General features: G+C 41.3%; 1 protein-coding gene across 1 annotated transcript; it reads left to right on the forward strand.

The window, feature by feature from the left end:
* The first annotated feature begins 40,504 nt into the window (after positions 1-40,504).
* Positions 40,505-118,323, forward strand: ELOVL6 (ELOVL fatty acid elongase 6). Its single transcript, XM_083367110.1, has 4 exons — positions 40,505-40,765; positions 105,524-105,655; positions 113,969-114,120; positions 117,387-118,323. Exons 1-4 carry the CDS (start codon positions 40,677-40,679, stop codon positions 117,809-117,811), a joined length of 798 nt encoding a protein of 265 aa, XP_083223236.1. The 5' UTR covers positions 40,505-40,676; the 3' UTR covers positions 117,812-118,323.
* The last annotated feature ends 3,573 nt before the right edge of the window (positions 118,324-121,896 follow it).

Here is a 121,896-nt window from a genome sequence, read left to right on the forward strand (position 1 = left end):
TTTTTGTAATTCAGCATTTTTAAAAAAATCTACATTCAACTGAATCCCGGTCTCTGTTTTATCCAATAAAGTCTGTGGTTCTAATGTACATCCTCTTTTATAGTATTAGACAATCTTGTAATTTCTGAGTACACTGTTCTCAAACAGCCTTAGTTTCTTCTATAGTTAAATAGTATTGCTCTATTGTATCAATGGATCTCTTCTCCTTTATTTGTAGCCTTTTCTTCTCTCTGGTTCCATTTCCCTGGTGCTCAATAAAAATTAAGCTTAGAATTGAGAAAGTTAAAAGAACACCTGTGACAATTGGAATTAATGTAAAGGATTAAACACCAACAAATTTAGACCACAGTGGTGGTATTAACCGAAAGGAAAGCTTAGAAAAGTTTATTATGACAAATTACATCAGTGTTAAATATTATGAAGACGCAAGTAACTTTAGTCAGGCATGTTTAATGAATTAACACGTGATAGTGAAGAATGTTGGTGGTAGAAAATAGATTTAGATGAAAATAGGCAATGAGTTCGAGAAGGATTAATCCTTAGAGAGAAAGCAATGACAAATAGAATTGTGAAGAATAAGAATATTTCTAGGATAACAAACTTTAAAATAGTACAGCAGTGTTCTTTCTGGTGGTAATGCATGGCTTGGAAAGTTGGACCCTGAGAAAGAGTGATGAAAGATAATCTGCCTTCAAATTATGGATTTGAAATCCATAAGGCTGGATTGTGGACAAAATAGTCTTGAGGCAAAGATTAGCAAACAGAAAATCATATAATGCCTATGTGGCACAAGTGGATGATAGATTAAAAATTTTTGATGGGAACAGCGGAGGAGAGGGAGTAAATGTTCTTTAGTCATACAGTCTCTTCGGACTGTGACCCAGTAGACATCCTATCAAACAGATAGTAACTGATGGGATTGATTGTTAGGATGAAGGAAGACACAGGAAGAGCTACAAGTTGTTATTATTAAATTCACTCTGTATGTGTTTCTATTTCTGTGTACATGTGGGATATATGTAAAATCAGCATCACTTTGTTTAGATGTTGTTCTAAAAAGGTATTATCCTTCTATATGAAGTATTCATCCACCCTGCCCACTGTGCAAACTGAAAAATATCCCATTATAATTGGATCAGCACACACATACACACACACACACACAGAGCTGCTTCTAACTTATTGAATATTTCAATTGACCTATTGGCATTTTTGAAGTTCTTTGAATCATGTTAAATGAATAATTATTAAAGTATATATGTATTTTAACGACATGGAGCTTCTTATATGTTTACACTGATTATCTAATTTGAATTGATCTAAACACATTACATGTGTGGAAGATTTGATATATAAAGTTGAAGACATGGAAGTTTCTGGATAGAAAGTTCTTAGTGCTGTCATTCTAATGGAACTATGAAGCTATTCCATCTTTTAATATATTTTTAACAAAAAGAAAAACTTGAATTAGTTACTAGTTACATGGGAGTATTAACGTAGCTAATAATTCCTGTAATCTACAACTAAGATAGGCTAAGTACAAAAAGAAAGCTTGTGTAACATAGTAGAGATGTTACTCATATCCTTATAAAACCAATGTCCTATATTATTATCTGGTCTATTGTTTTTTATCAATCAGATTATTAAAGTATGTGACTCAATAGTAATTATAGATCTTCCACAAATATTATATTCGTGGTTTCGGGGTGGGGTATCATCAGTACGCTGATGATACCCAACTTTTTCTTTCCACCCCGAACCAACCCAGAGATGCCCTCGCCGTGATGTCCCGGTGCCTGGAGGCGGTCCAGGTCTGGATGGAGAGAAACAGGCTTCGTCTCAATCCCACCAAGACTGAGTGGCTGTGCATATCGGCATCTCGGATCAACCAGACTATTCCATCTCTAACGATGGGGGGTGAGGTGTTACCCCCCATTGATAGGGCTCACAACTTGGGCGTCCTCCTGGATTCACGACTCAGTTTTGAAGGCCATATAGGAGCTGTGACCAGGGGGGCTTTTGCCCAGGTTCGCCTGGTGCACCAGTTGCGACCCTATCTGGACCGAGATGCCCTACGCACAGTCACTCATGTGCTCGTGACCTCCTGTTTAGACTACTGCAACGCTCTCTACATGGGGCTCCCCTTGAAGACCACTCGGAGGCTTCAGCTGGTGCAGAATGCGGCCGCGCGAGTTGTGATGGGGGTTTCCCGATACTCCCATGTAACACCTCTACTCCGCGAGCTGCATTGGCTTCCGGTTGCCCTCTGGGTGAGATTCAAGGTGCTGGTGATGACCTATAAAGCCCTAAATGGCTTGGGTCCAGGATATCTGAGGGAACACCTGCTGCCGGCATCAAGTTCCCTTCATTCAGTGCGCTCCCACAGGGAGGGTCTTCTCAGGGTCCCACCGGTAAGAGATTGCCGGCGGGTAACACCCAGGGATAGGACCTTCTCAGTGGGGGCGCCTGCCCTTTGGAACCAGCTGCCAGTGGAGCTGAGGACTGCCCCCGACCTCCGTTCATTCCACCGGGGCCTGAAGACCTGGCTCTTCGAGCTCTCTGGCCCAGGCTGAGGATTAATCTTATTTTAACTGGGGTTTTATTTAGGCAGGGACACATATAATTTTTTCTTTTAAATTTGTTTTTAACTTTTGTATTTTGGTTTTTTAATCACCCTGTAAACCGCCCTGAGTCCTTCGGGAAAGGGCGGCATATAAATGTAATAAAATAATAAATAAATAAATAAATAAATAAATAAATAAATAAATAAATATATCAGTTAATGAAGATCAGTTGACGCGGCCGGCGTCAACTTCCCTCCGTCCAGTGCGCCCCCACAGAGAGGGCCTCCTCAGGGTGCCTCCGATCAAAGAATGCCGATTGGTGGCCCCCAGGGGGAGAGCATTCTCTGTGGGCGCGCCAGACCTATGGAACCGCTTGCCGGTTGAGCTCCGGACGGCCCCCGACCTTCGCTCCTTCCGGCACGATCTAAAAACGTATCTATTTGAGCAGTCTGACCTGGTCTGATGGGTTAGGATTGGGGTTCTAATATGTTTTTAATACTGTTTTAAACTTGGGCTAAATATTTAATCCTTTTTTAACTTTTGTATTCCATTTTTTATATTTATTGCCCTGTATACCGCCCTGAGTCCTTCGGGAGAAGGGCGGTATAAAAATATAATAAATAAATAAATAAATAAATAAATAAATAAATAAATAAATAAATAAAAGCTTCTTTCACAAAATTGACTATTGGCTGTGTAGTGGGTCACAAAAGCTTTTTTATGAGCTAAGTCAGTATGGCTTAACAGACAATAACAACAAATACTGGTGAGAAACATATGCTTTGCTTTTTATTTATTTTTTAATTTTCCAATTCATTTTTATGGAAATTGTTCTTTACTCTGTTCCTGTTTGTTTTACACTTTTAAGATCAAATAGTTATTCCACAAGAGTAACTATTTATTCATTTCTATATGATTTTGTACCTTATTAATTTTACTGGTGAAGGACTTTTACAAACAAGTCCAACATTTACTTATATTTACTTGAAAATAGTCCATTGATCTGAAACAGAACATAATATATATAAGAAATATATACAGTGAAGTTTTCCAATCTGTGGCCTTTTAGGAAACTTCAGATGATCCATAGTCTTTGTGCCAAAATAAATTAAGACTGGCCAAGTTTGCAAAATTACCAAATTTCACAATTTCATACTCTTTTTTGAAATCTTTCAGATTTTGGCATTTTAAGAGGTAATCCACACTTACGTGCATTTTGGTGATTTCAGCCGTTACAACACATGCCTGTGTGCACATGCCTATGTGCCTGTGGTGATTTCAGCCATTACAACACATGCCTGTGTGCACACAAGGACTATGGATCATCTGAAGTTTCCTAAAAGGCCACAGGTTGGAAAGATTCACTGTATATATTTCTTATATATATTATGCTCTGTTTCAGATCAATGGACTATTTTCAAGTAAATATAAGTTTAAATTTAATTTTGGGATGCTACCTATAGCACACCACTTGTGACATAATATTGAAAAGCCCTATACTCTTTGGTTTTATGTGGTGGTCTCAAAAACCAGTGTATTGGTTTATAGAAAAGTATTGCTGGTTTTCATTACAGATACCAACAGTTTTTTTAAAAAGTAAAATAGTTCCACAACAGAATCCCTTATTATTCTAGTTTTGTTACATAGCTAGAGAGCTTTGTGAAAATCAGAAACTGCATGTATTATTTTTGTGGAAGAACTCCATATGTTCCATCAATTCCCAGATGATTCAAAGTTTCAATTAAAAGATATATTCAAGCTGTTATTCAGCGAATCCTGCTGTTCCAAGGACATTTAACTGGATTCCTTGGTAAGAAATAACAGTAGATTCTTTCTTTTTCTAAGATAAAATATTGGCCTAGTTAAAAATGTAAGCCCACTGAAATCAAGTTATAATCAAGCTTAATTATGATCAAATGTTTGTCCTCTGTAAGATGAAGCCATAGCTTTTGTATCCTGAGAAGATAGCACACCTGGAGAAACCCAAAGATGCTTTTCAAAAGGCAACTGGACTTTGATTTTTTCTTGAAAATGTTTCACTTCTCATCCAAGAAGCTTCAGTTCTAACTAAAGAATCTTCTTGGATGAGAAGCGAAATGTTTTCAAAGAAAAAACAAAGTCCGGTTGTCTTTTGGAAAAGTACCTTTGAGACAACCATGGCCTGGATGAATCTCCATAGACATCCAGGTGCAGAAGCAGCATATTTAAGGGGAGAGTTGCAAGGTTCTATTATAGCCTGTCTCAGTAAGGTACAGTTATTGTTTTCTGTGGCAAGCAGTGTGATGGCCTAATGATGAAGAAGATGTTGTCTCCCATTCAGAGAATTCAATCCTAGGCTGTGACAGATGCTGCTCTCTCAAGATGCAAAGAGAAAATATCTGCTGCCAAACTCATGTGGGCATCAGGAAGAGCATCTGGGCAGTAAATGCTCAGCTCCATTCAGTTACCTCAACTCTATCCTGAATTAAGAGATTAAGGATTGGAAAAAGGAAACAAAATTGTTTTTCTATGGCATCTGTCTGCTGATCTGGCTACCTTGAATTGATGACAGCTTTTCAGAATATGAAGTACAGATAATCCTCGATTTACAACAGTTAATTTAGTGACTGTTTAAACTTACAACAGCACTGAAAAAAGTAACATGATTATTTTTTTACTCTTAGGACCATTGCAGCATTCCCCAAGGTCATGTGATCAAAATTTGATTGCTTAGCAACTGACTCATATTTATGATGTTTGCAGTGTTCTGGGGTCATGTAAATCACCTTTTGTAACCTTCTGATAAGCAAAGTCAATGGGGAAGCCAGATTCACTTGACAACTATACTGTATAACTAACTTAACAACTACAATGATTCACTTAACAACTGTGGTAAGAAAGGCCGTAAAATGGGACATAACTCACTTTACAAACATCTCACTTAGCAACAGAAATTTTTCGGCTCAATAAATCAAGGACTACTTGTAATAATTCATCAGGTGAATTCAGATTCCTTAGCAATCCTATATTTCTTGCTGTTAGGTGATTTCTAAAGGATTTGTTTGAATAACAGAATAATAGAGTTGGAAGGAATCTTAGAGATCTTATAGTCCAACCCCCTGCACAAATCGAACACCTTATACCATTCTCGACAAATGGCTGTCTAATATCTTCCTGATAGAGGACCCACAACTTCTGAAGACAACTCATTCCACTGGTTGTTCTCACCGTCAGAAAATTTCTGCTTAGTTCTAGGTTACTTCTCTCCTTGATTAGTTTACATCTATTATTTCTTGCCCTGACTTCTGATGCTTTGAAAATAGGTTGACCACCTCTTCTTTGTGGCATCCCCTCAAATATTTGAACGCTGGTATCATATCAACCCTAGCCCTTCTTTTCATTAGATTAGACATACCCAATTCCTCCAACTGTTCTTCATATGTTTTAGCCTCCAGCTCCCTGATCACCTTTGTTGCTCTTTTCTGCACTCTTTCCAGAGTCTCAAAATATTTTTTGTACTGTGGAGACCAAAACTGGATGCAATATTCCAAGTGTGGTCTTACCAAGGCACTATAAAGCAGTACTACAATTTCATATGATCTTGATTCTATCCCTTTTAAGCAGTCTAGGATTGCATTGGCTTTGTTGGCAGCTGCAGCACACCGGTGGCTCATATTTAAGTGACTGTCCACAAGATCTCTCTTGCAGTTAATATTATTGGGCCAGGTTCCACCTATTCTATACCTGTACATTTGGGTTTTCTTGACTAGGGTTAAAACCTGACTTTTCTCACCACTGAATTTTATTTTGCTAGATAGGGTCCAGTGTTCAAGTCTGCCAAACTCTTTCTGGATTATAAGCTTATCTTCTTGGGTATTGACCATTCCTGCAGATTGGTATCATCTGCAAATTTGATGAGTTCCCCTTTTATTCTCATTTAAATTATTTATGACAATATTGAAGAGTACTGGGCCTAAGACAGAACTTTGGGCTACACCACTGATTACTTCCCTCCATGTAGATGTAATTCCATTAAGGACTGCATTTGCTTAGTTACTTTTCTTCTAGTTCTTTCTGGGTTTGTACAGTAAGCTTACCCCAGGTAATTTATAGTTTATTCAATGAACTACCCATTGTGGTAGTTCATATATCTAACCATACAACCATAAACTAATTGCATAATACTAGTTAATGATTGTGATTAAAATGTGGTTGGATGATAGCTTGTGGTTTTGGGTGTTATGCAAATCTGGGTATTCATTTGATTTGCCAGATGCAAAAGGCAGCATCTGATCAGATTTTCATGTTTATTTCTAGTCAGCTTTCAGATGATGCAACAGAATTAATGAATGCGTGATTCTGCATTACCAAATGCAAAGCAAACATGTCAAAGATGGATGGCTAGATAAACAAGATAAATAATTTACTAATTGGTTAGTGTTATTATGACCATAATAAAAAAACTTTCTGTCAAACTAACAACAAGTTTACTTATTCTCATTCATAACTTTGTCTAAAATTAGCAGTTTATGAACTACAGCCATCCAACTATATAGTTTAATCCTCATGTTTTTTACTTTCCTTTTACCTTTTCAATATAGAACAGCCAACTTGTTTTACCATATAACCAATATGTTACCCAGCCACCTAGAACACATTTAATAAAAGAGATTCTAAAGATTAGCAATTAACTTTTTCTGGAATCTCTGGGGCAACATTTAGTGTATGTTTTGTGTGTGTGTGCATTTAAAGAGAGGATGTTACACTATGCACTACACATGTGTGTAGTGTAAGATCCTCTCTTTAAATTACCCATTAAATCTTACCACTCTCCTCTCCTAGACCTAGACCATCAGTTCACGCCACCGTCACACTTGCCTAAAGTCTATACATCACACCCACATTTATCCTGGCCCCACAGCATACTAACAAAATTACTGTAGTCATATATTAAGTTATTGATGCATTGACACTGACTGTTATTCTGTACATTGTTTAAAGTTATCTGACTGAAACAGTCTATAAATTCATAAATACACTAACTTAACCTAAGATATTTATCTATTTGGTTAACTATAAGTTGTGACCTAGCCTTACTGAGCCTCCAAAAACAGATTTGATATTTAGAATAAACCTAAACTCTAAGAAACCCAAATAAAAAGATTAAGGAGCTACCAAACTGCTCACATTTCAGGAGTTACTTCCCTTGGGATATTCTTCTCATGAAGGTATAGGAATAATCAGGACATAATAGGAAGTTATAATTTCTCACTAGTCAAATAGAAGTCAATTAAAAGCAGCTATTCCATTTTTAAGAAATGTGATCACTTTAATTCCGATTAAAACAGGTTATAGAAACATTAAAGGAAAAGGTTGTTCTAATCAAATATTTTGCCTAGTGCAGGAATACTAACAAAATTTCTGTAAGATAATCCAAAAGATGGCCACCATCTTTAAAAGCAGTTCTTACCATTAGACATTTTTCTGATAACCAAACAAAATCTATTTCCTTGGAATTTAAATCCATGAATTCTTGTTTTGTCTTTTGGAACCATGCAATTATATGCCATCTTCTACACAAAAACCATTCTGCTACATAACATGTCTTCTTTTCCATGTTAAACTTTGCCAGTGCTTCCAACTGTACCTTATAAGTGTTTCCTTTTCAGTCCCTTATGGCATCTCTTGCTATCTTCTGAATATAGTTAGTTCAATACTTAACTGCTAGATATATATTCAGTATTATCTATCTATGTATGTATAGCCTTGTTCAGAATACTGCATGTATGTGATGCAAGTAAAATTTGAAAACAGATATTAGTACTTTAATCCACTTGAGTATTGTTTTATGTGTTAGATTTAGTTGTTAGTATAGAAACCTTTCAGAGGCACCATCTTTTTATTTCCCAATAATTTTAGATTCTACAAACCTGTTCAGACAAGCAAATATTCATTCTGTACCCATTCTGCCCTTGAAATTTTACTTACCATATTGGTGCCATACATTGTACTCTTGAGAATAACCAGGTTTTACTACTTCTTTTATGCAGAAAGGTATTCAGTTCTTCAAATTTCATGAAAGTATCTCTCCTAGAAGCAGTCTGGTTTAGACTTAAACCAGATTAGATTATTTCTCTATGCAATCCACTTTTTTATAGTCATTCATATTGGGAACAGACATCCTGAGGAATCTTATATCGAGAGAGAGAGAGAGAGAGAGAGAGAGAGAGAGAGAGAGAGAGGGTGTTAAGATAATATTTTGCTTCAAATGCATTAGAATGACATTCAGGTCCTATTATGGATAGTTGATATTAGCCTTTAGTATTATCTCATTTATTTCAGCTGGATGAAAGGAAGGGAGGGAAAGGAAAAAGACACAAGGAATATTGAACTACAATTAATTTATTGGTTAATATTTTATTCAAATTATATTTTAGCTGAAAAATGGAACATACATAATATTTACCATATGGACAAAGTGGGTCCACTGATTCACAGTACAAAAAATCAGCTAAATGTATTAATGGAATTACAAAAAAGTACTGTTTTAAAACCTTTATTTAAAAAATTAAGATTACACATTTCTCCTTTTTAAAAAATAATGCTACATATTTATAACACTTGGGCACCCTCTGGTTTTGTTGTACACTTAACTGAATTTAGGAGATTAATTTCCCAATAATTCTGTGCAAATTACACATGTAAGGGGCTAAATGAAATATATAATACAAAGGTAAGACAGTTAACCTACAAAGCCCTTCATGGCATGGGTACAGAATACCTCAGGGAGCACCTGCGGCCGGCATCAACTTCCCTCCGCCCAGTGCGCTCCCACAGAGAGGGCCTCCTCAGGGTGCCACCAGTCAAAGAATGTCGACTGGTGGCCCCCAGGGGGAGGGCGTTCTCTGTGGGCGTGCCAGATTTATGGAACCATCTTCCGGTTGAGCTCCGGATGGCGCCCGACCTTCGCTCCTTCTGGCGCGATCTAAAGACTTACCTGTTTGAACAAGCCGGCCTGGCCTGATGGGTTTGGGTTTTATTGTTTTTTATGTATTTTAACTTAACTTATTGTTATAGTTTTTGGGCATCTTGTTTAATCTTTTTTAACTTTTGTATTCTTGTTTTTTAACATGTTTTTTAACATGAGTCCTTTGGGAGAAGGGTGGTATACAAATATAATAAAATAAAAATAAATAAATAAATAAAAATAAACTTTCCCCCTCTCCTCAGGGATTTCCCCCCTTTATCTAGAAGAATAAATTCTATACCAAGAGAGTTCGTTTTATAGCTAGAACATGGACTATCAATCACTTACAGACAACAATAAAGTCAATCTGATGTCCTGCTGTTATTTATTTGTTCAACATAAAGCTTCTTTTATCAGGTAACTTGAAGCATTATACAACAAATTAAAGCAATAAAACTGTAATGAACATCTCACTCTCTCTCTCTCTCTCCCTCCCCCGTGTGTGTGTGTGTGTGTGTGTGTGTGTGTGTGTGTGTGTGTGTGTATTAGAGAAATAAACACTAAGGACTCAGGCATAAAATCCCAAATGGCCAAGCTTTGAGTCTGCTGAAATAACCATTTTTAAGAGCTTTCCTGAATGACAGCATCATCAAGGCCATTCAGACTTTGGAGGTAGGAGATTGTCCCATGGGACAGGGGCAACACAGAAAAGGCATATCTCCTAAGACTCACAAAATAACATAATGGGACTTGGGATAGTTTTGTTCTACCAGATTCCATAGGACTGGGACTTCTGGAGAAGAAATGGTGACCTGAAGGGAGTTCTGCTGAGAAGGGAGCCAATGACTGTGGCAGAATGAAGTCGATGAGTGGGCTTAGGATCCCCCACAAGTGCCCCAGGCTGTTGCTCCTCATGACGAGACCACAAGACAGAAGACCCTGGACAGTTTAATGCTCTAGGAGTCTAGGAGATGAGGGAACCCATTCCTACTCACACTGCAGTTAGTGCCTTCACGGACACAGGGTTCAAACAATTTTAAAAATTGCTTGTTTAAATATAAGTTTAAACATCTAAAAATTCTCTTTTTTTCAAATAAACAGAAAAGGTTCTTTAGAATGTTGATTCTGGAAAGTTATGAATGGACTTGGACTTCAAGTCCAGATGGACTTGAAATAACATTTTGAAATCAATTACATTTTGAATTCATCCCATGGAAAAAGTGTTTTGAATTCTTTTTTTTTAAAAAAATGATAAGATAGGACTTTGATGTTTGGGCACCAAAGGGAACCAGAAGAAATTATTGAAGGTGAAGAACTCTTAAATTTGATTTACTAGTAAAGAATGGAGAAAATATTTTAATATTGAATACACTGAAGGATACTTGTGAATAGCAGATCTAGAAATTAATTTTAAGAATATCTGCAGTTATAGATAAAATGTGTTTAAAATATGTTATGGAAAAGGAACAGGTTTTACCAGCCAAGATTGACATTGATCTCAAAGTGGATTTTAAAAATGACTGGCTATAAGAAAGATATGAAAAATATGCTACACTAGATAGACAAATGAAACTGGCTGATGTCCTCATAATTAAAACAGATAAAAGATAACAAATCAAGATAGTAAACTGCATAATTTTCTTATATTGGAGTTACAAAAGAGACATTAAAATTTTGAAAGATTTTATGAAAATGGACTAAGCGGATGAAAAGAAATCAAGTTCTAGGTCTAGGACATTATATGAACAAATTAAAGATCCGTTAAAAGTAAAAGAAATATGTAGTTGATTAAAATAGTTACAGTACATTCTCCGGTAATTCTTAGGGGACTTTTGTGATCAGGACTGAATAAGGAGGATGTAAGGATTCAATTATAGATAAGAAATGAGTTTTTCTTTTTCTTTTAGTTTGTATAAGCATGCCTGGCTGAGGAATTCTGGGAGTTGAAGTCCACAAGTCATAAAAGGGCCAAGTTTGAAGACCCCTGGAATAAACTAAAAGCTTTGTGACCATGATATCATCCTACAGTCCATTATTATTATTAGGGTGCTTCACAAACCGCACACATTTATGACTGTCACAGTTTCCTATGGTGATGTGATTCCTGTTTGTGTGCTTCACAACCAGCTTCAAAAAGCAGAGTTAATGAAGAACATGGGAAATAAAACTGCAAGCTGCAGTCATGTGTCACATCACTTAAAAACTGTGGTGACTGGCTTAACAACTGAATGGAAAGTGACATGTCTGTTGCAGTCCTGTGATTTATGCTTAGCAATATGATGGTTACTTAGTGACCAAGTTGCTGGTCCCAATTGTGGTTACTAAGCAAAGATTATCTTTAGCATTTTCTTCACTAAAGAAAACAAAATTCACTAACGACAAGTTTTACTTATTGTAATCAAAGCAAACAAGATTTACTTGTTGCAATCAAATAAAAACATCAATAAAGTTATCTACAAGGCAGGCAGAAATATACACTCCTCTGATTCATCCTCCACCTGTTAACTCAATCCAGCCAATGAGACCAGAAGGAGAACCCACAGATTTTAATCTTTTTTTTAAAAAAAAAGCTAACCAATGTTCTCATTGTCAATGTTATAGTTATCTTATATATATTCTTCTCTTTTTAATAATTTTTGAATTGCTTATTTATACTCCACTTTGCCCCTTCATGGATTACTGCCTTGTCGTGGCGAAGGGGCTTGCGTAATTCAATGAAGCTATGAGCTATGCCGTGCAGGGCCACCCAAGACGGACAGGTCATAGCAGAGAGTTCTGACAAAACGTGATCCACTGGAGAAGGAAATGGCAACCCACTCCAGTATCTTTGCCATGAAAACCCTATGGACAGTACCAAAAGGCAAAACGATATGACGCTGGAAGATGAGCCCCTCAGGTCGGAAGGCGTCCAATATGCTACTGGGGAAGAGCAGAGGGCTAGTACTAGTAGCGCCAGAAAGAATGAAGCGACTGGGCCAAAGCCGAAAGGACGCTCAGCTGTGGATATGTCTGGTGGTGAAAGGAAAGTCCGATGCTGTAAATATGTTTTCTCCATAGGAACCTGGAATGTAAGATCCATGAATCAAGGAAAGCTGGACGTGGTCAAACAAGAGATGACAAGACTGAACATCGACATCTTAGGTATCAGCGAACTAAAATGGACAGGAATGAGTGAATTTAATTCAGATGACCATCAGGTATACTACTGCGGGCAAGAATCCCTCAGAAGAAATGGAGTAGCCTTCATAGTCAATAAAAGAGTAGGAAAAGCAATACTGGGATACAATCCTCAAAATGACAGAATGATCTCAGTTCGAATCCAAGGCAAACCATTCAATATCACAGTAGTCCAAGTCTATGCCCCAACCACCGGTGCTGAAGAGGATGAAATTGACCGGTTCTATGAAGCCCTACAGCACCTTATAGAACTAACACCAAAAAATGATGTCCTTATCATCATGGGGGATTGGAATGCTAAAGTAGGAAGCCAAAAGATAACCGGAATAACAGGCAAGTTTGGCCTTGGAGTACAAAATGAAGCAGGGCACAGGCTGATAGAATTTTGTCAAGAGAATACGATGGTCATAGCAAACACTCTTTTCCAACAACCCAAGAGACGGCTCTACACATGGACATCAACAGAAATCAGATTGACTATATGCTCTGCAGCCAAAGATGGAGAAGCTCTATACAGTCAGTAAAAACAAGACCAGGAGCTGACTGTGGCTCAGACCATGAGCTTCTTGTTGCAAAGTTTAGGCTTAAACTGAAGAAAGTAGGGAAAAGCACCAGGCCAGTCAGGTATGAATTAAATCATATCCCCGTTGAATATACAGTAGAGGTGACAAATAGATTTAAGGAATTAGATCTGATAGACAGGGTGCCTGAAGAACTATGGACAGAGGTTCGCAACATTGTACAAGAGGTAGCAACCAAAACCATCCCAAAGAAAAAGAAATGCAAGAAAGCAAAATGGCTGTCTGAGGAAGCTTTGCAAATAGCTGAGGAAAGGAGGGAAGCAAAAGGCAAGGGAGAAAAAGAAAGATACGCCCAATTGAATGCAGAATTCCAGAGAATAGCTAGAAGAGATAAGAATGCCTTCTTAAATGAACAGTGCAAAGAAATAGAAGAAAACAATAGAATAGGGAGGACCAGAGATCTTTTCAAGAAAATTGGAGAGATGAAGGGAACGTTCAATGCAAAAATGGGCATGATAAAGGACCAAAATGGCAGGGACCTAACAGAGGCAGAAGAGATTAAGAAGAGATGGCAAAATTACACAGAAGAACTATACAAGAATGAGCTTAACGTCCCTGATAATCACAATGAGGTGGTCACTGACCTCGAGCCAGACATCCTAGAATGTGAAGTAAAGTGGGCCTTAGAAAAGCTGAGCAACAACAAAGCTAGTGGAGGTGACAGTATTCCAGCTGAGCTATTCAAAATCTTAAAAGACGATGCAGTAAAAGTGCTACACTCAATTTGCCAGCAAATTTGGAAAACTCAACAGTGGCCACAGGATTGGAAAAGATCAGTTTACATTCCAATTCCAAAGAAAGGCAGTGCCAAAGAATGTTCAAACTATCGCACTCATTTCTCATGCTAGTAAAGTTATGCTTAAAATCCTACAAGCTAGACTCCAGCAGTATGTGGATCGAGAACTACCAGAAGTACAGGCAGGATTTCGAAGAGGCAGAGGAACTAGAGATCAAATAGCCAACATATGCTGGATCATGGAGAAAGCTAGAGAGTTCCAGAAAAACATCTACTTCTGCTTCATTGACTATGCTAAAGTCTTTGATTGTGTGGATCATAACAAACTGTGGCAAGTTCTTAAAGAGATGGGAGTACCAGAACATCTTATTTGTCTCTTGAGAAACCTATATGCGGGCCAAGAAGCAACAGTGAGAACTGGACACGGAACCACTGATTGGTTCCAAATTGGGAAAGGTGTCCGGCAAGGCTGTATACTGTCGCCTTGCCTATTTAACTTATATGCAGAGCACATCATGAGAAAGGCAGGGCTAGAGGAGTCAAAAGTTGGAATTAAGATTGCTGGAAGAAATATCAACAACCTAAGATATGCAGATGATACCACTCTAATGGCAGAAAGTGAAGAGGAACTGAAGAGTCTCTTGTTGCGAGTGAAGAAGGAGAGTGCAAAAGTTGGGTTGAAACTAAACATTAAGAAAACCAAGATCATGGCATCCGGCCTCTCAATTCCTGGCAAATAGATTGGGAAGAAATGGAGGTAGTGACAGATTTTATTTTCCTGGGCTCCAAGATCACTGCAGATGGGGACTGTAGTCAAGAAATTAAAAGACGCTTGCTCCTCGGGAGGAAAGCCATGGCAAATCTAGACAGCACACTAAAAAGCAGAGACATCACCCTGTCAACAAAAGTGCGTATAGTCAAGGCTATGGTCTTCCTAGTTGCAATGTATGGCAGTGAAAGTTGGACCATAAGAAAGGCTGAGCGCCAAAGAATTGAGGCCTTTGAACTCTGGTGCTGGAGAAGACTCCTGCGAGTCCCTTGGACTGCAAGGCGATCAAACCGGTCAGTCCTAGAGGAGATCAACCCTGACTGCTCTTTAGAAGGCCAGATCCTGAAGCTAAAACTCAAATACTTTGGCCACCTAATGAGGAGGAAGGACTCACTGGAGAAGAGCCTAATGCTGGGAAAGATTGAGGGCAATAGAAGAAGGGGACGACAGAGAATGAGGTGGCTGGACGGAGTCACTGAAGCAGTAGGCGTGAGCTTAAATGGACTCCAGAAGATGGTAGAGGACAGGAAAGCCTGGAGGAACATTGTCCATAGGGTCGCGATGGGTCGGACACGACTTCGCAACTAACAACAACTCCACTTTAAGATAACTCCTTATTTAGAAATACGCATGCATTTCTGTGTCTAATTATTTTCTTCCAAAGATCATAAAATTGCATGCATGAGGTCTGTCTGTTTATCTGTGCATTGATACCCACAGCTGAGTTTCAGTAAGGCTGTTTAATCTTGTAGCTTCAAAGCATAGTTCTGACTGTATAACTTAATAGTAACTATGCTAAACAAACAATACTTTCTCTCTTTGCTATGATGACAACAGGTCTGCTGCATACCTACCAAGATGGTACATATAATTAGATTGGTAAATTATTTATCTTGCTTGATTACATTACTTCAGATGTTAAACAACAATAGCACTAGCACTTAGAATTATATACCACTCCACAGTGCTTTACAGCACTCTCTGAGCAGTTTTACAAATGTCAGCATATTGCCCCTAATAATCTGGATCCTCATTTTATCTCACTTTACTAGAAATGTAAAGAGAGTTTTCTATTTATTTTTTTAGCTAAGAGAAAAACAAAATAATTCATTGTTAATTTTACCTGCTTGACATTACAATAGGTCGGTTAAGAAAGCATTTTAGGCACAGTTTATTGACTGTTCAAAGGGAGCTCAAGTAATATCAAAGGATTGAAACTCAGCCTATATACTAATTAGAATGCAGACTATCTACTCACTTGTCCACTATCTAGTTTTCCTCTTGAACTGGTTTCTGGATCACAACTTTAGCTTGAAAAAGCTATTAACACAAATACAATATAACAATATCTTATGGATAATTGTACAATAGGGTATAATAATAAACAAACGTATGCATCTGCACTGACCATTTGTGGCTATTATTTAATAAAAGGTTGCCATGCACATACCTGTAGGTGTACAGTAATTTCTTTTAGAACAAAAACACACCATTGGCTAATTTTAATTATTATTAAAGAGCAAACGTAGGTACTACTATGCCCAGGACACTAAAGGTCATTTTCGCCTACCTGGAGTCTTCCAAATATACTGAAACACAACTCTGGCCATTCTCAACCTGCCCTTTGGACTCGTTGGCCGAGAATTTAAATAACTGCATTTCCAAAAGTCCTGGAGGGGAGGGCACCAAATGTAATTAATTTAAGAGGTGATCGTATTCAGCTCTGTACGGCAACTCCCGAGGCTAATAAAAATCACCCACCCACCCATCCCAAAAAATTGGCTCCAGCTAGGAAATAACTAGTTTGTGACTTAAGCAACGCCGCCCACCCGTACCCGACTGCGCCCTTTGATCCTTTGGCTGGCGTTCCCGCGTGTGACGTCATTTCATTCATTCGCGGTTCGAACAGCAAGAGGGATCGTGTGAACTGATACGAAAGGGGAGCTACGTCGCTGGATAGTTTCCCGATTGGTAAACACTTTAAATAAAAGATATCCATTCATTTCAAAGCGCAGCTTTCAGTTAAATGAATCAATGCAAAAGGCAGATTAAAAAATGAGTTTATTTTTATCGCTTTTCAGTACCAATATCGAATATTCTTTACTTAGAAGACTGATTGCTCAGTAGAGAGTAGACAATAGCCGCCCCCTTGTCCCCCCGTTTCCTGAATCTTACTGGTGCAGTCCCTTTTGATATTCCGCTAGGAATCTATCTGCTTCAGGCGAGTGCAAGAAGCGTGGATGCTTCTGGGTCTTAAAGTCCATTGATTTTCAGTGCGATCTTTTTTTTTCCCCATGGGCAGGAGTTGAGTCAGAGAATTATTGTTTTTTGCATACAGATGGTCCTTAAATATTTATCTGTAAATGCTAAACCATCGAGGGGCGTTGTTGTTCTGATCCTGCTCCATTTTAGATATTACCAGTACAAACTTTCGTGAGCAGAGTTCACTTCATCAAAAGGAATGAGGAAGGGAGCTGTTATTCATGGAACTACTGTATATACATACATTTAATAAAATTCATTAGGCTGAATGGTGCTATCAGATTACTGATTTTTCTAGAGTATATCAAAAGTTTTCAGGCTATATCAAAAGGTCTCTATAAACACAATGGGTACTTCACACATGACAGTTTTAATACATTATCAAACATTTTAAGAATGAATGACTTACACAAAATGAAAAAGAAAATAAGAAAAAAAACATATTGCTAAATAAACTAATTTACAATTGTCACAACATTTAAAATTTAATATTTTATTGATTAAATAAAACATTTCTTTTACAATTTTGACTTAAATTATACCTTGAGTAAATTTTATTGACTTTTCCCATCAGTTTTCCAATTGTTGCATTGTGTTTGTTTGTTTATTAATTTATTTATTAATTATTGGGACTTATATGCAGCCCTATCTCCTGAAGAACTCAGGGAGGCTAACAACAATAAAACACAATAATACAAATGTTAAAAAAAAGATTAAACTAACAAGCCCCAGTGATAAAATATTAAAAACATTTTTTTTAAAAAAAAACCCTATCGTCAGTCCAGGTCAGCCCGATGGAAAAGAAATGTTTTGAGGTCACGACGAAAGGACCGGAGATCCGGGGCCATCCGGAGCTCAAGGGGAAGCTGACAAGGCAGACGCTCCCACAGAAAGGCGCTCCCCCTGGGGGTCGCCAGCCGACATTGCCTAGCCCACGGCACCCTGAGGAGGCCCTCCCTGTGTGAGCGCACCGGGCGATGGGAAGTCGTTCCTGGCAGCAGACGGTCCTGCAAATATCCCGGGCCTAAGCAGTTTAAAATTTTGAATCCAAGATCCTTTATTTGTTCTGTCTCTGTCATATTTAAACAGCAATTTACATATATGCAGTACACGTACTCCTCAATTTGCAACCATTCATTTACTGACTGTTTGAAGTTACAACAGCACTGAAAAAAGTGACCTCTCATCAGTTTTCACACTTATGATAGTTGCAGCATCTCTACTGTCATGTGATCACCATTTTAACCTTCCCAGCTGGCTTTTGACAAGCAAGCCAATGGGACCAGCCAGATTTGCTTAATGACCACATGATTCACTTACCAACTGCAGTGATTCACTGTGGTAAAAAAGGTCATATAATGGAGCAAAACTCACTTAACAACTACCTTGCTTAGCCACAGAAATTTTGGGCTCCACTGTGGTGTAAGCTGAGGACTACTTGTATCCTAATTTGCCTGCCCACCTATCCCACTTGGCATAATGGCACACTGCACTTTCCAAATTTTGCTCATTGCCCTTCTCATAGCTTTCAATCAGAATTCTGCCAAACATTCCCAGGCACATTCAACAGATTAATCCCCCTGTAGTTTTTGCATTCATTCTTGCTTATTTTCTCTTTCTATAGGGGAATAGTAATGGCATTCCACCAGTCCTCGGGGCACCGATGCAGACTTCATCCGTACATTAAACAACCCACACAACCACTCCATATGCAAACCACACCCATATTTTAACCTTGATCCAGTTTCAATTTACAATTGTTCAACAGCCTTATATCATTTTTCTCATTTTTTTCCCTTGAGCACTGGTATTGATTGATTACATGCCATCCAGCAGTGTCAGTTCTTAGCAACCACAAAGACCTTTTCCAGAGTAGGGGACTGACATTAATGGCCTTCCGTTCAGTCTGATTCTCTTCCTTCTGCCATTTCAGTTTTATCCCCAGGTAATTTCATCACTTTTAATTTAGAGTATTTACATCCACTTTGCAGAATCCCTCTTGTCCATTCTTTTACCTGCTTCTACAACATTGAAATATATTTTCATCAAAATGGCTCTGCATTTTTCAACCCAACTGAATGTTTATTCTTACTGGCTCAACATGATACTTTTATCTAGGCTTCCTTTCTCCTTCCTTCCTGCCACAATGCTACCATTAATAGGTAACAATTGTATTCTGGAAACGTACTTTATTAATCTTAGGTATCTCCAGTTCTCTGACTTCATTTGTAGCAGTATCTGTTTTTCTTATATACTTTACACAGTATCTTTCTCTCAGCTTCAGTTTTGTAGTCCTCACTCTCTGATATATATCTGTTCTCATTTACAGCCTACTTTATCATTTAATCAAGAATTCTTTTTATATTTATAATTTGTTTGTGGCATTCCATAACATAATTATATTCTTCTACTTTCTTCTACCCACCTTCTATCCATTCCATTAGAAGAATAAACTATCTTGTTTACATGTACTTCTTTTTGTGCAGTTGTTCTATTTAATCTACTTTCTTCCCCATTTTTCCTTCTCTTTCATATGGATCCACCCCCAAGATTTATAATAGTTTGTGTAATATTTAAAACTTTTCATCACACTTAAATCCTTTGCAAATTATCTCAGTCTTCATCAAAAACAATCAAATTAAGCTAGGATGCCACAAGCAAAACTAAGTCCAGTTTACTCCAGGTATGCTCATGCTAAGCTGCATATTCTGCAGACTATCTTATCCTATATCTTACATCCATCTACCTATAAGATACACGACATTTTCAAGCAGTTTTAGGTTATGCCATTTTAAAAACACATTTGTAGGGGAAGAACTGTAAAGCTGAATTTCATTGCTAAAAAAATCTCTCCCTCTCCCTCCGTCCCTCCCTCTCCCACACCCCCGCTGAAATCAGTGTTGATTCCTGGTGACTTCCTAGAAAAGAATAGAATAGAATAGAGCTGGAAGGGACCTTGGAGGTCTTCTAGTCCAGCCCCCTGCTCGAGCAGAAGAACCTATATTGTCTCAGACAGGTGGATGTCCAGTCTCTTCTTAAAAATCTCCAGTGATGGAGCGCCCATGGGGGTAAGCTAATTAAACAGTCGATTGTCCTCACTGTCATGAAATTTCTCCTTAGTTCCAGGTTGCTTCTCCCTTTGGTCAGTTTGCAACCATTGGAAACTTGTCCTTCCATCTGGTGCTTTGGTGAACTACCTGGCCTCCCCTGCTTTGTGGCAGCCCGTCAGATACTGGAACACTGCTATCATGTCTCCCCTATTTCTTCTTTTCCTTAGACTAGCCAGATCCAAATCCTGTACCTCAATCCACATCTTAGGAAATAAGAACTCTTGGATGCAAGTTTAGTCCAAAAGGAAAATGTTTACTAGGATGGAATCGATTGTGGCAATACAAGACGGAATCTAACAAAGTTACATTTCAATCCTATATAAAGCATTCCCATTTCAGCCCCTCCCCTCATCCATTTGGTCAGATGTCAGGCCCTTCCATGGGAAAGGGAACTCTCCTTGGTTTTATGGTTATTGCTTCCTTTTTTGTTCAAATGTTCCCTGTTGTTTGAAGATGCCTAAAGTCTATCCTCTCCCCCCCCCTTCGGAGAGATGGCAGAATCCCCAGAATAAGCACATTGTTCTACCTATACATTTATGAAATGTGATATAAATGGATTCTGACATTCGGCTCTCCTTTCAGAAAAAAGATGAGTCCATCTGTGGGGAAAGAAAACATATAAATGTTAGCCTGGTTTGTTCGGATGTATGAAACCTCTTAAGCAACTTAGGTGCTTTAACATGGAGTTTGTTAACCCACTCATTTTCTGAGGAGGGGAGGTGTTTCCATTTATTTATTTATTTATTTATTTATTTATTTATTTATTTATTTTATTTAGTTACATTTATATACCGCCCTATTCCCTGAGGACTCAGGGCGGTTTACAGGGAATTAAAAATCCAACATACAAAAGTTAAAAACCCAATTAAAAATATTAAATTGACCCTGTACTCAATTAAAAAGAACCCCAATTAAAAATTTCTCCTCAGCCCGGGCCCGAGAGCTCGAAGAGCCAGGTCTTCAGGCCCCGGCGGAATGATCGGAGGTCGGGGGCAGTTCTCAGTTCCACCGGCAGCTGGTTCCAGAGGGCAGGCGCTCCCACCGAGAAGGCCCTCTCCCTGGGTGTCACCCGCCGGCAATCTCTTACCGGCGGGACCCTGAGCAGACCCTCCCTGTGGGAGCGCACTGGGCGAAGGGCGTTTGATGCCGGCAGCAGGTGTTCCCTCACATATACCAGACCCAGGCCATGTAGGGCTTTATAGGTGATAACCAGCACCTTGAATTTCACCCGGAGGGCAACCGGAAGCCAATGCAGCTCACAGAGTAGAGGTGTTACATGGGAGTATCGGGAAACCCCCATTACAACTTGCGCGGCCGCATTCTGCACCAGTTGAAGCCTCCGAGTGGTCTTCAAGGGCAGTCCCATGTAGAGAGCGTTACAGTAGTCCAAACGGGAGGTCACAAGCGCGTGAGTAACTGTGCGTAGGGCGTCTCGGTCCAGATAGGGACGCAACTGGCGCACCAGGCGAACCTGAGCAAAAGCCCCCCTGGTCACGGCTCCTATATGGTCTTCGAAATTGAGCCGTGAATCCAGGAGGATGCCCAAGTTGCGAGCCCTATCGACGGGGGGCAACACCTCACCCCCCATCATTAAGGATGGAATAACTTGGTTAACCTGAGATGCCGATATGCACAGCCACTCAGTCTTGGCGGGATTGAGACGAAGCCTGTTTCTCCCCATCCAGACCCGAACCGCCTCCAGGCACCGGGACATCACGGAGAGGGCATCACTGGGTTGGTTCGGGGTGGAAAGAAAAAGTTGGGTATCATCCGCGTCCTGATGATACCCCACCCCAAAACCACGAATGATCTCGCCCAGCGGCTTCATATAGATGTTGAACAGGAGAGCCGAGAGAACCGACCCCTGAGGAACTCCACAAATGAGAGACCTTGGGGCGGATCTCTGCCCTCCTGTCAACACCGACTGCGAGCGGCCCTGTTGGTAGGAGGAGAACCACCGTAGAACGGTGCCTCCCACTCCCAGCCCCCTGAGACGCCGCAGTAGGATACCATGGTCGATGGTATCGAACGCCGCTGAGAGATCTAATAGGACCAGGACAGAGGAGCAACCCCTGTCCCTAGCCCTCCAGAGATCATTCACCAGCGCGACCAATGCCGTCTCCATGCTCTGTCCGGGCCTGAAGCCCAATTGGTACGCGTCCAGATAATCAGTTTCCTCCAGGAACAGAGGGAGCTGATGCGCCACCACGCTCTCAACAACCTTCGCCAGAAAGCGAAGGTTGGAGACTGGACGGTAGTTGTTTAAAACAGCCGGGTCCAAAGCAGGCTTCTTGAGAAGGGGTCTCACCACCGCCTCCTTCAAGGCGGCAGGAAAGACACCCTCCTTCAAGGAAGCAGTTATTACTGCATGGAACCAGCCTCGTGTTCCTTCCCGAGCCGCATAAGCTAGCCAGGAGGGGCACGGATCCAACAAACAGGTGGTGGTGCTCAATCTCCCCATGATCCTGTCCACATCATCAGGGGAAACAGGGTCGAACTCATTCCAGATAACGTGCTCAAGACCGCCTGATTCCTCCACATTTGACTTTGCCCAGTCAGAGTCCAAGCCGGTCTGGATCCGAGCGATTTTGTCCGCCAGATGATGACTAAACTCTTCGGCTCGTCCCTGCAAGGTATCCTCCCTCACCTCCTGATTAAGGAGGGAGCGAGTCACCCTAAACAGGGCGGCCGGGCGATTATCTGCGGACGCGATAAGGGCGGCAAAGTAGTTAGACTTCGCCGTCCTTATCGCCGCAAGATAAGACCTTATAAAGGTTCTTAACTGCAATCGGTCGGATTCGGATTGGCTGGACCTCCAACTGCTCTCTAGACCTCGTCTCCGATGCTTCATCTCCCGGAGCTCCACAGAGAACCATGGGGCCCAGCGGGATCTGCGACGGGTCAGAGGTCGCATGGGTACAACGCAGTCGAGTGCCCTGGTGGCTGCCGTTTCCCAGGCCTCCACCAGGGCATCGACTGGGCTGTGGGTAAGGGTGATAGGTATAGGCCCAAGCGCCCTCTGGAACCGATCTGGGTCCATTAGGCACCTGGGGCGGAACCACCTGGTCGGCTCCGCCGCCCAGCGGCGGGGGATGGCATGACGGAAAACCAGCCTCAGGAGGTGATGATCTGACCATGACAGAGGGGTGATGGATGGAGAACCCCCTCCCAGATCATCCAACCACTGTCCAGACAGGAACACCAGGTCGAGAGTGTGATCCCCCTCATGAGTCGGGCCCTCAATAACCTGGGTCAGGCCCATGGCTGTCATGGAAGCCATGAACTCCCGAGCTAACTCCGACGACCCTCCCAGTGATGGCAGGTTGAAGTCACCCAGGACTATAAGCCTGGGGAACTCCACCGCCAACCCTGAGAGGGTGTCGAGCAGCTCGGGCAGGACTGTTGCCACACAGCTGGGCTCCAGGTATGTAAGCAACAAGCCCAACTGAACCCGAGGACCACACCTCAAGAGGAGGGATTCACTCCCGGCCATCTGGACAATGGTGGCCTCCCGGGGACACAAAGTCTCCCGAATAACCACTGCCACCCTACCACCCCTGCCCTGAGCCCGTGGCTGGTGCAGCACCCGGAAACCCGGCGGGCATAACTTGGTGAGAAGCACCCCTCCCTCCGAGCCCAGCCAAGTTTCCGTGATGCACGCTAGATCCGCACATTCCTCCTCGATCAGATCACGGATGAGGGGAGCTTTATTAACTACGGATCTAGCGTTAAAATAGACCAGCCTGAGCTCAGGGGCCTGATCACCCTCATCCCCGGGTAAGAGGGTGCTAACCGGAGGGTCGGAGCGCGCCACCGCTCGGAGATAGCGGGGGCGCGATCCCAGATGTTGATATGACCCTCCGTGCAAACACCTGCTGCCATACCCTATCGCCATGGGGATTCGATGCCCCACCCCCACATTCCCAGCGTCAGCAGCCACCTCCCCCGACCCCGTCCCGTCAGGACCTCTAACAGGTCCAGACTGAGTGCCGGTTACAGGTTCCCTCCCCACCCCCCCATCCCTCCCCCTCCCTAACCTCTTAAAATAACCGGCTAAGAATCTGATCAGGGGCCTCTTAGCGCGTCTTAACTCGAGGCCCCTATCCAAGCCCAACCACCTCTCGGAGTCCCAAAGCTTGGGCCCGTCATTAAGGGGAGTATGGAAACAGGCGACAGGTCGCGCCCATGAGGCAGGAACCACCCTAAGGGCATACAAGTCCGCTTCGGAGTAACGATAGATCATATTGCGCTCGAATAGTCTCTTAGGGCCGATGTTGTAAATATGGCCAAAGGATTGTTCGTTGATGGTACAAAGATGGAAAAAGAAGAGGTCCAGTGGGCATATCTCTCAATCTGCAAAGCCATCTCAGCTCTCACCTGAGATGGAATTCCAAGGGACAACCTCAGCCGTCCTCTCACTCCGGCTGAGGAGTCTAACTGGAGCAGAGAGAGAAAAGGGGAGTCCTACGCCAGGCCCACCCCAACTGGTCTCCCACACCAGTGAGGTGGTCACTGACCAGTCCAAAACCGTCCTCCCACCACGGTTCGGTCCCGTCCACACTGGATTATCCATAGGGAGATCTTAATTCCCATCAGGTACGGAGCTAGCCGTAGTGCCTGCCTGTCAACAAAAGAAGTAAGGAACAGGCAGGCCAGGCCTCTGTCGATCCTCACACCGCCAGCCCGCACCGCCAGTCTGGGGGGGGGAGAACAAAACATTCTCTCCCCAATGTCCATCCACCAGTCCAAACCATCCTTCAACGGCGGAGAGAGGTGATCCCAGCAGCTATGCTGAGTCCGGGAATTCACTAACATGTCCGCCGAGGCCGATGACCAGGCCCACAATCTGCAACCACCATCCGGGAGAAGAAGGAGGCTCCTCGCCGCCAAAAAAACGGTGTCAGCCAGCAGATGGTCGTAAAAGGATCTCCGTCCGGTGGGGTTGTCGCCGCTGCCCCTTCGACAAGCAGAGGGTATCCACGGCGAACAGGCAGAGGAAAGAAGGCAGGTGAGGCGTCCTGGGCTTCACGGCGCTGTAGCGGTGCTTGACGCCATAACAGAGCTCAACAGGTCAGCAGGAGTTGTCAGTGCTGCTCATTCAGATCAACAGGCCGCTAGCTCGGGGGGGGAGGCTCAGCGTCACGAAAAGTAGCGCCCAGGAGCCGTTTCAAAGATCCCCCTATTCCCAAAGTCGCCTCAGCCCGCAAGCAGATAAAAACAGGCAGACATCCCAAGCTTCACGGCGAAGCAGCGCTCGGCGCCATAATAGAGCTCAGCAGGTCGGCAGGCAGTTCTCAGTTCTCAGCGCCGCTCGGTTGAATCAACAAGCCGCTATTCCAGAGGGGGGGCTCAGCGCCACGAAAAGCAGCGCCCAGCAGCTGTTTTGAAAAACCCCCAATCCCCAAAGTCGCCTCGGCCAGCAACAGCATGAAATCAGCTCAGCCAGCAGCAGATGAAAAGAAGCAAGGCAGACGTCCAGGATTCATAGTATAGCTGCGCTCGGCGCCATCATGAAGCCGGCAGGTCGGCAGACGGCAGATGTCAAACGCCGCTAATTCGAAGGGGGGGGCTCAGCGCCACAAAAACAGCGCGTAGCAGCTATTTTTAGATCCCCCACCCCCAGAATCGCCTCGACATACCTAGGGCTTCCCGGAGCAAATTCCTTTGGGGCCCTCAAAGAGCGCCCGAAGCTTAAGTTGCGGCCGTCGCCATCTTGGGCAGGAAAAAAAAAATTCCATGCCACTAAATATTGTATCGTTCCATGGTGTTTTCTGGAATCTAAGATTTCTTTCACTTCAAAATGTTGTTCTCCTTCCACCATGATGGGGGGTGGTGGTGGTGGGATTTTTGCTCGTAGTGGTGATTGTTGTTCTCTCTTTAATAGACTGCAGTGGAAGGTTGGGTGTATTCGTCTAAGATTTTTGGGTAGTTCTAATTCAACTGTTACTGGGTTTATGATTCTTTTAATTGGAAAGGGTCCAATATATTTTGGTCCTAGTTTTTTACAGGGTTGGAGTGATTTCAGGTATTTTGTGGATAAATATATCATCTCTCCTACCCTAAATGGTGTGGGATCAGTTCTTTTTTTGTCTGCCTGTGTCTTGTATGCTTTTCTGGCATCTTCCAACACTTTCCTAACGATTGGCCATGTATTTTGAAACTGAGCAATCCATTCCTTCAGATCAGGGATAACCGGTTCTTTTGGGGTTAGTTCTGGTATTGGGTTGAAACTCTGGCCTGTAGCTACTTGAAAAGGAGTGTAACCTGTGCTTGAGTGGACTGCATTATTATATGCTACTTCTGCAAAAGGCAGTAGGTCCGCCCAGTCGGACTGCTGAAAATTAATAAAGCATCTCAGATATTGTTCAAGTATATTATTAAGTCTTTCAGAAGCTCCGTCTATCTGAGGATGGTGACTAGATGACAGTCCTTGGGTGGTTCCTAAGAGGGATAAAAATTCTTTCCAAAATGCCGACGTAAATTGCACCCCTCTGTCAGATATGATGCGTTGTGGTACCCCGTGCAATCTGTAAATATGCTGTACAAAATGTTTTGCTAATGCTTTTGCAGTCGGGATTTTTTGGCAAAGTATGAAATGTACTTGCTTAGAGAACAGATCTGTGACAGTCCAGACTACAGTGTTTCCATTACTTTCTGGCAGTTCTACGATAAAATCCATGGCTATTTCTTTCCATGGGGCTGAGGGGTTTGCCACTGGTTGTAACAGACCTGGCGGTTTCCCTTGCAGTCTTTTGGCCATCGCGCAAATTTGACAGCTACCCACATAGCTTTCTATGTCCTTTTTCATAGATGGCCACCAAAATTGCCTTTTAGTTAAGTGTACGGTTTTTACAAAGCCAAAGTGTCCTGCTGATTTTGTATCATGGCACAGTTGCATGAAATTGATTCTCTGTGTGGCAGGTATATATAGCTTCTCCCCCACCCATGGCAGTCCATCTTTAATTGTGCACACATGTCTATTTTTCTGGAACCATTCATCACTTTCCAAAGACTTCCTGAATTCTATTCCAGTTTGGCTATCTACCTTCGGCTTCATTTTTTCTTGTGCCCTGGTGGTGACTGGTGCTGCCAGTTGTTGTTCCGGTACAAGTGGTTTAAAGTCAGTAACTCTTGTGCTGTTATATTGGGGCATGCGGGATAATGCATCTGCCAGGAAGTTCTTCCCCCCTGGTAAGTGTTTGAGAGTGAAATTGAATCGGTGAAAATGTTGGGACCAGCGGGCTTGCTTAGGAGTGAGCTTCCTGGGCGTTTTTAGTGCTTCCAAATTTTTGTGGTCTGTCCAGACCTGGAAAGGTATTTTATTTCCTTCTAAAAATTGGCATCATGTTAGTAATGCCCACCTCAATGAGAATGCCTCTTTTTCCCATATTGGCCAGCGTTGTTCTGTTTCTGTGAGTTTTCTGGATGTGTATGCACATGGTTACAACGTCCCCCCATCATTTTCTTGTAATAGTGCGGCTCGTACCGCTACATCACTCGCATCTGCCTGTATTACAAAAGGTTTGTCGGGATCTGGGTGTTTTAGGACAGGTTCAGCAGAAAAAAGTCTCTTTAGCCTCTCAAATGCTGCTTGACATTCCATTGACCATTTTAGAGGCTGGCTGGGTTTCACGGGTGACCCCCCCCTTCGTTTTCAACAAATTTGTGAGGGGCATGGCTATTTGGCCAAATGCGGGGATGAATTGGCGGTAGAAATTTGCAAACCCCAGGAAACTTTGTAATTGCTTCCGTGTGCTTCAGTACTAGCCCACTCTAGTACTGCCCTGACCTTCTCAGGGTCCATTTCGATGCCCTCTGGAGATATGCGATACCCGAGGTAGTCGATTTTTTCCTGATGGAATTCACACTTCAATAATTTAGCATATAAATGGGCAGCTCGCAACTTCTTCAGGACTGCTCTGACTAGTTTGATATGTTCCTCTTTGGTTTCTGTGAAGATAAGGATGTCATCGAGGTAAACCAGGACCCCCTTATATAGGTGCTCTCTCAGCACGTCATTAATTAATTGCATAAAGACTGCGGGGGCCCCTTGCAGTCCGAATGGCAATACTTTGAATTGATAGCACCCCATTGGGCAGTTGAATGCAGTCTTCCATTCGTCTCCTTCCTTAATCCTAATACGGTAGTATGCTTCCCTCAGGTCTAGTTTGGTAAAAATCTTTCCTTTTGATAGGTGGGATAGCATATCCTTCATTAGGGGAAGGGGGTACAGATTACATTCACTAATTGTGTTCAAATTTCTATAATCCACAACCAAGCGAAAAGACCCATCCTTCTTCTCCCTGAACAGAACCGGGGCATGAACAGAACCGGGGCACTTTGGGTTTGGCAGGCTCAATAAATCCTCTTTCTAAGTTTTTCTTTATGAATCTTTCCATTTCTGCCATTTCCCTTGGGCTCATGGCATACATCCTGGGTTTTGGGAGTTTTGCCCCAGGTTTGAATTCTATGGTGCAGTCTGTGGGGCGGTGGGGGGGAAGCTCATCTGCTCTTTCCTCACTGAAAACCTCAGCCAGGTCCCTGTATTCTTCCGGTATCTCTGGTAACCCCTTCTCTTTCCCCACCGCTGCTGTCTCCTCCCTCTGGGTGGGGGGGTGCTTTTGGAATCTAAGTTCTTCTGCCCCCCCTTTGGGAAATTGAGTTCTGCTCTCCTCCAGTTTATCCCGGGGTTCCATTTCTTCAGCCATTCCAGTCCTAGAATCATTGGGCATTCCATGCCTGGGGCCACTATAAACGTTATGTCCTCCTCATGGGGCCCCAGTGATAGGTGGATTGGTAAAGTGGCTAGGGTGGCTGGTCCTCCCCCTGCTCTTGTCCCATCTAATTGACTAAAAGAGATTGGTTGTTTTAGCTTCCTCACTGGGATGCTCAATCTCTCCACCAGCGTTGGGCTGATAAGGCAGCGGATGCACCCAGAGTCTATCAGAGCTTTTATTTTGGCTGCTTCAGGCATAGGGGAAGCTAATATAGTCACTGTCTTAAGTATGGGTGGAAGGGGTCCACTTACCAATGGTTCTCCCTCTGAGCTGTCTTCCGAGTTGTCCACCGTCCCTGCGGTGCAGGCCGGAGTCCAATCCCAGTTCCTGGCAGGAATTGTGGACTCTACAGCCTCTGTCTCCTTCATGGAAGAGTCTTTTGTGTTGCCTTGGGGCTTCCCCGGCTTCTTGGAGGATGCCTCTGGTTTTCGTGGGGGGGCTTTTGAACGACATTCTGCAGCACAGTGGCCCTCTCTCCCGCAGTTGAAGCAACCTGTTGATTTTTTGGCTGTGGCTGGTGGTTTTTCCCCCTCGCGTGTTTGCTCGGGTGGCAGGTGGCCCCATGGTTTTCCTCTGCGGTGTCTCTTCAGTAGGTCTATTTCCACTTCCTCTGCCAGGATGTACCAGTCGTCGAGATGGGGTGGGTCTCCTCGAGGCAGGCAAGCATCATACAGGTCGTAGTTTAGACCGTCTTTGAAGTGGCTGAGGAGGATGTCTTCTGGCCAGTTCAGCTTGCTGGCAATGGCTCGGAATTCTTGGGTATAATCAGCCACTGCTCGCCTGCTCTGCCTCACCGTTTTGATTCTCTCCCAGGCCTTACGGTCAGCCAAAGGATCCTTGAACCGCTGCCTCAAAGATGACATGAATCGGTTGAAGTCATTGAGTTCTGGGGCGTTGGAGTCATGCAAGTTCACCACCCAGTCTGCAGCCGTCCCATCCAGGGCAGATTGCACAATTTGGATGCGTGCTTTGTCACTGGGGATGTCCCATCCATACTCTTCCATGTAGCTGAGGACTTGGGTTAGGAAAAATCCCAGTCGTGATGGCTCCCCCTTGAATTTGACTTCCAGGGGCGGGAGTCTTTGGCTGGAGCGTTGTCTGCACCGGGGCCGGTATCGCTCCTCATCCTGGTCCCCGTCTGTGGTTCTGGGGTGGATGGGTACTGCTGAGGCAGCAATTCCTGTTCCATTGGACGGCCCGGGGGTTTCAGGTGTTGGATCCCCTCCGTTACCTTTCCAGTTACGTCCCCAGGCGCTGCCTCGGTTGCAATTTTCAGCTCTCTCCTCCCTCAGTGAGCTCAGGGTTGCTTTCATCAGATCAATGGCCTTTTCCAGGATCCGCTCCTCCTCACTAGCGTGCAGGGAACTCTCCATCTCTTGCCTCCATTCCGGTTGGTGGTTACTCTACCTCAGGGTCGCTTCTCCCAAAGCCTTTTCCCACTCACTTTTCCTTCCAACGCCCATCGACCATCGGGGTTTTCGGTCGTACTGCTCCACCGCTTCTTTCCCGGGGGAATATGCTACTTCAGCTTCCCATTGTCTCTGGGATTCCATTTGGGGGGAAGACTCCCCCTCCATGGGGCTTCCCTCCTCTCTTGCTTCGTCGCCAGACATTGCATTTGTTGCAAAGTCCCCCGGTAAGGTTTTCCCTTCCAGGTTGACTCTTAAAGCAGATTCCGTCTACTGTCAGGACCCACCTCAATCCACATCTTAGGAAATAAGAACTCTTGGATGCAAGTTTAGTCCAAAAGGAAAATGTTTACTAGGATGGAATCGATTGTGGCAATACAAGACGGAATCTAACAAAGTTACATTTCAATCCTATATAAAGCATTCCCATTTCAGCCCCTCCCCTCATCTATTTGGTCAGATGTCAGGCCCTTCCATGGGAAAGGGAACTCTCCTTGGTTTTATGGTTATTGCTTCCTTTTTTGTTCAAATGTTCCCTGTTGTTAGAAGATGCCTAAAGTCTATCCTCTCCCCCCCCTTCGGAGAGATGGAAGAATCCCCAGAATAAGCACATTGTTCTACCTATACATTTATGAAATGTGATATAAATGGATTCTGACAATTCTGCCAAACATTCCCAGGCACATTCAACAGATTAATCCATTGAAAGAGCCTTGGTGGAGCAGTGGGCTAATGCCTCCTTAAGTAACACCAGCTGCCTGCAATTAGTGCAGGTTCGAGTCCCACCAGGCTCAAGGTTGACTCAGCCTTCCATCCTTCCGAGGTAGGTAAAATGAGGACCCAGATTGTTGGGGGCAATTAAGCTGACTTTGTAATAATGCCGCTCGGGAGGTGTGTGAAAGCCCTAATAAGCAGGCATATACATAGAATGAAGGCTACTGCTAAGCTTGTAAGCCGCCCTGAGTCTTCAGAGAAGGGCGGGATATAAATGGAATTAAAATAAAATAAAATAAATAAAATAATCCCCCTGTAGTTTTTGCATTCATTCTTGCTTATTTTCTCTTTCTATAGGGGAATAGTAATGGCATTCCACCAGTCCTCGGGGCACAGATGCAGACTTCATCCGTACATTAAACAACCCACACAACCACTCCATATGCAAACCACACCCATATTTTAACCTTGATCCAGTTTCAATTTACAATTGTTCAACAGCCTTATATCATTTTTCTCATTTTTTTTCCTTGAGCACTGGTATTGATTGATTACATGCCATCTAGCAGTGTCAGTTCTTAGCAACCACAAAGACCTTTTCCAGAATAGGGGACTGACATTAATGGCCTTCCGTTCAGTCTGATTCTCTTCCATGCAAATCTCCAAAATGGAGCCTTCTGCCATTTCAGTTTTATCCCCAGGTAATTTCATCACTTTTAATTTAGAGTATTTACATCCACTTTGCAGAATCCCTCTTCTCCATTCTTTTACCTGCTTCTACAACACTGAAATATATTTTCATCAAAATGGCTCTGCATTTTCCAACCCAACTGAATGTTTATTCTTACTGGCTCAACATGATACTTTTATCTAGGCTTCCTTTCTCCTTCCTTCCTGCCACAATGCTACCATTAATAGGTAACAATTGTATTCTGGAAACGTACTTTATTAATCTTAGGTATCTCCAGTTCTCTGACTTCATTTGTAGCAGTATCTGTTTTTCTTATATAGTTTACACAGTATCTTTCTCTCAGCTTCAGTTTTGTAGTCCTCACTCTCTGATATATATCTGTTCTCATTTACAGCCTACTTTATCATTTAATCAAGAATTCTTTTTATATTTATAATTTGTTTGTGGCATTCCATAACATAATTATATTCTTCTACTTTCTTCTACCCACCTTCTATCCATTCCATTAGAAGAATAAACTATCTTGTTTACATGTACTTCTTTTTGTGCAGTTGTTCTATTTAATCTATTTTCTTCCCCATTTTTCCTTCTCTTTCATATGGATCCACCCCCAAGATTTATAATAGTTTGTGTAATATTTAAAACTTTTCATCACACTTAAATCCTTTGCAAATTATCTCAGTCTTCATCAAAAACAATCAAATTAAGCTAGGATGCCACAAGCAAAACTAAGTCCAGTTTACTCCAGGTATGCTCATGCTAAGCTGCATATTCTGCAGACTATCTTATCCTATATCTTACATCCATCTATCTATAAGATACACGATATTTTCAAGCAGTTTTAGGTTATGCCATTTTAAAAACACATTTGTAGGGGAAGAACTCTAAAGCTGAATTTCATTGCTAAAAAAATCTCTCCCTCTCCCTCCGTCCCTCCCTCTCCCACACCCCCGCTGAAATCAGTGTTGATTCCTGGTGACTTCCTAGAAAAGAATAGAATAGAATAGAATAGAGCGGGAAGGGACCTTGGAGGTCTTCTAGTCCAGCCCCCTGCTCAAGCAGAAGAACCTATATTGTCTCAGACAGGTGGATGTCCAGTCTCTTCTTAAAAATCTCCAGTGATGGAGCACCCATGGGGGTAAGCTATTTCACCAGTCGATTGTCCTCACTGTCATGAAATTTCTCCTTAGTTCCAGGTTGCTTCTCCCTTTGGTCAGTTTGCAACCATTGGAAACTTGTCCTTCCATCTGGTGCTTTGGTGAACAACCTGGCCTCCTCTGCTTTGTGGCAGCCCGTCAGATACTGGAACACTGCTATCATGTCTCCCCTATTTCTTCTTTTCCTTAGACTAGCCAGATCCAAATCCTGTAGCCGTTCTTCATATGTTTTTGTCTCCAGGCCCCTGATCATCTTAGTTGTTCTTTGATTTTTTTCCAAACTCTCAACATCTTTTTTGTGGTATGGTGACCAGAATTGGCTGCTGTATTCTAGGTGTGGTCTTACTAGGGTTTTATAAAGTGGTAATAGTACTTCTCATGATCTTGATTCTATTCCTCTGTTTATACAACCCACGATTGTGTTAGCTTTTTTGGTTGCTGCTACACACTGCTGGCTCATAGTCAAGTGATCGTCCACTAGGACTCCGAGGTCCCTCTCACAGTTACTGTTTTTGATCCAGGCCTCACCCAATCTGTATTTGTACCTTTGGTTTTTCCTGCCTAAATGTAAGACTTTGCTTTTCTCTACATTGAAACTTATTTTGTTGTATAGGGCCCATTGTTCAAGTTGGTCAAGATCTTTTTGGATCCTGTGTTTGTCTTCTGGGGTGTTGGCTACTCCTGCTAGCTTGGTGTTATCTGCTAATTTGATGAGTTCCCCTTCTATTCTCTCATCTAAGTCATTGATGAAGATATTGAAGAGTACCAGGTCTAGTACGGAACCTTGTGGTACCCCACTGCTTACTTCTGTCCATATCGATGTAGCTCCATTGAGGACTACTCGTTGAGTACAGTTTGTTAGCCAGTTACAGATCCATCTGATAGTGATGTTGTCTATCCCACCTTTTCTTAGTTTACCAAGGAGTAGGTTGTGGTCTACCTTGTCAAATGCCTTACTGAAGTCTAGGTATATTATGTCCACTGAGTTTTTCTGCTCTACTAGTTTAGTCACTTTATCAAAGAATGGGATGAGATTGGTTTGGCATGACCTATTTTTGACAAACCTGTGCTGGCTACTAGTTACGACTTTCTTTGCTTCTAGTTGTTCACAGATCTGGTTTTTGATAAATCTTTTCTAGGATTTTCCCAGGTATTGATGTTAAACTGATTGGTCTGTAGTTTCCTGGGTCCGTTTTTTCCCCTTTCTTGAAGATGGGGACCACATCATCCCTTTTCCAATCCTCTGGTACTTCCCTGGTGCTCCAGGATTTATGGAGGATGTGGTGCACCGGTTCTGAGATAACTTCTGCCAGCTCTTTCAGAACTCTGGGATGTAGCCTGTCAAGTCCCGGTGATTTATAATAATCAAGGTTGGATAGGTGCTCCCTTACCATTTTCTTGATTATTTTAATTTTTGTTTCTGGTATGTCTTCTGCAGTGGTTTTTTTGTGTGTGTTGGGCTGTAGTTTCTTTTTGTGTGAAGACTGGCACAAAGTATGAGTTAAGCAGCTCTGCTTTCTCCCTGTTGCCTGTAATTTCTTTGCCATCTTCTCCCTTTAGCAGACCTACAGTTTCCTTGATTTTTTTTCTTGTTGTTAATATGTTGGAAGAAGCTTTTTTATTGTCCTTGATTTCTGTTGCTAGCCTTTGTTCTGAGCCTTTGCTTTCCTGACTTCATCTTTGCATGCTCTGGCTGTCTGCTGGTAATCAGCTTTAGTTATGTGCCCCTCATTCCATTTTCTGTATTTGTCCCTTTTGTCTTTTAGTTTGTTAGTGAGTTCTTTGTGCAGCCATGCTGGTATCTTCTTGGATTTCTTGTTTTTCTTTCTCAGTGGTATTGTGCTGATATGGGCTTTTGTGATCACATTTTTCAGGGTTTCCCACCCTTCCTGGGTTGTTTTCCCTTTTAGGATTTTCATCCATGGTATTTTTCGTAGGTTCTTAGTTTGTTAAAGTTGGCTCTTTTGAAGTTTGGGACCTTGGTTGGATTGTTTTCTATTGCTGGTGTTTACATTATATTAAATTCTAGTATGTAGAATTTAGTCAATTTCGCCCAGGGTTCTGGTAATTTCGATTCCCTCTATCACTTCTTCTCTGTTTGTAAGAATTAAGTCCAATATAGCTTTACGTCTAGTTCCCTCCTACACCTTTCGAGTGACAAAGTTGTAGGCTAGGTTGGTTAGAAATCTGTTTGATCTTCCGCTCACTGCAGTTTGTCTCCCAGTTGATATCTGGGTAGTTGAAGTCTCCCATTGCTACTGTGGTCTGTTGAAATGATTTGCTATTCCTAGAGCTGAAAGAGAACAACTGTCCCAAGTCACCTAGCTGGCTTCATGCCTAAGGCAGGATTAGAACTCAGACTCCCAGTTTTAGCCTAGAGCCCTAGCCACTACATCAAAGAAATATCTCAATGAGATTAAAGAAAATAAATTATTAGAGAACAGTCCAAAACTGTTATATCTAAAATGTTTTCCTACAGTTTAATCAGATTTTAATTTTTGATTAATATATATCTAGAATGCAGCATTTGTTTGGCTTTTGGTGAAGAAATAAAAATATATACTTAACTTAGCTCACAAAAATCATAGTTTTCCAGAAAGAAGTTAATGAGAAAAAAACAGTAAAGACCAAGACTTTAGGGGCATAATTGCTCTAGAGTTTAAGCCGCTCCTATCGCCAGGAAATTCTGGTGTACATTGTGACACTTTAAAATAAACTTTAATACAAAGTTGACAAATTTCATGGTTGAGTTGGTTGAAATAGTCAAAATATGCAAGCAAAATATGCTGCATGTAATTAGAGATTGTAATGTAAAAGTTGGAAATAGTAAGGAAGGAGGGGAGAGGAGAGGAGTAGAGAGGAGAGGAGAGGAGAGGAGAGAGAAAAAGTAAATGTTTTCATGAAGGAGCTTAAAAAAGGATAGGATAGGATAGGACACAATAGCTTTATTTGGCCAAATGTGATTAACAAATAAGGAATTTGTCACTGGTGTAGAAAATCTCAGTGTACATGAAAAACAACAGAGTAGTAATAATCATAATATGATACCAATAAGTGGGAATAACAATAATAATAATAAAAATCCATAGATAGCTGTTAAAAGAGATAAAGAACAGTAATACAATGACATCTGTAAGGACATCAAAGATGGAAATAGACTCCTTTCCTTGGTTCCCAAAGCTCTACAACCTCAGTTAGGATGCTAATGGATAGATATTAACTAATTAAAAGAAGATAGAAAGAGCAGATTGAAATTCTTTTGAGCTAAAATATCCAAGACACCCTAGAAGATATTTCATATTTATAAAAAACCCTCCAATACTAGAAAATAAAATTGTATCAATTCTCTGGTCATCACATTAAAGCTACAGGGAGTGCTAGACTATCTACATAAATATGGCAAGGAACAGAAAAATCAGTATAGGTTCTAACAAAATTAAGTCAGCAAATTGGGAGAATGACACAAAGGTAACAGATTGGAAGGGGTCAATTTATATTACCAATACAAAAGAAAGGTAATACCTTTAATTTCGCATGCTAGTAAAATAATGCTTAAAGGTAAAGGTAAAGGTTCCCCCGCACATGCGTGCTAGTCGTTTCCAACTCTAGGGGCCAGTGCTCATCTCAGTTTCAAAGCCGAAGAGCCAGCGCTTGTCCGAGGACGTCTCCGTGGTCATGTGGCCGGCATGAGTAGACGCCAAAGGCACACGGAACGCTGTTACCTTCCCACCGTAGTGGTCCCTATTTTTCTACTTGCATTTTTACGTGCTTTCGAACTGCTAGGTTGGCAGAAGCTGGGACGAGTAACAGGCGCTCACTCTGTTACGCGGCACTCGGGATTCGACCCGCCAAACTGCCGACCTTCTGATCGACAAGCTCAGCATCCTAACCCACTGAGCCACCGCATCCCTTCAAATAATGCTTAGGATCATTCAATGCAGATTAGAGCCTTACATGGACAGGGAGATGTCAGATGTTTAAAATGGTTTTAGAAAAGCTTGAGAAACAAAAATATTATTGATAATGTATCCTAGATAACTGAGAAATCCAAACAAGTTTAAATACATGTGTTTCACTGCCTATTAAGGGCCCAGGTGTGTCCACCATGTCAACCTGTGCAATAATCTGAATAAAATGGGAATTCCATCTAACATCTAATTGTCTTCAGGAGAAACCTTAAACAGTATATTAGGAAGCCATAGTCCACAAGAAACATGGCGAAACAAATTAGATCCATGTCAACAAAGAGTGGTGGTGAGTGGAAAACTTATTGAGAGAGATGTTGTCCAGCTATGTTCTCCAGAAATGGTTACCTGTTTTTTCTAGCAACTGGGTAATGGGGATGCATCCTGGGGAGACTGATATGTTGAGGTCATATTATAAACACTAAAATGCAAATACAAAATGAAAGAGTATTTTAAAAGGGAGTTCCTTTTCTAAAAACCAGATAGCAATTGTACAAACCAATGGTACAACTGTTTGCTCAACTAAAAATAGTGTTTTCCATTTTTCATGAAAGCAGGAAGCTTTCAAAGATGACAGCCGTTATAGCACTTTTTAAAATATATGTCTATCACCTAATAAAAAAAATAACTGAGGCTTTTATTACACTAAGCTGGAAGTGAACCACCTAAACACAAAGTAATTTGAACTTCTCAGTAAATATATATAAATGTTTAGTGGATGTGTGTTAAAAAGAGAAATAATTGGTATGAGAAAAAAATGTCATTTGTTTTTAGGAGATTAATACATGCTATAATTAGCAGCAATTTTGTGCTATGATTAGGCTAACTGTAGAAAATCCCTGGAGGAAGAAAGCCTATCCCTACCATTTTCATTCTTGCATTAAGTTTAATTTTTGTAATCTGTAATCCTCCTATGGGTGATCTGGCACATGTGTTCAAAATTGTTTATGTTTCTGGAGTGAGCAAGCTGAGTTGGGATGCATGGCTTTGAGGTACAGAGCACAAAGTCATTTTTCACATAATTTCCTTCCTTCTGGCAAGACAATCAGAAGGATGTCATGGCCAAAGACATCAAAGACTGCCAGGAGATTTTAAAAAGAAACAGAACTGCTCCTCCTACAAGAACCATCCAAGGCAATCAAGGATCAAAACAATAATTACTGTATTTAGTTCTGACCTATTCTATGTACTGTAAGTCCCTTATGCTCAATAATCTGAATATACAATGGACTATTTGTTCCTGGCCAATGATAAAGCTATTCAGAGTGCTGTTTTCTGGGTCTCAGATCCTATATAATATCACATAACTGTCTTAAATTCCTTCTGTGTCTCTGTTTTTATACTCTTTATATACTTAATGAATGTTTTCTTTATTTAAATTATTATACTAATTTTAAATATCATATTTTGTCTTTCCAATGTGAGATGTTCTGGACTTGGAAAATAAATATATCCAAGTACACAAGAAGGTGTTTAACTTCCTGACATTCTTTTTTCACTAGCGATATTTTAGCATGGAGTAGTAGGCTAAAGTGTTGTGAGAATACAGCAGTAGGAACATTATATTGTTCTATCCTCCTTTCCCATGTCAGCCAGCTAACAAAATGTATTCAGAGTGAAAATATTTTGAGAATGCTGATTGACATTTGCTCCAGAAATGTATCAATGATAATCAAGGCTAGGTTCCTTGCCTGAACACACCTTCTCAAATGGGTGGGTGGAGTCAGATAAAATTTAGACCCTTTGGCTCTCTGACTAATGAAGCAAGAAAAACTGGTTATTCTCTGGAACTGGAAGAATTAGCAGAAGACTTTACAATACTGCATGGGCTGGGAACAAGATGGGTCACCACATTCTTCTACTGTGTGTAGGGACTTATTGGTGAAAACTGACCTTATTTCCCTGATTTCAAGCCACCGAGCACCATAAATATTAGCATTTTGAACTGGCTTTAAAAATATGCTGTGTTCTCTCATCATGTTTTAAACATGTCAGATGAAGATCCAATCGCTGCCTTCACACAACAGATTAGTCTTGCTTAATTTTTATTTGCTTAACATGCTGCAGGAGTATAGACCAGTGGTTAATTTGATTCAGTGAATTGTACAACTGACCTTCCAATGGATTAATTCAGTCATCATATTGAACATACTGGGTGAACATAGCCATTGTTCAGTGCAGCTGGTGATAAAATGAAGAGTTGACTGTTCAGCCTTAATGATATCTTTTACCCTTTAGTTAGCTATATTTTGAATGCAACATAACTGAATTTAAAGCTTGTTACAATGGTCTAATCAGATTGTTGCAGTTCCAGTTTAGAACTACCATCAGAACTAGATTACAGGTCTAATGGATTTACTGGGAGACCCTGCTGTAGTGCTCTTCTGTGATAACCAAACTGAGGACCAACAGTAACAAGAGTGCCAGCTGATGCCTCCAGATGCTGTACTGATTCTATAGAGATCCCAAAGTCAAGGAATAATCCTGGGTTATAATTAAAGAGACAGAAGTAGGTGTGAGCTTAAATGGACTCCAGAAGATGGTAGAGGACAGGAAGGCCTGGAGGAACGTTGTCCATAGGGTTGCGATGGGTCGGACATGACTTCGCAGCTAACAACAACAACATACAGATCTATTTCTACACTTGACATCTCTACTCTAATCTGTAAGAAAGTTGGCAAGGCAGGATAAGTATTACAGAGAAGAAATCATTCCCTTACAAAACACTGATTTTAGATCTAAATTGTTCTACTACCAGCTGTTTAGCCAAGTGATGTCCATTTAGTTCAGACACTTATTGGGTGTGTCTCATCTTATCCTGTGTGTTGGTGTTAGGTGGAGAAGCCAGATGTGAATGAATGTCCTGGAATAGAAAAGAAGTGAAATAATGCAATTCACACACCAGGCTAAATCAACACTGTATAAACTATATTAGGACTTCGCATAATACATGATCCAACTACAATGTCTAAATCCAGATAATTTATTTAAAAAAACCTAGCCTCTGTATCACTATAAATTAGTCACTACTCAGAAACAGTGTGTTCCACTGAACATGATTCTTTACTAAAGTGTGCAGGGCAATTCCTTTCTTAAACATTTTATATCAGCAACTGATCATATATAAAACATGTAGTCAGATAAAGTTTAGCGATTAGTTGGCTTTTCATTTTCATCTTCATTCCCTTAATTTGCGTCATTATTGATCATTACCACAGTTTATAAAGTTGTTTTCAAAACAAAAGACAAAGCATAAAATATTATTTTCAATTAGGTATATTCATCGCTTGCATTCTGCTCCGATATGACTATTCTCTTACTGTTTCTTTTCCTGTGATCCTTTCTTATTACTCGTCTGATGAAAACCCTTCCGAAGAACTTAAGCAAACCCAGGCATCTTACTTACCGAGCTTACGTACAAAAGACTGACGCTTTTTTTTTCCGGACCGCTGCAAGCTCCGCCTTCTAAGCGACGATTGGAGCGTTGTCAAAAACTAATTTCTCGCTTAAGAGGGGATGAATGGCTCTGGGAGGACTAAGGCGGCGGTTGAGCACTAAGACCGCAGCGGCTCCCTTACCGCCCAGGGTAGATTGCAGAGACTAGGAGATCTCCAGACACGAGAGGAGGCTATAGGAAGAGCATAAAAGCAATGCTACGACCAGCACATAGCTGAAAGGGGAGAAGGACACCAGAAGAGGAGACACCTGACGAGACGCTCCGAAAGAAAAGGGAGGAGGAAAACAAAACAAAACAGGTCTATCGCAGACACGGTCCTTTCGGCTAAGCGTAGGGAAGCGTTCTCTTCAAGACCGGCCCAATGAACATGTCAGTGTTGACTTTGCAGGAATACGAATTTGAGAAGCAGTTCAACGAGAATGAAGCGATTCAATGGATGCAAGAAAACTGGTAAGTGATGACGGCTCGCGCCTGATTGGCCGCTCTACGACTACGGAGCTCGTGCTCCCGCGGCGGGGTGGTGCTCGTCTGCGTCCGGCGATCTACACGGCATGGATTAAGTGAGCGAAGGGAAGGGCGACCGGGGGTGGGGGGTGGGTGGGGGGGGGCCCAGCAGTAAAACCGAGAGCCGTGAACTGACCGACCGGGAGCAAAGGCTGAGAGCGCCGTGCCCGCGCGCCTCTGATGCGTCCCTGGATGGATGCGTTAAGGGGTTTGCCCTGATTTGTGGGGGTTCTGCAGATCGCGGGGAGGAGGGGAGGGGCTCGTGTTTTTGCGTGACTGGCTCTAGCGTTCGGACTGAAGAGGAACATACCATTGCCGGGGAACGGCCTGCTGGATTGCCCCCTCCGGTGCGGAATAAATTATATAATATACTGTATTTCCAAGTGATGGATTCAATAGGCTCGCGGCTTCTTTCCGCCTTTTTATTTTTTTTTTTGGCCGGGCCTTTGAACTTCCTCTCATTTCACGCGGAGTACCTCTTGTGCGCTCATCTTAAAACTCCTGTTGGTACTTTTGCCCTCCCCTGCAACTATTTCCGCCCCTAACCCATTGGCGGGCATGTTTTATCTCCACCTACTTCTGGGGTATACGGAGAACAGATAAAATTTGATTTATTTGGTGAATATAAAAGGCGCTGTTGGGGAGGACAGGGTTCAGGGATGAGTTCGTGGGGAGGAATTGAAGAGTGCCTGAAGCGCAAGAGGTCCGGGAAGTTGGAGAGTAGTATAACCCATCTTCTGTGCGTCCCTGAAGTTATCCATAGCAAAGGTAGACGTTGCCCTAATATTTCATGTCCTCCTGCCAGGGTTCTTTGGAAAGTCATTTATTTCGTCGTCAAAATCCTGCGGCGATCTAAAATCGTGCCTTTTGTGGCGATTTTTCCTTCTTCCCCACCACCATCTGACTTAAGACAGAAACCTGTGCGGCTTGACATGACCTTGACTTAAGTAATTTTTTTAAAAATAAAAAATAAAAACTGGGGCAATCTCTTACGAAGCAGAGTGCTTGATATAAGTGCCCCTCGGTATGTTGGAAAGCCCGAAAAGATAACATTTGAGGATTTTAGGCTTAGCGGGATAACGCTAAGACTTCTTTCTCCCTTCAACCACCCGGCGACTAACGTGCACCTCAGAGCTTGCTCAGGCCGGCCCGCGAGGCTCCGTGTATGCGCGCGCGCGCCTTTCTCAAACCGACGCACGCCCTGAGTGGCGAATGAATGGTAGGCGGGGAAAGAGAAGGAGGTGCGGGCCGTGAGCTGAGTCTTACGGGGCTCATGGCCTGCCGGGGGTTCTAGCCCGGAAACTTGCACGTTAATTTTTCGGCGCATGTGCAGAGTGAGTTTCCTACGGGAGAGGAGAGTGACTCGAGTCGCGCTCTGCGATGGGAAAGGGGAGCGAGCCTGGGAAAGCCCCTGTAAAAATAAATAAAAGGGCCTTTCAGGAGAGGTTGAGTCTCAGTATCTATTGCTTTAGACCAGGGGTCTTCAAACTTGGCCCTTTTATGACTTGTGGACTTCAACTCCCAGAATTCCTCAGCCAGCAAAGCTGGCTGAGGAATTCTGGGAGTTGAAGTCCACAAGTCATAAAAGGGCCAAGTTTGAAGACCCCTGCTTTAGACAGAGCTGAGGTGCAGTGATTGGGAAAGAAGCGAAGAAAGGAGAGCTCCGATAGACGAATGTTCCTTAGTCGTGGGTATTCGTCGTTGGGTTTTTTTTCTTTTTGGCGTAGCTTATCTTCCCCACCCCCACCCCCCACAGGATGCCGGCGTCTTTTGCTCAAGTGGCAGGGCGCAGAGTTAACGCTCGCTTCCAGCCACTTGACGCGCCTTCAGGTCTGATTGCTCCTTCCCTCGAGCAGGCCCGGGCTGCTGCTTTGACGGGTTTTGTTCGAGTATCGGCCTCCACACGATGGGTCTAGCAGGACCCTTCCTCCCTCGCCTTGCAACCTCGGTGTGAGGTCGGAGTTGTCCCTTGGACCGCTGTCGGCAAAGGGACATCTTGAGGCCGGCCTAGCGTAACGCGGCGGCGTCCCTCCCTCTTCGCCAGAGGCAGGTTGGCCTGCAGTTACCCTGAGCAGACAGAAAAACTTGGCCCGGAATGTGAATTTGGAATGGGCTTAATGAAGGCTGCCAGGTGCCCTAGAAAAGAAAGGCGAGATGGGTGGTGTTTTTTTTTTCTCTTGGCTTATTTGGCGCATATACGGAGTCTTATTATTTCTGTCCTTTCCTACTAATTAAATAGGTAGAAATTAGCAAATGTGGATTTAGCGCTCGTTGGGGAGGGTTTCATGGTGACTGCACATCACAAAGAAGGCCAGTTCAGAAGAAATGTAGGAGTAACATTGTTCCCTGGGAGTAAATAAAGGGACCTACTTCAGTTTCAATCTCCAGTGATGATTTCGTGTTTGGATTCTGTGGATCTTTCCCCTTCATCAAGTGAAAAAGGGGACTTCATAGGCAAAGTGGCTAAGAACTGGACCGGTTATGCTTTGGGATTCTGCCCATCTTCCCTTGTCTGGCCCACCATCCACATCTCATTTTGCCCCTGGACTCATTAAAATTATATGAAACAAAGGAAAATGCTGTATAGAAAGACTGGGAGGTGGCTTAGAGCAGTGGTTAAGACATCAGACTACAAACTGGGAGACTGAAGTCTAGTCCTGCCTGAGGCAGAAAGCCAGCTGGGTGACCTCGGGACAGTCATTTTCTCTTCAGGCCTAGGAAAACATCAATGGCAAACCACTCCTTCCTCCCCCCCAAACCAGGGTAAACTGCCAAATAGGTGAGTTAAAACCAACCAGCTGCTATGAGGGGAGAAGAAAATGCTTGAAACTGTACAGGAAACTGGCCAATAAGCACAAATACGTTGTGTGAATGCAACAAGTGCAATTTATAAGTCATGATCTATAATAGTGCATTATAATAATCCAGATAGTAGTGTTTCATTCAAAACATTGATTAAAATCAGTTGACCATGATATACAAACTTATTTAGTGTAAGTTTTATATTTCCTTTTCCTCTGCTCACAATTTAATAACTCCCCTTATCCCAAACTAATGGCTTGATTTGGACAATATGCCAAGAACAACAAACCACTTTTAAAACTAATAAGCATAGCGTATTAGATAAAAGTGAGTTTTATGTCTCTTCATGTGACCACACACAAGTCAGGGTAGCTCTTTTAGTAAAAAAAAAAACACCACTTGATTAAAATTTGATAACTTGAGTCTTGCACCATAATACACATATTAACTTCTAAAATGTCACAAGACCTAGTTTTTTTTCTTCTTACATCAACTAGTTAAACAGCCTGTTGAGCTTCTCCCTTCTCTACATTCTTCTACCACAAAGAAACAGAAAATTTATCACTTTCTCTTAGTAGTGCTGCCCATGATAAAAGAAGAAAAGTATTTCTTTTCTCTCCCACTGTTTAGTTTTTTTCTGAAGAGAAGCTAAATATCGAATAAATATCGAAATGAATGTATGCTCACTTGATTCTACAAACAATATGGATGCAGTAATAATGATATTTAAAATGTGGGACAATTATAAAAAGATAGAAAAAGTAATTATGCCGGAGGATCAAATTGTCCTGAGAAACACCCAAAATTTTGAAATCACTTTTTTGTAATCTCAAATATATGCAAGATAAGGTTCGTTACTCAATGCATGAATTAAATGATCTTCCCAGATATTAGGGAGTTGTATGTACATTTTGCCATATTAATACCTCAAATGGTTTTAATACTTAACTATATGTCAGACCTACAACTTTATAGAGAATTATGTCTATTACAATAGACTTAATGATACAATTAGAGGTGAGAGATAATCTCTGCATAAAAGGCATTTCTGAGTTGAACATTTTACTTGTTTGCCTTTAATTTATATAAGAGGATAATCATGTCTTCCCCAGAAAATGCATGCAAGGAAATAATGTCACTTTTCATTATTGCCTGCGAATATTAAGAACAAAAGCATGCCATTCCACTAGCCATCGTCTCTACGTTTTTTCTCAGTAGTGTCAATGTCTATACTTTGAAGTTTGACTGTACTGTAACATAGGATTTTAGAAGCCTTTCACTCACCAGCCTGCCTTCTATTAAGGACCTGTATACTGCACAGGTCAGAAGGAGGGCTGAGAAAATATCTACAGATATCTTATATCCTGGATACAAACTGCTTCAACTCCTCCCCTTAGAACGCCACTATAGACATTGCATACCAAAACAACCAGACACAAAGACAGTTTTTCCCTCATGCCATTATTCTGCTAAACACCTAATTACCACAATACTGATTATATTTAAGGATATTTACCCATGTAGCATAGCTGTACTACTACTATCCTTCTCATCTTTTTTGCTAACTTGTTTTATTGGTGTCCTATGATTATATTATTTTGTTGTTTGTATGTACACTGAGAGCACCAGACACAAATTCCTTGTGTGTCCAATCAACTTGGCCAATAAAGCATATTCTATTCCTATTCCTATTTCCCTTCTACTCTGGTCTACCACTCATTATATTAGAATCAGACATAGACTCTTTCTTTAGTCTGTGTATGCTCCTGGACTTGGGTGTAGTGATCTTTCTTTGATAAACAGCATATTTTGTATATATTGTAAAAGGTTTGAGCAATTTACCGTAGCAAATAAAACAGTTCTACCAAAAAGCAGATCTGAGCCCTCTACTGAAAAGCATGGCTTGATGCTACAGGTTTCAAAAAGTCTTCGTAGAAATGTTTTTTTTAAAGGCAGTTTTGTGTGTGTGTACATGTGTTTAAAGGAGATACCTTACAAAAATGCCATTAATTTTCCAGCCTGCATAATGTAATGAACTATTGAAAAGTATTATTCCGTCTTCCAATTTTAACTCCAGAAAAATAGCTCTCTGTCAGATGAAGGATGAATGTGAGTGCATAGTCCAAAGTTGCTAAGCAAACTTTTGTGAGTATGGGATAGATTTGCACTTCAGTTATCAGAAATCTCAATTTCTATTGCTGAATTACAATTGTACATCATAAGAGTATTTTTTACTTTACTTACTGTTTTGTTATTTCTTAGTTTTTCCCAATAGCAGCAAAAGTATTGCTGGCTAAACTTATCATGTTCAATTATCTTGGGAATTCAGTTAAAAGATTATATGTTTATGTTTATGTTTTATGTTTTATTTGATTTCTATACCGCCCTTCTCCCAAGGGACTCAGGGCGGTTCACAGGGCATATATAAATAACGATACAAAAGTTAAAAGGAAATTAAACCAATGCCCAATTAAAATACAACAATAATAGAATACTAAAAAACAATTAAAAACCCATATTCCCCCATCAGGCCAGACTAGCTAATTCAAATAAGTGGGTCATATATTGGGACAATCCAAATTATAGCTAATTAGAGGTTACATTGCACCACAGCTATTGAGCATTGTATGTGGTATTGCAAAAATAATATGTCGTCATAATATCAGAATGAAGATGAAGCAGCATTCTTTAATCACTACTAAAATGAATTTTAAGGGACGCGGTGGCTCAGTGGGTTAGGACGCTGAGCTTGTCGATCAGAAGGTCGGCAGTTTGGCGGGTCGAATCCCGAGTGCCGCGTAACAGAGTGAGCGCCTGTTACTCGTCCCAGCTTCTGCCAACCTAGCAGTTCGAAAGCACGTAAAAATGCAAGTAGAAAAATAGGGACCACTACGGTGGGAAGGTAACAGCGTTCTGTGCGCCTTTGGCGTCTAGTCATGCCGGCCACATGACCACAGAGACGTCCTCGGACAAGCGCTGGCTCTTCGGCTTTGAAACGGAGATGAGCACCGGCCCCTAGAGTTGGAAACGACTAGCACGCATGTGCGGGGGAACCTTTACCTTTACCTAAAATGAATTTTAATCTTTCTAATAGTATAACTTACTATTCCACACTTTCAGTTAGACTATATTGTGAATATTTACTAAGTTTTAACATGCAAGGACTATATAGCTTCTACTGTTATTTCTTCAGTTATAATATCAGAATGTTCTGTGAAAATGTGAAATACAGAACATGGTGTATTACACAGTCATAATTATATATTTCACAGGCATAATTATAGTATCTCTAGAGTATGCTAATTTGTTACACAATGTTACCTGCTGGATATCTCACACAGTAATGTTCATCACATGTGTTCAGTTTCATAGGGAAGTTAACTGCGTTAGCTTTATATGTTAGATAACTACATATTAGTGTCACGTTTGTAAGACTGTATTTTGTGAATGAACTGGAGTGAAATGCCACCTCATGTTTAACTTCACATTGTTTCAGAAAATTCTGGAGAAGGTTACAGAATCCTTTGGATGTACTTACCTAGAATATGTGGAAGTTTGCTCATACAGAATTATATTATTGGTCCATCTACTTCTATTTTACCTGTAGTGAGTTGGTAGTGGATCTCTAGGGTTTTTTTTTAAAGGTATTTAATTTTTTCTTAGTCCTACTTGAACTGTAGCTGGGCTTGTTCAATGAAACCCATGTACTTTCTCAACAAATTACAGTTTTTCCAATAAAAAAAGTTTGCTTCTTTGTAGAAGATCTTCAGCTAGTTAATTCTAGAGACCCTCTTATATGTGCTTACTTTTTTGTTGTGGCTTTGTCAAGTTGTATAACAGATAAAAGCAACTTCTATGCTCTTACAGATTTTTTTTTCAGTAACTCTCCTGACTTTCATTGCAATAAAATGCCGTACAAATATAAGTCTGTATATAGCAAGCTTTACAGAACTAAGTAGATCTGAATAAATATAAATGTAGATTTAGAAAGAAAGAGAGGGAAGAGAGAGAAGGAAGGAAGGGAGGGAGGAAGGAAGCTGTAGGGCTATTATAAACATTTTCTCATAGGATGGCTTGTCAGTTTCTGAAAGATTGAAGCTGCCAGCTGCTAATCTCAAAACTGCAATATAATAAGAGATGTCAACTGAGAAAAGATACAGTATTGATAAAAACATAGAATAAGAAAGGCAGCTTCAAATCTTTCTCTTTCCAGGCTTTATACAGCTACATTTATATCTTGATGATGCTTTAAAAATTATTTCCTCAAAACAATTACACAGCATTTGAGCAACATTTAGTCTTGGGATTCAAACATCTATTTATATATCTTATTACATCCTTTCACTTTCTTGACACACAACATAGTTATTTTTCTTTCATTCATTTCATTCATCTACACTTCTTAATGTTATATTCCACATTGCAATCTCCTACATACCGTAGTCATTATCAAATGAGCCCATTTCTCATGGCCTTTGGTCAGACAAAGCTGTTACATAATGTCTTTTAGCAATATAGGGTATCATACTGACCTGGGTTGAAGGGGTAACTGGTAAGATGCTGGGCTGCCAAGCAGAAGGTTGGCAGTCTGGGACCCACCTACCACATGATGAAATGAGCTCCCGTTCTTGTGCTAGCTCCTGCCAACCTAGCAGTTCGAAAGCATGCAGTTCAAGTAGATAAATAAGTACCACTTTGATGGGAAGGTAACAGCGTTCTATGCACCTTGACATATAATCATGCTGGCCACATGACCTTTGGAAAGGGTTTTTGGACAAAACTGCCCCCCTCAGCTAAGAAATGGAGTTGAGGACCCACCCTCTAGAGTCTGACACAACTGGGCAGGGGAAAAGTTTACTTTTACCTTTTTTTACAGACGGGTTGCCTGTCAAATTCTTCACTGTGCTACATGTTGCATTCCCTTGTAATTATAGATGCAATGCTAGTCATTGGGTATAATTTAGTTTTGTCACCAGCAAAAGCAAAAGTCAAGTTTATCCCTAGCATTTTCATGTTCTACTATGTTGTCTATAAGAAACTTTTCTGTAAGCCAACAAACTGTTACCCATATTTTACCAACTTGGAGGTGCATGCAATTGATACACACTCTGTGGTGATTACTAAGTACTTTCTAATCAAGTATTGCAAACTAGCCCACAAAATTAATGGGTTGTTTTTTTGTAATAGATTTTGGAAGCTGATAAAGTAGAGATGGGGAATTGGATTTCTGTGTGGCTTCATTTCTATGCTGAATGAGGAGAACAGAAATGTCTTTCAGCTAGGCAGCTTATTTACATGAATTGACTCTTGTGAACTCCCTATTCATCTACAGTATAACTAACAGGTAGTGCTTAACTAGCTGGGATTCTTTATAAGAATGCTACATTTAAGTCTAGTCTGTTATAAAATAATTCTATACCTGTACCTGATATAAAACATTTGAACAACACGAGAAACTTCTACATTTAGGTGATTATATTTAAGCAACTATAAGAACATTTTTATTGTTATACCTACTTATGAGATGACTATACAAATTTAGTACATAAATATACTTGAAATTTAGTTTATATCCCCCAGCAAAACCATCTATTTATATTAAACAGTGTTGTGACAAAATTGGTAGGATTATAGTTTTAAAATACAGAAGAGATTTTAAGATATAGTAAATTTATGTAACTTTTGTAATAATTAGATCTGCTCTGTGATATTACCAAGTTTTATGAATTGTCAACTATCAGTAAAAATTCAGTAAAATGAAGCAACTATGCAATTTTTGATTAAAACTGCTTCCAGTTAATCAAAAGACGGATTAAATAATCCCCTCCCTCCCTCTCTCTCTCTCCCATAAAAATGGTTAGGAGCTGCTGCACATTTTTTTAAAAAAATATATCTCCATATACATACTTAAGAAAATTGCTCTTCTAAAATTATACTATCTGCACTATTTATATGTTCAACTAAAGACAAAATAAATAACCCTACAGGACATTGTTTTCAATTATATGCAAATTGATCATACGTAATAATCCTTTTTTAAAGGAACATTGGGATATGTGAACTAAAATGGGCAGAGATACTTATATAAGCATTACAAATGTTAACTTTCAGGGAATTCTTTCTCACTAGCTTAATAATCTACTAAAGTGCTATCATGTATCAATTGAAACGCCCTCTGTGTTCCGGAAAATTGGAGACAAATTTGTCCAGGACATTAACTAGATTTCTTTCATGTTGTCTTTGCAGTTTGTGAGGTGCACATTATGACTACGCAGTTTAGAAGTACACATTCTGTTCAGGTTTGTTCGCCTACCTCTATGTTTCCATTTAGGAACCATTTGTTAAGTTCTCTTAAGGAATAAGATGCTGTTGGGTTCTAAAATTCACAAATCATAGGCTGATTGCATTCTGATTGGGTATACATGTATATTCTGATGGGAGATTTTTGAAGACTCAAAATCTGTCAATTTGTATTTTGTGATGTGTTTTGTTTCATTTTTTCAATCTGGAACTTACCGTAGTTCATCTAATTGCTTTATCATGTTTAAAATTTTGTTTAAAGTTCACTTAATATGCATGTAATTTTGTATGCATGAATGTCTAGTATATGTTTTTCACATGTTTTAGTACTAATAAGCATTTTTAAATGGTGGTCTACATTAATGCACATTTGGGCACTATTCATTAATATTTTTGTGCACATTTTTCATTGGTGAATTGCAGTATTTTTAAAAAAGTGAATTTTGAGGGATAATTGTTTTTTTTTCAGTTTGCATATTGGTTAAAAGTGCAAAATTAGCTAAATGAATTTCTCTCCTCAGAGTCTATAGCAGTCCTTTTCACACTGTTACCTTTGGATCAAAAGTAGTCAGCAAAGGTCCATCAAGGCGCACAGGGCAGCCTCTCACAATTCACTGCCAGTAAACTAGTTTGTAAAAATATATAAGTGATCAGAAATGATTCCATTAATCTGTAGAAGTGATAATTCAAGTAGCAATATAAGTACTAGAATTCAGAAAACTGACAGTAATGAAAAGGTCTCAAATGAAGTTACTGACTGCCAAATCTACATGTGTGCTGTACTAAACAGAACTCTGATTTCATCTAATCAAACCCAAAATAAAAATGTGAAATAGAAAATATAGCAACATACAGTATATATAAGAATGGGATCTCATTCAACTAAGATTTACACAGATTTCTATTAAAATCCTTCTGGCCAGCAAAGAGGTGCTACTAGATGTTATTATTAAGGCATGGGACACGTAAAGCAAAACAAGTGATACACATTTAATTTTAATTAAATCTTTGATCTAACATTTATTTTAAAGGGGTCTTTAAAATAGAAGTAATGGCGAATAGAACAGAACAGAATAGAACACTAGTGTCACTTCTTTCAGTTCCATTTTAACCTCAAATGGTAACTAAACAAATGGTTGTAAGTCGAGAACTACCTGTAGATGGTGAAATATTATTAAGCTGTGCAATACACCCGAATTAATAATTTGCTTCTCTTGAGCAAGAAGTATATCTTTGTTTGGCAACTCCTTCTCTGGTTTGATATATTCTGGTTGGCTCCTGTTCTGCTATTTGGTGAAATCTCCCAACTTGAAACTTTTTGGCACAGTGCTACATTTTATCTTTACCAACTGGATGTATTTCAGCTCCAACAAAGTATAATAATAATGTAGAGAAAATTAGATTCTCCTACTGTGGCTCCCATACCAATTTACAGAGTAGATCACAACAGGAAAGGATCTGGTTCTGGAAAGCTAGGAAAGATTATAAATCTGAGTCTCTTCTTCCATTAAATCATTGACTGGAGCTGCCTATTCAGAAAGGTAAAATCACTGTAAAACAGAGCTCCAATCCTCACCAGCAGACCAGAAATAAACCATCATTGTGAAGTTTAAAAGACTAGGAAAGGTGCATTCCCTTCATCCAAGTCTCAGTGAAGGGGTTGAGATCACTTTCTATAATTCATTCATTCATTAAGAAAATTTATATTCCTGCCCAAATTACAATGATTCTGGATGGCTTACTGAAATAAAACCCAGTAAAATACATCCCCACCCCAGAGTTTCCACCACTAATTATTTGTTATGTTGTGTTAATCTACCAAAAGTTATAGTCAAAACCTCTGGAGGCCACCTGGACATCTCACTATATTGTAGTGCTATTTATTGATTTAAAAGGATGCAGAAGAAAAAGTCTGTATGAAGAGCATAAAACATTACTCCCGTCACAACTCCTAGTATGACATAAAAGGGAGGAAATGTTTTTGAGGCACAATGGCTTTTACCTCAACCCCACCCTAAGTGTAGCCCTTAGTAGATTTTTGAAGGGAATGTGATTCTATACAAAAAAAGAGCTGTCTACCATTGGTTTAAGAATTTAAGGAAATTGAAGCCTAATCCTTTCATTACTTACTCTGCAAAATACAAGGTTTGCACAGTAGAAGAGATTGAAAGATCTCAGAGATTATAAAATTAGTAACAATTTTGACAGGGGAAAATTGCAAGCTCGGTATTGCATAACAGGATAATAATTAGCTCATAGACTTAAAGTAAGATTGTTCCATGTTTTTCAGTTTTAAATACTTTTTGTTGATCAGAAATAAAATCAACCCTGTTGTACTTTGAATTTATATTTCAAATGCACAAAAAGCCATTTTTTTCTACACATTCTTTAATTAAACATTCCCAACAGCGAACTCTTCTGGAGTATTAATTCAATGGCAAAAGAGCTGTATGGTTTGCCAGAATGTGTTTTAAAATCATGCCTCTGATTCAATATTTCATTCAGCTACACACAGCTAGTTTATATTGGCTGTGAGAGTGAAACAGTTATAAAAGCTGTTGTTCCTAACTTGTAACTGCAGTTTGGGGAAATTGCAATTAAAAGAGGAAAAAAAGAACAGTCCACCGAACATGCCATAACACCCCATTTTCTCTTTGCTTTGATTTGCATAGGCTCCTGGGCTAGCGGCTTTGAAAGACAGTCACTGTCCTTGTGAAGGCTCAGCCAATAGTATTTACCTTCTGATGTCTGCTGATAGGGAACACACCAATAGGAATTTGGGAGGCTTGTGCTGACTTTAGAGAATATAAGGATCATAACATTAGAAGAGTCGGCTTTTTGTTTTGGGGTGTGTGTGTGTGTGTGTGTGTGTGAGAGAGAGAGAGAGAGAGAGAGAGAGGTGCCATCAAAACTCAAAAAAGAAAGATCTTTTCTTAGAATCACACACAGTGAATCACAACATGATTTTTGTCAATCTTTTTTTTTAAGCTTCCTTGCAGAATGGTCTTTTCTGACAGTTCTGAAATAGACTTTTTGGCACAAAATTAGAGGGACTGAGAACAAAACCTCTTTATACATGTGTATGTTTAAGTAAATAAACCATAGAGCATGTTTCTCAGAAAAGGTTATTTCAGAGTGTCATCAAAAAGAAGTTGCTTTTAAGTGCCTGAAATATTTATTCCAGTAGCTGAGCCTAATCTAGGATACAAATATTGTATATGATATTGTTAGGGAAAATTGTAGTTCATATAGAATCCTGTTAACATTTTGTTTTAAACCATATGATATGATTTGTGTGGGGCTGTTTAAAATGTGAGTATAACTGAATTATACCACTATCAGAATCACTTTAATAGACGATATAAATATTAAAAAGAACACAATTTAATTCATTGTATATGCATAGATGGGAAATAACACAGAAACCAAATAGATGTTTTATTAAATATTCAAGTATTTTTTTCCTATCCAGCATAAGCTGCATCTTTTGTTCCTTCAGTCTGGTTGTTAGCAGAAACTTCAGAAATATGTACATAGAAAGAAAGGAAAGTTAAAACAAGTTGCCAGAAAGATAAATTGTTTAAAAGCAGCAAAATAAGTGATTAGTATTATATCTGAAAATGATTACATGAGAGGAATATGTTTTTTTATTTTAACTGTATAAGTTAAACATAAATTAGGACAATTTGAAGAGAGATTTAATTCATTTTGCTATTTTTTTTACCTTATACTCAGAACAGCTCATCACATCAAAGTGAAATGTTTTCCACAGTCCTATATTTTTGGCAATAGATATTTTGATAAATTTTTTGCAGATTAATTGTAGGGTTAGGAGTTGCACTAATGGTTGGTTCTTCCAGAAAGAAATAATTTTCATATATAGAGGTAAATGTGGATGATAAAAAGTGATTTGCCAAGTATTTATTCCAAGTTCAGAACTTAGAAGACAGAATAATGTGATCAGAATTTTTCCAAAATAAGTAATGTTTTTAAATATTGGTCAAATGTATAAGGCAATATCTCGCAAAGGCATTTCTGGTCTTTGTGAATATGATGTAATTTTCGCCATTGAAACATATGACACAGGACCTGAATTCAGCATAGAGACCCTCAGATTTTCTGCTGTTTTACTAAAGGCAAGCCAGGGATATTTTATGATTGTGTATTTCTGAGCATTAGAGGGACGCGGTGGTTCAGTGGGTTAGGACGCTGAGCTTGTCAATTAGAAGGTCGGCAGTGTTTGGCGGGTCGAATCCCGAGTGCCGTGTAACAGAGTGAGTGCCTGTTACTCATCCCAGCTTCTGTCAACCTAGCAGCTCGAAAGCATGTAAAAATGCAAGTAGAAAAATAGGGGCCACTATGGTGGGAAGGTAACAGCGTTCCGTGCGCCTTTGGCATCTAGTCATGCCGGCCACATGACCATGGAGACGTCCTCGGACAAGTGCTGGCTCTTCGGCTTTGAAACGGAGATGAGCACCGGCCCCTAGAGTTGGAAACGACTAGCATGCATGTGCGGGGGAACCTTTACATTTACCTTTTATTTCTGAGCATTATGTTTTGTTTTGTTGCCTTTGGGTCAGTCTTGACTCCTGTCAGTTGCCTAGACAAGTCCCTGTAGTTTTTTTGGCAAGATTTTTTGAAGTGACTTGCCATTGCCTTTTTCCTATGGCTGAGAGAGAGTGATTGTCCCAAGTCATCCAGCTGGGTTTGTTCCTTAGGATGTCCTGGTTTGTAGCCTGGTACTTTAAATCAGGGATTTTCAACCTTATCAACTTTCACATGTATGGACTTCAACTTCTAAGATTGAGAAACACTCATTAAACCATTTCACCAAAGTAGCTCCTACTTCTGAGCACACATACAGGTGCAAAATACAATACAATGAGAATATGAGAGAAATATTTTGAATATTTTTTGAATATCACTTACTGAATAGGTGAGCAAGATGAACAGAGCCTGCATTTCCCAGTTTATTTTCTCCTTTCTTTGTCTGCTCTCAGATGCCAATTTTTGTTTTATTTTCTATTTTCTGCTATATATTAACATAACCGTTATTTAAATAATTCATTGCTATGACTAGATGTCAACCACAGTTTGAGGTTAGTTCCAATTGTGACTGCCTGGTTTCAATTACTGTGACTATGATTAGAAAAACATGAAAGTTGAGGTAGTAGTTGGCCCATAGAAAAATAGTACAAAGTCTGTGACCTTGTGATGCATTTTTTGACACACGGATCTGAAGAGGTTCTTGAAATGAATCTTCAGATTGTTTTTTCCTGTTTTGGCTAATCGTTGCCTAATACATGATGTAGTTATGAGGATTAACTTAAATGTTATTAAGAAGTGCTTATCCAGAGTGCATTACAGATTATTAGTAAATGCTTTAAAATAGTATTTTGAATTAAATTGGCAGAGCGGAAGCAGGAACCATTTATCTTTTCATGAAAAAAAGCTATCCATGCAAAGCATTTTATTCCAAAAGATGTATCATCCTTCTCTCATCCTTTTTAATACAGGGATTAGGTCAAGTAGCTTCAGCCTCCTTAAGCAAGCTAAACAGCCCTGACCAGACTTCTGGAAAAAGACCCCAATTCCCTGTGGGTCTGTTTTGCCTCTAGCTTCATAGTAGCATGGGATGAATTCAGTCAGAGCTGATGACAGGGTCATCTAGTCCAGGATTATGGTTAGACAACTGCCTTTGCAAAGCAACTTCTTTTCTAATAGCTGCAGATAGAGTAGTTATGTATGTAAGGTATCTGTTTAAATATTAAGGTCTATCCTGATTGGCTTTAAATTTGTTACATAATTTTTAAGTTGTGCAGGCTTCCATGCATAGGATTAGGATCCTTGGCATTTTCTGAAATCAGTTATTTTTAAATAGTTTGTTGGTTTTTTATGTGTTTATGTTTTGTTTTCTGCAACCACTTGCCTTCCAGAAGTGTTTGAGCTACAAGTTCCAGAAATTCCAACCTGGTGGTTAAAGTATTGAAAATACTTTAGTATTTAGTTTATTTGGATCAGTCCTCTCTTAGGTGCCACCTTCAGTTCTAGGCACAAAACCAAAGAAGGATTCTGACAAACAGAATGGATTCAGAAAGGCTTGGAAGTACAGGAGAAAGTGAAGGTCCATAGTCTACTTGATTTTGGAAAGAATTGTACCATTCTTCATATAGATGAAGAAGTTAACAGACAATAGTCCATAGTCTTTTCTCCATTGACCCAGAGTGTTGCATATGGAATCATGGACTTAAGTCACAGGAATGCAGGTTTCACCAAATATTGGAAAAAAAAACACCTTTTGAGGAAGTTAGGCAGAAATTCTTTGTATACTGACCAAGGATTAAGCTTTTCTTGATGCTTTTCAATGATGAGTCTAATTATTATAATATACCTGGAAAGTGTTAGTTTTGAGAAGACTGCTTGGATCTTTTCAGCAGAATCAGAAAGTCGTCCCAGTGACTCATTGTGTGTGCCTGTGACTCTGTCTCTCTGTCTCTCTTTGTATGTATTCATTCACACACACACAAACGCATAAAGTCTTTAAGCGATGCCATGACTCTGCATAATGGTTTACTTTCATCTTAGAGAATGGGAGGATTGCGTATGTTTGCATTTGGTGCTGGCACAAGGCAAGTGGCAAAGCACAATGCCAAGGCACATGCCTGCTTTTATGTAAATGGTCCATAGTTCAAGCCTTGTCGTAGCAAGGCAAATGTGAGGAAAAACTCCTTGGGTAAAATACTGAAAGAGCTGCTGCCATTCTGAGTATGGCAGTTTTGTCTAATCTGTTGGGTTTATAATTTCAAGCATTTTAGCCCTAAGAAACCTAGCAAGGATTGTTAGTATTGAACCAGCCAGGCCAACATTTATAAGGCAGTTTCCTGCCTGAGGAAGCCTTGAAGAGTCTTTCAAGGGTCACTCATTTCTTTCACAGGTATATACAACACTCTTAAGCAGTCTCTCAGTGTAGCTGTTCATTAACTACACAAAATAGCTATTTAAAGAAAACAAAAAGCCATCAAACGTTGTGAGTGGGAGGGGATGGCAAGATTTACAACATCTCAATAAAATTTTCAGGCTATATCTTCCTAAATCAATCAATAAAAATATTATTACCTGGCACTGTAGTGAGAATAGTTGGTTCCAAGCAAGACTCCCTGAAGCATTTTCTGAGGGAAAACAAGTTTCCTGCCAAGTGGCTGATAAAACACCACTATTAAGAAAACCACTTTAAAAAAAATCATAACTCTGAGAACCACTTTCTGATTTGCTGCTGTTGGATTTCTATTCTGTATAAACTTTTACAGGTATAGCCAAGCTTACAATTGTGCTAAATCATGGACTATTTTCACAGGGATGGTCCCAAGAGTTCTTTTCCCAGCCTTACTCAGAGGCTCTGAAGAAAAGATAAGGTTATTTCGATACAGTGTTAAAGCAAGCAAACTTAACCATTTTTTTCTTATTCTAGGTTTTAGACAAGAATAAGCCAGATAACAGTAATATTTGCATGAGCTACATAAGTCAGCTTTCCCATTCCAAAACTGCAGTAAAATACCGACAGATTTCTGAAACACAAGTAGCCAAATTTCTCCGAGTGAAAAATCTGCAAGTTTTTCCCCCCCAGAAAGATTTATTCTGTTGGCCTTTCTCCATTTGTTTTCTAGCTGTATGAAATCTTTTCTGTGATGGAATAACTAGAAACAAAATCCTGCTCCATAGATCAATAGGTACTTGTTTTCTTGAGTAATGAAAAATTGTGCAAGTGAGAGTAAATGCAGACAGCTCCTTTTCCCTTTAATTTGCATTTCTCCATTTGTTGGAGGACCAACATTTAAAAATGGAGGAATCATAATTCGGTATAGTCAGGAAGGTTCAGCGTTGGACAAAGCACATCCATAAATAGGATATATTAAGGGAATCAATAACCTGAAAGGCATGAAACTTGCCAGTGCATCCCAGCTGTTCCTTCTACAGAGAAAAAAATGTATGAAGAAACTTCTGAATATTTTCTTGTGAAACCGTATGCCTACCTTGCAAAACAAAAAAAATCCCATAGTAGCATGCATCTATATGTCTGTATCTATATCTATACTTATATCTGACTAAAATGACCAATGTGTAAATAGTATTAAAGCTCAATTTTAAGAAAATGGCAGCATTGCTGTATGAAAATATGGAAACAAATAGAATACATTCTGGAAAAGGAAGTTTTATTACATGGCTAATGTATCTTGTACTTCAGCAAAATGATGGAGTAATGATTGCATGCATTGATTGAATAAGTCAGAAACCTTTGTCAATTTAATAGGTTGCATTAATCGGCTGAGTCACTGTTGCAACTGCTCTTCAGCCAGGCATGATTTGATTCCACTTAACTGCTAAAGTACCTCCTAGAAGCTGTAGTCTAAATACTACTTCTACAATTTTAGAATGTAGTTAGGTCTAACACTGCATGAAACACAGAATCTCATGATACTTCAATTCCCCCTTCATTCATTGTCAGAATGTGTACAAAATGTCCTGCACATTCCTCAGTACCAGCTTCAAACAGCCTTAGATCCATTAACGAGTATCACTGCATAAAACTTACTGCTAGTTTTGGCATGTTTCGATTAAGAAAAATATTTTAGTATATTAATTACAAACAGCTTTATCTACTAAATAAACATACAGTCTTGTTTAAAAATGAATAGTAAGTATGATTTGTCATGTAATTCTGCTTGGTCTGTCTTCTTCTGCTTGGTCTATTAGTCCCCACATAAGGAACCAGGAATCTGTCACACTCCAAAAAATGTGTAATTACAATTCCCAGCACCCTTCATTCTTGGTCACTGTAATTAAAGCTATTGAGAGATAAAGTGACATTATTTAGAAAAATGTATATTCCATTTGCCCCCAGAAAATACTAGAGATTAAATCATCAAACATACTTGGATTTCTGCATACAAAGTATACAAACATGTCAGTTTGGCTTTAAATTCAAGGTGCTGTTTTATGTTTTAAACAGCATTTGACATAAAGTGGATCTGCACAACAGATATCATGTGCAGCATGTTATAAAAATGGACTTCTAGATGAAATTGCACTTAGATTCTTCCCTTGCATGAAGAACTAATTCAAGCTTATAATTTCTCATTAGTCAGAGTAGCAGTACATAACTTGTGATCCGTGAAGCCTCTTGCTATATATGTTAGATTCTCCATTCATTTTTGCAATCCCAAGACAAAATCAACAGAAAACTTAACTGATCACAAGCAGTTATGATCTTAACAATATTTTTTGTTTGGGAATCCAAGAGTATTTCAGGAATCTAATTATTTATTTAAACAACTTCATTCACATAGCACAATATTGCTAAATTTAATCCATTTTCTGGCTTGGCATAATACATTTAACCATAAATTAAATATCATATTGTCACTCTCCTGAAGAACCCAGAGTTAGAAGTAAATACACCTGCAGGTGACCTATATAAGCCTGCTGTAAACACAGCTGGAAGGTTTGTGATAGATGCTTGTTCTGAATCTTAGCCAAGGTATCAAAGGACCTGCATGCATGTTATCATCTGCTAAATTTAGATATTCAGTATAGAGAGTCCTAGCCTTGTAGCCAAAGACTTTTCTGCATTTGCATACACAAATTAAAAACTGTGTGCAGTTTTATCTCTAGTGCTCACTACAAATTTGGCTTTCCAAGTTCAAAATTATGAGTGCTGACAATTTGAAGGGGGAAGGATTTTTTCTCAGTCTTCAGCATCAAGCAACTTTTTATTGCCATTATTGTCCCAGATATTATTGCCTAGCAAAGCAGGCTTGCAATTTCTGGATTTTGTAGTGTAACATTTAATACCTTGCATTTCAACATCCATTTTCAAGTTCTTGAACAACTATGGATCACACAGGGTAATTGTGGACTGATCATACTCTCATGGATTTTTGTTAATATAATTCAGGAGGGAAGTCTCCCATGTGCATAATTGTGACCTCTCAAATGAAAATCTGGAGGAAAGAAGGAAGGAAGGAAGGATCCTGAGTAAATTTTTAAAAAACTATTTCCAAACAGATCCCTGTGTGTTGCAGAAAAGTACCGTATATACTTGAGTATAAGCCGAATTTTTCAGCCCACTTTTTGGGCTGAAAAACTCCACTTCGGCTTATACTCCAGTCAACAAAAAAATTTTACCGAAGACTTGCGCGCGGCCGAGGCTTCGGTGCTTCCCTCCAGAGGAAGAAGGCGCTGGATGCGGCCGGCTCTGCGGGGAAGGGGGAGCGGCGGCGGGGGCGACGGAAAAGCCGCAAAAACGGTAGGAGAGATGCTGACTGGCGGCGGCCTCGGCGGAGGGGGAGGAGGGAGGGAAGGGTGACCGGGCGGGGGAGGGGGGGTGAGCCAGAAGGAAAAGGGAAAGTCATCCCGCAGAGCGGTTGCGAAAAGAGGGAGGAGATAAGCCAGCCCGGTACCTGGATCCGCTTCCTGTGTCTCCTCTGCTCTGCCATGATGTCCCCGTTTTGGTCTCCTGGTGACGTGGGGCTGAGCCGGAAAAGGGGGAGGGGGAGACCGAGGGAGGGAGGAAAGAAGAGAGAGAGAGAGACGAGCTAGCGTCAGCCAGCGGTGTCACGCGGGGCAGCAAGCCATTAGGAGCCCTTGGGGAGGCAGCGCAGTCTGGCCGCTGGGCTTGTGTGTGTGTGTGTGTCCCATCTGCAAAGCTTCCGAGGAAGGAGAAGCGGGATACTGGTTGGGGGGGAAGCGGCAAAAGCGGGGGGGGAGAGAGAAACGGCTCCGCCTTTGGTTCCCCCTCCTAAAGCACAGGGGCGCTAGAGAAAGTTTGGAGTTGGGTAAGGAAGCGCAAAATTCAGGAAGAAAAGCGGGGCGGCAGGCAAACGGGAGACCTGTACAAGGGGGAAGGGGAACTCTCTGCTTTGTGTGTGTGTGTGTGTGTGTGTGTGTGGCCCATCTGCAAAGCTGCCGAGGAAGGAGAAGCAGGATACTGGTTGGGGGGGAGCGGCAAAAGCGGGGGGGGAGAGAGAAACGGCTCCACCTTTGGTTCCCCCTCCTAAAGCACAGGGGCGCTAGAGAAAGTTTGGAGTTGGGTAAGGAAGGGCAAAATTCAGGAAGAAAAGCGGGGCGGCAGGCAAACGGGAGACCTGTACAAGGGGGAAGGGGAACTCTCTGCTGTGTGTGTGTGTGTGTGTGTGTGTGTGTGTGTGTGTGTGTGTCCCATCTGCAAAGCTGCCGAGGAAGGAGAAGTGGAGGAGGCAGTGGCGGCGGAGGCGGCCGCAGCACCGGCAGCCTTCCGCTTTTGCCGCTTTTGTGTGTGCGTGTGTGTGTGTCCCATCTGCAAAGCTGCCGGGGAAGGAGACACACAAAGACACACAAAAGCGGCAAAAGCGGAAGGCTGCCGGTGCTGCGGCCGCCTCCGCCGCCGCCACTGCCTCCTCCATTTCTCCTTCCTCGGCAGCTTTGCAGATGGGCCACACACACACACGCACACACAAAAGCGGCAAAAGCGGAAGACTGCCGGTGCTGCGGCCGCCTCCGCCGCCGCCACTGCCTCCTCCACCCAACCAGTATCCCGCTTCTCCTTCCTCGGCAGCTTTGCAGATGGGACACACACACACACACACACACACACACACACAGAGACACACACACAAAGCAGAGAGTTCCCCTTCCCCCTTGTACAGGTCTCCCGTTCGCCCGCCGCCCCGCTTTTCTTCCTGAATTTTGCCCTTCCTTACCCAACTCCAAACTTTCTCTAGCGCCCCTGTGCTTTAGGAGGGGGAACCAAAGGCGGAGCCGTTTCTCTCTCCCCCCCCGCTTTTGCCGCTCCCCCCCAACCAGTATCCTGCTTCTCCTTCCTCGGAAGCTTTGCAGATGGGACACACACACACACGCACACACAAAAGCGGCAAAAGCGGGGGGGGGAGAAAGAAACACCTTGTTCTCTCGTCTCAGCGGAGACTTGTTTCGGGGGATCCAGCCTCTGTCACCCCCTTCTCTCAGCTGGGCAGCTGACAGAAAGGGGCGGCAGAAGCTGCATCCCCCGAAAGAAGTCTTCGCCGAGAAAATGGGCGCTGAGATTTTCTCGGCGAAGACTCACCTTCTCCCGTTCATCACATTCTTCGGTAAAGAGATTCACTCGATCCATGGTTTCAAGGTTGGGGTAGAGAAATCCCGGTTTGTTTCAAGAAACCGGGGTGGTTTATGAGCCTATAGATTTTAGACTTTGCATCTTGTTTTGCTTCCTCGGTTCCCACGAAGCCCGAAATTCTTTTTTCCCCCCTCTGGTTTCTGCCCAACTGTCAACTCGTGGTAAAACAAACAAACAGAAAGCCCCCCCCCTCTCTCTCTCTCTCTAACGAATTGAACAGGCACCCAAGCTATCAGGTGCTGGCGTTCACGCTTGGGTGTTTGCGCGGATCAGAAACGGAAGGAGAAATTCATTTCTGCTTGCAATTCACTATCTCGGGCATCCCTGAGAGAAGAGAGCTTTTAAAGAAGCAGCTGCAAAATTCGTTCATCCTCATCCTCTTCCTCATCCTCATCCTCATCCCCTCTCTCTCTCTCTCTCTCTCTGTGTGTGTGTGTGTGTGTGGTGTGTTATCTCGAACCAGATGGGATGGCAAAGTCAAATGCAAATGGGGATCTTGCAGATCTTGCCCTGCCTTTCACCCCACGGTTACCTTCTGTTCTTGATGAGCTCACGAGTGCTCAAGGACAAAATAGGGCAGGGCAGAGCCGGCAGTTAAAAATAGGATGCAGATAAAAGGAAAGGTAAGGAGGGGTTCAGGTTGAGAGGAGAGGCTGCATAGCCTTAGTGTAACTCCTGTTTGGGCTGACTGGGTTGCCTCCGATGGGCTCTGACAGTGGAGCAGAATGGAATAGAAAATATGGAATGGAATGGAACAGAACGTAGAACAGAACAGAACAGAACAGAACAGAACAGAATAGAATAGAATAGAATAGAATAGAATAGAATAGAAATATAGAAAGTGAATGGAATAGAATAGAATAGAAATATAGAAAGTGAATAGAATAGAATAGAATAGAATAGAATAGAGTAGAATAGAAATATAGAAAGTGAATGGAATAGAATAGAATAGAATAGAATAGAATAGAATAGAAATATAGAAAGTGAATGGAATAGAATAGAATAGAATAGAATAGAATAGAATAGAATAGAATAGAATAGAATAGAAATATAGAAAGTGAATAGAATAGAATAGAATAGAATAGAATAGAAATATAGAAAGTGAATGGAATAGAATAGAATAGAATAGAAATATAGAAAGTGAATAGAATAGAATAGAATAGAATAGAATAGAATAGAATAGAATAGAAATATAGAAAGTGAATAGAATAGAATAGAATAGAATAGAATAGAATAGAAATATAGAAAGTGAATGGAATAGAATAGAATAGAATAGAAATATAGAAAGTGAATAGAATAGAATAGAATAGAAATATAGAAAGTGAATAGAATAGAATAGAATAGAATAGAATTATAGAAAGTGAATGGAATAGAATAGAATAGAATAGAAATATAGAAAGTGAATAGAATAGAATAGAATAGAATAGAATAGAATAGAATAGAATAGAATAGAGCTGGAAGGGACCTTGGAGGTCTTCTAGTCTAGCCCCTTGCGCAAGCAGGAGGACCTATACCAGTGGTGGTGAACCTATGGCACGCCTGCCAGAGGTGGCACTCAGAGCCCTCTCTGTTGGCACGTGCGCCACCACCGCTGCCAGCAGCAGGTCCTTGTCGGTTGGTGGACTGGAAGAAAAGGGAGGGGGAAGCATTTTACATGCGTGCATGCGCGCACGGGGCCATGAGCAGGCACATGCTGCAAAGGGGGCGGGGCTAGTGCCTGCGTGATATTCACTAGCCCAGCCCCGTTCTCACGTGGTGCGGTGCCTTGTATCTGCACCCTGCGGCGCGGCAGTTGGCATTTTTGTGCCTTGCGGTACGGTGGCCCATTTTTTGCTCCCCCTTTTTTTCGTGCCAGAGGCGGCACTCAGAGGCGCCTCCCTGTCCCCTCCCCCGAGGACACCAGAATGCCGATGCTGCCTTGGCACTTTGTGATAAACAAGTGGGTTTTGGCTTGCGGTTTGGGCACTCGGTCTCTAAAAGTTTCGCCACCACTGACCGATACCATCTCAGACAGGTGAATGTCCAGTCTCTTCTTAAAAACCTCCAGTGATGGAGCACTCTTGATTTCTGGTGGCAAGCTGTTCCACTGGGCAGCTGAGAGAAAGGGGCGGCAGAAGCTGCATCCCCCGAAAGAAGTCTTCGCCGAGAAAATGGGCGCTGAGACGCCTCATTCTCTCGCTCAGCGGAGACTTCTTTCGCGAGATCCAGCCTCTGCCGTGCTGCACCGAGAGAACAGCAAGCCGCCCCATTCACTCGGCAGAGCACTCCACCGCCCCATTCTCTCGGCGGCTTGCCACCCCGTTCTCTCATCTCAGCAGAGACGTCTTTCGGGGGATCCAGCCTCCAGCTGCTGCATTTCCCAGCCTCGGCTTATACTCGAGTCAATAACTTTTACCAGTTTTTTGGGGTAAAATTGGGGGTCTCGGCTTATACTCGAGTCGGCTTATACTCAAGTATATACGGTAAGTCTGGTGGCACCATTATAAGATTAATAAACAAATCAATTGAGATCCAGTTTAGTGTGGATATTAAGGCATCATACTAGGAACTGGCAGTTTTAGTCCCTCGGTTCTTACAAAGCCAGCTAGGGGGAAAGAAGGCAAAGGAAGCGACTTCTGAAATCTAGCCAAGTACTAGTCCAAACAGTAAAATAAAATAAAAAGAATATGGAAAGACCTGCCTCTGGCACAGACTAAATGAATTCAGTCTTACTCCATTGCTGTAATCTGGAAATCTTGTAACTTGCCAGCAAAGAAAAATAGGCTTCCACTCTGGGTTAAGTTCCCATGTGCCAAACATACTGCTGTGTTCCTTAATCTCTGGTGTACTTGTTGAGCAATTTACAGAGATATGCATCTAGGTCTAACTTTCAATCTAATGCTACTGTAGATATAACATTGAATCTTTTTTTGTCTTTTGTGCCATTTTCCAGACCATCACAATGTGTTAAGAGATTATGAATTTGCTTTTCTGTGGGAGAGTGTAAATTTTGATGGGCAGAGAAACAGAATTTCTTCTTTTTCACTTTGAGCATTCTAGGATGATGCAAGCATAATTATAATCTTTGTAGGATTTATTTAGCTTTGCACAATTAAGTTCAAGTATTAATTAGCAGGATGTGAAAGATAAGAGAATTACAGTATGATTTAGAATATACTATGTTTTTATAAAAAAATGTGATTAAAGTTAAGACGTGGACTACATCTTTAAAGAAGAGAACGCTGTAGACTCAGGAGTATTTCAAACAGATTCAAACAATATGCAGGAAATAAGCTCATCATTTTTCCTGGAGCAGCAGGCAGTAGTATAAAAATACTTTCCTTCATTTATAGCTAAATTAAAACTTGAAACAGTCATATTTCTTCTGTACCCTTTCTGTAAAGGGTGTTACTTTCTAAAAGCTGAAAAGAAGTGGCTGTGTGTTGATGCTGAATGTGAAGAAGGCAAATCAGATATATTTATTAGCTTTTTTTCCTCTATATAGGCACCCACGCCATTAGATTGAAAGAAAAAATAGCACAATCAGTCTTAAATACACTTCAATACACATTACAATGATGCAATGCAATATTGTTATTGTTGTCTAAGTACTTTTTTTAAAGCATGGGAAGATCAAAGCAATCTTGCAGAATTATTTTCCCTTGGAGGAAAATTCACTGGAGCTATATAAATAATCTGCATATTCACATATGAACAAACTGATCTGCGGTTAACTGGGATGCTAATGAAGTCATGGCAGCAGTCTCAAAATCCAGCTAGCTCATGATTCTTTATAATGCAACACTGCATTTCCCCAACACATTTGCAAACTACAAAAGTTGTTTAACCTCCTACTCCACCTTTGCACAATTCTTACTTAATTCTTACTTGATTCATGACAAAGATTTTTATATTAATTTAGCACTTTCTATGTTCCCCTTCATATTATACCCACATTTGAAAACTAGACTTTTTCATTATGCATAAAAACAATGTTATTCTGAAGAATAAGAAATAAGTGGACCAATTCATTCATGCTAAAAATCAGAAAGAGACAATTTGATGCAGTGGTTAAGGCATCAGGCTAGAAACTAGAATGTGAGTTCTAGTCTTGTCTTATACATAAAGCCAACTGTGTGATCTTGAACTGGTTATTCTCTTTCAGCCTTAGGAAGGAAGCAATGGCAAGCCATGCCCCAAACAGCTTGCAAAGAAAACTGCAAGGCTATCCAGATAGTTGCCAAGAATCAATGCTAACTTGAAGTCACAAAGCAAAAACAAAGAACTCTTAGAACTTAATCTTCTGGAAGTTTTTCAGATATAGGTTCCATCGAAAATAAAAGCATCTATATTTTAGTGAGGTTGTACAGGTCTACATTCAGAGAAAGGCATTGATACTTTTGTAGAGTTTTAGAAAAACATCCAGTGACATTACTATGCTGAGATAGCTTTAGCCAAACATCCACTGGACCTTCCAGACCTTCCAGGTTCCTCAGGTTCTCTACCCCAACTTCCACCCCACCAGCTTCCTTGTTCCTCTCTGTGCTGCCACCACGTGGTTGTTTGGGAAAATTATAATATGCTATCTTATCTGGGTCAGCTAACCCCTCCTTCCCTATGACATATTTGCTCCTTCTCCTGACCATGTGTCTTACACCCCTCCCCTTTCTGGAATACCCCTCCTTCCCTATGACATATTTCCTCCTTCTCCTGACCATGTGTCCTACACCCCTCCCCTTTCTGGGATGGACTTCCTCCTTCTTGCTCCCTGGGGTCTCTCCTCCTCCATAACCGGCAGACACACGTGCTCCTCCATAACCGGCAGATACGCGTGCAGACACTGGGAGTCGATACTGTCTTTTGACCTTGAATTACCGTCCATCAATCATCTGGCTACACCTTGTCTGCTGTAATCTCAACTGCATGCAAATAAAGGTATTTCTGGATGATCAAGGTATTTCATGAGTTCTGCTATCTGGGAAAGAGCTGTTAACAGTGATAACATCTGCTTATACAGACCAGCACAGGGGTCTTAACAAGGGGATCAATCACAATACAGCAGTTTGATCCAGAATAGTCAAAAGACAGTTTCATATGTGTGCATGTTATCTGCAAGCAAGCTTAGTTAAAAGGCAATCCATATATGTGCATGTTATCTGTCACTTGTCATGATAACTTAGGCAGCACAGTGTTTCATACTACACGTGATGACAACAAAATAGCCATGTCAGTTGAAGACAGAGAATTCATCAACATAATGGACACTGAATTCTCCAAAGATATGTCTAACAGCTGGGTCGCACCATTACCTTTTCGTACTTCCAGAGTCAGACTCCCAAACAATCGCGATCAAGCTTTATCTAGACTCACCTCACTCCAACGAACATTAAAGAATAGGTCTGAAATGAAGGACCATTTTATTGCCTTTATGAAAAGGATCTTTGACAATGACCATGCTGAGCCAGCTCCACCTCTTCAAGAACATGATGAGCGCTGGTATCTGCCTTTCTTTGGTCTGTATCATCCACGCAAACCAAAGCAAATCAGGGTACTGTTTGACTCCAGTGCCAAGCATCAAGGTGTGTCCCTGAATGATGCTCTTCTCACAGGTCCTAACTTAACCAACAACCTTGTAGGTGTATTCATAGGTCAGAAAGGAACCCGTTGCCATAACTGCTGACATTGAGCAAATGTTTCATTGCTTTAAAGTTAGAGAAGACCATAGGAACTTCTTAAGGTTTCTGTGGCACCGTGATAACAACATGGACAATGAAGTGATTGAATACCGCATGAAAGTACACGTCTTTAGAAACAGTCCCTCACCTGCTGTTGCAACATATGGTCTGCGAAGGACTGCTCTTGAAGGTGAGAAGGACTATGGTGCAGATGCTCGACATTTTGTCGAGAGGGACTTCTATGTGGATGACGGACTCAAATCCTTACCCACAGACGAAGAAGCCATAGACCTGCTCCAAAGGACACAAAGTATGCTATCTGAACATAATCTCAGAGTCCACAAATTTGCATCAAACAGTGCTGCAGTTATGAAAGCCTTCCAGCCCAGTGATCATGCCAAAGAATTTAAAGACTTTAATCTGGGAGTGGACACGCACCCTGAACAGAAAAGTTTGGGCCTACGGTGGAACCTATCAAAGGACACCTTTGGCTTTCATGTCAGCTCTGCTGATCTCTCTCAATCCTCTTTTTTTCCCGTCTCTTGCCAACAATGGCATCTGTACCCTCTCTTTAATGAGACCATTTAATAACCCGCTGAGGAACCAAAAGTTGTTAACAACAAAAGCTTCATTTTACAACAGGCCCCAAAATATATAAATAACAGAAGATATTGTGCTGCTGCTGCTTGGGAGACTTGGAGGATTTTAAGGAGGAGGGACCATGAAAGTAGGTTTTGTTTTTTGTTTCAATTACTATGTTACTAAATTTAAAGGTTACCAAACTGAAAGTCTTGAATGAACACTTAGTGGTTTGGCAACGGAGATGGTATTTTTGTAGAAAATCACAATTTTGACAATGGTATTGCCTTATCTATTCCAGAACATTGCAATGACCCATGTGTCTTTTAGGACGCTATTATATCAAGCTAAAATATTTGGTTCCTCCCTCCATAGAAAAATGTCTTCAAAGGCATGATAAGAGAGCTTTGTGGCTGGTACTTGGATCCTTAAAAAGTCTACATACTGTAATTCTGTTATCTTTATAGGTTATTCTTGATTTCACCTTTCCCCTTCTTATGGTGATGGGGGGGACACAATGCTAAGTAATCTTAACTGAAACTTTACTCCTCATTGTTTTCCGTTTTCCAAGGTGTCTAATAAAATAAATATATTTTTAAAGGAGAATATTTGTAGCTAAGGGTTGAAATGAGAGGTCCTTGATGCTCCCTGAGCTTGGTTGTCTTTTTGCAGACATTTCATTACCCAAACTAGGTAATATCGTTGTTTGGGCAATGAAACCTCTGCAGGAAAACAACCAAGCTCAGAGAGCATCAAAGACCTTTCATAAGATTTTTTTTTAATCAGATGTGTTTTTCATAGCTGCTACAGAATAATCTTCAGGATGCAGTGCAAAGATCTGAAAGTGTTTAAAGCTTGCCATCTGGGTAACAACAAGAACACATCTGACTCAGTTTGCTTCTCACAATGTGGCCCAATAGGTTCCCTTAATTGCTTTGAATATTGTAACATCTTGCTAACACAGAGATGAGATATAGATATCTGCAAAAGAAATTCTGAAAAAGTTTTTACCTGAGGCCTTGCATGTTTTTGTAGTGATAGTGGTATGATTGGGAACTGCTTCTTTCAAATCTTCAGGTACAACATTAACAATTATATATTTTATGTACTCTTTAGATCAAAACATGTCAAATTACTCTTAAAAAAAAAGAATGTTGTATCCAAAAGAAAAAATAGGATTGCTTTAAGTCACCATTTTATATTGATGAGATTTCTTGGAATTATAGCGTTATTACTCCAGGACTACAATATTTATGAAATAAATTAGTCATTGAACATGTGCTGCTGACAAAGCATCCAAATTGCTGTAGCATCAGTTTTGAATTTTGTATTTGTATCGTCTCCAAGAAGGAAAATATAGTTGCTTTTATGGCATGATGGATTACCAACATATCAATCATGCAGGAAAGGACTTAAATGAATTTCCACCTAAGCTAGAACGATAGCTTTCTGTAATAAATCTGGTTGTCACTTTTCCTTCCCAGCACCGATATTCTCACAACTTGACTAAATTGGATGGAGAGGACTGGATGGGGATCTAAAAGTCAGACTTATTTCCAAAACTTTTCCTAACTTTCCAATCTTCCTATGCATTGATCTGCTTTCTAGGTATTTTGCCACTATCTGATTTCATTCTTTTCTTAATATCACTATTAGGAAAGATAATATCCCTAATAATGAAGAACCAAATCTATTATTACGTGATTGCATACTGTTTTTGTTGCCTTGTGTTTTGAGAGTCAGGAAAGTCTACAGAGTAGTCTGGCTGCCATCAGTTGTTAGTTTGTTTAATTCTCATTACCACGCTATCCAGGGTTTACCACGAGAAGGCAAACTAGCTTCTGTTGTGATTCATGGTGAGCCTGTGGGTTCGGCAGTTGGGTCGGACGATTCAGAGGAGGAGGAAGGGGGTGTTGGAGAGCCTGCAAAGGATAGCCCTGATGCTTCGCAGAGCCCTCAGCCAGGCCCCTCCCATCTGGTCACTATGCAGACCCAGCTGTGTGAGCCTGACAGCGTGGATGAAGATGACCCACAGCTGGCCCTGTTCAAGGATGCCCGACGTAGGAGGCAGCCAATCAGGAGTAAACAGAGGAAGGCAATGGGGCACCTCGGAAGGAGGCAGAGAGAAGCCACGCCTTGAACTGTTTAAAAGGGGAATGTGTGGGAGGGCTGGTTTGCTGAAGGCAACCGTTTGAATAGCTCCTGTTTCATGGTTCGTGTTTTTGTTTGGCTCTGTTTGCTCTGTTTTATGTCAATAAATTTGGCAGGCTTAGTTCCAGCCTCTTGCCTTTTTGTAAAGGGGTTGTCCCTGCCTTTTCTGCAGGGCCGGTAGTAGGCTGGTACAGAACAGTTTCACACCCCAATTGCTATTCGCTAAATAAATAAATAAATAATGCATACTGTTATATAAAATATATAATAAGTATTCTTGGCTACCTAGCTCTAAAACAAATCCATAGCAGATTAATCAGTGAGTCTTTGCTGAATTGCATAATCCATATAGCAACATATAACATTAGCTGTATTAAGTCTTAGAGGGGCAAGATCCCAAAGTATGTGCTGTCTCTATACTATACTAATTGCTAGAAAATAATTGAACACAGTGCTTTGCAATGAGGCCAGAAATGATGGCTAAATATACTTACAATCCTTATCCCTGAAAACAAAGCCCTATCATCCTGATAAAGATCTTGATAACACCTGTTATGTACTGGGCTCTTGTGATACACCATGTGGGTTGCTGGAGCAGCTAACGGCTCTCCAGCAACCCAGTCTAACAGTCTTCTGTCCTGCAATTGGTTAGCCCCAGGTGGCAATAGTTGATTCAAACCTATTGGCTGCTGCCTAGGGGCTAGACCAGGGGTTGGCAACCGGAAAAAGGAAAAGAGCCACTCAGAACCGGTTCCGTCACACAAACAAAAAAGTGGGAGCCGCAAAAAGTGCGTGCGCGTGCGTCCACTCACACGCATGCGCAAAATAGACCTGCGCGGCGACGGGTCTCCCCTTTGGAGAGGTGCACGCCGTCCCATCCAGAGACCTGCCGCGTTCGTCAAACGGGGCCAGGCCGGCGCGCGCAGGGGGGAGGGGGCGACGGGGGCTTTTCTCTTAAGAACAGCGGCTTTTAAAAGTGGGAGGGTCGGAGTGCCGCGGGCAGGTCCGGAGAGGCGGGGGACGAAGCCCCGCTTGCCTGGAGGGGGGCAGAGAAGCGAGTTGCTGCAGCCCACCTTGGGTGGCTCCCGCCCTTTGTTCAGGCGCCAGCATCCCAAAGAAGCCCGGCCAGGAAGCCCGCCCCCTGCCTGCTTTTCTGGAGGGGGGCAGGAGGGAGCATGTCCCTCCCTTCTTTGTCTGCTCCGCGGCTGCCCTGCGGGAGGGGAACAACGCCTCGCGTGCCCAGCCTGGCCCCTGGCCCCGGTGCAGGGGGCGAGAGAGGCGGCGTTTGGGCCAGGCAAGAGGACGAAGCCGGACCGTGCGAGCTGCGCTCCCCCCTCCCTCCGAGCAGAAACCTGGTCCTTGCCACTCCCGAGGATCTGCGAGGCTGGGGGAGCCGCCGTTCCGCTCGTTTGCCCCGGTGGACGCTCCTGGTGCTGCTGCTAATGGGTGCGATTCCAGCCGGAGGCGTCAGAAAGCCGCCGCCGTCCTTGGGAGAGGGGCGCGCGCACCTCCGCGCGAACGGGCGGTGGTGCCGCTCTTTGGGGGAGCTGCCACGGCATGTTTGCAGGCTGCCAAAGGCAGCAGATCTGCAGGCGGGCCGCAGCAGCTGTTGCGGCCTACGGGCGTGACATTCAGCAGGGCCCCTCTTCGCAGCACGGCGCGAGGCCCTCACCCCCCACGGACGCGCCCTCCTCACCATGGGAGCCACCCCCGCCATCCTCGCACACCACTAGCGCACACCCACCTCATCTTGGGGGCCTGCCCTCCGCACGCAGGCTGCATCTTCCGATCGACCGACACCGCCAGGGTGGGGCCCGCCCCTTCTACCTACTAGCCTGGCTGGAGACGCGGCGGCGGCAGCTAACTTCGCTTTTCCTATGTATGCCGTAGCAGACGCCAATGGGAGGCGTGGCGGGAGACGAGAAAGACGCGCGCGTTACTTTTCCCAGATTGGTGCCTATGCTTAGAAGCAAGAAAAAGAAGTCCCGAAGCCACTTTCCTGGGGCTGCTCGTTTGGGTGGGGAAGGGGGGGTTGTAAATCGCGGGGGCCCTGCCCCTCCTGCTGTCATGGCAACGGCGGTGGCACCACTGATCCGGTGCTGGAAGTAAATGGATCCGTAATTCTGAATAAAGGAGAAAATAATTCCCAACCCCCCAGGTGTAGCTCCTCTCCCCATCCCCACTCTCAAGCCTCTGTCAGAAACATCGTAAACTTGACTTGATTCATCTTAAATGTCTGGATGCTGCAATCTAGGAAAAGGGGTTCAGACAGCAGTGCATATTTTTCCCCTGTTGCAATATGTAGTAAGACAACTACTCTGACTTGAGGGAGGGGGAGAATTAACGTGCCGCGGCAGCTTTCCCAAACAGTGGCGCCGCTGCCCATTCGCACGGAGGTCCGCGCGCACCTCTCCAAAGGTTTGGGGAGGTGCGTGCGCACCTCTCGGAATGGGCAGCGGTGCCGCTTGTTGGGAAAGCTGCCACGGCCCGTTTGCAGAGCTGCCGCTTTCGGCAGCCTGCAAATGTGCCGCGGCAGCTTTCCCAACAAGCGGCACCACTGCCCGTTCGCACGGAGGTCCGCGCGCACCTCTCCAAAGGTTTGGGGAGGTGCACGCGCACCTCCGCTCGTTCGGAGAGGTGCGCGCGCACCTCTCGGAATGGGCAGCGGTGACGCTTGTTGGGAAAGCTGCCATGGCCTGTTTGCAGAGCTGCCGCTTTCGGCAGCCTGCAAACGTGCCGCGGCAGCTTTCCCAACAAGCGGCACCGCTGCCCGTTCGCGCGGAGGTCCGCGCGCACCTCTCCAAAGGTTTGGGGAGGTGCGCACACCTCCGCTCATTCAGAGAGGTGCGCGCGCACCTCTCGGAATGGGCAGCGGTGCCACTTGTTGGGAAAGCTGCCACGGCCCATTTGCAGAGCTGCCACGGCCCATTTGCAGTAGTCAGATCTGGCTCCTGCTACTAGAATACTGTCCATACAGGACATACCTGAGTTTCCCCTCCATGCAGGGGACATTGCTCCTGAAACTGCCACAGATAAAATTCTTAGCAGAGTGTTGTCATGGGTATACACGGGCTGGTTGGAAAAAAGTCCAGGCTCTGAATTTCAAAGCTATTTTGTCAGGAGGCATGAGTTGTCTGCACATAAAGGGTGCATTTTATGGGGGAACAAAGTCATAATTCCCACTTCCCTAATAGACAGGGTTTTACACTCATTACATGAAGGCAATCCAGGCATTGTCAGAATGAAAGCTTTAGCTAGAAGCTACCTTTAGTGGTCTGGCCTTGATAAGGCCATTGAGGGTCAAGTCCGTGGTTGTTATACATGCCAGCAATCTAGGCCTGAAATGCCACAGGCCCCAGTTCACAGGTGGGAGGAAATGCACACTTCCTGGACTAGGATTCACATAGACTACGCTGGGCCTTTTCAGGGGCATCTCTTCCTGATAGTAGTGGATAGCCACTCAAAATGGCTGGAAGTAATTCCAGTTCCTAACATGACTACTGCTAGGACCATCCAGGTGCTGAGAAAACTTTGCAACACATGGGTTGCCTGATGTCTTAGTGTCAGACAATGGTGCCCAATTCACTGCTGCTGAATTTCAGACTTTCCTTAGAGCTAATCTCATCAGACATGCAACGTCTGCACCTTTTCATCCATCTTCTAATGGTCAAGCTGAACGCATGGTGAGGACAACAAATGAGGCACTCAAGCGCATTGTCACAGGTGACTGGCATCACAGATTGGCAGATATTTTACTCTGCCAGCATTCTACACCCTGCACTGCCACAGGTAAAAGTCCTGCAGAACTATGTTGGGGGAGGCGTTTGATTACTAAACTGGACAGGTTGCAACCAGACAGAGTGGCAGCAGAAGCCTCTCGACCAAAACCCCCGAGGGGGCTGCACATGGGTGATTGGGTTTGGACCAGGAACTATGGTCAGGGGACTTTGTGGGTTCCTGGTCAAATCACCAAGGCATCTCGGACCCCTATCTTATGAAGTAGAGTTGGAGGGAGGGCGAGTTGTCAGAAGACACATTGATCAGCTCAGGAAACGGTTTCCAGAATGGCCACTAAGTGAGGACTGCGTCATACGTCCCTCCCAAGGTCCTCAAACTTGCGTACAAACCAGCCCTCACATGGACTACCAGGACTTTTCCTTCTCAGCAGAGATGGAACCAGAGGGAGAACCGAGGAGCTCAGGAGTGCATCATGGATCCCCTGACAAAGCGAGCCAACCGAACTTCAGCAACCGCTGTGCCTACTCTGCTGAACAGACTGACTCTGGGGTGGGCCAACCTGGTGAGGCCAGCCATAGTGCATCGTATCCCCTTGACTCAGAAGCACAAAGGGACACAAATCTACCCAGCCCACTGGGTAAGCTGGCAGACCACAAAGTGATAGGAACTCCGAGACGTTCCTCTAGGGCACACAAGCCTCCTTCGTATCTTACAGATTACATTGTAAAATAAAGAGCTATGTATTGTTGTAAAACCTGTTGCTACTAGACTACAGAAACTAGTGTTTTGTGTAAATGCCTATTACTGCAAATGGAAGCCTGATCATTGGTAAGTGCACCAATCTGCCCTTTCACGGTCCCATTAACACTGACAAACCCCAACACGGGTGAGGTACTGGGATTCAGGGCCTTAATTGACTCAGGTAGCACACGGTGTCTTGTCAGTCAAGAGGTGGTGGCCAAGGTGGGTGTTGGGGTAGTGCGACTGGAAACCCCTATACACTTCCAACAGGTGGATGGCTCCCTCTTGGGGGGAGTGCCCGTCACGCATGTAACAAAACCCATACGCCTGGGCATGGGGGAGCACTGGGAGAGTTTACGGTTCATTGTGGTACCCTCCATGACCGAGGAGGTGATTCTGGGTCTCGCATGGCTGACCACGAACACGTGGGGAAAGACAGACAGCCAGGAAGCACAGAAGGAGGCTGCAGGGCCGGATCGGAGGTGCAGGTTCCGCCAGAATATGCCGACCTCCTGTAGGTCTTCGGTGTACAAGAGTGTGACCTCCTACCACCCCATCGGGCCACGGATTGCGCGATTGAGCTGGAGCCGGGGGTCAGGTTGCCCAAGCCACGAATGTACGCCATGGCACTGCGAGAGATGCTGGAGCTGCGGCGTTACATAGACAAGAACCTGGCACGGGGCTTTATCCAGCCCGCTCGCTCACATATGGCAGCACCCGTTCTCTTCAGAGAAAAGGTTGGTGGGCTACGACTATGTGTGGATTATCGTGGGGTCAACGCGGTGTGTGTTGAGCACCTGTACCCACTGCCTCTGATGAAGGACATGTTATCCCATCTGGCCAGTGGGAGGGTGTTCACTCACTTGGACCTGCGGGAGGCGTACTATCGAGTGCGCATCAAAGAAGGCGACGAATGGAAAACAGCGTTTAACTGCCTACTCGGCAGTTTTCAGTTTCGTGTGATGCCGTTCGGGCTCCAAGAGGCTCCCACGGACTTCATGCAGTTGATAAATCAAGTACTGCATGAGCATCTGTACATGGGGGTCCTCGTGTATCTCAACGACATACTAATTTACACGGAATCCATGGACGAGCACGTCACTTTAGTGCGGCAGGTATTACAGAAACTCCTAGAAGCTCGACTCTACGTAAAACGTGCGGAGAGCTGGGAAGGGGGCGGGTTTTAAGCGGACTCAGCCGGATGCTGGTTTGCATGGGGAGGGGTGGGGCTAATCACCCCCAATGTATAAAAGACGCTTTGGGACGGCTAGCTCCCAACGCTGGCTTTGTATCTGCTAGATTTTTCTGAAGTAAAGAAAACCTCGTCGTCACCCGTACCATGTTGTCGTCGTTCTTTCAGCGTCCGGCTGAGTCCGCTTAAAACCCACCCCCTTCCCAGCTCTCTGCACGTCACCCCGCCCTTTGTGCCTGAGCTCCCACACAGACTCCAGGTGAGTGTATGCCCTTATCCCCCGTTTCATGCTCCCCCACCCCTCCTCCGTGCTCCCCTCCACCGTCCTGCGCGTCAGTGTTACAGCCCCCCTAACAGCTCCCCACAACGCCCCGCTGTCCGGATTTTGTTCTGAGCCGCCCGACGCCCCCGCCGAGGAACAGGCGGCTGGATAATCCCAGGACGAGTTGCGGCTGCCGGTCTGACTGCCTGTGAGTCCTTTCGGCAGCTCCGTCGACACAGACGCGCCGGAAAGCCCCGGAACAGCTGCCCGTCGGTGGCATGGCCGTGGGACTTGTGCAGCTGCCCATGGTAGCTGTCAGCCGTTTGACTGCTGGATGTGCTGTTCCCGGGTAGCTCCAGCAAGAAGGTTCGGGCGGGCGGTTTGCGCAGCGTTTCCCCTGCTCCCCTCGTGATGTCGAGCCCACGGGGCTTGACACTCATTGTATTCCACATTGATTTTTATTATTTTTATTATTATCACTTTACTTTGTGTGTGTTTGATTATTAAGTCTTGACAACTGTCAAGACTAATTGTTGTTGTCATAGTCTGATCTAAGAGGGGAGGGGTGTTATGTACTGGACTCTTGTGATACACCATGTGGGTTGCTGGAGCAGTTAACGGCTCTCCAGCAACCCAGACTAAGAGTCACCTGTCCTGCAATTGATTAGCCCCAGGCGGCAATAGTTGATTCAAACCTATTGGCTGCCGCCTAGGGGCTAGGCTATATATTGCAGCTGGTTGTAGCCATTGCCTCAGTACAGTTCCTGCCAAAATAAAGTATGAGTTATCCTGTACTCAGCCTCGCGTCTTCATTCATGCACCAAAGAACCCGCTATTTAACAACACCCATGTCCAGAAGGGGAGTTCACCCTTCAGCTTTCTGCATCAGAGCTGATTGGTCTAGGTCAGAGATGTCAAACACAAGGCCTGGAGGCCAGATCTGCCCCGCAAAGTGGTTTCATGCAGCCTGTGAAGCCATCCTGGAAATAGTGAGGGAACGGCCCCCACTGCCTTGGCCCTCCCAGAGACAACTTTAAATTTCTCTATTATTTCATTCCTGGATTCCTTCTTCTGCTTTTAGCATGCTTTATAGCCTTGTTTTGGCTATAGGTGATAATACATGAAATGAGTAGTACTTCTCTTTGCATGGGTGCTTTGTTGTTGTTGTTGTTGTTAGCTGCAAAGTCGAATCCGACCCATCATGACCCTATGGACAACATTCCTCCAGGCCTTCCTGTCCTCTACCATCTTCTGGAGTCCATTTAAGCTCATGCCTACTGCTTTAGTGACTCCATCCAGCCACCTCATTCTCGGTCGTCCCCTTCTTCTATTGCCCTCAATCTTTCCCAGCATTAGGCTCTTCTCCAGTGAGTCCTTCCTTCTCATTAGGTGGCCAAAAGTATTTGAGTTTCAACTTCAGGATCTGGCCTTCTAAAGAGCAGTCAGGGTTGATCTCCTCTAGGACTGACCGGTTCGATCGCCTTGCAGTCCAAGGGACTCGCAGGAGTCTTCTCCAGCACCATAGTTCAAAGGCCTCGATTCTTTGGCGCTCAGCCTTTTTTATGGTCCAGCTTTCACTGCCATACATTGCAACTGGGAAGACCATAGCCTTGACTATACGCACTTTTATTGACAGGGTGATGTCTCTGCTTCTTAGTGTGCTGTCTAGATTTGCCATGGCTTTCCTCCCAAGGAGCAAGCGTCTTTTAATTTCTTGGCTACAGTCCCCATCTGCAGTGATCTTGGAGCCCAGGAAAATAAAATCTGTCACTACCTCCATTTCTTCCCCATCTATTTGCCAGGAATTGAGAGGGCCAAATGCCATGATCTTGGTTTTTTTAATGTTAAGTTTCAACCCAACTTTTGCACTCTCCTTCTTCACCCACAACAAAAGGCTTTTTAGTTCCTCTTCACTTTCTGCCATTAGAGTGGTATCATCTGCATATCTTAGGTTGTTGATATTTCTTCCGGCAATCTTAATTCCAACTTTTGATTCATCTAGCCCTGCCTTTCTCATGATGTGCTCTGCATATAGGTTAAATAGGCAGGGCGACAGTATACAGCCTTGCCGGACTCCTTTCCCAATTTTGAACCAATCAGTGGTTCCGTGTCCAGTTCTCACTGTTGCTTTTTGGCCCACATATAGGTTTCTCGAGAGAAAAATAAGATGGTCTGGTACGTACATCTCTTTAAGAACTTGCCAGAGTTTGTTATGATCTACACAATCAAAGGCTTTAGCATAGTCAATAAAGCAGAAGTAGATGTTTTTCTGGAACTCTCTAGCTTTCTCCATGATCCAGCGTATGTTGGCAATTTGATCTCTAGTTCCTCTGCCTCTTCGAAATCCTTCCTGTACTTATGGTAGTTCTCGATCCACATACTGCTGGAGTCTAGCTTGTAGGATTTTAAGCATAACTTTACTAGCATGTGAAATGAGTGCAATGGTGCGATAGTTTGAATATTCTTTGGCACTGCCAAAGACTTCGCAACTAACAACAACAAGTATATTGTCATAGAAGTAAAATGTGCACTGAGGAAAATAGAGCTAAGCTAAGTTGTATTAGAGAAAGTATAAAGTAGGAAGAATTCCTTGTTCACAGTTGTTTCAGAAATGTTAGTAGATGGTTAAAGTTTGACTTCTTATTGTGTTTTATTTTAAGCAGTCGGAAGACAAATGGAGGTATAAAAAAGGGAAGAATTCAAAAAAGATTCATTGTGGCATTTTAGAAATGCTTAGAAAAGGTGAATATTAAATTCAAATACTCACATATAAAGTGCAACTAGAATATAATCAGCTGAGATATTGGAACATTCTAAGTTATTCACTCTTCAGAATCACTGAGCGTCAGGCGAAAAAGATGTTTAATAAATTATGGTTGGTTGCACAGTCAGCCATGTGTTTAAACTGGATTTAGCATTTTTGTCCACTCATTATTTTATTTATTTATTTATTTATTTTATTACATTTATATACCGCCCTTTCCCGAAGGACTCAGGGCGGTTTACAGGGTGATTAAAAACAAAAATACAAAAGTTAAAAACAATTTAAAAAATTATATCCGTCCCTGAACAAATAAAACCCCAGTTAAAATTAAATTTAAATTAAAATTCTCAGCCTGGGCCAGAGAGCTCGAAGAGCCAGGTCTTCAGGTCCCGGCAGAATGACCGGATGTCGGGGGCAGTCCTAAGCTCCACTGGCAGCTGGTTCCAAAGGGAAGGCGCACCCACTGAGAAGGCCCTATCCCTGGGTGTCGTCCGCCGGCAATCTCTTACCGGTGGCACCCTGAGAAGACCCTCCCTGTGGGAGCGCACTGGACGAAGGGAGCTTGATGCCGGCAGCAGGTGTTCCCTCAGATATCCCGGACCCAAGCCATTTAGGGCTTTATAGGTCATCACCAGCACCTTTTATCTCACCCAGAGGGCAACCGGGAGCCAATGCAGCTCGCGGAGTAGAGGTGTTACATGGGAGTATCGGGAGACCCCCATCACAACTCGCTTGGCCGCATTCTGCACCAGCTGAAGCCTCCGAGTGGTCCTCAAGGGCAGCCCCATGTAGAGAGCGTTGCAGTAGTCTAAACGGGAGGTCACGAGCGCGTGAGTGACTGTGCATAGGGCATCTCGGTCCAGATAGGGCCGCAACTGGCGCACCAGGCGAACCTGGGCAAAAGCCCCCCCTGGTCACGGCTCCTATATGGTCTTCAAAATTGAGTCGTGAATCCAGGAGGACGCCCAAGTTGCGAGCCCTATCAACGGGGGGTAACACCTCACCCCCCCATCGTTAGAGATGGAATAGTCTGGTTAGCCCGAGATGCCGATATGCACAGCCACTCAGTCTTGCCTGGATTGAGACGAAGCCTGTTTCTCCCCATCCAGACCTGGACCGCCTCCAGGCAATGGGACATCACGGCAAGGGTATCGCTGGGTTGGTTCGGGGTGGAAAGAAAAAGTTGGGTATCATCAGCGTACTGATGATACTCCACCCCGAAACCACGAATGATCTCACCCAGCGGCTTCATATAGATGTGGAACAGGAGGGGCGAGAGAACCGACCCCTGAGGAACTCCACAAACGAGACACCTCGGGGTGGATCTCTGCCCTCCCGTCAACACCGACTGCGAATGGCCCAGGAAATAGGAGGAGAACCACCGTAAAACGGTGCCTCCCACTCCCAACCCCCTGAGACGCCGCAGTAGGATACCATGGTCGATGGTATCAAAAGCTGCTGAGAGATCTAATAGGACCAGGACAGAGGAACAACCCCTGTCCCGAGCCCGCCAGAGATCATTCACCAGCGCGACCAATGCCGTCTCCGTGCTGTATCCGGGCCTGAAACCCGATTGGTACGGGTCCAGATAATCAGTTTCCTCCAGGAACAGAGGAAGCTGATGCGCCACCACACTCTCAACAACCTTCGCCAAAAAGTGAAGGTTGGAGACTGGACGATAGTTATTTAAAACAGCCGGGTCCAGGGCAGGCTTTTTGAGGAGGGGTCTCACCACCGCCTCCTTCAAGGCGGCAGGGAAGACACCCTCTTTCAAAGAAGCAGTTATTACTGCCTGGAACCAGCCTCGTGTCTCCTCCTGGGCCGCATAAACTAGCCAAGAGGGGCACGGATCCAACAAACAGGTGGTGGTGCTCAGCCTCCCCATGATCCTGTCCACATCATCAGGGGAAACAGGATCGAACTCAGTCCAGATAACATGCTCAAGACCGTCCGATTCCTCCACGTCAGACTCTGCCAAGTCAGAGTCCAGACCGGTCCGGATCTGAGCAATTTTGTCCGCCAGATGATGACTAAACTCCTCGACTCGTCCCTGTAAGGGATCCTCCCTCACCTCCTGATTATCTGCGGACGCGATGAGGGCAGCGAAGTAGTTAGACTTCGCCGTCCTTATCGCCGCAAGATAAGACCTTATAAAGGTTCTTAACTGCAATCGGTCAGATTCAGATCGGCTGGACCTCCAACCCCTCTCTAGACCCCGTCTCCGACGCTTCATCTCCCGGAGCTCCGCAGAGAACCACAGAGCCCAATGGGATCTGCGCCGGGTCAGAGGCCGCAAGGGTACAACACAGTCAAGTGCCCCGGCGGCCGCCCTTTCCCAGGCATCCACCAGGGCATCGACTGGGCTGTGGGTGAGGGCGATGGGTATAGACCCAAGCGCCATCTGGAACCGTTCCGGGTCCATTAGGCGCCTGGGGCGGAACCACCTGGTCGGTTCCGCAGTCCAGCGGCGGGGGGTGGCATAACAGAAGACCAGCCGCAGGAGATAATAATCTGACCATGACAGGGGAACAATAGTTGATGAACCCCCTCCTAGATCATCCAACCACTGTCCAGACAGGAACACCAGGTCGAGAGTATGATCCCCCACATGAGTCGGGCCCTCAATTACTTGGGTCAGGCCCATGGCCGTCATGGAGGCCATGAACTCCCGAGCTAACTCAGACGACCCAAGATTATGATTTTTTGCATAATCAGCCAGATTTTTGGACTGAATTTGGCATTTCATCACCTCTTGGCCTTGTCCAGGCAGTCACAAAGAATAAAAAAACCTGATTTGAAGGTATCCCATCCCCCTCAAAATTAAAAAAGTATGTTAATGTGTATTTATCTTTCTAAAGTATAATTATGTATTTGTACCTCATAATAATAATAGTCATAAGCTTCAGAATTGGTATCAAAAACATGGTGTATTATAAATATATATTGCAACTGATCTTTAGTGTTTTCATTTGAGCTTTCCAGACATTAGAATTAATGCTTATTCATTACTGTCAGTTGGCTTACCGTACTACAGTTTAGGTAACAGGAGCTGTGTCAGTGTGATTTTCATGGAACACAATAAACACTCATGCCCCTGAGAGGGGAAGGAGCACAATATTTTAGAGATCTCTTAGCCCTGCTTGGGACTATTGTAATATTGCATAATATTAACATAGCATAACTTAATTGAAAATGCATAGTTTGTAATTTGGCACATGCAAAAATTTTAGGTAATCAAGCCTGTTCTTCGTATTTCTGAAATATGGGTATAAACATGTTGCAATTATGTTGAACATGTTCTATTTTTAATACCTTTAGGTTTTTTAAGCTTTATTATTTTCAATTTGATTATTCAACTTTTTAAGAATATTATCCTTCTCAACTACACTAGGAAGGGAAGAGAAAAGTCACTCAGTCAGCACTGACCTGCCTAAACTTTTCTGTTCCAGAGTTGTAAATCTTGTAAGCCTCTTCTGTCCCTTTATCCTCTACATGCTTTCTTCAATCCTGCTTAGACTGGTCCAACTGGAAGAAGCAGTGATATCTCATTTCCAGAACACATAGCAATTCCCAGAATACCAATCTATCAGGCAAGCTTGAATGGAAAGGAAAATATAACTATTTGGGAGGTTATTTGTGGATTTATTTATAATATTTGTAGATTGCTCCAGTCATGAGATTCTGGGTGGTGTAGAACAACTAGAAAGATTAACACAACAATGAAAGCAAAGCAATAAAACAAAATGAGGAAAAGAAGGGAAGGGGAACTGCAATTCAGTGCAACACATCATCATTTAAAACATAAAGGGACACATGCCTTTCTTTAGTGCAACAGAATGTAGGGGTAATACAGATAGTCCTCAAGTGGTAACCTCAATTGGGACCAGAATTTCTGTTGCTGAGCCATTGAGTGGAACCAGCATTGAAACATAAAACATAGAATAATAGAGTTGGAATGGACCTTGGAGGTCTTCTAGTCCAACCCATGCTCAGGCAGGAAACCCTATACCACTTCAGATAAATGGTTGTCCAGTCTCTTTTTGAAAGCCGCCAATAATGGAGCACCCAAAATTTCTCCAAGCAAGCTCTTTCATTGGTTGATTGCTCTCACTGTTAGGAAATTTCTCCTTAGTTCTAGGTTGCTTCTCTCCTTGATTAGTTTCCATTCATTGTTTCTCATCTTGCTTTTTGGTGCTTTGGAAAATAGTTTGACACAGGGATTTTCAACCTTTTCACCCATTGTACCACTTTTAGGACAAGACAGTGTCCGAGTACCACCAGTCGCCCAGCAAGGTGTCAAAAACTTGCCCCCCAAAAAAGGAAAAAAAATGATAAAGTACAGGCAGTCCTCGACTTACAACAATTCACTTAGTGACTGTTCAAAGTTACGACGGCACTGAAAAAGTGACTTATGACCATTTTTCACACTTATGACCATTGCAGCATCCCCAGGGTCATGTGATTTACATTCGGATGCTTGGCAATCGATTCATATTTATGATGGTCACATTGTTCCAGGGTCATCTGATCACCTTTTGCAACCTTCTGACAAGCAAAGTTACCTTTTAACAATCATGTTACTAATTTAATTTCTGTCTCTCCCTCTCTTTCTCTCCCCCTCTATCTTTCTCTCTCTCCCCCTCCCTCTTTCTTTCTCTCCTCTCTCTCCCTTTCTCTTTCCTTTTCTCTCCTCCCTTTCTCTCTCCCTCTCTCTATTTCTCTCTTTCCCTCTGTTTCTCCCTTTCTCTCTCTCTCCCTCTATTTCCCTCCCTCTTTCTTTCTCCTTTTCTCTCTCTCCCTTTCTCTCCCTCTCTTTTCCTCTCTCTATATTTTCCTCTTTCTTTCTCCATTTCCCTCCTTTTCTTTCTTCTCTCTCTCCCTCTTTCTCTCTCTCCCTCTTTTTCTCCCTCCTTATTTCTTCTTCTCTCTCCCTCTCTTTGTCTCTCTATTATTCTCGCTCCCTCTCTTTCTCTCGCTCCCTCTCTCTATTTCTCTCTCTCTCCCTCTATTTCTTTCTCTCCCTCCCTCTCTCCCATTGTCCCTTCCTTCTTTCCTTCCTTTCTTTCTTCCTTTCCTCCCTCTTTGTCCTTTCCTCCTTCCCTCCCTCCCATTGTCATTTATTTCCTTCCTTCCTTCCAAATCCATTTTTACCAAGAAACTGGACACCTGCTTAACTCTTTATGAAGCACCGGAGGAAAGTTGGGGAAGATCTATCAATGATAATTGGAGGTTGCTAGCTCATTTAATAAGCTTTATTCCAGCAACAGAAACACCTTGTATTCACTCGGAGTCAATCCATGCACGCCAACAATGCTGCTGTGGACTGCGGGGCAGGAAGGCGCCCTTCACACGGGAGGGATGGAAGATGCACCAAAACGCCCTTCACCCCACTCGCCTTCTGCAGACATGGCCAGAGTCCCGGGTGGGGGGAGATCCGGGGCTGAGGCACACTCAGGGAAGCTCACCCTAGCAACTCACAACCAGCTGCTCTTGGGGGATGGAGGGACAAAGCCAGCCAGACAGGGCTTGGAGCGGTTGACCATCCTGGACTACAGCTGCGCTTCCACCTTTCCCAGGGTGGACCTCACAGTGCAGCGCAAGGCACCAGCATGCCCCACTGCCATAGAAGCGGCCTGCCGGACCAGCCCCAATTCCTTCACTCCCGACAGGCCCTCATCCCGGAGCCTCCCGCTGCTGGAAACCTGCAGCGGCGGCATAACAGGGCTTGCGAAAAGCGGGGCGGGTGGCGGTGGCTGCTCCCGGCGCCAACTAAGGGCAAGCAGGGCAAGGCCGCTCCTGCTCAAAAGCCAGGATTCAGCAGCCGGCAAGCCACTCTCGCGGGGCTCTCCTGGGGCTGGCAGGCCGAATGGGGACTGGCCTCTCTCTCTCTGCACTAGAGCAGCATCCGTGGAGGCGGCCCTACGGCCCGGCTTTCTCTTGCAGAAAGCAAGCTGAAACGGAGCGAGGGAGATTGCCAGGAACACGAATTAGTGAATGCTGAGAAACGCTGATCTCGCGCTGCTGCAATCTCCCTCGCTCGGTTTCAGCTTGCCTTGCTGGAAGAGAAAGCAAGATGAAACCAAGTGAGGAAGATTACCAGGAACGCGAATCGGCCGATCTCGCGCTGCTGCAATCTCCCTCGCTCGGTTTCAGTTTGCCTTGCTGCAAGAGAAAGCAGGCTGAAACGGAGCAAGGGAGATTGTCAGGAACACGAATTTCGCGCTGGATGCAATCTCCCTCGCTCCGTTTCAGCCTGCTTTCTCTTGCAGCAAGGCAAGCTGAAACCGAGCGAGGGAGATTACAGCAGTGCGAGATCGCCGTTTTTCAGCACGCACCGATTCGTGCTCCTGACAATCTCCCTCTCTTTCCACTTGTGGAGGTCTGGGCTGGGCATACGGATCAGCTGGCAATTCCATATGGCCAACCCCGACCTTCGCCAATGGGCTCCAGTCGGTGGAGGTTAGGGCCAGCTGTACGGAGTTGCCAACAGTGGGGGGGGAGGGAATCGGGCACATTTTTCCCTCCACACCCATGTTCTGATGGCTTCACCTGCCCTGGCGCGCATCAGGAAAACAAATGTGGGCCTCAATTCCCACCTGCTGCCACAGGATGACTCCTCGGGGAGGGCACACGCCATCTGGCTGCTTTGCTTTCCCCTTTGCATTGCACTTCGGGAAGAGGAGACAGGGAAATCTCTCGAGCCCCAGGAGAGAAGCAATGTGAGGGCCGTGAGGGGTATCGCAAGCTCGCCGGGGGGGGGGAGGAAAAGAAGATGGATGCGAGTGGATGCAAACACCTACCTGCCGAGAGAGTGGATGGCTCTGTCCCCTTCAGGCTCGCACTTGCTTCTGGGGGAAGGACAACATGGGTTGCTGCACAATGAGTCCCAGGGGCAGGCAGGGCGTTACTCTGCGCCAGCGCTCTTCGCGCGGCCTGGTAGGCAGCAGCTTGTTTTCCAGCAGCAAGCTGGGAAGGAGCAGGGGGGAGGCGGGGGGAGGTGGGGAGGAGGAAGGTGATGCCACGTACCACCAGCCACGTGCTCGCGTACCACCAGTGGTACGCGTACCACCGGTTGAAAAGCCCTGGTTTGACACACACCCCCTTATTTTTGTAGAAGCCCCTTAAATATCAGAACAGTTATCATGCCTCCCCAAGAGGTCACAAAGAGCAAGGGTGAATTCACCATCTTCATCCTGCTTTCCTCAGAGACCATGCATGAATGCAAACATTGCTGTTTCAGTTCCATATCCTGGGCCCAAAACCTGACCGAAAAGGGTCCAGATGATCTGTTTCCTCCAGGATTCTCTGGAGTTGCAATACTTCCATCTTCTCAACTACCTGGTTGTTTGAATTGTCTGGCCTGGACTGAGGGATTTTAAATTACCGTATTTATCGGCGTATAACACGCACTTTTTCTTCCTGAAAATAGGGGGCAAATGATGTGTGCGTGTTATACGCCGATATAATGTTAATGACCCATAGTTAATGACCCATTATCCGAAGCTGCAGCTGAAATTTCCTTTTTAAAATGAGGTGCGTGTTATACGCCGATAAATACGGTATATTAAATTAAATTAAATTAAATTACATTACATTACATTAAATTAAATTTCAATTTTAATGTTTCAAATCATTCAACAAGATTCATTTTCATTTTCCCTATAAATGAAAATAGAAATTTTCTCATAGTTTCCAAGTTTCTTTATTTATTAGACTAGTATTAAAAATACCTACCTGAGGTCTATGTAAAATCTGTATAATTTTTCCTTCCTTGATCTTACGTAACTCTGTAAGTCTTGACAATAGGATGGAGGATAATAGCTTGAAAATAATACTGTACATGTGAAAACTGTCTTCATTGTACTTATCAGAAGCTCGATGTTGATCAGCAGTGTGACGTGGATGCCAAGAAGATAAACATAATTTTAGACTGCATCAGTGAATTTTGGGAAATAATAATTTCACTCTATTTTCTATTAGTCTCCCATTCCAAGTATTATGATTAGTCATCACACTTTAAGAAATATTCAGATATACTGAATGAAAGTGCAAAGGCCAGTAAAGTATAATGTTACATAGGAATGACTTTGGGGATAGAAGAAAGAGTCACAGACAGGCCAATGGATGGAGAAGAAGTAGCTTAGCTCACAGAAGGAATATGGGCATGGCAAACGTCTCATAAGGGACTGTCCCTAGTTTCTTGTGTGTACAGGCAAAGGAGTGAAAATCTATTTTTAGACTTGCAAGACTCTACCAGTGTAACCTTACAATAAAGTAGAATTAGTCCATCTGCTTGTGCTTCCTGTCTGGACTACATCACTAGGCTGACATGAATGATGAGGGAGCTGGCAACTCTTAGAGGGAAAGATTAAGGAAGTGAATATTTTTACTTTTGAGAAAAGACACATGTTTACTGTTGAAATGCTAACATATTTCAAGTTTTGCAATATAAGTAAAGGTCTGATTATTATTATTGTTTTTACTGTAATCTGTTCACAACAATGTGAAGACACAGCTGCCAGTTCCTTAGCTGGTGTTGCATTTTATACACATTGAGTTCTTCTAAGAACCTAGGATGTCATAGTGTATCAGCATACTGTAATATATGTGTGGATCCAAGCAGTGTGACATTTTGCAATTGGCAGACAGAAATGTTATGAATGCACAGATCTTTTAAGGAGTATGAGTTTTGGAGTATGACACCGAGTATGCTGATAACCACTGGGATCACCATGGCTGATTTATGTCATAATCTTCCAGTTTCAATTTTCAGATCTTCATACATCATCATCATCATCATCATCATCATCATCATCATAAGTTGGAAGGGACCTTGGAGGTCATCTAGTCCAACCCCCTGCTCAGGCAGGAAACCCCATACCATTTCAGGCAAATGGCTGTCCAGTCTCTTCTTAAAAACCTCCAGTGTTGGAGCATTCACCACCTCTGGAGGCAGGTTGTTCCACTGGTTAATTGTTCTAACTGTCAGGAAGTTTCTCCTTAGTTCTAGGTTGCTTCTCTCCTTGACTAGTTTCCATCCATTGCTTCTTGTCCTGCTTTCAGGTGCTTTGGAGAATAGCTTGACTCCCTCTTCTTTGTGGCAGCCCCTAACTTTGCGATCTTCTCCAATTCTTTGTCTATTCTATTACTCCCTGGTATTGCCAAATCAATCCCCACTTTCTTCTCTTCAGCCACAGTTTATATCTGGTATATTATGAGCCAAAACGTTATGAGTCTGTTTTTGGTCATCCCCCAATATTTTAATTTGCTCATTTTTTTTACTACTTTTCACTCCATGTTCCTATTTTTCCATTACTGATAGTTGATAATTTTTACAGATGTTCCAGTGAATCATTTCGGGGACTGTGTTATGTTGTTTTAGTGATCTTCTTGCATGAACTGTGTATATGATCTGCTTTTTTTTGCACAATCTGCACTTTGAATGATTTGGAAAAAATTTCAGTTACAGCCTTGGTAGTATTAGTTCAGTAGTGCTCACTTGCACAGCCAAAAGCAAGTCTTTGGGGGTTTCTTTTCTTTTTAATGTTCCCAATGTAAGCCATTGTAGGTTTATCTTATCCACTTTACCCTTGATCCTTTTAGAAATTGACCATGAAGTGCTTTTCCTTGCTAACATTCTGTTTGTGTTTTTATGACATTATTTTCATACTCACTTTTTGTTTCCTATATATTTAGTAAGTTCCCATTTTTAACATGCATCATTGCTTGTTCTTGGCTGTCTTTTATATAATCACCCAATGTATGCTTTTCTTCTTCAGCAATTTTTTTGACCTGAAGTAAACCTCTGCCTCCATTTCTGTGAGGCAAATATCAGTGTGGGGGTGTAATGCCTAGTAAATAATAATCAGTTCTCTTGTTTTTCAATCCAAATTGCTAGTTCAGCTTGTATCCATTTAATAATTCCAGCAGGGTATTGTTGTTGTTGTTGTTGTTGTTTACATTTTAATTTTCAATTCAATTCACAGTTTGGGACTGGGGAAAACTTAACAGTTCAAGTTAGGTCCTAACCAAGAACCTAAGAGCTGTTAAAGGTAACATTTGAATATATAGGCAGTTCCAACTGGGTGGGGTTTTTTTTTTGCAAAGTCAGGATATTCAGGTCTAATAAGTTCAAAATTTCCCTGTGTCCAGGCAGCCCTTTGAGTATTGCTTCAAGGGCTCCTATTACTAGGAGTACAACCCGTGATTTCTTCCTCCACAATTGCTCAACTTCAATTTACAAATCAAGATATTTTGTTATTTTTTCTAGCTGTTTCTCTTCAATTTGTGCATCACCTGCTATTGTGATATCAGTGAACCAGAATTTTTTTCTTTCCCACAATAGTGATGTCAGGTGTGTTGTGGGCTAGATGTCTGTTTGGATCTGAAAGTCTCACAGGATCTTGACCTGGCCATTTTCAAAAACTTTATCAACTTGGTGTTCCCTGTGATTTTTATTGCATTTGAACCCAAACTTCTGGCAAAGCTTCCAATGTACGATTTTGACATCGTAGATAATCAGTCTGTAAAATGTTGCCACAGTCACTGATAAGGGGATACACTGTTTCATCTTTCTCATTGCATAAGCAGCATTTGCTATTGTTACTGCCATGTTGAATTTTTGCTTTCACGGAAGCATTAGTATGCAAGGCTTATTCTTAGGCAGCCAAAATGAAAACTTCAGATTATTTCTTCAGCACCCCTGATCTCAACCAGCTCCATGCTAGCTTTGTATCTGCCTTCCCTTCAATGTCCTTCAGGTGTTGGCTGTGCATAGGCTTCTTTTCCAGTTAGAAACTCGATGCTCAATTGTTTCCTTTCAATATTCTGCTTTCAATCTTGTTGTTTTCAAGAGGTTTCCCCTTGTTCACCTCCTTTAGCAGAGGCTCTTTTGCTTTTTTTACGTAGTCATTTAAGCTATGTCTTTCTTCTTCCACAGTTGTTTCACCTGTAAGAGTCGTCTGCCACACTGAGATCTTGGCAAGTACAATCGATCAATACCACTTTTTGGGTGCACAGCATGGTGCATAGTCATTAGCTTTCTTGTCTTTCGATCGAAGTTATCAAGTTCTAACTGAGCCCAATCAATTATTCCAGCTGAGTAACATATTACAAGCATTGCCCTGATGTTAATTGCTTTTATTTGATCTCAAGATTTTCCATACTCACTTTATGTATTTTGTTGGAGTAGGACTCACTTTATGTAATTTGTGGTTTGTATTTTGTTGAAGTATCATTATTATTGTCGTTGTTGTTACTAATCTTCAATTCAATTCACAGTATGGGACTGTGAAAAACTTAACAGTTCAAGTCCTAACCAAGGACCCTAAGAGCTATTAAAGTAGCATCTGAGTATATAGGCAGATCCGAATAGGCTGATTTTTTGCAAAGTCAGGATATTCAGGTCTAATGTGTTCAAAATTTCCATGTATCCAGGCAGCCCTTTGGGTATTGCTTCAAGGGCTCCTATCACTATCAGTACAACCCTTGATTTCTTCCTCCACAATTGCTCAACTTCAATTTGCAAATCACGATATATTTTTTTAGCTGTTTCTCTTCAATTTGTGCACCACCTGGTACTGCGATATCAATGAACCAATATTTTCTTTTCTACAATAATGATGCCAGATGTGTTATTGTTATTATTCATCCTTTTGGTCAAGTTGACAAACATACCCAGTGCTTCTGTCTCCTATTTTTGCTGCAGCAATACAGTAACATAGTCTAAGAATGCAGGAAGGCAGATTCCAGTGAAGGTTTGAAAAGCTTCTTAATTTTAAAAGTGTCAGTAGGACCCATTATCCAGAGGAGTGATTGAACTTCATTGAACATGCTTAAGCAAAAACCGAACAATCATTTGTGGATACCTCCTTTCTTTCATTCTTCTTGAACTAAGCAAGATTGGGCTCAGTGGCCTATGTAGTTCAGAAGTTCCTTCTGTCAAAGTAAGGGCTTTGTTCGCCTCAAGGTTTTCTCTTGGCACTTTAGATTGTTATTATGGGAAAGGACCTAAAGGTAAAGATAAAGGTTCCCCCGCACATGCGTGCTAGTCATTTCCGACTCTAGGGGCCGGTGCTCATCTCCGTTTCAAAGCCGAAGAGCCAGCGCTTGTCCGAGGACGACTGCATGGTCATGTGGCCGGCATGACTAGATGCTAAAGGCACACGGAACGCTGTTACCTTCCCACCGTAGTGGTCCCTATTTTTCTACTTGCATTTTTTACGTGCTTTCGAACTGCTAGGTTGGCAGAAGTTGGGACGAGTAACAGGCACTCACTCTGTTACGCGGCACTCGGGATTCGACCAGCCAAACTGCCGACCTTCTGATTGACAAGCTCAGCGTCCTAACCCACTGAGCCACAGCGTCGCTTTAGATTGTTATTATGGGAAAGGAGCTAGCATATACTAAATACATTGGTGAAAGTTGCTTGTTCCCTTCTGACAACAGGAATGCTCTGTCAGTAGAAGGGGACCCTTTCTGATATTGCCCTTGCCCACCATCCCACTTGAAAATCTCATTTTATTCATTTTCCCATTTATATATATTGCATGAGTTGTCACATCGGGGGTTATTGTAGATATGTAAATAAACATATCTGAATTTAGTCATAAGCAGGATCAGTTGTGACATGGTTAATAAACTACCTATCACTGTGATGGGTGGTGACACAGTATGGTTGTTCTTTGAACTCATTGTTCTTTTTCAAAATTTAGATAGAAGAACCTGTAAAGCAAGAACATATTCAAATTTAGAATACAGATAAATGCACATGTAGCAGATTTAAAGTTTTGGTATTAATTAACATATTCTAAACAACATGGAGCCTGACTATATCATAGAACATAGAACATTCTTTCGTCTAGGTCAGGGGTATCAAACTCAATTTCATTGAGGGCCACATCAGGATTGCAGTTGCCCTCAGGGGGCCGGGTGGGTATGGCCAGGATGGGCATGGCCTACTGGGTGGGCGTGGCTAGAGTGCATATGGCCTACTGGGTGGGCGTGGCCAACTCTACATCGTTCGCATCAAGGGTGCCTATGGGAGCCTGGGCAGGAGTGGCACAGATCTGAGGCTCTCTGGCAGGAGGAGGGTGTCTGGGCCAGGGCCAAGGCAGTGGGGGCCGTTCCCTCACTGTTTCCAGGATGGCTTCGTGGGCCACATGAAACCACTTCACGGGCCGGATCCGGCCCCCGGGCCTTGTGTTTGACATGTCTGGTCTAGGTGTATTGTACAGATAGCATCTTTGTCAAATGCCTTTTGATTATCTTGGCATTGAAAGGAAGGATAACATTTTTTTGAGGAGGCCTTTTCTGGAGTTCTCTTCTCACTAATCATAGTTCAGGCACGTGTTAAAAATGTTTTTAAAGTTCTTACACACTGTCTCATATTGCCTATGTCTTCCTAGTTATAACAGTCTTAATAATACCACTACAGAAATGATGAATACATGTCTTACTCATCCAGATTAATTTTATTTAATTTTTTCATCATATATGATTAATTCCAAATTTCTCCCTCTGGGAGATTCTCAGTCATCCAGGTCATGGTTTTCCCACCATGCTTAGGTTCTTCCTCTGGGGTTTTATTTAATCATATGAAATTACTGAAAAATTTAAAAAATGCGCCCTGGACTTGCAAGTGAATTTCAGCACTCCCCAAGCAGCGGTGGGGGAAAGCGGTGGCAGCAGGGCAATCCATGCGACAGGTGGGGGGGGGAAACAGTGGCAGCCGGTTTTGGCGTGGCGCAGCTGTTTGCCTCTGGCCTGAGGCAGACAGCCTCCTCACGCATCACGATAAATGTCTGATTTTGGCGTGGTGCGGCTGTTTGCCTCTGGCCGGAGGCAAACGGCTGCCTTGCGCATCACGGCAAATGTCTGGTTTCAGCATGGCATGGCTTCTGGCCTCTGACCAGAGGCAAACAGCCGCCTCACACATCACAGCTGCTGGCCTTCTGCTGGAGGCAAACAGCCATCTCGCGTGTCACCGCAAATGTCCGGTTTTGGCGTGGTACAGCTGCTGACCTCTGGCTGGAGGCAAACAGCCTTCTTGCGTGTCGCGGCAAATGGCCAGTTTCAGCTACAGCTTTGGTGGTTCTGTAGGCAGAGCTGCAAAGTTCTCTGACAGCTCTGCCTACAGAGCCACCAAAGCAGCAGGGGCCGGGGCAGGGGGAGCCCAAATTTGGCCCTCCAGGGCTGCCCCAGGAATGGCAAGGGACCATCCCCCGTTGCCCCAGCCCTGGCCCACCCCAACCTGGCTGGGTGCCCTCCCAGTGCACGCACAGGAAACAGTGAGCACTCGAGGGCTAGTGATTTGCAGTAGCAGCTGCAGCTCATTTGCCTCACTCCACCCCACCTCTCCCAGCCTTGCCCGTCACGCCCAGCCATTCTCCGCTTTGCCAGGCCTCTCCTCGTCTGGCTCTGCTGCACTGTGCCTTTCCTCATTTGGGGCTTGGCATTCTGTAAGCCTAGCAGCCCAGGGCATGTCCAGCCTGTAGAATGAAAGGCATGGAGATGGGAGTGCGCAGTGGCACAAGCCGAGCAGCGGCAGGCTCTCATTTGCCCTCTCTGCCATGTTGTAGGGCCAGAGAGGGGAATGCAGCAGTCATGCAGAGCTGCAGCCTGGAACTGCTGGTGGCCGCAACGTGTGGTGGCTGGAGAGAAAGGAGGAGAAGGAGGAGAAAGCAGGAAGGTTTTCTGTGTGTGTGTGTGTGTGTGTGTGTGTGTGTGTGTGTGTGTGTGTGTGTGTGAAAGATAAAGAGAGCCAGGAGGAGAAGAGGAAGAGGAGGAGGAGGAAGCCAAGATGTTAAAAAAGGGGAGCCTTCCCCTTTCTTTCTTATTTTTAACCTCCTCCCACTCCATTCAGGTGCAGCTGAAGGAAAAGGGCGAGAAGGGGGAGAAAGCAGGAGGAGTTTTTGTGTGTGAGGGAGAGAGAGAAAGAGAGATTGAGCCAGCAGGGAAGCGAAAAGCATGGGGAAAGGAAAGCGTTGCAGAGTAAGCAAACTTACAAAAAGGGAATCTCTCTCTCTGTCACAGACACCCACACACACACCCACGCTGCGTAGGGGAGGTGGTGTGCCTGCAGGCGAGAGAGCAAACTCGCAGATTGGCTTTGTGATCTATTCTTGCCAACTCCCCTCCCTAAAATCATACAACTCTTTGGATTGAATGGGAAGTTAAAAGGAATTGGCATGAGTTGAAATTAAAAGGTAGTTTTAAAGATAAAGTACAGGTAGTCCTTACTCCCCTTTAATATCATCTCTTCCCCTACCCACTTTAATATCATCTCTTCCCCCACCCCCTTAATATCATTCTTCCCCCACCCCCTTTAATATCATCTCTTCCCCCACCCCCTTTAATATCATCTCTTCCCCCACCGCCTTTAATATCAGTGAGGCTTCTCCAGTGGACCATGCCCCGGCGCTCGCCCTGGTCCCATCCCCCTCCAGAGACCCTCAGATCCGCCCCAGTCCTGTCCAGCCCCACACAAGTGATGTCGAGTAGGCCATGCCCATGCCAACCATGCCCACCCAGTGGGCCACTCCCACCCAGTGGGCCATGCCCATCCAGCACCCAATGATAAATAAGTGGGGTTTGGGTTGAAGTTTGGGCACTCGGTCTCCTAAAAGGTTCGCCATCACTTGTCTAGTGTGTAAGAATAAGCAAGAAAGCAAGAAATTGCCTTCTAGAAGCAACTCAGTAGAAAAGGGAATAGTTAGAGTGAAAGGGTATGCCTCAAGTTCAGGTTGAAACTAATATTATCCTTGAAATTCTTATTTCTTATGTTATGTATGTCTAGTTTTTCTATCATAAATACAACTTCTATGATAGCTAAGAACATGTCAATAAACAAAGAACAATGCCTATAAACAAACATAAATAGAAATACCAAAATTTTAGGAATTCTGTACATGTTTAATAAAAAAACACCAAAAAAACAGTGTGTACCATGGAATTGTTGAGAATCCAACTTTCTAGATATGCTAACATAATGTTCTAATGTGAAGTAAGTAATATTCATAAGTACAGTTAATATATTGTCTTGCCCTTTTGAAAAATTGATGACATTATAGATAACACATGTTATCTGTAGTACAACTGGATGTAGGTTGAAACTTTAAAGTACTAGTAAACCCAGTATTAGTGTAATGTAATGTGGCAAAGAATGTAGGGGAGGTACAGAAGCCTTGTGAATGCAGCCACTTCCTCTTTGCAAATTGTTGTCTTCCCTTTCTCAATGCTTTAATCCTTGCCAGTCTGAATGGTCTTCAAGTCTTAAAATCCTATTTTTGAAGATTGCTCTGGAAAGAAGAGGATTAAAGTCCTGTTAAGGATCATGAAAGCAATTTATATCTAGCATGAAAACTTTAGATTTAAGCTGGGTATTTGGCATAATAGAATAGACATTCTAGCATTATGCTGATATGTGCAGTGTGTCCAACGAATGTTTCCTGCTAAGTTTTTTGCCCTATTCTACTTTTTAAACACTTGCTTCCAAACCATGATATACATGATTTTTAAAAAGTAGAATATATATTTTCAAAGAGGTATTTTTTGAAAATGAAAAGTGGTATATGAGTGCAGCCTAATACTTGGTTTGTAAATATGCTTCCATACATGGGAAAAGTAGTCTGGATCAGTGATGCGATTCAAATATGTGAACAACCAGTTCTCTGTGTGGGTGCCACTTCCGGAAGACTATTCTTGGCCTGGTCAACAAAAAATTAGCTACCGGTTCTGCCAAAGTGGTGCGAACTGGCTGAATCCCACGACTGGCCTGGATTCTTACTGCTTATTGTGGGTGTTTAGTTCACCTTCTGATAATTGGATAGCATATGATTAGCCATGGAGCTATGGCAGACATTTTATGAATAGGCATAAAAACTGGACCCATTGCTTTGAGTGTCAAAAATTGCATCATTATGATGCAACCCAGTGTATATTTTAATGAAAGAAGTTTCTTAAGCAATTTTTTAAAACTAGATTAATTAATCTAATGCTGGCAATTGCCTGGACAAGTTGTTGCAGTTTTTTTGGTGAGATTTCGGAAATGGTTTGCCCTTTTGGTTTTGTCCTAAGATGGAATTAAAATTCACAGTCTTCCAGTTTCTAGCCTGTACCTTAACCACTACATCAAACTGGCTTTCCAATCTAATGCTATTTAGTAGAAACCGATACGGAGTACATTGTTTTTCATTCTTTTCTTTAAAAATAACAGTTTAATGATAATTAGGTAGCCCATTTCCATCCTAGAGGCTAGTAAATTTTCTTCCTCTTTAATATTGAAAGCATTATTGAATGTTAAGATTCTGTTTGTCTGATATCTTACCTTTTTATGACATGCCAGGAGCAATTGCACCCAAGGAGCATTGATAATGCTATCCTGGGCATAATTAATGGAGCTTCCTCCATGGAAGCAGGGATAACAGAGCAGAAGATATAAATGTTGAATCCATTTAATCTGAGAAAAGATCCAAGCCAGTGGTTTTGAATAAATGAGGAATTGTGCAGCAATTCCCTAAATAATAGAATCACAGAGCTGAAAAAGGCCACTTAGGTGATGAAGTTCATTTCTGCTCAGTGCAGAGATCCAAATTAAAATATTTCCAGTGAGGAGCAGCCCATAACCCCCTTGCTTGTTCTATCCTTAAACTGCTCATATGGTTAGGAAATATTTTCAACTAAAATCTGCCTTCCAGTAGTTTAAAATTATTATTCTACATCTTGTATTCTGAGTTTTGATTTTCTGCTTTATGCATTTTTTTCAGCTATTGAAAAGTATTATGTTAGCCTTTCCTACTTAGTCTTTTCTTCTCAAGGCTTAAAGTCTCCGGTTTCTAAATTTCTTTTCATTGGACTTGATTTTGAAACCCAAGTTGAAGAAATCAAATACACCTGAGTGAAGAAATATATTTGTTCCTGTTAAATTTTATTCTATTATTTTCAGTATGTAATGACCATGCACAGAAGTCCTGATTTAATGTCCAGGTAGGGCTCATATCTACCTGCAAAGTGCCTGAAGAGCATTTGTGCAATCAGCAAATATCTATTAATAAGAAATCTCCATTAAGTTCAGTGGGTCCTGGGCTAAGGACATGCAACCTTAAGAATAAGTTTAAAAACTCTTTGCGTAATTTTTCCTCTGTTGTAATTCAAGGAATAGTTCCATATAGTAATCTTCAGCGTGTGGTGATTTGGTGACAAATAATACTATATAATAAAGCAGGCCATTGGATTTTCAGTATTATTATTATTTTTTTAATCCCATTTATATCCTGCCCTTCTCCGAAGACTCAGGGCGGCTTACAATCTAAGAAACACAAATCAATGTGCTTAGCAATAGCCTTCATTCTATGTATATGCCTGCTTATTAGGGCTTTCGCCCCCCCCCCCAAGCGGCATTTTACAAAGTCAGCTTATTGCCCCCAACAATCTGGGTCCTCACTTTACCTACCTCGGAAGGATGGAAGGCTGATTCAACCTTGAGCCTGGTGGGACTCGAACCTGCACTAATTGCAGGCAGCTGGTGTTACTTAAAGAGGCATTAGCCCACTGCTCCACCAAGGCTCTTGCATAACTGGTAACCTAATAAGCAAAAAAATCTTGATTCTAACTGTGACACTATGGTCATTAAGCGTATTACTGTGGTTTAAAGCAGGACAGTCTCAGATGGTGATCATATGACCACAGGATGCTGTAATGGTCCAAATAAGTACCGATTGACAAACACCCAAATTGCAATCACGTGACCATGGGAACGCTACAACAGCTGTAACGTTAAAGACTCATAAATCTCCTTTTTTCAGTGCCATCTTAACTTCAAACAGTTACTGAATGAGCGGTCAGTAAGCGAGAACTACCTCTCTTGCTAAAGACACTAAACCCTTGAAATCAAATTGAGAAAGGCTAAAACTATCCAGTGGAGGATGCAGATCCCCATATAGCTAGCAGATGCAGCAAAGAGTTGGCTTGTTTTTCCTTTGTTTCCCATCTATTGATCCTTTGAATGTTTGCACATAAGATGAGGCTACATTGGAGAATCCAAAGGTACTAGCAACAAAGAATTGAATCTAAACAAGGGCAATATTTTTTTAAAAAAATCAAAACTGATTGTATTTTTGGTTCCTTTTCATTTCTTTCATATCAAGTTTGTTTAATAATATCAACTTTTTAAAGCATATTATTGTGTTTCTGTATCCTTATTTTGTGCCAGATCTGTGACAGAAAATGTGTGAACCAAAAATTGGGAAGCAGAGGTAGACTACCAGCACCCATTTATTCTAGTTTTCACATTGGCAATATCTAAGGCTTAATGTTCCACTCAACACCTGCCAAGAAGGCAACAAAAATAGGAGTTTTTATCAAGCTGTGAGTGAAAATAGTATGTAAATGTCAATGCAATATGTTTAACAGTATGGACTTACTGTTTATTACTCTTGCTTTGTTAGTGACTGTTCTTTTCATTGTGGCTTACAAAGAAATGTATCATTAAAAATAGCCTCTGGTTTAGAATTAAACATATTTTCCACATGAAGGGTTTTCTTTTATCTGCATTCATTGCAAAACAATATTTATTTTCTCCCTTTGAAGGACAGCGAACCAAAGGATTGAACTGGAATAGGACTCTTGAAAATTCTTAGTGTTGGTTGATATAGTTCTGCCCATTGTACAGAACATTGTTACAATTAAGGTTAGTTTGATTTTCATAGGTATTTTCCACTTTGCAATTATTTCAAGAATTTTTCTTAACTTCTCAGATTAAGATAGGCATTTTAACATTTTCAGTGTTGTACAACTTTTTTGATCATTGAAATGTAGTCATTTAGGATATTGATAAATGCAGTAAATAAGACATCCATCCATTCCAGAAATCACAATGTTCCTATAAGTAAAACTCTGAAAGCTAGTCAGCTGCCACACACCCACACACTCCAAAATTTTCCCTTTGCTTTCAGTAGACGAGAATGCATTTAGGCCAATTCTTGATAAATCTTTCCCCACACCATTCTGAGTGTGGAGCTTTTACTCCATCCTAAAATAAAAGTCAAATGGTACTTTGTCAGGAATGCTAGATTTATGCCTTAGTCTTTTACAGCCCATTTATAGGCTCAATTCCAATATATATATACCTAACCAATGAAGAAATAGTCCACTTTAGTGACTCCTTACACAGATAAGGAGAATATGCAGATAATTTGGCATTTGTGACCTTTAAAAATCAGAAATAAAGAGCTAATTAAAAAGTTGTGAAGTGACCTGACATATATAAATATAGTTGTTGACCTACTTAAGATAATTTGAGTTAATGTCAGGGATAATTTAGATGTTATTTTTTGCTAACTGTACTTTGATGATAAGGAATGAAAGAAAGAATGGAATGAGATCCAAGATTCAGGCATTCTCTAAATAGAATTAAGTCCCATGGTGCTCAGCTGTGCTTAAAATCTCTCTGTCTGTTTCTCTCTACACATGCAGACACACACACACACACACACACACACTGAGACAAATTATCCCCATAATTCTGTAATATTTAATATAAATTTACTTCATCATTACAATAGAAATGTAAGGTCCTAGTCTCTTACTTGAACTTGAGATACCATATCAATCTAATCAGATAACCCAAGGGGAGGCTTCTTAGACAGGTCTTTATTTGATCAAATAAGATGGCTGGGTGGCAAACAATCTGGAACCCTGGCAGAGTTACTTCCAGAAGTGCCACACTTGGAAAGTTAGAAGCATTGCTTTATAAACTTTGTTAGCCAATGAAAATCAGACAACAGAGACATTACATCATAAGGAAGACATCAATTATTCCTGTACACTCCCTTATTCCCTCCTTCAGTACATCTCATCCATATACATGTTTCCCACGCTTGCATGAGATTTCCCTGGTGCAAAAGCTGATTACAAAAAGCAAGAAAGCAACAGTGAGACTAAACAATTTCCCTTTGTTCCAGAACCCTTCAAAAGCAAGAAACGTACTCAGAATAAAATGTACTAATTATTTAGAGCTATTTAATTAACTAATCAATAGTTAATTAACTATTTTTATAGATATTTTATTAATATTCTATTTTTACAATCAAGTACTTAATAGACAATGTGTTGACTGGGTCCATTAGTAATTCAGTGGTACATATAAGCTTCTTCAAACTAAATCCAATATTACACCATTCAATATATCATCTCTTCTTCTGGTAATAGACATTTTCACACACTAAGCAAATACAATTCTTATTGTTGTTAATAAATATACAGTTGAATATCAGCATCTTTGTTACAGCTTTCTAATAGTATCAGTAATATCAGTTTAAAATATCTTTTCTAACCAAAACATATCTTAATTGCATTTGCACTCAATATCCATTTACTCAGTCAGTATCCTATTTTTGCTTTATTTCAATTTTAATTTCCCATCCATGTTCAAAATATCTCAATAATTTATCATTTCAAAGCAAGTTATATTTGGGTAACCAAAAGCTTCCCTTATTCAAACTTCTTAGCATTTTCTTATTTTCCTTTTCATGCCAAGATATGATATTCTGATTACAAATCTTATCTATCTAGTTATAATAATACTTCTACTTCTAGCAATCTATTCTTAGAGATATTCAAACATCTAATTAATAATATAATATCCCCTCTAATTGGTCAAAGCTTCTGTTTTCTTCAGTATTACTCTAGCTTTCTTCCTTTGCCAACTAAATTTCCAAGTCAGTGCTTCTGGATCAAATAATTCTTCCTCTATTTTTGTGTATGTTGTTTGGAACAAGAAAAACAATTTAGTTAAAGTATTTTAGGAAGAACTAGCCCATTGATATTCATTAAACAGCCTCCTTCCTTCTCCAATTCCTCACAATTCTGCTAATTGCTCTATCTTCCATTCAATATTATTGTTATGTCTTCTGATTCTTCATTTGTCTGAGTCTGTCCATTAGTTTCTTTCTTTAGGTCCTCCATGTTTAGGTCAGCTTTCTCTAGTTTTACTTCTATTTTCTGGGTTGCTAGTTTCCTTCTCTGTAGTTATTTTCTGAGTTTGTAGATTTAAATTAGAAAATTGTTCTTTTATCTCCTTTGTATTATTTTTCATCTCATCATGAGCTAAGGCAATTGTTTCTTGTATTGATTTCAACATGGAGAGAATTTGTGATTCATCAGTATTTTCTTGGTGGTATGTCAAACTCAGGCTTCTGGAGACAAATATTAAGGATGGTTTTTTACTATTTAGAACTAAATATGGAACATCCATTTTATTTTTTGTAAGTGGCCTTTATAGAGATCTGTTTAAGAATTTAGAAAGTTTCAGTTAATTGTCATTGGAGTTCCAGATTATCCAGCCAACTTATCAGTCCATTCTTAAACCTCTCCTAAGCAAATATAAGTAAAATTTGAATTTTTCTGTCCAAGGAGAAATATATCTGTCCAAGGAGAAGAAAGAACCATTAAAAGTTGTTTATCAATCAAGATTTACAATCTAAAATATTCTATCATATCAGGCAATAATAGTGTATGTTTCTTCTGCAGTAAAATAGTTCCACAATACAGTTCTGAAAGTCAGCATTTGTGTTTGTAGTTCAGAGAGGCCGGTTTTAGAATAGTTTATCATCTTTGCCACACTGATAAGCAGCCCCCAAGTCTTTTCCCTTTTCTCAGCTGCAACTTTATATATATATGTGTGTGTGTGTGTGTGTGTGTGTGTGTGTGTGTGTATGTAAATTATTCAAATTGCTAATAAAGAATTTGGGAGGCTGAGATGATCATTTCGAACTTCTTATGTTCTCATCAGTCAGTCATACCCTTTATCTGAGATTCAAACCTGGGCTGATTATATATTAGGCAGTTGTTTTAACTTCCTGAGCCAAAGGTTCTTTCTCTCTTTTATTAGCTAGAAGGCAAGGCAAATATGTGTTAAGTATTTGTCAAGGCTTTTTGAATGCACCTTGCTAATTAACTCTTTCTTTCCTGCTTTGGCCTGACTCAAGGCTTATCCACAGGATATAGTCAACTTATGACAGCTCATTATTTGTGTAAATTATTCAAATTGCTAATAAAGGATTTGGGAGGCTGAGATGATCATTTCGAACTTCTTATGTTCTCATCAGTCAGTCATACCCTTTATCTGAGATTCGAACCTGGGCTGATTATATATTAGGCAGTTGTTTTAACTTCCTGATAAAGGGTATGACTGACTGATGAGAACATAAGAAGTTCTTTTCCTTAGGGAATGGGGCAGAAATTCCCCTTCCCTCTCATCAGGGGGAGTGCTTTGGGCAGTTTTTTCAGGAAGAGTCTTAAAATCATAAAGAGAGGATCAGGTCTCACCCAGTTTCATCCACGTTGCTATAATGTTGTTTGTTGTTGCTTGTTTCCTTCTGTTGTCAGCAGCTTCTTACTGGCTATGCAAATGTAGCCAGTCTTTCCCCCGATGGTTTGGAGGGCTTCCTTAGATCAAACAGAAGGGCTGCCAACCTCCCGCAATCAACAAGGGTCCCCTCCTTGCTCGTTGCCTGTTCAGGGTGACTTTAAACACTTTTTAGGGTCCCCAGTGGGGCAAAATCGAATGCAGAAGACGGAGCCCTGTCTTCCTGTGCACATTCCGCCATGATGTCAAACCGGAAGTGAATAGTTAATTAACTATTAATAGCAGTGATTAAAATGCTAACAAAAAGTAAGAGGCTAAAATCAAAGAATTGTAAAAATAAGCTCAAAGATCCCAAGATGAACCTGAATTCATCTGAGTTGGGAAACAGTATTTTTTTTATTTGAACTGCTTTGTGATGCATGTGATCAGATTTAACCCAAAGTCAGTCATCAGTTAGTTGTCTGTCTGTCTGTCTGCCTGCTTGCCTGCCTGTCTCTCGGCCTTTGTGTCTGTCTGTCTGTCTGTCTGTCTATCTATCTATCTATCTATCTATCTATCTATCTATCTATCTATCTATCTATCTCCAAAGCACCTAAAGTCCTTCATAAGTATGGTAGAGGCGAATGCTATTCTACCCATGTAGATGTGAGAAAGATAAACTCAGCTGGATTTGATTAGTATTTCAATGGGAGAGCATTATCATTTCCTGGACTATAGTTTATATGGGGGAGGGGTAGGAAAAAGATAATAGGAAACGAGTTCTGTATTACTACCAAAAAAACTACAGAGACGTGTCCCTGCAGTCAGCAGCAGAAGCCAAGCTCTGTGTGAAGGAAACTATTTTTACTTGTCTTTCATAAGTGATGTGTAAAGTCACCATGAAGAAAGGAGGACATAAGGTTAAAATGCACCTTGGCAATTCAACAAGACATCTGCTTCTTCTGGACACAATATTCTGTTGAAGGATTTCAACTACCGTGTTTACCCGAAAATAAGAATCGGTCTTATATATTCCTTTTTTTTGCCTCCAAAAGAGGCATTCAGTCTTATTTTCAGGGGATGTCTTTTTTTCCACTGTCTTGCCTCGTGGCAGTGGCACCAGCAGCCCTGTCCAGCAGGAGCCCATGTGGCTGCCAGCCCACTTTTGCAGCCCAGAACGCAGCTCTGGGTTGATACACATGTCACACAGCGCAGCCTCCGTTTCGCTGGCAGAGGGGTTGTGAGTGCCACTGCCATGAGGCGCAACTATCAAAGCATGGTAGGCCTGGCTGCGGCGGTCCTCAGGTAAGGGGGTGCAGGACGCCTGGGGCAGCTCCACCCCACCGCCCCAGCTTGACTTTTACGTGTATGCCTCACCCCACGGAGTGGGCGGGGTCTTAACTAGGGCTTATTTGGGGGGAAAGGGCTTATATTAGAGCACACGTAAAAATCAAGCTAGGGCTTATTTTGGGATAGGTCTTATTTTTGGGGAGACACGGTATGTAACTGTTTTAACTGTTCTGTAAGGTGACCGCTAGATAACTTTCTGTTTTCAATTGCACTAAATAAATTATTTGGGCATATGTCGTTGGAAATTTCTGAGTTGTTGCACAAGCTGCAATGCCTTATGCTTATACAGGTAGTCCTTGAGTTACGACCACAATGGAGCCCAAAATGTATGTTGCTTAAACATTAAACATTTGTTAAGTGCATTTTGCTTCATTTTACACTTTTCTTGCCGCAGTTGTTAAGTGAATCATTGCAATTATTAAGTTAGTAACACAGTTGTTAAATGACTCTGGATTCCCCACTGACTTTGCTTGTTGAAGGTTGCAAAAGGGGAACACGTGAGCCCAGCACCCTGCAACCATCATAAATATGAACCAGTTATCAAGCATCCAAATGTAAATCATGTGACCATGGGGATGCTGCAATGGTCATAAATGTGGAAAATGGTCATAAGTCACTTTTTCAGTGTTATTGTAACTTTGAATGGTCACTAAATGAATGGTTCAATTCTAATCTAAGGCAGTGCAAGACACATGTTTTTATTATCCTAGTGAAACTCTATTGTGTATTGCTGTTGTGTTACAGGCTAATCCAGAATTTGGAGTCACCATTATAATATTTTAGTAGTATCTGGAAACACTGAAATGCCTAGAGTAGTATTCAAAATCCCAATTAATGCTTGTAGGCTATTTTCCTCTATAGATATAGATATAGGTGATATAGGTCAGGGATCCCTAACCCCCAGGCTGCGGCCCACTACCGGGCCTTGATCCATTCAGACCTGGGCCACAGAAGTGGTAGGCAAGCACGCAAGCACATTCCCACTTATGTGACTAGCAGGCAAGTTTGTGCATACACACCCCATTTGTGCAAGTGGCAGGTGGCTGTGTCTGCTGCTCGCATGGAATCATCCCTTCTCCCCCCTTGCTGGTCCACAAAGCTGGAAAGACTGGGGAACTCTGATACAGATGAGTATAGTCTGGTCTATTGCCTTCTTTTAATACTCACCAAAAATTAAAACACAAAAAAATACTTTCAAAATATTGGTCCAGTTCAGATTAACATGGTGATATGCTTTAATTTGTTTTTCCATATTTCTTAAATCACAGTTACTCACATGCAAGTTCATACGGCATGTTGAGCCATTATTTAATCATGATTTACTAAACAGACCACAATTGGCTGAGTTTACATAATGTGCTAAATCCAAACCAAAGAATTACATTATGGCCTCAGCCAGCATTATGTCAGAATATTGGATTAGGAACACAACAAGATCACAAAGTACTTTTAATTTGGTTGCACTTCATAATTACATTTGGAGTTTTTTACCCAGAGTGCTTAATTTGCATTCAATAATCTATGTTTCGATTGACTGAAAGAAAACACATATTATGAGTAGCAATAACCTGAATGCTTTTCTGTGTCAAATACCTTCAAATATAGGTGGAAGATTTGTACACTAATGGCTGATCAAAAAGCATTTTGTGATTGAGGTTTGTTTCATTTTTGTTTTTTAGGAAAAAATCTTTCCTGTTTTCTGCTCTATATGCTGCCTTTATATTCGGTGGTCGGCATCTAATGAACAAAAGAGCAAAATTTGAACTAAGAAAACCATTAGTTTTGTGGTCTTTGAGTCTCGCAGTTTTCAGGTAAGCTACTTTTTGGAAGAAGCTATTCATATTTAAATTATTAACTGATTTAAATAAGGAAAATACTTCAAAAAGCTAATTTTAAAAAAAATCAGGATTCTTGCATCTTACAACTGCCTTCCCCAAGCAAGAGACCATGGAGAGAGAGAAATTCCAACTCTGAGAATTCCCAGCCAATGTATTTTATAATATGTATGCACCGCAATTGCATGATTTGAACTGTCTTTTCCAGGGCTTTTTTTTCTCATAGAACGCTCAGAACGGAGTTCCGGCACCTTTTTTGGATGGAACCTTGTAGGGTAGGCAAGGTGGCTTGTATGACATGTGTGAGTTCTGGCACCTTTTTCTTTTACAAAAAAAGCACTGGTCTTTTCTATAATGGTCCATACCCTGTGAGGCATCCCTTTCTCGTTTATCTGGCCACTTATTCCCCCAAGTGCTAGGCTGAAGTGAAATGGGAGCCTGTGGATGGCATGTTAGGGGCATCACAGGGCAATGGGTATGGCACTATGGGTTTTTTTGTTCTTTGTTTTATGGGTGTTTTATATTACTGCTTTGCGCTTTTATGCTTTAAAATGGGTGGCTCTAAGTTAGGCCTTAAAATGGGCGGCTATACAAATCTTTTAGGTAAATAAAAATAAACTGTCCTCCTGAAACTGCATGTCCTTTCAAGATTCATTAAAGCATATGAAGATTGGCTCAGGATTAAGAAGCATCTGAGGAAGTAATACAATATTATTTTCACCATCTTTAAATTGTGGATTTAATCTGTTTCCCCTAGCTTTATTGGAATTCTACCTTACAGTCTTGTACTTGCCTACTCAAATTAATTCACATTGGGAGAAATACTACTTAATCCTAAAGGAATGCACTGTAGGAGAGATAGTAGTCGAAAATAAGGGGAGCCTGGTAGCACCTTTCCAGCCCAAAAGATTTTATGAAAAGGCATAAGCTTTCATGAGATAGAGCTTGGTACATCATGTACATGGAAATGTAGGATGCAGCCCAGGTTTCTGTTACGTGTCTAAAAGTTTTCTGACAATTTTAATGTGTATGAGAGTCAGTTTGGTGCACCAGCCTTAAGGAAAAAGGCAAGGCAAACCCACTTCTAAAAAATGTTATTCAGGATTGACTCGGAGGCAATCATCATCATCATCATCACTGTAAATATTTTCATTTAGGATAATGATAGGTAGGATAATGATGGTGGATACTCTACTGTCTCCAATAATTAGATACCTTTGATTTTGTAACAACCTTAATATCCTGTAGAAACAGACTTCCTTCCTTTTTAGACTACTGTTCAAATCTTCATAAATATCTCAAGATACTTTCATTTATCCCTGGACCTAAGATTTACTACCACTACCACTAAGACTGCAGTATAACAGCTTGTGTTCTGAAGAAATAATTGGGGTATATTTGAATTTTATACCATATTGATACATGTGTTTTGAACCGAATTAAAGTTTATTAAGTAACTTCTTTACTTACAAGTAGATTATTTGCCAAGTAGAGAATTTAAACTGAAAACATCTACAATGGGAAGCTGCCTCATTTTGCTACACTCATATATGATGTTTTTAATAACATAGTTTTATCCCAATGGGTAGCTTTAATACATTTGTTTAAGGTTCTGTAAATAATGTATAAGGGACATGGTGGCTTATTGGGTTAGGACGCTGAGCTTGTCAATCAGAAGGTCGGCAGTTTGGCGGGTCGAATCCCGAGTGCCGCGTAACAGAGTGAGCGCCTGTTACTCGTCCCAACTTCTGCCAACCTAGCAGTTCGAAAGCACGTAAAAATCCAAGTAGAAAAATAGGAACCACTACGGTGGGAAGGTAACAGCATTCCGTGCGCCTTTGGCATCTAGTCATGCCAGCCACATCACCACGGAGACGTCCTCGGACAAGCGCTGGCTCTTCAGCTTTGAAACGGAGAGTCGGAAACGACTAGCACGCATGTGCAGGGGAACCTTTACCTTTACCTAAATAATGTATAAATTTATTTTATTGGGGTATATAATCTATATGTCATCTCTTGAATCTGCAATAATATGTGAGAATATTGCAGGAACTTTTTTCCACATTTTAGAACAGGTGCCAAACTCGCCAAGTCATGTGATGTCACGACGTATCGTGACTTTTTTCCCTTTACTGGAGCTGGGATGAACGCAGCTTCCGTGTGACGCATCCACCCCACAAGCCAGCAGTTTGACACCCCTGTTTTAGAATATTCACTTCTCCCTGAGAAGTGCATGTATTTATTTTTAAATCTCCTGCTATCAAATTTTACTAATTTAATACTTTCCTAAAAAATTATACTTGACCCTGTTTGGTGGAATAAGTTGAAACAATAGTAACTAGCAATTTGTCTAATTCTCCCTAAATAAATATATGTACAGTATTTATAAATGCTGATTTATCTATCAAAATTTAACAAAACTAGTAAACAGTTTTTTTTAAATCTAATGTTCATTCCATCTTTTATAATAAAAGAAGACAAATTATATCAATTTCTAGGCGTTGTTTTCAAATGGAATTGGAAATGCTAAAGAAAATATAAAACACTGCTATCTATTATAGATTATACTGCTTAGAATCTTATGCCAGTTTGGCACTGTCTACATTTACTGGAATTGCCATCTTCAAAGTTCTTCATTCCTTCAGCCATACTGGCTGGAATCTCTGGGAATCATTCAGTCAATATATTTGAAGAGTCTAAACTGATTCTAGTCTTGGGTCTCCAGATGGCCTTGAAGAATGGAAGCAGGACAATTGTAGTTGGAAGCCACTGGAAGAGCTAAATTAGAAGCAACAATGGAAATGAGCAGTGGGGAACATCTGCAACTGAATTGTAGTTCATGACAAATAATTGTAGTTCATGACAAATAACTAACAGAAAGAGTCATCTAGCCTCAGCTACACTTCACTTGTTATTGAAAGAAGTGTAAGATTGATTGAACTCTTCAAATGAATAAATAAGCAAGCAAGCAAGCTAACTCACAGGATCCCAACATAGCTACAAACACTTCTTATTATCCACAAGGCTACACATTTCATCTGATTTTATGACTCTGCAATGTTTTTTAAGAAGTAAACGAGGCAAAAGACTGTCATGGCAGGAAGAAAAGCTTCAAAACTTTCTTCTTAATAGTGCTTCTGGGTCACACCAAGCACTCTTAAAAAAATAAAATGTGGGGGGGAATGGCAGTGCTTTTTTAAATGTAATCCGTCTGCTTAGCAAAAGAACTTGAGGTAGTACAGATCTGACTGCAAAATTAGAGGGTGTTGGCAGGAAACAACTTAGGCAGTTTAACTTCTCACTATTATATGATTGGCCATGCATATAATAGTAGATTTCGGGAGAATTCCATTAAAATGCTCCTCAGCCCAAATGTTTGGGGACGATTGCCTTCCTTGAATACTCATATACCTCAATGAATCCTTTATCAGAGCTCTCAATCAATCAGTGACTGGCATTGTGCTCCAATTGTGATACTGCTACATGGTTTTCATGATATCCTTTTCTCTGGTAGGTTCACAGAAAACAAATACAGGTGATCCTTGCTTACTGACCAGTTATTCAGTGATGATTCAGTTTCGATGCTGCTGAATAAAATTTATGATCAGTCTTTGAAGTTGCAGCTGCTGCAATGTCCCTGTGATCACATGATTGTGATTCAGTCACTTGACAACCAGCATACATTTATGACAGTTGCAGCATTCTGCAGTCACATGATTACCATTTTCAACCTTCACAGCCAGCTTCCAACAAGAAAATCAGTGAAAAAGCCTTCAGGAAGCTACAAGTCATGGTCATGTGACATCATGCTTAACAAGCATAGGTGATGAGCTAATGACCTCAGCTGGAATTGCTATAGCATGTAATTTCCCACTTTATGACTGCAATAGCTTAAGAACAGAGTTGCTGGTCTAGTTGAGTTCAGTCAGTGAGGACGACCTGTAGAGTGTAGACCAGGGGTAGGCAAACTTGGCTCTTTTATAACTCATGGACTTCAACTATGCTGACTCAGGAATTCTGGGAGTTGAAGTCCATGAGTCATAAAAGAGCCGAGGTTGCCTACCCCTGGTGTAGACCAAAGTGAAAAGTTAAAAAAAAATCACAAAGGTTGGCCATCAGTAGCAATATTTGGAATGTAATTTCTTGCTGTCCCTTAATTAAAAATCTTATTTGCATTCTTCTAGTAATCTGTTGTTTTCATATCTTCTTCTGGGAGTCTAAGGTGGCTTGCATGATGGTATCTCGCTCCAGTTTTATTCCTACAAAGCAGATTGGTCCAAGAGTTAGTGAGTCTGCCAAAATACTAATGAAGCTGCACTTTGATGTAGTTACTATTACGCTGACATAATTACCAATGTTACATTGGTATGATCCCTATTGAAGATATCCTTGTCCAATTCTCTGGAGGTGGCATCAGCTGATCCTAAGAATGACCTCTTTATTTGGAACATTGCCTTGTAATTGTTGTAGCTATTTCAGTCTTTTGTTACAATTGTTTTTGGCCACATAGATGGAAATGAATGGCCTGATTGAGTTGTTTGCACTCAGGCAGTTCTCTTAATCAACAGTGTTGTTTTGGCAACAAATCATTTAGAGATCCACCCTAACTTTTCACATTTTCTTGATTCTTTTGACGTTGTTTTCAAACCTTTTGTTTGAAAAGAAATGAGCTATTTCTTAGTCTTTCAGGTGACTATTAGACGGTTGATTATTTTTAGTTGTTTTTAATTTAATTATTCATTATGACATTTATTAGATTTTAACCAAACTAAGACTTAAGTCAATGGATGCAAATATAAATAAGTATCTTTACATGATACTTTATAAGTAAAATGCATTCATCCTGTTGCTACCCATCTATGAGGCTGATAGATGGGTAGCAACAGCATGAATGCATTTTACTCTATTGGCATCCCATAGATTATAGATGTTATTATTGAGAACATAGATACTTAATAGGAACTTATTAATTTGCTTTTTAAAAAATAGCATTTCCATCGAATCCAGGATATATCTCAGCTTGAAAAACAAGATCCTTTTTAGCACTTTGTAAAATATGAAACCAGTATATAAGCTTCAGGTTTACCCTAAATACACCATATAATTAACTGGTACATTTAGAATGTAGCAAATTCTTCATTTATTGGGGAGTCTCTGGTATTCTCTGACATTGGTTGTTTGCTTGCAGACATTTTGTTATCCAGCTGGGTAACACCATCAGTACTAGTGAGAGTGGTGTTTGCTCTGTTTATATACAGTAGCCTGTTTTGCAAGTATTGGTGAGTGTGCAGTTTTCTCCTTAGTAGTTCTTTGATTAGGGCATTGTGTTCTGCCTGATTCTTTTTCATTTTAATTCCTATATACTAGTTTTACATTAATTTTTTATTTTTTTTAATTTTAATTCCATTTATATCCCGCCCTTCTCCGAAGACTCAGGGCGGCTTACAAGCTTAGCAATAGCCTTCATTCTATGTATATGCCTGCTTATTAGGGCTTTCATACACCCCCCAAGTGGCATTATTACAAAGTCAGCTTAATTGCCCCCAACAATCTGGGTCCTCATTTTACCTACCTCGGAAGGATGGAAGGCTGAGTCAACCTTGAGCCTGATGGGATGCGAACCTGCACTAATTGCAGGCAGCTGGTGTTACTTAAGGAGGCATTAGCCCACTGCTCCACCAAGGCTCATAATGATTATACCTTTAATAATTATACCTTTACCTGGTTTTCTACTAATGTCACTTTTTATTTCTATTTTAGTGTAATTGTTATATTATTATTTCTATGTAGGTCTGTGAGCAATATAAATTTGAATGATTGGCTTATTTAAAATGTGCTTACGTATATGCAATGTAGTCTCCAAAGAATTCACACAGAGCCTCATAATACACTATGAAATTCTGAAATTTAATTAATGATTACCACATTGCAAATTACCGGTATGTGGAAGTTACCATGCCCTGCAACCTTGGATGAAACAAATTGTCTGAGTTTTTTCAGTCTTGCTGCAGGGCTCAGATTATCACTGGAATAGCCATAGATGATGCATAGTTCTTATTAAAAAAAGAAAGAGAGGGGAGTATAAAGTTATTGATTTTTTATGATAATAAATATCATAATAGTTTTAATTATGATAAAAATAATAAGTTTATTATTAATCTTAGTAATAGGATTATTTATAATGCTGGATTCATTACAAAAATTGCATTGAAATTGTATAGAAATTGTACAGTATATGTGCTGGATTTCCTTTGCTCTTTCACAATGTATGCAGTAAAATTGCTTGGAATATTGTTACTAGTCTGGCATTGATAGAATTCTCTCTTTTACCTAAGGTTATTTAATTAGGGTGTTGATTCTTATATAAATATAATAGCAAGTTGGTGATGGCTTAGTTGTGAGAAAAGAGCAGTCAGAGGTATGGAGGGGAATTAAGTGCATTATCATTTACCACTAAATTGATTCAACTCTAAATTGATGCCAGATAAGGGTCAAAGCAATGCAGGAGGGGTTGGACTTGAAGTGCTTGTGGGAATGCAACAACTCTAAGATGATGATGATGATGATGGATCATCACACAGTCAGCCAGATGTTCAAACTGGATTTGGCATTTTTGTCTACCTATCAAGTCCTTACCAAGGACCTGGGATAGGCAGATGTGGATGTTTGATGGTATTACAGATTTCGTCGCAGGATGGAAAGAGTTCCTAGTAAGGCTGTCTTTTGCAATTGACTAATGGTGAATTTGTCAATGCCAGTGGTGTTCAAGTGTGCTCCAGTTGTTTTGGGACTGCACCCAAGGCGCCTATTACTATTGATACTACCCTTGCTTGCCTTTGCCACAGTCTTTCTATTTCTATTTGTAGGTCTTTGTATTTTGTTATCTTCTCCAGTTCTTTCTCATGTATTCTGCTGTCTCCAGGCACTGCCACGTCCACTATCCAGATTTTTTTGTCTTTCTTATCGACAATTGTTAGGTCCAGGGTGTTATGTTGCAGGTTATGTTGTTGTTGTTCTTGTTGTTGTTAGTAGTAGTAGTAGTAGTAGTAGTAGTAGTAGTAGTTGGAAGGGACCTTGGAGGTCTTCTAGTCCAACCCCTTGGCCAGGGAGAAACCCTATACCATTTCAGACAAATGGTTGTCCAGTCTCTTCTTAAAAACTTCCAGTGTTGGAGCATTCACAACTTCTGGAGGCAGGTTGTTCCATTGATTAATTAATCAATGGAACAACATGCCTCCAGAAGCAGTGAATGCTCCAACACTGGAAGTTTTTAAGAAGAGACTGGACAATCATTTGTCTGAAATGGTAGACTGTTTCCTGCCTGGGCAGGGGATTGGACTAGAAGACCTCCAAGGTCCCTTCCAACTCTATTATTATTGTTGTTATTGTTATCATCATCATCATCATCATCATCATCTTAGAGTTGTTGCATTCCCACAAGCATTTCAAGTCCAACTTTTCCTGACTTGCTTTGACCCTTATCTGACACCAATTTAGTGTTGAACTTTAATTGACCCGATTTTTGGACTTAAATAAATCTTCTGTGCTGCAACGTTAGAAATGGTTCTGATTTTTTGCACCTGACTTCATTATAGTAAAACTGAATCCTGATCAGATTAAAAAACTATGGTTGATGATTTGTGTGTGTACATGTACATATACATACACACATACACACACACACACACACACACACACACACACACACATACACACACATTATATATGTTCCTAAGTTTTCTCAACAACTTTGGATCCTCCCTCCCCCAAGTTTTGCTTGGAGATTTTCTTTAATTCATCATTATCCTTGAAAACACAAGTAGGGTACCATATCTGGACTGCAAAAATCAGGACATCCACTACAATATTTTCAGTATCATTTTGCTGCCAACTAGAAGTTATCTGAATTAGTCTGGATATATAGTTACAGTCTGTATAATATGTGAATCCAAAATATCCAGTAACAAAGAAATTGAGGGAATTGGTTCTCTCGTAGAACTAACATAGAACTAGCATTTGTATAATACCACTAGGAAAAAATAATAACAGTTCATAAGGTGGGTGTTCTCCTCTGCTCTTGGTTGCTTCCTCAATTAGGGATTCAGTTAGTGTTACTTTTATATAGGTAATGTTTAAGTGTTCTGTTTGTTCCTCATTCCTTCATACGCTGATGTTTAAAAAAAAAAACAAGACCAAATCTGCACACCAATAGTGTCTGTAAATTTTGCCTCCATTGTTTCTTACAATAGTTAATGACTATTGTTTTTTTTTCTCTTTACGGTCACAAAGTATATTTGGTGCTGTTCGAACGGGTGCTTATATGGTGTATATATTGATGACCAAAGGACTGAAGCAATCAGTTTGTGACCAGAGTTTTTACAATGGACCAGTCAGCAAATTCTGGGCATATGCATTTGTGTTAAGTAAAGCACCGGAACTAGGTGAGTGGTATTTTTTTAAAAAAAATAAAAACTTTATGGGACATAATGAAAGCAAAAGAGCAAAGCTGCAAAAGAATTTACCTTGGTGTTTTAAGTGGTTTTAAAATATTGTTGTGCATCCCCATAACTTTCGTATTAGCAAATTTGAAAATCACTTTATCTCCTGAATCAAATTGTAAAATGAAAAGCATACCAAAAAAACTTGGGGAAATTCTTAATCCATGTGGTTTTGATTTGAATTATAAAATTTCAGAATTCTGTTATTTATTCTATTCTCCAACTTTACCTTTGTGCTAGAAAATAGCATTTCCTCCATACAATAAATGCTGCACTAGCCCGGAGAATGATTAACACAGCCACAAATTCATAATGTCTTAGTGCTGTGAAAAGTGCCAGGTGGAAGGATCAATTCATTAATGGGTTAATTTTTTATAGACTAGAAGAAACGAAATAACTGTTTTGATACTGTAACATGCCTTAAAATGCTTTGATATTATTCAACACCGTGTAGTTTAGGCTGTTTTGAGGAATCTTTTCTCTTTAAAACATTCTACTGGGGCATCATCTGATTGAAAGCATAATAAAAAATATTTGGCCCCTGTGCTTCAGAATGAATTGTGATTATTGTAGATTAAGACAAGTTGAGTCCTTCGGGAAAGGGCGGTATATAAATTCAATAAAATAAATAAATAAATAAATGAAAGCAATCCTTTATGAAGTTGAAAGATTCTATGGGGATGCATATAACAATGTTTCTGGAAGATATCAAAACAGAATGGACAATTTTATTATAGGCCTGTTTCCAGAAAAAAATGGTTTCAGAATCACTTTGAGAACATATCCAAGCACTTCTATTGCGTCTATCTATAGGATTGCTTCTATCCAAGCAATCCTATAACTAAACTCATTGCAAGCACAGTAATCCTTGGCTTACGCCTGTTAGTTCAGTGACTATTCAAACTTGTGGCAGCATGGAAAATAATGAAGGTGCAACACATCCTTGAAATTTCAACCATCCCATGTCCCAGAGAAGTTCTCCCATTTTGCTAAGGGACAAGCAGAAGCAGGCCTTGTGTCTGTAGAACACTCTCCATCTTGTAGTACTGCGTGTTCCCGTCTTTGTTAGATTAAGAAACTCCTCCTTTCTATTTAACAGAGCATAAGAATAAAGACTAGGATTGTTTTAACCTTTTTTCTGCAATGCATTTTCACTTTTTTGCTATTATAATTATGTCACATTTTGCTACATTAATATTATTGCTCACATGTCAGTGCACATAATGTACATTGTCATGCATGACACAGAGAATTTTTTGTAGTCTTTTTTTCATTCATCTTAAAATGAAAACCAATAGTGCTAGTTTCTTTCAAGTGTTTTTTTGTCCTTAAATTTGCCTGATCTGTGGTTTTAATGTTAAAATTCAAAGCAGTCTGGAAACCACTGAGAACAAGATAAAATAAAATAATTGGAGGATATATTTCTATGCAGGCAAGTGCATACCAAAGATATCCAACAAGCCAAATATTAGTCATTTTATCATAAAATGTATGACAGTTTGTTTAAAAATTAATCCTCACATATTCTACAGCAGAATAGTAGTGAAGAGAGATGTGTAAAATACCAAAAAAATGCCTTACAGCACATTCACAAGGTACAAATATTATTTTTTCAAATACATATTAAAGAGCTGCAGGTCAGAATGTTTCATCGCAAAATATTACATAGACTATTCTCTTCGTCAACCATTTATAGAAATATCAAAAACAGCAGATTTGATTATTTGGATCTGCCCAAAGATCTTTGTTTATCATTAGACTCATTAGTATAGTCCCATTTCCAAATTCTACATTTGCTAGTGAATTGATGCTGACTGTAAAAACAGAAATAAAAAATGAACAATATAAAGAAAGCATTGTTTCAGAGAATTTCTCATTTTCGGCACTGAGCAGGAAGAAAGACTTTATCTCTGTTATTTATGTGCTTATGTTCCTAACTTATTTAAAATTTAATGTGTAAGAACCCATTGCAGTCTAAGTAAAGCCAGTTGCAATTGCTTATGAAAATGTGATATGGCTAATAAAGCTACAGAAGTTGCACTTGAAAGTGTTTTTAAGACTAGAATATTACTGATGAAAAAGAAGCATCTAATTTGTCTTTTGCTATCATTTTTTATTTGAATTTTGAAGCCCTTGCCTGCATAGAAGTGTATCTTCTGTGTCTCAAAGATAACGTTCAGATAAATATACAATAGCAAAAACATAATTTTAAAAGTTAAAAGAAACAATTGAAAGAAAGAAGAAAGAAAGCAGCATAGGAAATTTAAAACATTGTTAGTAAAGTAAGTAAGAGTGGCAGGTTATCTACTTGGAGAAGGGAAATAAAACACACCTACTCAATCTGGAAAAAAAAACCTTGATTCTGCTGCTCTTCTTACAGCTTTATTTTGCTTATTGCCACAAACTGAAATAAAATGAAATATTGAAAGCCATATCTATGAATTAAATAAACTTTGTTTTCTTCTAAAAATGTATACTGGAAAAAATACTAAAAGACAGTCAAATATATGGTAGATCTTCACAATTCAGCTGGAAATATGAGGTGTTTAATCCAAAGAGAGACCTGAATCAAGTGCATCATAGAATTAAAGTTTCCTTACAATTCATATTAATACTGCCTTAACATATACTAATGTCTTATAAATAAAATTATTTTTTCCTGTACTGTTTTGGGTGATGGTTTTCTATAAAAAATATTTTTCACTCTAAAGATGTGAAGAGAATAAACAAGGTTAATCAGAGCTGAAGGACATTAGCATGATCTCAGAAAGCATAATTAATTTGGAACCTAAGTATGTTGTTCATTGATATATGTTCTTTTGATTATGCTATTACAGGTATAATAGATTATCATAAAGATGTATTTAACTAACATTCAATAATTTATGGATGTTATCTTCATTATTTTTTGTGTATCTTTCCTTATTAAGAAATAACCATTAAATTTAAGATTAGGGCATGGCAGAGATTTTTATTACCATGTCATTATACAAATACAAATGGTCATAATTAGAGACTCTAATACCAATTTTAAGGTGATATTGCATTCAAAGTATTTCTGTAGAAAATCCTTACCTCTTATGTTAAAGAACACACACATTTTTAAAATGATGTAATGTTTCAGGGTATTTCACAGGGTTCTTTTAGCATCTTCTAAAACCATGTTGTACAATACACATATTGATTCTATTCTTTTTTTCTCCCTGTAGGAGATACAATATTTATTATTCTTAGGAAACAGAAGCTCATCTTCCTTCATTGGTATCACCATATTACAGTACTGCTTTATTCTTGGTACTCTTACAAGGACATGGTGGCTGGTGGTGGCTGGTTTATGACCATGAACTATGGAGTACATGCAGTCATGTACACATATTATGCCTTGCGGGCTGCAGGCTTCAGAGTATCACGCAAATTTGCCATGTTTATCACCTTGTCACAGATTACACAGATGTTTGTTGGCTGCATAGTCAACTACCTAGTCTTCGCCTGGATGCAACAAGGCCAATGCCACTCCCATGTTTACAACGTTGTTTGGTGTTCCCTCATGTACCTCAGCTACTTTGTGCTCTTCTGTCATTTCTTCTTTGAGGCATACATTGGCAAAACAAGGAAAGCGAGGAAGGCTGAGTAACGCTAGGAATACTGCTAAGCCACCACTCAGCTCATCGACCAAACCAGAAAAAATGGCACAACAAAAACCATTTATATGCGGTGCAAATAAAACTCAGCAGCTGTGGACAGATAGGTTTGTTCAAACCAATACATTTTTGATCATGTTATGGTGTGGACTCAAGGAATGATGTTGCATCTTAGCAGGCTGCTGTAAGATATCTTCTTTCTTGCATCTCTTAAAAGCAATCTTGCATTTAGAAAATAAAAGGAGAAGAAGATCAGAATTTTGCAAAATAAAATATTAAAATTTATGGTTTCCCCAATCATAGATAACCTTTATTTTAAATGAAATTTATTATATTCTTTCTAACTTTTGTTTTTAAATATATAAAACTTGAACAAACTTTAAGAAGAGGAAACAAATAGTCTGTATCCTATGAATCTACAAAACTGCCTTACGCTGTCGGAGCATGATTCTTCGAGTTCCATCTTGTCTACTCTGACTGGCAGCAGTTCCACTAACCTTGGGAAATGCCCTGAATCCAAGGATTAAACCTTGGACATTTCTGCAGGCAAAGTATTTGCTCTCCAGTTGAGTTAAGGATCCTTCCTATACAATGCCAGTATTTCTGCAAAGTGGGAAAAATCTCCTTCTTGAAAGGGTTGCAGTCTAGGAAGCCAAATTATAAAAAATTAAAGGTTCCTATCAAAGCTCTTATTAGGGCAGCCATTTAAATTCCACTGAGGCACTACATGAAAAAATGGTAACTATGGGTGCACGAGAGAGCATGGGTACCTGTGTTCATATATATTCTGTATTATGCTGTCAGAGGATCTGGTATGTCAGTTAAAGATTTAGAATGGGAATAATCTGAGAATTGAATACTTTCTTCAGAAATGCATTAGAAGGCATTGATTCAAGTGTATTTGCAGTCCAAAACACGACCGAGAATAGTGTTAATATTGATTCAATCTATTTGCTGGAACTATTGATAATGGAGAGCAGGAGAAGAAGGGGGGGCGGGAAGGGATAGGAAATGGTCTTTCACAACAAGCCAATTTGCAGAGACCTTTTCAGCTACTGTGCTGTAATGGCCGATTCTGTCCTACTGTTTCAGATCCAGAGGATATCTTAAAGTATGATTGTTCATTCTTCATTTAGTTGGTATATGTCCTCTGAATCACTTGATCCAAAGTTATTTCTATTAGCTAGAATTGTTCAAAATAAGGAATGCAAAATTACAGTAGAACTGGTTTTTGGAATAAAGTATCATGTCTTCTCTTTCTTCCTGTTGATTCCTCTGATGGCTCACAGCTCATGACCACAGGATTGTTAAGAGAACTTGTAATTTCTTTGCCGTAGATCATAAACACAGGTACAATTTTCAGTGGTGAATGCAAATTGCTGCTCCTACCAAACCAGTCTAAGACTCCAGTGACTGAGGCAGAACCATCATAGGGAGAAGAAAATAGAAGCTGTTCTAAGATGGTATAGCCCGAAGGTACAGCATTAAGTGCAATTGGATCGAGAGGTACAAAGACAAGCAAAAATTAGCTTTGGAGATATATTAGCATTAGATAGATTAGGAAACAAATACTATGGTATGGTACATATTTTATATTTTTATGAACTTCAAAGAATAGATATCTGCAACTTTAAATGGTATTTTACAGACTGTATATGACTTTAGCTAACACTGTGCTTCTGTATTTGCTTTCGCAAGCAATGCAAAGATGTTTAAAGTGCCCTCCTGTGGTCAGTTAGAGATACTACTCTAGAAGGCAGACCATGCAATCCTACTGCAAGCTTTGAAGAGGGCAAATCCTGAATAGAGTGGTTGTGCTGCAACAAATTAATGTATAGAAAAACTTCATGCTCACTTTTTTAAAAAAAATCCATAGGAAAACTATACTGTAGCATCCTTGATTGCTTAAAAAGACATCTGGTTCTTCAGTCAGCTGCAGATAAAAAGATGCCACTCTGAACCTCAGAGAAATAGCTGAAAAGAGCCATATTTTCTACAAAGAAAAAGTAGATTGTATTATCTGTAAGATTTCAGTCCTTACAAAGCCAAATAAAATATATAACATTCCTAATACTTCAGAGAAACAAGTATGTAAATTTAATGTTACAAGTGTATTAGCATATTTTCTCATTTCTATGTTTGATTCTTTCAACAATTAGAACTAGAGAAACAATTGAAAGCTGCTGTTCTACGTATGGAATCAAACATACATGTAACTACATATATAATCCTTAAATGATTTGTCCAAAAGAATTAATGGGGCCAGGCAGAATCACTTTTTTTTCTAATGGAAAATGTCAATGTTCTTGCTTTAACCTCAGACCGTAGAATACTTAGTACCTTGATTTAGCTTCAACTGTGCTGTCTGTCATTCAGGACTCAATATAATAACCCTGTTAGACATAAAGGGCTTTCAGTGTTTCATGATGTCCAGGAAAACTGCTACATTCTATATTACTGTATGTGAATTGTATTTAAGATTGGGGGGCTGTGGGATTGAGAAGCTCTCTAGGGCTTAATCATAACTGTGAAAAACTAAAAAAAGTTTGTAGCTGTGTCATTTAAGTTATTGATGTTCTGACAATGTTATACACTACAAGAATAACAATATATTAAGTAGAACATAAAGAAATAATAGTAAATTATAGGACTTATAGGGTACATGGGCATTAAATTAAAATGTAGACAATGTTATTTGGGGTTGGGGGCTAAGATTTAATTATATTCCACAGTAAGCCTTCCTTTGCTTTCTGCTCCCACAACAAATATTTGAAGCAAATCTAATGTGTGGGAAAATTGTGGGAAATAGTAGTTGGTAATTTGCACCTGTGCCCTTACCATATGCATCTTTCATGCCTCTTTTAAGTATTTCATTATAAGCTGATCTACTCATTCATGGAAAATTTACTTTTTTAAAAAATAGTATTTCACAAGGGATGCAAGAATGTTATTATTTTTGCTCCATATAACCAAAGGAATGGACTACATCAGTGAAGCATATTGATTTAAAAGTTTTTTTTCCTGTTTTATTCTAGTATTAGTAATAGTGATAAGCAACCATTTAGTTTCTTTCTTTCTATGACTTGTGAGAATGCTTTGATAGGGCAGTTCTGAGATAGTTGTTCAAATGCACAATGTCACAGAACTCCAAATAGAGCATTCCAGCCTTATTGTGATTTATTTTTGAAAGTGGAAGTTAGTTTGTTATTAGAAAGAAAAATGAGAAAAAATTGATATTGCACTGTTATAATAATAATAGCAGTTATAAGATGTACATTTTTAAAATAAACCAGAAGAAGACAGGCATTGTTTGTCCAGAATAGCATATTCTGTCCAGAACTAAAATATTTATATCCCAATTCTCCCATTCAAATAACTGGCTCTGAAAACATGTGAGGCAATAGCTAGTTGGTACCTATTTTCTTTTACTGTATTTGTAAATGAGCATTTTGCATATCTTTGCAAATATACTGCAATGCATAATGGCCTAACATTTGTCACCTTTGATATTCTTATAAGAATAAATTCAGCTAAGTTACTATTTAGTAATTGGGTTAAATTATTGCAAAATCTGCAAAATATTTTTCCTTATTGGAAAGTTAATTGGAAATCTTGATTCCTGAAGTTCCATAAACAGATTATAATGTTTTCTGAATTATTTGTAATTTTCTTAATTGGTGCCCCTCGACAGAATCTCTTGCTTTAACCCTTTAGGTCACCAAAATATAGTGAACAAGTTAGATATACTTGCATGATCTATTCTTTAGACCTAGAGAAGCTACAAATTTTGCAAATTACCTAAACGTATGCCAGCTAGCTCATCTGGAATATACACGATTCAGTGCTGATGGTCCCATTTTTAGACTATAGATTACATTGAGGCACGTTTTTCATTGTCATGGTAAACTTTTCTTGTTGAACAAGTGAATTCATTCAGTCAGTCTCAGGCTAAGCAACCACCTTATATGGCCTAAATCTAGAAAGACAGTCACGCTTAAGCATGCTGTCAGGGGATTTGTCTGTGTTGGTTGAGATGATATAGAAACAGGCGACTCACAAATATATAGAGAGTAGTGTG

This window comes from Vipera ursinii, assembly GCF_947247035.1.
Source record: "Vipera ursinii genome assembly, chromosome: 7".
NCBI lineage: Eukaryota > Metazoa > Chordata > Lepidosauria > Squamata > Viperidae > Vipera > Vipera ursinii.

Excerpts from the sequence above, each read along its gene's own strand:
- ELOVL6 (XM_083367110.1), top strand. The coding sequence starts at position 40,677 with ATGAACATGTCAGTGTTGACTTTGCAGGAATACGAATTTGAGAAGCAG. Across the intron at positions 105,656-113,968 it reads TTGAGTCTCGCAGTTTTCAG|TATATTTGGTGCTGTTCGAA; the intron begins GTAAGCTACTTT and ends ACGGTCACAAAG. Across the intron at positions 114,121-117,386 it reads AAGTAAAGCACCGGAACTAG|GAGATACAATATTTATTATT; the intron begins GTGAGTGGTATT and ends TTCTCCCTGTAG.